The sequence below is a fragment of the Apis mellifera genome, linkage group LG8 (assembly GCF_003254395.2).
Source record: "Apis mellifera strain DH4 linkage group LG8, Amel_HAv3.1, whole genome shotgun sequence".
In the NCBI taxonomy this organism is placed as follows: domain Eukaryota; kingdom Metazoa; phylum Arthropoda; class Insecta; order Hymenoptera; family Apidae; genus Apis; species Apis mellifera.
This window is the reverse complement of record NC_037645.1, coordinates 6,225,266-6,334,894: the sequence shown is the minus strand read 5'-3', so window position 1 is coordinate 6,334,894 and position 109,629 is coordinate 6,225,266. Positions and strand designations below refer to the sequence as shown.

The following is a 109,629-nucleotide window of genomic DNA, read 5'->3' as shown; positions in this document are numbered from 1 at the left end:
ACACATACACACGCATACACATATAAACAAACACACTTAGTAACTTATTAAAACTTTCTCAACTACAACTTGGCAATTAAATATTTTAGGAAAAATATTACAAACATTAGGAGAAAAAAAATTGGAAAAACTCGATTCATGTTGTCGAAAGAAAGATTGATTATTTCGCATCTAATGATGTAATTAAAGAGCGTTAATCGCGTCCTTGTACTATAAGCAATAAACAAAAGAAAAAAAAAAGCGAACAATGTAAAATGAATTGGAGATCGATATCAGTGATCGATACGCGCTGCAATATCTTACTGCTGGATCGATCGATATCGCGCTCGAAGCAGCGACGAATTTCTTCGTGAAGGAGGAAAAGGGAATTCTGTAAACCCGTGACGAATTTTCTTGAAAAAAAACGAAAGAAAAAGCAAAAAAAAAAAAACAAAAAAAAAAAGACAAAAAAAAGTTAAGAAAAAGTGCTACTTTAGACGCGTCGAAACTTGTATTTAAAACTATGCGGATCTATCGAATAATTATATTTTACACACCTAGCGACGTTTATTCTCGCTCCGTTGTTTAGAGATCTTGTCGTTTATTTCAATAATTAAAGTACAACATTACTTACGAGATATATATAAAGAAAGGATAACCTCTATAAACGTTTAATCTTGTCGACACTGTCGCGCCTTCGTCATTATCTTTGCAACTATTAAGCAATCATCATTCTCTGCATCCTTCCCGCCGTTTTCATGTTCATGATATTATTATTATTGATTTATTTTGAAAATAGATTATCAATAAATATAATTGTATTAATTTTGAAATAACCGGCGATTACTTTCAATGTTTTTAAAAAATAAACAATAATTAGAAAATATCGAGAAAAACAAAATTTATTTTTTTTACAATTTTTATGATTAATTTTATAAAGATTCAAAAAAAGGATAAAAAAAATCGAAGTATACTAAAAATTCAAGATTTATATATCATTTACAATTATTATTATTGATTTTTGAATTGAAACAATGAATTTATCGTATAATATATTTGAAAAGATTATTTTTATATCTGAAAAGATTTTCTTTTAATTCAATTATTTTATAAAATTAGATATATAATTTCATAAAAATTAAAAAATATATATATATATATAATTTTCATCATGAGAAGTGAGAAACGGTGGGATTTCAAATCGATGATCGATCGTTATTAGTGGATCCAGAGTGACACGAGAAAACTCATCATTGCGGTTGGGACCAAGTCTCGACGATCGTCAAGAGTAATTAGAAAGACAGAAAAGAAAAAAATATTAAAAAAAATATATATTATAAGCTAGTGGAAAAGATGATTTTTTCGGCAGCTTAGTTGTGTCTCGTCGTTTATAAATAATAAATACTTAAAATCTTAGCTGTGTCATGCACGCGCTCAGAGCCGAAAAATTATAAAAACGTACATTAAGTACCTATATTTCCACCATTTTACTGGATTTCCGGGCTATCGATCGACGCTTCGCCAATTATGAAAGCCGGTGGCAGATAATGACAGCGTGTCAGAAATGCACATTTAGTTTGCGAATAAGTTTATTAAAAGCGTGCATGTCTTTATATGTAAAAGAAAAAGAAAATGGATAAAAATTATGATTAATTCAAACTTGTTAAAACAGAAGTTATACTGGAAATTAATGAAAAGACATTGTGTTATAATACTAATTTACTGCTAAACGAGGAAAATGATAAAAGAAATTAAAGAATTAAATTTTGGTAAATAAGTCTTTCTTTTCAAATAAGAGTCCTAGAAGTTATACAGATTGTTTTTTTGAAAATATATTGAGTGCAATATTTGACATACATTAAATATATGAAGCTAGTTTTTCATAGAGTTTCATCCCAAACATTTTTGAAAATATTCGAGTTTATTCCATTGTCAATGGATTATATTATAATACTAATGCAAAGGGGAAGTGAGAGTGTGCATTTTAGTTCTCACAGTTTGCCTCAAAACATACCAAACAAAAAAGATACAGTAAAAATATAATGTACACACGCGCGCGCGCGTGCGCGCACACACATACACACACCACACACAGAAAATATATGTGTGTCATTATAGATATTCAAAATATATATACATATATATTTATATGTATATACAGCATAAAACTGAAAGATTGTACTGTATCAGAATATGTAATATTTTGTGTTATGATTGGAATTTATTGTAATTCAAAAGTATTTTGAGAGAGTATCCTTTCTAGCGACGAGTCGGAACTTAACTGGTTAAAATTAAGCAAGTAATATATTTATTGAAGTTAAAGTGTGGTAAATTTTAGAAATGTTGGAATTATGTTTCATATAACGAGTTACTGATTTATTTCACATGTGCAGTCATATAATGTGAAATGATATATTGTGAACACTAAAATAGATACTGAAAAATTATATTATAAATTTGAATTTACAAAAGTTTAATTGAACGTTATAAATAAAGAAAAATACATAATTATACAAAGTCGAGCCAAAAACGATTTTTGCTATTTTTCATAATTTTTTTTTATAATGCCCTTTTCAAATTTGTAAATCATTAGTAAATGAAATAATTATATTACTATAGTAAAAATTTCACGAGACAGTATCTCAATTTTATATTTTTAATGTTTTTAATCTATGAATCTTTTTTTCATTACACATCTTTTCTTTTATAACTAAATTTCAAGAATTAACTAGTCATATTTTATAATTCATTAAAAAGAAATTTTTTTTTACAATTCTTAATAATACTTATTTTACAAATTCATAATTTATTAGAATAAAATCATTTCTGATACGGACATTATTCATTAAATTTTTAATTTTCACTATGTCACTAATACACAATATATTGATGTAAATATAGTATTGAACACGTTAAAAGATATGTTAACAAATTCGACATAGTTGATAAAAATAATCATTGTTCTATAGTTTGCTCCTTTTGAAGCAAGCCATATCTTCGCTGTAGTTCCTCTTCCATAGCTTCTAATTGTTCCCTATTTTGTTCTTGTGTCATTTGTTCCATTAATTCATGATTATATGTAGAATGAAGCATTAAAGCTAAAACACCAGCACGTGTAGCCATATTTGCTCTTATTTGTCTCTCTTGTTCAACTAATTCGTCTATTTTTAACCACTGTCTCACCCTCTCCATATCAATTTCTGCTCGCCTTAATTTTTCCCAAACATAATGCTTTACACAACTTTTTTTTGGTGCTCGACAGAATTCACCAGTCATATCAAATACATTTGTAACTAATGGACAACCACAAACTTCGGTTTCACTAATTTTTGGATCTTTACAGTGTTCAGGACAAAGAACTCTTAATCTCTTACAATAAGTTCGATTTGCAGGATTATAAAAATCACAGAACATTACTTGTCCTTCGATACGAGTTTTGAAGATTGAACCAAAGGAAGCTTGAGATTCATACTAAAAAAATAAATGTATTTGATTTAATTTTTAATAAAATGTCTAAAGAATCGTATATATTTCAAATTATTACCTTATTGAAGCATTTTTCCATATGCTTAATAGCAGTTCTCGAGTGAATTTCATGACCACAAGTAATGCAATACATGCTCATTTCTGTATCATCATTATCATCTACTTCAGTCTGGGGATCAATTGTTGCATGTTTTGCACGTTCAACAATTCTATCCAACTCTGAATGTCTTTTATCTAACTCCTGAAGTATTCTTCGTACATCTTGTTGTTGTTTCCTAACTGTTTCTAATTGTCTTCTATTATTTTGCTCCGCAATACATGGTGTCAATGACCATTCTTGTATCCGTTGAGGCAATACTTGGTAAATTCTATTAGTCGCTAATTTCAATCCACATTCATCAGAGCAGTATTTACTACCTGGTCGAGATTGTTTTGTACAAGCAGGTCCATAACAATGTCTTGGTACTTCCAAAAGTTCATTCCTTTCATTGCTAGAATCTCTTTTTCGTTTTTTGATAAATTTAGAACTTTTATTGAAATTTTTTGATGGTTTCAAAGGATCCCCTAATACTCTACAAGTTCTTTGTATACATCTAAGTTTTAATCTAACTGAAGGTCCGAATTTTTTCAAGTGTCTAAAGATTAAATAATAATCAGTAAAAAAAAAAGAAATTTCAAATTACTTTATTTATTATATTATTATTTATTAATATTAAGATTACCTGCATGCATCACATTTTCCACAATTTTCAGTTCTTAAACAACCTGTACATTCTCCACAACGTTTTGATGATTTTTTTACTGCTATAGGATCCCAAGGTGCATCATATTCATATCTATGTCCTCTTTCTTTCTCTTTATGTTTCTTGTATTTACGATCTTCTGGTTCAGTTCGTCGAGGTTTATAACGTGTTATTAGAGTGGGATCTTCATCTCTACAGCGCTAAAATATATATATTTATATATATACATATATATATATATACATTTAATAATAATATATATTTGAACATAAATTAAATTATAAAAAATACAACATTCTTACAATACAAAAGAATTGTTTTATATGCTTAGCATCTTTTTCTGTTATGTTTATGCAATCACCATGATACCATTCTTCACATGCATCACATCCTCTAAAATTTATATAAATTTTATTTAGCATCAATAAATAAAATATAAATAATTTATATCATAATATTTATATCTTACATCATAAAACGTGAACTATCAGAACTTCTGCAAATACAATATGCTTGACCATCCTGTTTCAATAATGTAGCAATTTTACTTTTTCTTTCTGGTAGCATAAATTGTTTTGCTATTTCTTCTTTCTATAAAATAAAACTCTTATTTTGTAATTTAAAAATAAATTAAAAAAAAAAAGAAAAATAAAGTATATTTATTTTAAACTTTTACCTTTAATATTTAATAGTTTTTTGAATAAAATATTAAATAAAAATTTATTTTAATATGATTTTATACTAATTTTAAACTAAACTAAACTAAATTAAACTAAAAAATTATAAAGTTAAAAATTTTCAATATTAAATTTAAATCATCTTTCTCTAAATATATATATAATAAAAAATCATTATAAAATCATTATATATTAACATTTGAATACATACCGATAAATTTTGTTGTCTTTTATCACCCATAGCTATATATTATTATTTAATATTTTATTTACAAAAATTTATTATTTAAAGATAATTTACAATCTACAATATACATAAAAATTGGATTTTTAATATAATAGCATAAAATATAATTCCACCATGATAAATTAAGTACTGCAAAAGTGCCCAATTTTATTTAACTACTTTTGATACAACACAAACGAGATAGAGAATATATATAAAGAAATTTCAATGTTCTCAAAGACATAATATTAAAAGCTATTAACAAATTCACTTCGTTATCGGTAACAATGTATGATAAATTTAAACATTTTTTAAAGAGATGGCGCTACTAGTTAAAGAATGGATTATCGCGTGGTGATAGGTCAATAAGAATAATTAAGAATTACATTTTTACACTGTTAAATATATTTAAGTGAAATCAAAGAGAAATATGTGGCTAGAAGAATGTGATGGTTTTGCTGAATTATGTCGAGGATATTTGCCATATTATTTATTAATAATTCTACCAATTTTTATTATTATTTCTCCAGTTAACCCAGTTGCAGCATCTCATGAATTTCCCGTATACCGAATGCACCAGTATGACTTGCATGGTGTGCCACACGGTAAAAAAATAATGTTTTTTTATTTTCATTTCATTATGATTTTATTGATTAATTTATATAATTTTCATAATTATATACAGGTTGTCGTAATGCTCCTATTTCTCTGGAAGCAAGATCTCTTACAGGATGGAGCACATCTAGGCACTGTGTAGTTACAAAAGTTTTAAATCTTACTCCTAGCTTGTTTCATTCTATTAAACATAAAGCTGGAGCTTTGATAGTAATTTTACCAGAAAAACTCACTGAATTAACATTGGAGGAAAAACAGGTTGATTAAGCTTATTTTTCATAAATTTTAATAAAATCAATGAAGTTAAATTTTCATAGCTTTGTACTTGTTTATTTATTTATTATTTTTTTATTTATAGCATATTATGAATCTAGAAGAATCTATGCTGTTTGGACCAGAAACAACAATTCCAGTATATTTCACTTCTTGGCATCCAGATTTACAAGCAATCTTAGATGATCTTTCTAATGGTTTTATTACTGATGAAAAAGCTAATTCTGCAGCTGAAGCAATGTTCAATTCTATATCTGCTAGTGGTTATCAAGTAGTTGTAGCAACTGGGCAAGCATTAGCTAAAACAGATGTTAAAATAGCTACTTTGCATGGAAAATTAACTGGTAATGGAGCTGAAGAAAAATTACCAACTATAGCCTTAGTAACACATTATGATAGTGCTGGTATTGCACCTGTATGTAAACTATTGATATAAATTTTTTAAATATATAATTATTAATATAATTATAATATAATTTTGAAAATAAAATGTTTATATATATATTATGTATATGTTATTTTCAATAGGAAATGTCTTTTGGGGCAGATAGCAATGCATCTGGTGTAGCAATGTTATTAGAAATAGCACGATTGTTTTCTATTTTATATTCTACTAGTAGATCAAGACCACAATATAATCTTGTTTTTATTGTTACTGGTGCTGGTAAACTTAATTATCAAGGTAGCAAAAAATGGCTAGAAGATCAATTAGATGGACTTGAAGGCTCAATAATACAAGTATTGTATATTATGTTTCCTAATGTTTAAATATCTCTATTATATTTTTTTAATAATATTTTTAAATACAAATATGATATAATATTATTATTATTTTTTTTTAATATATTAGGATGCAGCTTATGTCATTTGTCTTGACACAGTATCTACTAGTGATAATTTTTATGTGCATGTGTCAAAACCACCTAAAGAAAATTCCACAGGTGGTCTTTTTTACAAAGAACTTAAAACTGTATCTGAGTTATTAAATATCACTACTGTTGAAGGTGTACATAAAAAAATTAATTTAGCTGAAGAAACGTTAGCTTGGGAACATGAAAGATATAGCATTCGTAGATTACCAGCTACAACTTTGTCTACTTTAAAAAGTCATGAAGATCCAATTAGAACAACAATCTTAGATGTGATTCAAACGAAACAAATAGATAAACTATATAAACATACTCAAGTAATTGCAGAAGCATTAGCAAGACATATGTACAATTTAAGTTCCAGTCAAATTTTCATCAATCCTCTGGTATATATTTTTTGTTTAAGCAGTAAGAAAATAAATTAATATTTCATTTAGTATATTTTACTTTTTTAGGATGTTTCTAAGGAATCATTATCTTTATGGTTTAGTTATTTAGCGTCGCAACCAAGAGCTGCTCCATTATTGGCAGATAAAAATAATATATTAGTTAACACATTGAGAGAAGCAATGACTAGATATCTTGGAGATGTTAAAATTACTTTTCATAGTCCTGACAAACAAGATCCAGAATTTGTATTTTATGATGTTACAAAAGCAATATTAAATGTATACAGGTAAATTTTATAATTTCATTCGTTATTATTTATATATATTTTTTTATAAGATATATATGTATATTTATTTATATTTTAAATATAAGATAATATAATTTATTATATTCCAGCGTAAAACCAGCTGTATTCGATCTTTTTCTTACAATTGCCATAATTATATATCTGGGAATTATTTATGTAATTGTGCACAATTTCCCACGGGCATATTTTTTGGCAACCCGTTTTTCCATAAAGAACAAATCGTCATGAAATTACGTTAATATTTCAATGTTTTCTGTTATATTGTAAAATTCGCTAAATATTTTTTAATGAATTTAATATATAATATAATAAGTATAAGTATCAAACAAAACTATATACATTAATTTTTGCTCATATTAATCTTAAATTAAAAATCATCTATATGTTGTATCTTAAATCTGTAAATATTATATAGTTCCTTAATTTCAACTTGAATTTTCGTTCATATATATACTTTCTTGAATAAAAATAATGGATATAGCAAAGTTATTCAGAAAAAACTTTTCATTTTTAAATAAATTATTATATAAGAATAATAATCAAGACCAAGTAATAACAGACCAAATAGTGAGACTTCAAAATGCAATTTATAACTCAAAAGACTGGAAAATTTTAGCAAATACAGAATGTTTAACGTATTTAATGATAATAATTCCAAGTTGTGTATAGAATGCTAGTTTTAATTAAATATAAATAGTTTGTTTAATGATAATCATCATATCTACAATAGTATATAGTATTCTTATTATTATATTGAATATATATATATATATATATATATATATATATATATATATATATATATAAATTAAAGTAATTCTACAGATAGTGTTATGTAACAAAACAAATGTTTTTAAAATTTTTCTTGTTAGAAAATATTTGCCAAATATTAGTATTATAAACATGTTACTTAGATAAAGCAAAAAAATTTAGAGACTATTTGAATGCTAATAAAATATAACAAATATTATTGATTTATTATTTAATGCAATTATAGGGACGAAATGTAAAAAGCTTGTAAAATAAACATAATAAAAATAATTATTGGTTTTTATTCTTTTACTTTCACTTAAATATTAAAAGTAAGTACTAAGTCATTTTATTAAATTTTATTTAATATATTTTTCAGCATATTTTTTCAATATAGAATGTTATGTATCATTTTATATGAAGTAAAAATATGCAAAATTTAAAAATTACTATGCACCTAACAGGTTTGACTAGTTTATTATACTTTCAGTTATTCAGAATCAGATATCATTCAATATCAGGAATTATAGATATAACGATATAAAGTATATAAAGTATATCAAAATATGAATTCTATTTTTGAGAAAAGTATTTTATTTTTATTAGATTTTAATAAAATAATATTTGTTAATGTTAAACATTATTTTTAAATGTTCATTTTTACAGATTTAAAATTTAGAAATAAATGGATATTAGAAAGATTTATGAGTCTTTTGACAGAGTGTATAATACCAGAATTAAAAGTTATAAAAGCAAGTGGTACTTGGAAGAAAGAACGAATAATTGCTTCGCCTCAACGAACACGAATCATATTAGCAAATGGTACAGAAGCTCTAAATTTTTGCGCAAATAATTATTTAGGTTTATCAGTAAGTATTATATAAAATTATTTTTTATCATATTAATATATCAATTTTTCATTTTTGAAATTTAGGACAATAAAGAAGTCATTTCTGCTGCTAAAGTTGCTCTAGACAAATATGGAGCAGGTTTAAGTTCTGTAAGATTTATATGTGGTACGCAAACAATTCATGTAGAATTAGAAAAAAAAATTGCTCAATTTCATAATAGAGAAGATACTATTCTCTATGCATCTTGTTTTGATGCAAATGCTGGGCTATTTGAAACATTTTTAACATCTGAAGATGCTATTTTAAGTGACGAACTTAATCATGCTTCCATTATAGATGGTATTAGATTATGTAAAGCAAAAAAATATAGGTGTGTAAAACATGTATTTTACACAATATAATGCATTATTTTATGTATTTTATGTATAAAATTATTGGATTTTATATTTTTCATTTTATAAACATTGTAAAAACATATATATATCATATTAAATAAATAAAATATATAACATTTATGAAGGTACAAACATAGGGACATGGTGGATTTAGAAAATAAATTACAAGAAAGTATGTCTTCACGTTTACGACTAATTGCAACTGATGGTGTCTTTTCTATGGATGGTACTGTCACACCATTACCAAAAATATTAGAACTTGCAAAGAAATATAATGCTCTTACTTTTGTGGATGATTGTCATGCTACTGGATTTTTTGGAAAAACAGGAAGGTAGCTATTTCGACATATATTACATTAAATAATCAATTAATAAACAATTGCTTTTTTTTCTTTTATAAATATAAATTATCATCTTTTTAAATCTTCTGAAAATTTTTTTCAAAAAATATTGCTAGAAGTAATAATATATTAACAATAATCAAAAATTATATTTTTAATCAATTAATTTAATTTAATAATAAATTATAATAATAAATTTAATAAAGTCTATTTTAATATCTAATATTATTTAATAATTTCTTTATAGAGGTACAGAAGATTATTTTAATCAATTGGGAAGTATTGATATAATTAATTCCACATTAGGCAAAGCTCTTGGTGGAGCAGCAGGTGGTTATACAACTGGTAAAAAAGAATTAATTAATTTATTAAAACAACGTAGCAGACCGTATTTATTTTCAAATTCATTGCCGCCTCCTGTAGTTGCATCAGCAAGTAAGGTATATTAAAAATATGATAATTTTTCTTAAATTTATAAATAACAATAAGGAAGATATTTAAAAAAATAACATTTTTATATTAATTTATTAATAAAATTTAATTTCAAATTATTGTTTTTTAAATATTATATAGGTCATGGATCTAATAACAAATTCTACAGAACTCCTAAATCGTTTAAAAAATAATACTAATCTATTTAGAAATAATATGAAAACAGCAGGTTTTACAATTAGTGGTGATAATCATCCTATCTGTCCTGTTATGATAGGTGATGCAAAGTTGGCCAATGAATTTGCGAATAAAATGATTGGTAAATATTTATGATATATAATTTTGTAATATATAAATTTTTCTTAATATGTATTATATAATAATTTATTTTTTATAGAACAAGGAATTTATGTTATTGGTTTTAATTATCCTGTTGTACCAAAAAATAAAGCACGAATACGCGTTCAGATTAGTGCTGCACATTCACAAGATGATATAAAACAAGCTGTAAATGCATTTATACATGTTGGAAAAAAACTTAAAATTATTAAATAATATTTTTGTTATTCTTATAAGAAATTCTATTAAATTTATATTTTTTCTTATCAATTAATTACTTAATCAAATTGATGGTAATAAAAAAAAAATAAATAAAAATACAATAATATAATTAATCAAGTAATGTTTAATATATTTAATACATCAACTGAAACTTTTAATAATGCAAAGATAAATTATCCTTGTTAAATATTATAAATAAAAACATAATCTTTTTCTATATGAATTTTATCATATGTATAAAATTTGTTTAATTTAAAGAATTTTTGATTATATATTAAAGTTATGAAAGATTAATCATATAAGCGTTAAGGCTTATAGGGCTTAGTAAGATTTTCTGAAAATTCTTTAACCTGTTGAACTCCTCGAACTTCTCTTTCTAATAAAGGAAGTCGGGTAATATGAAAATCTTCATAAAGATCCATTATCTAAAAAAAAAAGCTTATTAATTTCTAAAATTTCAAATTATATTAAATTACAATATTTATAAAATATATATAATATAAAATTACCTGTTCTAAATATTTATCTTGTATTTTATGCCTAGCAAGACAAAGTCTACATGGTACATCTCCTTCTTTCAAGAACAATAACTGATTTACTATAATGTTATGAGTATCTATACCACATTTTGTTAATTCCTGTACAAGTCTTTCTGTTTCATACAATGACAAAAATTCTGCTATACATACACAAACAAATGTTGTTTGATCAGGATTTTTAAATTGTTCATTAACTTGTCGAATGACAATGAGCATTTCTTCTATTTTATTACAAAATGTATCTACATTGAAATCTGTCATGCCCAATAATGAACTAATCTATAATTATATACATTTGAAATTAGAATTACTAGTTTAAATTATATATTGTCTTAAATTTTTCTAACCTGTGTAATGAAAGGACTAATCTTCATTTTTAAACGCATTAATTTGCCCAAACCTTTTTCTACTACTTGTGGAAATGATAATAATCTTAAAGTATGACCAGTAGGTGCAGTATCAAAAACAACAACAGAAAAGTTCATTCCCTTAACCAATCTGAAAATATAAATGCCTATCAAACAAATATCACATATATAATAAATAATTAAATAATTCATTACTAACTTCATTACTTCTGCATAACTCATTGCTTCATCTATACCTGGAAATGCTCCTACAATTTCTTGCATTACACTTCTACTTAATCTCATTGCTTCTCCTCCTGAAACTATTTTATGCAATATAAATTTAAATTCATTCATATACTGTTATACTGTTAAAATGTTATTATATAAATTAAAAATGTGTTATTATATAAATTAAAAATTATATAAATTATATAATTTAAAAATTCAACATTTACAAAATACCTGCTTCGCTTTCAAAATATTCCTCCGGTAATTCGGTAATACCTACATTTGGATCTATTTCCATAGCAAAAAGATTATCAAAACCTTTTACTTTTGTTGGAACTTTACTAAATTTTTGGTCAAATGCATCAGAAATATTATGTGCAGGGTCAGTAGATATAATAAGGACATTTTCTCTAACTTTTGACAATTGTACAGCCAAAGAACAGCTAAAAATTAATACAAGAAAAATAATGATCGATATATAATAAACAAACGAGTTTTAAAGGTTATAATAATACCTGCATGTCGTTTTGCCAACTCCACCTTTACCTCCGACAAATATCCATCGCAATGATTGTTGTTCGATTACATTTTTAACCGAAGGTTCGTATTCAATTACTTCTCCGTCATTTATACTCATATTCATCGAATCACAAAAAATAGCGATTCCAAATTTTAACACGTCATATACTAATATTGCAAATTGGACAAGGAAGAGACTGACACAATGAAATTATGTCATGAGTCACGAACTACTATGTTCTATTGAATATATGAAAATAAAAATAACTTGTATATAATATTGGCGAAAATTAAATATCGCATTATAGACATTATTTGATAAACATGATATTAATATATCATATATATATTGAAAAATATTTATTTTTATTTAATTTATGAATATTATTCTATAGATAAAGTATGTATCTATATTTTATCTATATAAATTAAATTTTTATTGTAATACATTTTTAAATCTTTTATTAAATATTTGTGGATTATTAATTTTATTATTTTAGCAAACAGTATAATGAAAATAATTTTATTATTATATAAATAAAATATCTTTTATTATAAATACAAATAATATTCATAAATTATAATCTTTAATGGAATCTTATATTATGAATTTATAATATTGTTTTCATGATTTTTAAAGTACTTAATTTGAAAATAAAATAATAAATATCTAATAAATTCTAACAATTCAAAAAAATATAATATATCTTATTATCTTTTATATAATCGATGGAAAAATATCGAGAAAAATATATCGATTACTCGTTAAAAATTTCAATCAACTATCGATATAATATCGATCAATTAATCGACTGAATATCGAGGGAATAGTCTTATATACGATATACGAGTAGTTTTTAATAGTGAGCTAATTTAGAAATGTACAAACTGTTTGCAAAATACAATTCTAAACTTTAATATAAAGTGTTTGTGATTTTTCTCGTATTTGTATAGTATTTCGTTAAACGACTTGAGTGAACAATTGCATGTAGTATGCCGCAGTTTCATAAAGTCGAAATAAATAGGACCGAATGGGAGGTTCCGGAACGATATCAAATGTTAACACCAGTAGGATCGGGAGCTTATGGACAAGTGTGGTAAAGGAAGGAAATAATTGTAATGATATAAAATCTAAACAATAATCTAATTTCAAATATTTTTTTCAATTATTTTCTATTTGAACAAATATTTATAATTTTAAACGATCTGATTTTGTGTCTTATTAATAATTCAAAATTTAATTACAAAGAATTAATCATAACCTTGACATTTCTTATATTTATTCATTATACCGCTTGAAATTACAACTAACTTTTTTTGTAGCTAAAATAAAAATTATTATTGGAGTAAATATTTCATGTACATTGTATTCTATATTGTAATCAAACTAAAATTAGAAATATTTGTCAATGCTTCACGAAAATAAATTAAATGAGAGATGCATTATTCAAATTTCTTTTGCAAAATATTTTGTATTTTTATTTACTTATATTTAAAATATTTTATAAATGATATAAATTATTGAATCAACATTTATATTAAAATTTATATTAATACTCAATAATAATTATTTAATTTTTTAATTATTGAGAGAAAAATAAATGATAAAACAAAATTAGAATATTTATTTTTTTATTATTTACATTTAAATATCTTAATAATATCTTTATAAATAACTTAATTATTAAATATATTATAACATATTATAACAATTATATTATAACATAATATAAATAATATATGTATATTTATATTTTTTTTAGTTCAGCACTTGATACAAAAACTGGTCAGAAAGTAGCAATAAAAAAATTAGCTAGGCCATTCCAATCAGCTGTACATGCAAAACGCACCTATAGAGAACTTCGTATGTTGAAACACATGAATCATGAAAATGTGAGTATAGAAATATGAATAATATGTATATGTATATGTATATATATATATATATATATATATATATATATATATATATATATATATATATATATATATAATGTATTTTTGAAATTGGCACAGTAGAATAGTAGACTTTGTCTTGAAATTAGATTTAAAAATAATTATATTCTATAATAATATAATTTTATTAGATTATTATCTTATAAAGATAAAAGATTTATAAGTTTTATAATAAATAATCATATAATTAATTGCAGATAATTGGTTTATTAGATGTTTTTCATCCATCTTCTTCTTTAGAAGATTTTCAACAAGTGTAAGTATTTCATTTTATATTTTACTATAATTTTATTTATATTTCTTCAATCCCTTGATTATGACTCCTTATCATGTTTTAGTAATGACATATACTTTTAATAGATATTTAGTGACGCATCTGATGGGTGCAGATCTCAATAATATTGTAAGAACTCAAAAGCTTTCTGATGATCATGTACAATTTCTTGTTTATCAAATTTTTCGTGGTCTCAAATATATTCATTCCGCGGGTATAATACATAGGGTAAAGTAATACTTTACTTTACAATATCAAATGATACTGACAATTTAAATGTGATAAAGAATACTTTTAAATATATATTATTTATAAATATAGGATTTGAAGCCTTCTAACATAGCTGTAAATGAGGATTGTGAGCTGAAAATTTTAGATTTTGGATTGGCTAGGCCTACAGAAAATGAAATGACTGGTTATGTTGCTACAAGATGGTATAGAGCTCCAGAAATTATGCTCAATTGGATGCATTACAATCAAACAGGTATATTTTTTTTATTTTGTAATTTGTTTTTAATATATAATGGTACAATATTTATACTTTTTAGTTGATATTTGGTCTGTTGGATGTATAATGGCTGAACTATTAACAGGGCGAACATTATTTCCGGGAACAGATCGTATCCTTTTTATAATTATGCTTTTTAATCTCTTTGAATATTAATATTTAATAATCAAAATCAATGTTTTTATTTAATTAATTATACTAATATACACAAATCTTTTTTCCTAATTGTTTAATAAATATTACAAATCTTTAACTATTTTTAATCATCAGAATTAAAAAATATGCTTTTTGCTAAGGGTCTACATAGCTTCTTTCTTGCTTTAATATTTTCATTTATTTTACTAATATATTAATTACATTATATTTTATTTGCCAGCTGGCAGAAAATGCTTTAATTTAGTTTTTGTTTAAAAGTGAGGGAAATTATTTTTTATATAAATATAAAAAGCCATACATGTTGTTATGTTCATATTTCCTATTCATAGACAATAATGCATGAAATTATATTATTTATTATACTTATTTAATAATCAAAATATTTAGTGAAAATAGAAAAAGGTGTGGTGGAACCTTAGCAAGAGCAGATATTCATCAACTGAATTTAATAATGGAGATACTGGGTACTCCACGAGACGAATTTATGCAAAAAATATTATCAGAATCGGTAAGTAATTTTTATTACATAATAATTAGAAGTAGAAAAAGAGAAAATCATAAATAATGCATGTTTCTCATTTATAACATTTTGTGATTTACATGCCTTGCATGTTACATATTTCTTACTAATTTATATTTTTTTGATTAATAAATTTTATTTAATTTTATTAAATTGTATGACTAAAATAATAGATTTTTTTATAATATTTATGAACTTTTTTGTATGTATAAATGTGATATGTGTGTGTGGGTGCGTACGTGCGAGTGTGTATGGTGTGTATGTATATGTGTGTATACTTTTTTCAAATGTTAACAAGTGTTTAAAATGTAAATTTAATTCATTTTATATTTGAATTTTTACTATTCCTTCTATATAATATAAATTATGCTTTAAACATACCTTAACTTTAAGCAGACATTGATCATCTAACACGAGTCTTAGTACTCTGTGGAACACCCACAGAGGAAACTTTAAACAAAATTACCAGCCAAGAGGTAATTTTTTTATCAATATTTTTTGTTTAGCTTTTTAATTATTTCTTTAATCATTTTTTCTATGAATCTAAATTTTTTCATCATAATTTATTTACATTTTTCTCTCTACAATAAATAATTTTATGCATAATATGATTTTGCTTTAAATTTTTTATATTATATTCTATATAAATAAATAACATGAATTATTATTACTGAAATTAAGTATATAAAAATGGTATAATTTATTTTATACATAATTTTTAAAAAATTTATATAAATTTTAAATATTAATGTAATATATAAATATTATGTCAAAATTAAAATGTAACAAAAAAATTTATTGTTTTAGGCAAGAAACTATATACAAAGTTTACCTCCGCTTAAAAAAAAGAATTTCAAAGATGTTTTCCGCGGAGCCAATCCTTTAGGTAATTATTATATAAATTAAATCTTCTAAATTATGTAAAAATTATTTTTATATATTAAATAAACGTATCTTTATATTACTTTTTAGCTATAGATTTACTTGAATTAATGTTAGAATTAGATGCTGAGAAACGCATTACAGCAGAACAAGCTTTAGCTCATCCATATCTTGCACAATATGCTGATCCAACTGATGAACCAGTATCTTTACCTTATGATCAAAGTTTTGAAGATATGGATTTACCTGTTGAAAAATGGAAAGGTTTGTTTTATTATTTTAATATAATTTTAATTGGTGATATATTGATAATATAATAATTAATTTTTATTTTTTTTAGAACTTGTTTATCATGAAGTTATAAATTTTGTACCTCAACAATTACCTACAATAGCTTCGGGTATTGAGTCTACTTCGTAAGATTATATTGATAGCATAAGTGTAATATTAAGATAAGTAAGATAGTATAGTAAGATAATCTTAATAATTAATAATTATAAAAAGAAATATGTATGTTATATACAAAAAATTATTGTATATAATATGATAAGAAACAGTTAATCATACAAATTTATTTGTATCAGAGGCAAAATGTATATTTTTGTTAATGACAATGTACAAGAAATGCTAATATTTTTCACCTTGAGTATATTAATTTAGAATATAAAACTACTGAACATATGATAAATTATACATATTCATAATTGTATATGAATCATATATTCACATGTTTGGATACTTTGAAGCTGCAAGTGCACTTTAATAATTAAAATTTAAAATAATATTTTTCATAAAATCAAAGTATTTAATATGAAAAACAAATTGATGAAAATAAGTTATAAAAATTTAGCTTCAAAGTGTTAAATTTTGTTCTATTCTATTTACCACTGGTTCTAGTCTGTAACAAAAAACATATTGCATTGAATTCATGGTTAAAAATAATTCTTATTTCACACAAAAATAATTTAAAATAATTTAATCTGTAAGATATGTTATAATAATGCTTTTAACAACAAATATGGCTAAATAAATTTTTTGATCTTTGTATGTTGCTCGTTATTCGTGTTATATTATAAATTATTCATTTTATTATTTTATTATGTATACATTTATGAAAAAAACAATAGTTAAGGAGACTATATATTTCATCTATTCTTTCATTTTTTTTTTTTTTTCATATATATTTCTCTAAATTTTAATAATTTTTTTAACCTGTCTTGTATAATGTATAATCTAAACGCAATTCGCTCATCGCATTCTTTCAGCACAGAAATTCTTGCTAAGAATTTTCGTATGAGCTCAAGATGTGAACACAAAGCTTTTACGATATGTAAATTGTGGCATCAATACAAGTGAAAGATTAAATAACCTGATTATGCTGCAAATGATTAAAACAATTTATCATGCCAATTGCATGGACCGAAAATTTAACATTGAGATTAGTAACTCTTTATAGTAAACACGAGTGTTTAAGAAATCCTTTTCACCCAAATTTTAGAAATAAACTATGTCGTTACAAAGCTTACAAAGAGATCGTGAATTCTATGAACGTTTGTGGTTTAACAGTTTGTGATTGTATCAAAAGGATTACTTATGTAAAAGCTCAATATTGTTATGAATTGTCTAAAATTAGTGCTGCAATATCTTGTGAGAAATTTTACAGTCCAACAATGAGCTGGTTTCCAATAGTACACCAATTATTCTTTCCATTTATAGCAACTTATAGTGATACTTGTGAGGTGTATATTACTCAATTATAATAAAATATATTATAAAAATTTTATTTATTTATCATAACAATTAACTTCATATTTAGAAGTATGATGATAAAAGAGATACATTTAGAAACTACTGTGATGAAATGTGCGATCAATACAGAATACGTTCAAATTCTGTAGAACAAAGAGTATTAAATAAGGATTATAATTATTCATATGCAACTTGTTACTGTGAGAAATCGAATATAATTAAACCTCGTACTCGTGTCAAGTAACTTATATTATTTATTATACATATATGTATATTATGTATATTACATATATATCATATTATATATATTATATCGATAATATATAACATTAATATATTACAATAAAATATATTAAAATTTCTTCACTTTTAGAAAACTAGAAAAATTTTTTATCCCGGATGAACATGAGGAAATTATTACTTCGCAACCTACAGATTGCAAAAATTATTTACATGCACAAAAAATAACTCAAATTGATGTTGGTAATAATACCAAGAAAAATATCAATACAGAGCATGCAACCCAAACTGAAATCTCTTATTTCAAAACTGCATGTACAGCTTGCCAAGTGTATATAGAAAATGAAATATCTAACACTGCAAATCTAATGACTATAATGATGAAAAATGATCCGGTAAATAGATTTTTATTGTCAGATTAAAAATTTTATTCTATAGATCCGAAAATAAATGTATAAGTTCTCTCCTGATATTTAATTTAGAGAATTTACAAATTAAACTAAATATAGAAAATAATTTTCAGAAGGATATTGGTTGTATAGATTATATTTTGACAGAAAATGATATTAAAGAGGCAAGGAAAATCGATGAGTTTGACATGTTCGGCAAGAGTATTGCATTTCAATTGCGAAATATAAGTTTCGGTGAATATTAATATTGATATATTATAAAGATAATTATTAAAGTGATATATAATTTATTTTTAGAAGTTGCTATTAAGTTAGAGAAACATATACAAGACCTAATTGCTCAAGAACGTCTGGATAATATGAAATCAAGACATTTGGATTGTTATACATCTTCAACTTGTAGCGAATGCACACTATTACATAAGGAAATTACTTGTAGCTGCGGTCTTCCAGTTATCAAAATTAAGACCGATTCTTCTTATGACTTCGAACAATGTAAACAATGGAAATAAAAATTTACGAATTATTTTTATTTGACTAGTAATTAAAAAAAAAAAAAAAATCTATAAAAGATATAATATGTATAACATCATAATGTTAATTCATAGAATTGCAAAAAGGAAGTTAATAAAATAATATAAAATGATTTGACAAATGCTTTCGTTCGATGTATCGCGCGATCAAATTCAGTTGCATTCTTTAACCAAAATTGACTTTATTATGTGGATAGATTTAAAATTATAAATGTACATAAAATTATAGACACTGTTTTTTCAGTGATATTGTATTAAAATTTGTTGATAAAAATATTCTTATTACAAAATGTCATCCAAATGGAACGAGAAATTAGTGATTAATTTTTTAAAAGAATACGAGCAATATCCATGCCTCTGGAACCCTTATCATAAGAATTATTATAATTGTTACGAGAAGAATAAGGCATTGCAAAAAATAATCGATGACCTCAATATACCTGGCTTTACTGTAATTGATTATTTGCACCAAATCAAGAGTATAAGAGAAAAGTAATGTACGATCGGAATTTTTGGTAATGAATATTGTGGAAGAGATAAGCGAGAAAACAAAAAATATTATGATTGACTGTAATTTGTTTTTATAATAATAAAATGATTATACAAGATGTTAATATATTCTTGGAATCACTTTGGAGGATCGATTCTAGAGATCAAAAAAGTATAAAAGTCGGTATAAACGAATATTGATTGAAACTTATTTATTAAATTATAAACATCTTAAATATATGAAAACAAAATGAAATGGCGAATGTCATGTTTTTCAATATAAATTTAAATTGCTTATGATTTATAAATAAATTTCAATTGATATTTTTGTATATTTAACTTTTGTATCGATCTTTAAAATCTATTCTATCCAAAAATGTTTCATATATATATATTAATATCCTATATAATAATCATAATTCATATTATTAAATGAGAAAAAATGTACAGATCCTTTCATTTATCATGATCCAAGTTAAAATATTTATTGTTTTTAATTAAATTCATTAAACTAAAATTCATTAAACTTTGTAGAAAAAAGAAGGAATGCATGACAAATTTTTATATGTTATATGTTATTTTTTTTATATGTTAATTTAGATGTTTAGAATTATTGTAATCTTCTGATGATTTTGGAAATAAAAAATTATATTTAATCTAATTTTAAAAAATCAAATCTATTACTTTTCATTTAAATAATGAAAAGTAATAGATCGTAATAAAAATATATAAACTGTATTTGTTGTGAAAAACAAATATAGTTTATTAAGTTTTGTTATTGAAGAGTTTGAGATATTTTTAAATTAATTATTTTTTAAATATTTATATATAAATATTTAAAATTATTATATATAATTATATATATAATTTTATATTATTATATTATATAATTATATATAAAAAGAAATGAGAATCAAATTTTTATTTATTATATAAACACAGATATAAAATGGAGCAAATGAAGATGATTAAAACTCTACAACAATCTCAACAAGAATATAAATCACCATTTTGTTGGTACAATATAGTAGCAGATATGTTGATGAAAGTAATTGCAGATGAGGAAAGAGTTCAGCAACGAGAAATAATCAAATCCTTAAGTAGTGATAACATAAAAAGAATGAATGAAAAAATTTGTGATCAGAGAAACAAATCAGTAGAAAAACCATCTCATTTGGCCAGGAAAAACAACTTGAATACAATAATAAAAGAAAAAAAAATAAGATGTGTTCCTTATTCACAATTTAGACCAAAGGAGAATTATTTAACAGATCGGAAAGAAGATCATCCATCACTTTTAAGACCAACTAGAGATACCGAATTTGAAACAATCGGTAAAAAAAATTATTTTAAAATAAAACAATTAAATGCAGATACTTTATTTTTTTTTATAATTTTAGAATGTCCTGAGCTTGTTTCAAAAACTTCAATGGATTCTAAACTTAATGATATTTCTTCTTTAACAAAAAATTATGAGACTTATGAATCACCATTTTTAAAATGTCCATTATGTGGTTGGGAAGATATAAAAAATAAGGAAATTGAAAACTCAAAAAAAAATTATATTCCTTGTTCTGCATATAATAAAGATATTTTTGGAATTTATACTAATTGTGCTGGATGTGACAAAGTTACACGTGATAGTACATATTATAAATTGATTTATATTTTTTTATAAAATGAAAACTACCTAAAAATTTTATCAAATTTAACTCTTTAATTACTGAAATGATAATTTGAAATTTTTTTTTTATTGAAACATGCTATATAAAAAATATAATTTATGCAACTAATTTAAATTTATGTATTTTATCTAGATCTGCCTTATCAATCTCTGGGCAACCATGATCTATCGATCTATTGTTCAAAAAAAGATGTGAATTTTTGTGGAGATTCCGAAATTTTACGGGAATTACCAAAATATACATCTAATGAAAATTTAATAACAAAATCTAAATCAACATCAGTAGAATATGTAAAAGAAAAACAAAAAACATATACAAATGCAGAAGTACAATATGATACTGATTCTAAAAAGAGTTCAAAACATGATATAGAAACACCAATGCAAATAAATATTCCCGTAATGACAAATAAATTGCAGTTTGATACCATAAAAGCTTCTACTCATTTAAAAATAATTTTATCAGATCCAAATAAATCAAAACCACTCGCAATAGAAAATGCTTGTCAAGATATGAAATTTATACAGAGTCCAAAATTAGAAACATCCTCGAAAGAAACACAAGTTTTTCCTGAAAAGATTCATCAATCCAAAAAAATCGATATAGATACTAATACGATCAATTATATTGATAAAGAAGTGCAGAATACAGTTTCTACAAGTCGAATAAAAAAATGTGTTTCACTTCAAACTTTGAATCAAATTGATCAAAAACAAAATCAAACTGATAAATATAAGAAAAGTTCTACAGAATCAAAAGAAGTATTAGTAAATATTATAGATCAAATTTCGAAAGGAATACAAACTACTATTTTTGTATCACGAGGAAATTTAACTTGTCATATATCTTTACAAAACATGAAAGAAACTGGTACTACTATGTCCATACATCAAATTCGTAATATTGGTTGTGTAACAAAAGAAAGTAAACAATTTAAATCGAACTTTGTACAATGCGTTTCTAAAGAAAAATTTCCATCTTTAATTCAATCCAAGTCGTGTAATTCTGTAACATATATTCAAAAGGATTGGAATACGGATTTGAAACATTGTGTAAAAAAGAAAAGTAAGCATTTTGATTAAATGTTTATTTGGAATTTTTTGTAAAATATAATATGATAAGAATAATATTATATATTATATAATATTTTATTCTAAAATATTATATATATATATTAATAAAATTATTTTAATTAACAATACAAGAATCTGAAGATTCATGTTTAATAAACACGTGTCCAAAAAATATATTACATCTTTGTAAAGAAGATCCTTCCGTGATGTCACTTTTACAACAACTTTTGCAGAATATATTATTCATACACGAAGAGAAAACGCAATGTGGGAAATTAAAAAAACAAATCGATTGTAAGTTATAATCTAGAACATAAATTTTTATTCATTGTTAGCATAAAATATAAGCTCCAGGAATTTTCAAAGATTTTCAAATCATTTTCAAATTTAAAGTTTCGTAAAGTTTATCAGATTTTAAATAATTTAGCAAAAAAATTATAATTAATATGTTTTGAATAAATAACTATATATATACCTTTTTTTATAAAATTGCTATTACCATATATTACCATTGTGTTTTTAACATTTTAGTTTTCAAAAAGAAAAAAATATTTAAATCTATTCACATAAGTTAAATTTTTTATAATATATAATTTCTATAATTTCTATGCTATAATTCCTATCATCATATTATTCATGTAATACGAATAATTCAAAACACAATACTTATTGAAAATTTATTCATTCGGAACATAATAGAAATTAATTAATTTTTGCAATATAACAAACATTAGTTCCAGATGATTATAAATATTATCCGAAAGAGAACTGTTTAATCAATCCAACAAAAATGGTGTCAGCAATCAAAAGTCATATCATGATGTTAGAATTGAAAGATATCAAGGAACTGAAAGAATCCTATCAGAAATTAGGTACAAAATCGTTTTCTCAAGGAGTTCAAAAAAAACCTAGTTTAAAAAAAATTGACACCTCTATCTGTAACAATAAATTGATAATGACTGAAGAAATATTTGTGCCAATATTTCGATCTACGATTACAAAACAGGATGAAAAACAAAAAATAATGGACAAGAAAAAAAAGTTTTTAATGACAGATAAGAATGTTTGCACTTATTTGAATTGCAAGGATATTGGTATTAATGGATCGTTTCATCGTGACATACAAATTCAAAGTGATTCTCAATTGTTCAAAGATTCTGCATGCTTAGCAAGAGATATAAGACAAAGAGTAAACGTAGGTGTTCAAAAACGGGATCCTATACTGGTTCGAGTGATCAAATGCAATGAAAATCAAGCAATAGTAAGATCGGATAAAGAAACTATGATGACAGATATGAATTATGAAAAGAAATATATAAGTAAACGAATAGAAACATGTGGTCGATCTACTTGTATTCCATCTACTATTTGTAAAAAATTGAGCGAAACTAATTTGAATTGTGCTCTTTACAAGGAACGTGCAAATCAAATAATCGATAATTATTATAAACAATCATTTAAGAATAATATATGCGATATAAATTGTAAAAATAACATGCTCTATGACTGGACTAATGTAACAAATAATGTTGTTAATTCGAAAATTCCGATGTGTATAAGATCGCAGAAATATATGTATGCAAGAAATAAATAATTAAATATTAGAATTAATTTTACGTACATATTAATAATATAATTGGTATAATGATGCTCAAAATTTGATTTATTAAATTTATTAAATTGTTAAATTTTATAACAAAAAATATAAATATGTATTTAGAAAAAATAAATGTCTGAAATAATCTTGATGTTTTTAATCTTCATTTTTTGTTTTTAACTTTTTTAAATGCTTATATTCTATATTCTTATTATAAAATTGTGTTCTTTTAAATTTTTCTCTAAAAAATAACATTTTTATAATTATTTTGTTTTTTAGCATATATTAAAAGAAAAAAATGATGATAAAGATGGTAAATATGAAAGAATATAACATGGAAGAACAAACTTCATTTTATTGTATGAAAATGTATAACATTTTGTCAATTGGAATATTATATGAAAATTACATTTAATTTTCATAGTAAATGAACATATATCATATTGTTGAGTTAGAGATAAACTCTTTTTATATATGTGTATGATAAATACCAATTATTCGTATTTAATTATAATAAAATAGTATAAAAAAGTTTTACTTTTTTTCTTGTTGATTATCCCTATATTTTCATTATACTAAATTTTAGTTGTTATTTGTTTTATTATCTGAATTTTTATTACCTTAATTTTATTAACCTGAGTATGTATGATAATTAATTATTTGTATTTGTTTACAAATACAAGATATCAGAAATTAAAACATATCAGAATTAAAATAAAACATTATTAAATTTTATACTTAAGTTTTATATTATATACTTAAAAATTGCACTTTTCCTTAATAATGAAATATATTAATGACATTTTTACTATTGCTAGATATTGTATATGTATATGTATGAATGATTTAGCGTATGCATAAGATGTTCACGCTATTAGTTTCTAGCATTTTTTTCATTTAAAAAAATTTTTTTTTTAAATTTATTGCTTGAAAGAAAAATGCTGGCAACTAATAATGTAAACATTCATTATATGTATACATATTATTAAAAAATCAACAAGAGATACATTTTTAACTTTTACAATATTTTTATATGAATAATTTTATATTTTTATAGAAATAACGAAGTTAATCGTTACATAATGTTAATTTGATAAAATTTAATTAATTATAAAAAGATAATTATGTTAGCAAGTTTTATATTCTCAACAGAAATAATACTGTTGATATTATTAACAATGGAAGTCATACTTCTCAACATATATCACTTATAATTATTAAAATATGTTTGATAATAAATTATTGTACTTTCAATATTTAATGTTTTGTTCATGGTCATACTTTAAAATATGCGAATATCGTTTGACTAATTTAAATTAATATTATTCATTGATTCTCAGTGAATCAAATCATTGCAAATATTAAAATCCATTTTGGAGAAATTGTACCTATAAAAAGAAAATAAGAGAAATTATTTTAAATATTGCATAAATTTGATAAATTTTTAAATAAATTGAAATTATATAATAGTAAAATTATAAGTAATATTATCTAATATTACGTAAATGAAGTTTACAAACATTTAATCCTTTTTTTTGGCATCTGCTTTCTCGTCTTTAGCTTGGCCTCGGCCCAGCAATTTGGCTAACGAATCCCAAATTCCTCCGAGGAATAACGCACAGAATAGATTTTCGAATGGTACAAACGGATCATGGATTCCAAGTAGAATAGATGATAGCTAAAATGAAATAAATAATAATTGCACTTAAAGATATTAAAAATTACATTTTATTTAAAAAATGTCGGTTACCTTGAAATACACGAAGAAAATAACGATACCAAAATAAACCAGTGCGTGAGGTGCCGAAATAAGATCAGTCTTTTTGTCTAGGACGAAAATAATGGATGCAACCATTGATGCTTTTGTAGGGCTAAATGATAAAATTTTATATTTATTTCAATTTCACTTTATGAAAAAGAAATAAAATAAACGTACAAACTAGGTTGCATAAATTCCATAGCAGTTGGAGTCCATACTCCCCGTATAAGTCGTTCAAAAAGTTTTGTAAAACCTGCTCCATTTCCTAAAAAAAAAATGTATATATATATATATATATATATATATATATATATATATATATTTAATTTAATTAAATATATATATATTATATATATATTTATATATATTACATATTTGAATATTTTTATTTTTATCTTTATATACTTAATATTAGAATTTACCTTTGAGTGTTCCAATTAATACCATAATAAGATATGCATTTGGATACAGTTTTCCTGCATGAGTTACTCCATCATATACTTTTTTACACCTGTAAATTATAGAAAAATAATATAAATATGTTATATAAAAAATAATACTAATAAAGAATAAAATAACAAATAATTACTTATTTTTTTACATACCTATATATTTCTTTCATAGTAGCACATACAATTTTTACTGGTAAAAATTTAGCAATTTTATATCCAATATCAAATGGTGTATAAAATATCACATACCTGTAAATTTTGGAATTAATATTATATATTAATATTTTTTATAGTATATGTTCAATTAAATATTATAAAAAAATTTTAATTTATTAAAGTAATCTAAAGGAAATACAATTTCCATACAAAATATTTATAATTTAAAATTTAATAAGTTAATAAGTAATCTTCCTATTATATTTTTATACTAACCAAACAATGGTTGCTACTATTACTTGTGGTGTGTTTTTTAAAGGTGCAAGAATAGGTTCTCCTAAAAGACCATTGCATAGCATACCACTTGCAAACACTACCAACATTGTTGAAAGCCAACATGATAGAGGATGTTTCCGAGAAAATGCTTGAGCACCTATTATTAATAGAATTATATATAAATATGAATTAGCAAAAAAATTATGAAATTTAACAAAATCTTACAATTTAAAAAAATATAATAAATTAATATAATAATATAATAAATCTATTTTTTTAAATTTTATATATTTGTAAATAAATAAACTTCATATAAAAAAAATAAAAATTTAATTTACAAATATTTAAATTGCCACAAAATTTTATTTTTATAATACACCATGAAATATTAAAGAGATATGCTATTTCAACTAGGTCGCTTGGAATCCTTACAAGTATACATTATATGCATTCATGCAAACATAATACCAGCTTGCCATAAACATGAAAATAATACTACTTAATATGTTTTAAAGATTCTGATATCAAAGATTCTGATAGCAAGATATTAATTATAAAAAAAATTTATTAAAATGTATATGATATATAATATATACAATAAATGAAATATTATAAGTATTAAATTAAATTAATAAGAAATATTAAATATTAATAAGATATACACAAGATTTTTTTAATCATTTATTATTTAAAGATTAGTCTTTCATTTTATTGCAAAAAAGTATTATATTATAAAAAAAGTTATGGAATAAAACTTTCATTAATTTTGAAAATATTCTTATATAATACATTTCTATATTTTTATTAAATATTTATAGAATTATAATATAATTTATAATATATATTTTTATATAATTTAAAATAAAATAAATATAACAATATAAAAAATTATATGAAATAAATTGAAGCAAAAAATTGAGAAAAAATTTGGCGTCCATAAGGATGTATACTGAAATAGATTAGCTCATTGAATGTCACAAAGTAAGATTATTATAATTGTGCCAGATACTATGTGAAAATAATTATAGACAATATGATGAAAAATTTTCTTTTTGATTTTTAATTTTCTTATTTAATGAATGTTAAATTAAGAATAATATAGAAATAGAGTAAATAAAGAAATATTATTTTTGTCTTATTTCTATATTGTTAATAATAATGTTAAGTATATATGAAAATAAATATGTACAATAATTTTTATTACATTTTAAAAAATTATAATTTAAATAACACCTTTTGTACATATATATATATCTTATATATAATTTTATAGAAAATTAATAAAAATATTTAAAATGATGATAAAGCTTTAGCATCCAATTACGAATAAAAAATATACAAAATATTTTTTTAATTCTACTGAATTTTAAATGAGAAAGAAAGCTTAATAGATAATAGAAAATAACAAAAAAGATAAACATATAAGAAGATAAAGATGTTAAAAAAGAATAGAAAGAAATGGTAGGGAGCGAAACATAATCTTAGAAAAGGTATAAGCTGAATCTGGGCAGATTAAATTTAGAATTCGTCGGGTAGGCTTGGGCTTACCGGGTCCTAAATCTTCTCTGACGTGTAATGCACAGAGTACGCAGTGTGCGATATCAAAGTACGGGAACATTTTCAATTTAATGACCTGATTGGCCATATCCAGGAATGCTTCGGGATCCATTTCGATTGATTTCTATTTTTTTCACAATTAACTCTTCAGTTTCGTTTACAAAAACCGTATCTTTTGGTGTTCAACAATCTTCGATTTTGAAACAAAGTCACAAGCGCCCGCGAACGACGCTAGCTATGCGCCGTCTGCTAGACTTAGTCGTCTGCTAGTTATGGAAGCGATTCCTACTATTAGAATCTTATCGTTGAACGAACAAATTTTGTGGCCTCATTAAAACTCATTCCTACAGATGGCAGTAAATGATTGGATTTACATTTTTTATCATACTTTTTTGAAAGAATTTTAAATTATTCAAAATTAAATTTTTATTTTATTACATAATTTATTACAGAGAAAAAATTAATATTTTTAAAATTTAATTATGCTGATGATTTATTTATTATTTGTTTTTTTATATTTTATATTTTATATTTTTTTATTTTGAAATATATAAATAAATTCTAGAAACTTATTTACAAATAAGTAAATAATGATATTTTTGCTTGTTTTAAAAATTTGTTATATATTTATATAACTTTATAGTATTTTTCTTTTATTTTAATAGTATCAATAATATAAATTACATACATAATAAAAATATTTTTCATTCATAAAATTACATTTATTATTTTATAAGTTACTATTTTATATTTTGATTGCTCTTTGTCTTTTAAATAGCTACAAATTATACCGCGATACATACTCTATTTTTACTAACTTTTCTATAATGCTATATTCAGATATATGTATATAAGTATGATTTTATTCGTATTAGCAAGTATCGAGTAACCTACCTAACAATCGTCCATACAAATCTTTATTCAAAAAATATGATGTGGTTATCTAATCGTAGTGGTACATGAATGCACGTATAAATACATTTTATCTAAATGTATTTTTATGGAGATTAAATCGATTGATAACAATGATCCAGGATATATTAACGTGGAATCATGGAGGAATAAATTTGAACTAACGAATACGAAATTGTGCCAATTAAATAAGAAATAAAGATACAAGAAAGATACAACGAAAGGTGGGCATCATATTTATTTAATTATTATATTTCAAAAATTAATTTTACATAATAAAAAATTGCAATAATAAAATTTTTATGTAAAATTTTTGCAAAAAATACTATATTATGTACAATTATTTGAAATCATATTTGATTACAAGTACGATAAAAAAAAAATTAATAAAATCTTGTATGTTTTTTTATTTGTTTCATATGAAGAAGAAATAACAAGAAATAATACAAATTTTCTTTGCATGAAACAATTTGTAATATATGTGATTAATGTATCATATAAAATTAAATATTGTGGTTCATCTCTGAGTTAATTTTAATTCAAAAGCTTAATTTCTTTTCAAAGTGCCTTTTATATTTGAATGCAGACAATGGTAAGATTATTCTTCATTTATTTTGATTATAATTATGTATAATTATGTTTTTATATATTAACAATGGTAATTTTCAGAGAGACGGAATAAGATTACGTCAACATGTCTCTAAAAGATCTACTAGTGATGTGTTATATGAGGATAAAGCTTCTTCAAAGAAGAAAGAAGTACTGCCAAATGAAACTCAACATTTACTTTTTCTTTTTACATTTTATCTTTTTGTGTCCATTATTATTATCACATTTGAAAAGAAATTACCTGAACCATTAACAATAAGTAAAGAAGGTTTATATCCTGGAAGATTTATTGCTGAAAGAGCACATAATCATCTTCTGAATATTACATCTATTGGACCACGAATTGTTGGAAGTTATGAAAATGAAGTATTGGCAATTAAATATTTAACTAATATCATTAATAATATAGTTAAAGGAGCCAATGAGAATCATAAGATTCTAGTCAATGTAACCAAGCATAGTGGAGCTTTTCCTTTAAAATTTTTAGATGGAATGACAAATGTATATAGAAATGTTCAAAATGTCATTGTTAAAATTGGTCCTCATAGATCTACTCAGAGTAGTTTATTGATAAATTGTCATTTTGATACTTTTCCAGAAAGTCCTGGTAATGATTATGAAAAAATTTTATTTAATGATTATTATTAATTAAATATTAAATTGATTTTCTTTTTTAGGTGGATCTGATGATGGAGCTAGTTGTGCTGTGATGTTAGAAATTTTACGTGTAATTAGTCATAGTTCAAAATTATTAAAGCATAACATTATATTTTTATTTAATGGTGCTGAAGAAAATTTATTACAGGTATATTAAATATAATTATATATAATTATTAACAAATGAATGAAATTTAATTAATCTTTTAAAAAATTATAATTATATAATTATACAGGCTTCCCATGGCTTTATAACACAACATCCTTGGGCTAAAGAAGTGCGAGCTTTTATAAATTTAGAAGCTTGTGGTGCAGGTGGTCGCGAATTATTGTTTCAGGCTGGACCTGATAGTTCTTGGATGCTTCAAGTATTGAATAATAATAATAATAATAATAATAGTATAAATTATCTTATACTTGTTATTATTATAGATATTTTAATATATTTTTATTTTTTTTATAGATATATGCTGCATCTGTTCCTTATCCTTATGCATCATCCTTAGCTCAAGAAATATTTGAAAGTGGCATTGTACCTGGAGATACTGATTTTCGAATATTTAGAGACTTTGGAAATGTTTCTGGTATTCATTTTATATTATCTATTTTAATTTTATACTTTTTTTTATTTTTTAAATATTTATATATTATATATATATATATATATATATATATATAAAATTATAGGCCTTGATTTTGCATGGGCAACTAATGGATATGTGTACCATACTAAATTTGATAATATTCATCAAATACCATTAGGATCTTTACAAAGAACTGGAGATAATATTCTTGCTTTATTACAAGGAATAATATTAGATAATTATTTATCCGAGATACCATTTCAAGATCACACAGGAAACCCTGTATTTTTTGATTTCTTAGGTACATTTGTTATCAGATGGCCTCAATATATGGCATGTACAATTAATATTATTAGCATAATCGTTAGTATATATTCGATATATTTAAATATACAAAATGCTCGCCGAGGTACGTACATATAGTATTAAATCAAATTTATTAATATATAATTTTAATATAATCAAAATTTAAAATTTTAATTTAGATACAAAAAAATCAATATATTTAAAACATTTATTATTATGTACGGGAGCAATAATTGTTTCGTGGCTAATATCTATACTTTCATGCACATTAATCGCACTTATTCTTACTAAACTTGGAAAAGTTATGAGTTGGTATGCAAGACCAGCATGGTTATTTTTTCTGTATGTGGTTCCAACTATTTTCATATCAATGACATTTTTTTTATTCATTGGCTCACGTCAAAAAAAGGCAAGTTTTTAATAATATTTTAAAATATATATATTATGAATATTCTTATTTTTATAAATCTTTTAATTTTGATTGACATTTTATAGGAAGTTAAATCTGCATGGATTTTATATCAAATATATTGTGATTCATATTCCATAATATGGATATCTGTTCTTTCCTTTTGTGTTGTATTTGAGATACGATCTGGTTTTATACCATTACATTGGGTTGTATTTCCTACTGTTGGAAATATAATTCGATGTAATTTCTTTAACAAATGGAGAGGTATATATAATTTTATCAATGAATTATTTTATCATGAAATTATTATAATGAAATTAATGTTATTCTTATTTATTTTTAATTCATTTTGCTCATAGGTTGGAAATGGCTGTTTTATTATTTAATGACGACATGTCTACCTTATATACAATCTTTTTATTTAATAATTGGAGCTCTTTATCTTTTTATACCTATAATGGGACGATCTGGTAGCAGTATAAATTCGGAAGTTGTTATGGCTAATATGTTATGCATTCTCTTTTCTCTGCTACTTAGTTTCACGGTATATTGTTAAATTATTGTTTGTTAAACCGTTTAAAAAAAAATTTTTTATTATATCGCAAAAATCTAATATAATACTTTATTTTTAGTTACCATTTGTACTTTTAATAAAAAATGCAGAGAGAATCTTAAGTGTATTAATGGGAATATTTTTAATAACTATAGGAGTATTAATTTTAACTCCACTTGGTTTTCCTTATAGTGGTGATTTATCATCATTAGCACCAGAACGATTTATGATTGCGGTAATCTTTATAATTAAAATCTGATTGATTTATGATTAAATTAAATAATTGAAATGATTGATAATTTTATAATAAAAAATATTTGATTTATATATATTCAGCACACACAAAAACAATATTATGATGTTGATGGTAATTTACGTTATTCTGGAACGGGATATTGGATAGCTGATTTAGATATGAATAGTCCACATAGTGTGGAAGCTGTGGTACCTGAAATAGGTGCAGTAATGTCAACAATAAAAGATTGTGAAAAAGAATTATATTGCGGCCTACCATATTTTATGCCTGTTACAACATTTTTATGGTATTTTTAATATACTCAATATTATATTATTTTAAAAGAAATTAGAAAAAATTTAATCATATATACATTTAATATTTTAAAATATTTTAAATAGGAAAACAAGTTGGATTCCAGGCCCTGCTCCATTAATTAGCATTCCAACAAAACTTGAACTTATTTCAAAGTCTATAAAACAAAATATTGTCAGTTTTACCTTTAATGTTACAGGTAGTTTTTTTATTATTATATAAATTAAATAAATAAATAAAAATAAAATAAAATAAAATAAAATTAAAATTTTATTTTTAGGTCCGGATCATATAAGTATAATTTTATCTCCATATAAAGGAGTTCATTTACAAAAGTGGTCTATTTTAGAAGGGAAACCATTAGAAGGACCTAAATGGAATAATAGAGAAACGTATTTTATTTATTATTCTTGTGCATCTGATTGTGTTCCTTTTACATTTTCCCTTGAATTGAATGTAAGTAAAATAAAACTCTAAAATGAAACTCTTATAAATAAATGAATGAGTGTGTATTAATTTTACTAATAATATTTTTAATATCTATGTATTTCTTATGTAGATAAATAATATGCCGAAAACTCCATGCTTATCAATAGCATTAGGTGGTCATTTTTTACATGGTGAACACCAAACATCTTTAAGATTCAAACGATTCTTAGCACAATTTCCATCTTGGTCAGTCGTCACTCCATGGACAGCAACATACACTTCTTGGCAATTTTAATAAGTAACATACAAAACTAATTCTCTCTTGAATCTTTATTGAATGCTTAGAGAATAGTTTACTGAATGTTATAAGAATAGTCAATGATAGCCTAACGAAAACGGCATTGTACTACATGTTATATAGACATTTACAAGATATATAATATTTAATAATACAAATTATAAGCTTAAAAATTAAAATAATCTTATATTATTTGTAATTTTTTGCAATATAATGAGAAGCATCTACATTTAAAGATAGGAAAAAAAAAAAGAAAAATATATTCAGGATGGAATATTTTTCATTCTATTTATATAAATTTTTTACTAGTATATTATTAAATAGATTAAAAGAATTTTCAAGGTAGACCTAAGTTAGGAATAAAAAAATTCGAAAAATTTCGATTTTCTTAATTATAGTCATGGTAGGATACTATAATTTAGCATATCAAAACTGTATGCCTTAGATTTACAACTATATGTAATTCTTAAATGCTAGAATAATAATTTCCGTAGACTAACTAATCTGTAACAGCAGATAGTGAATCGAAGAAATTGAAATATTGAAAAATCATCGCTATGCGATAATTATCTTTGTATTGCGATCTCTATTAAGAACACTATTTATAATTATTCTTCTGTCTTGAATGATCGATATATGCATTTTACAAATCCAGTTGAAGCACAAATGTTATAGTCTGCTTTATTATGCGTTACACTAAGATTTATTTAGGTTTATAAATTTAGGATAAAATTAATCTATAATAGTTCCAATTTTTTCACTAATGAATTTTATAGTTACTACATATGTCTTATATATTTATTTTTCTTTTAACGTTTCGTTGATTTTTTTGTTACAATTGTTTAGAATGAGAACCATATCATAATTGATTAAAAGATGCTTATATTAGAATTTAGTAATGTAATTTGTTAAAGGGTTGTTTTATTAATTTGTTTTTTTTAAAGGAGATAAAATTTTTTTATTACTTCATTCGTTTTCATTTGTTATTGTCAAGAGACTGAATTTATTTTAATTGTTGTTGATAGTTGTTAGTATGTATTAAATTTCATTTTTGTACTATTTAAATAATTCAATTTGCATAGTATATTAATCAGTAAATAGTTGAAAAGTTAAAGTGAATATAATTAAGAAATATTTATCGAACACTTTCAAATTTAATTATAAGAAAATTATGCCAATATTGATAGCCAATCGCATAGTCGGATGTAAGTTTAAAGTATTATTAGGAGATAGTATGCGAGAAATTTTAATATAATATACACAAATGTAAAAGAAAAACATATTTAAATGCATGTATGTTCAACTCGTTATGTGATAACGTTAAAAGATTTAATTTTCTACAATTGATAATCTATAAATTTGAATTCGATTTTAATATATATTATTAATTAAAAATTTTCTTAAATATTAGAATATTTTGAAATTTTATTTCTATTTTTTTTATTGTGATTTATCTTATAATTGAGTAAATATTTAAAAATTTACATACAAAAAATGTGTAAATAATGTATAATTTTCGTTGTTAAACACATTAATTATATAATTTTTATTGCACAAATGGTTACAACTTTACTATGAATGATATCGCACAGTTAAGTATCAAAATAATGTTATTATTGGATTTTTATTTCTGCACTTATTCATTTTACAAAAATTTCTATTATTCGAAATATTTTCATTATTTATTTATAATAGTAATTAATAATAATAATGATCACTAAATATCGAAAGAATTTTGTTGTCATTCATATATGTATTTATTTGTTTTTTTTCGAAAATGTGCTTAATTATTTACATAATTCTTACTTCTTTTTAATGTTCACATTGTAATTTTATATACGGGTAATGCTATTGTTATTTAATGTTTCTTAGCAAACAAATGAAGTTTTACACGAATGAAGAATAAAAGTGTTGATATTTGAATTTTCTTGTTTATTCCTGTTAATTTCTTTTTTTTAATTTGATAGTGTTTCAAAATTAATAATTTAGAAACATGAAATAAAATATGTAATAAATATCAAATTATTACGTCTATAAACTAATAATAGAATTTGCTTTAATAATTGGAAATTATCCGCAATTGTTAAATATAATATATATATATATACATATATATATTATAGAATTTATCATTCATTGTTACCATTGTCCATTGATTGATCGTATCAATTTCCTGTTTTCGTAATCATTGATTATATGTGCAACTCAAGTGAATTCTATTATTCTGAATAATACATTACAATTTTGACAATATTTTATTTAAAAAATTTTTTTGATTCAAAAAATGTTGAATTTTAAATTTTACAGATTATTAAATTATATAATTAAAAATTGAAATTTGAAATGTTAAAAATTTGTAATTTTTTTAAATTGTTAAATTTTCAAATATTGAAATTAAATTTAAAACCATTATGAAAAGCGTAATAAAATAATAAATTTTAATTCATTAAGTATTCAATAATAACGTCCGATAATCCATTATTGTGGCGAATTCTTCACATTTAGTTAAAAATTATTTCAATAATTCTACTTATAATTTAATCCATGAAAAATTTTATTATTTTATATTTAATAAAATAAAACAAACTTTCCATTATTACTTTAATAAATCTTGTCATATTATTATTAAATGTTGAAGAATGACCTTAAACTTTTTCTAGTACCCAATGATCTTCGATTTCTGTAAAAATTCATCAAATTTTCAATTCCTTCCTTTTTCTTTTCAATCTTCATTTTTTCTTATACGGTTTCGTAAGAAACGTGTCAATATTGACGCACTGGCATCCTGTAAGACGAGACCGATTTCCTGGTCGAGGCGACACTGATCTGCAAACGGGTCGTGGTATTCGACTCGCGAGCCACGAACCGTGAAAACGGTCTGATAATCACAACTAAAATACGTTGATTTATCATAATGTGGGATACCTGGTTATATTTGGTGATAAATCGTCAGAGACATCAGGTTTGAAAAAAAGAAGAAAAGAGAAGGGGAAAAAGGGAAAATAAAAGAAGAAAAGAAGAAAAATAATTATCAGTTATGGTTGCACGATAAGGAAAGGAGCACGATATACTATTCAGATAAAAAATCTGTTTTGAAACCGGTCGAAACAATATTTTTTTTTTTTTTTTTTTTTTCCTTCATTCGCGTCACGCTTGCGGATCGCGGTTATCTTAATGGAAATTGTCGGTTTGGCTCGTTTATCGATCGATTTTACGCGGAAGTTAACCGATAACAGTTTTCACGAATATCGGTGAATTGAAAACGATTGTGATTGAAGATTTTTTTAAAACTATTAAAACCTAAGGTGATCAGTATTAAATAAATTTTTTTTTTTTATACGAAGTGAGAAAAATTATAAAGCTTATTGGGATTATTAACGAGGAATAGAGGTAAAACTTAATTGAAAAAAAATTGAAGGTAAGACTTCATTTTTTTTTTTTTAATTTAACTATCGATAGTTTGATTTTTATTTTGATTTAAAATTTAAGATTTTAAAAATTAAAAGGAACTCTTGAGATTATTAGGAATAATCGATCGATTATTAGAAATTAATTAAAATCGAATTAATTTTGTTTTTTTTTTTTAATTCATCGATTATTATTTCATTTATTTTGAAAGATTATCGAGATTTCAGATTACGTAATAGACGTAATGGTTTTTAGTATCAGTAGAACTGATATTTGTGTAAAAGATTATGTTTGATTATTTTAAGAATAACATTAGTGATTCTTGTTTTGCCTTAGTAAGATAGTAAGATAATTTTAATAAACTTAACGATAACGGTGATAATTGTATCGGGAGCTTGCAAATTAAAGTACCGTTAATTATGAATCGGCTGTAAAACGGTTAGTTGGAAAAGTTGCCAAGTGAAACTAATTATCTCATTCTTCTCAAGTAGGGTTAATTGTTATTGTTAATGATCCATACACATATGATAAACGTTCATACTAATACAATTTATATGTTTCATTTATATTTATATATCTCGTAAAAAAAAAAAAAATTTTAAAATATTCCAAATTGGAATATAATAAATTATAATTTAATTTGAATGACCAATCACGTGTATTAATATTAGAGATTCATTCGTCACTCTTGATAAATTAATTAATATTTTAATATTTATTTTTGTTTTCCATTATAAAATTTGAGTTCCATTTTAAAAAATGAGTGAAAAAAAAAATATAAAAATTGGAAGAATATTTTTATACTCGGATGAACTGTGACCTATTTTTGTTTTGTTAAAATTAAAAGATATGCAAATATTCTGTATTGTAAATGATGTCGTCAAACCAAATTTCATTGTCGTCGCGATTTTTCACGCAGAATCCTGTGTTGAACTGAGTCTGTTTGTTCTTCAATTAGCAACCGACTGGGATTTTTTAGTTCCAGAGCACCTCGGCAGGCTACCTCATTTGCACGGCCTACTTCCTTCCTTATGCCTTTCGCTTCTTTCTTCGTCTATCGAAAGGGTGACTATTAAGATATTGCCGATTTGAAATTTGAAGGATTGAAGATCGATCAATCAATTTTAATATGACAATTATTTACTTATTAATCTCATAATACCTCATAATATTGAAATATTGTGTTTGCAAAAGATAGAAAAGAGAAATGTGCAATTTTACATTTTATTCGAAATCTCGTAAAATTTTGACATTATATCAACTAATGAATTATTTCATTGTAATTCGAAATAATATATATCTCATTCTATTTCAATCTTCCAAATCTAATGCACAGTTTTTTTTTTCTTTAAAATAAATATAAATTATTTAACGTTTCTTTTTCCATTGATAAACGTACAAGGTATATTTATCAATCCATTTTTCTAATAAGTCAAAATTAAACATCCGAATATCCAGAAGGTATGGACATACGCAGCATTCGTGCGTTCCTTTCGCTCGTCGTGTAAGTACACAACGTTCTATGGTCTTATATATGCATCCACAAGTACGTGATTTGTTTACCGATTAACTATTCTTCTCTCGGTTTCTTTTTTTTTCTTTTTTTTTTTTTTTTCTCCTCTATACACTTCGAACTTTGTCACGTGAATATCGTGACGACAGAGGAACAGAAAGAAATTCTCGATGGGCCACGAATCACTGAACCCTACCATGACTTTCTCCGCGAATATTTCTTTGGATTTTTCTTTCTCTCTCCCTCAAATTTTGAAGCTTAGCTTTTTTTTTGCGATTTTTCGTTAGAATTAAAAATTAAGTTACTTGGAAATCTCTATTTTGATTCTTTATAAATCTTGTTGAATATTGTTTAATTTTTCTTTTTTTTTTTTTTGATTGCTATTATCGTTTAGGAAATGAAAGATTCGTTTAGATTTATTGTTTTAATTTCATTGTGGATTCATTGAATAATATTAATAATTAATGTTTATAATTTTTATTTTTATGCAATATTATCAATCTTTTATCGTTATTCGTTTTATCATGTTATCGTGTTAAATACTTTATTTTTATACTTGTTTCCAGATTGAGAATTCATTAATAAAAATAAAAATAACAATGTTTTTTATGAAGTTATATCAATTCTTACTTTTTTCTCGTACAAGTATTTATCTTGTTTAAACTGTATCTTGTCGTAACAATTTTTTTAGATTAGAATCATCAAAAAATATTTTGTAAATTGTGTAAAAGCCTAATACATTATTCAATAAAAATTGTTACTAAAAATTTTAAAAATCTGATTGTTTAAAAAAACAGATCTGATTGTTTAAAAAAAAGAAATATATCAGTTGAATCTAAATCATATAGAGATAAAAACGATATAAAAAAAAAGTATAATTATACATACACAATATATAATAACAAATAAACGTATAAATATGCATATATAAGTGATACATATAAATATAGTTACAGTATAATCATATGTCCATAAAGATATAAAAAACTTGAGAAGATAGACAAACGAGATTGATAACAACAGATTTATCAATCGATGCGACAATCGCGTCGAATGTTTTCTTCTATTAAAAAAAAAATTAAAACAAAAAGTAACGAAAACGAGCATAAAAATATAGCAAGAATAATAGACTACTTAATCGTAACGAGAAAAAATCAAGAAATAACACACGATAATTTTTTTATCACACGGATTGAACGCCTTTCCTCGTCATTGAAATTAAGAAGAAGAAGTAAGAAAGAAAATTGATTCGTGTTATGAGCAACGACATCGTCTCATCCAACTGTATACTCGGGCACACGTTCACCTGTGCACGCTGGTATACAACGCAAGAGTATGATGTCACCGATACGAGCTTGGTATTTGGTACAGGGGAACGCGTGATTCGCATGAAAAGCTCATTGTAGACGAAGCGGTGGACTCGCCGAACGGACGATTTGGTCAGTCGGTTCTTCGCCATATCCGGTCATCGCCGCTGGCACACGCGCGTCGTCCAGAACCGGAAGTCACGAAGACCCGGGGGATCCTCCGCTCGCGATCGAACACTTCCAACCCATCGAATGCTTTCTATAGTTGTGAACACATTTTCATCATCCTTTTTAAAGGCATCCGCTCCCGCTTTTCGGACCAACTTCCGGTTGGTTACGCGAGTTCGTTGCAATTTCTATCGCAATTCTTGGATGGAAGGGCATTGTTCGTTCGTAGAGGTATAATATGTTTAATTTAATAGTAAGTAAATATTGCTTTTGATGCTCAAGGATTTTTTAATTGTTTGAAAATTATTAGCATTTAACGGTAATTATTAATGTTTCAATGTTGTTTGCCAACTATTTTTCTATTATAATTTCAATTGTAAGTTTTAAAATAGGAAGAATATTCTTATATGGAGATGCAAGAAATTTAGATTTTGATAAAGAGATTTTGAAAAATTGCTTTTATCGTTGCGTTTTTAGTTTTAGTTTATTATTTATTATCTATTACCAATTATCAATAACGTTTTTTTTTTCAGATCTCCAATATTTACTAACAATCTCAATATCTCAATATCTTAATTTTATTATTCAATCAGAAATAAATATAAAATAAGAGATCTAATAACAATTATTAGTTAATTTTATTCGAAGATAAATATATATATATAGTATAACATAAATGTTTGACAAAACATATAATTTTGAATAAATTATTACATTAAAAGTATTATTGTGTATCCTTTTCAGTTAACTCGTTCCCTCGTTTTTCGATCTGAATATATTTTTACAATATGTATAATATGATAATAACTTGTATACGGGATGCAAATAAAAATTATAAAATTTAAGTCTAAAATTTAATCTTTCTAATATAAATAATATACACCTATAACATAAAGTTTTATAATAAAGAGACATGAGAGTTTTATAAGTTAAAATAATGAAATTTTTAAAGAAATCTTTCGAGACTATATAATAAACGTGATAATAGCACGAAATATATCATAAAAGGTCGAAATTCTTTGCCTCTTTGCCCCAAGATTTGCTTCTGCATCACATTTTGGTTTCCTTTCTAAACCAGGACTCATCGAACGAAGAAAGAACAAACAATTGATGCAAAAAATTCGCAGCTGTGCCTGTTGAAAAGATCTTCGTTAACGCCTGCTCGACCGGAAGGTGGTAACTCGTTAATAGAACGATCGGGAAGAACAGGAGACGGAGAGAAGGAATACACGAATCGTAGAATCGGTTCCCGACCAATGGAGTAAGAAGTACAGGGAAACTTCATCCCCTCTCGAACGTTAGATCATTCGACGTCGTCTTCGAAGTCACGACGCCCACGCTATCAGTTATTTGGCGTGCCTCCAGTCTCATGCAGGTGTCTCTTTTGAATCACGCGTCGATTTACTGTACAGTAGGAACTCCATTTATCTAAACTTGTTTTGGGAACCAATCAATTCGTATAAAATGGTGTATTCACGTAATAGTCCATTGATACTATCCGCTATGATTTTTAATCCAAGTAAGAGGAATTCATTTAAATAAATTCAATCGATAGTTCGTTTAATCGATTATTAATTAAAATTTTATTTCAGCAATTTTATTTACAATTGTACCACCATGCCACCTTTAAAATCTTCTTGGAGGATTGATTTATGGGGAATATTAAACTTCAATGAAAAATGTTTTAATTTGTTTGAAAATTATTTCTTTTACTTTGTTAAGGTGAGATTTTTTGATAAGTTTTGATTTTTTTCTTTTTTTAATTTCATTTTGATATTTGACTTTTTTTTAGAAGAGATTTATAGATTGTAGTAAAAATTTGAGAAGATGTAATGTGAATAATTTTGGTAAGTTTTGATTTCTTACTTTATATTTGATTTTTTAAATTATTTAAAAGGAACGATTACGATTTGTCAACATTATGATAAAAAATTGAAGAAAGTACTCTATATTTAAGAGTATTAGTTTTTTAATTGAATTATTTAAAATAGTTAATCATCATTAACAGTAATATATTTAAATACAATTAAAAATAATTTACTAATAATTTAATGTAATAGAAAATAATTATTCATTTAATATTTTTTATAATTTTATATATATATATTTTTAAAATATGATAAAAGTATATTAAAATTGATTGTAATTTACTGAAATGTTAACAAAATTTCTAAAGAAAGAAGAGATTGCATTCTGATTAAATTCCTTAATTGTTAAAGTGTATTGTGATTGAGTGTTTCATTTATATTAATTATTTTTTATAAGAAGAACATTATCACGATTCTAACTGGGCGCCTCGAAGGCAAGATGTCGGCATAGCTGATGCGATTTTAAAATTCGGCTGTGTCACATCCAGCCAACCGAACGCTCAGACACCAACGCAATCTTCAACTGTCAAAAAAAATCAGTGAATCTTTACATTTCTAATTTCATGAATAATCATTTAACGAATTTCACAGGACAAAATTCATAGAAAAAACATTTAAAAGTATATAAAAAAATTATTAAAAATTTAATCATACATACCTAAAAAAGTTGTGATCAAATTTATTTAATCATTTTGGAGAATTAAATAAAAATATAACACATTCTATTGGTCTATTAATTAAATTTTTTTTTAGAATTAAATAGGTAAAAAAAGCTCAGATTTATTTATTAAATCCACTAGATATTATAGTGAATTGATTTAACAATATAAATTTTGATAAATTTGCAGCGAAGTCATATGCGATCCACGTAGATTGTTTTTGACCGAACTTCTACCGGATGCGATGCTGTCTTCAATGGAAAGCGTTGTAACGTGCTACGCAAGCTAATTAATGCATTAGAAGGACTATTCTTTCAACGAACTTTTCGAACCTGAAACCTTTAATAAATGAAAGGATATTTAAAAAAAAAAAATAAAAAAAAAAGGAAATGCAGCTTAAGATTGTTTCTTCATCAGCATAAGGTTATAAAGCATATTATAAATTATTTTAAATTCATTTCGTTTTACTTGAAATGAAAATAATTTTATCATAATATATTTATAAATTTTTAGGAGTTTCCACTAATTGAAACCAATAATTGAAAATTTGAAATTAATTAAAAACAGCACTGAAGTGAAATATTTAAAATAAATATTTTTTTTATTAAAAAAAATGTAATTATAATAAAAGTTATAATTATTAATTAATTTTATATATGCAAATATAAAATATATAAAAATTAAACAAAGATATAATTTATAATTATATTTATAATTATATATAATTTATAATTATTATAATAGTTGCAAGAATATATAGGATTTAATATAGAAATTCAATTATATTTTACTAAAATTGATCAATAATTGTTTATCATTATAAAATAACAATTAATAATTATATTTACTATTTTCTTATTTAATTATTGTTTATATCTATATTATAAATATATATTTATATATACTACACCGTTCGTGAGATAAAATTAAATTAATAAATATTCATGAATTCTGTCAAGATGACGGATCGTTCACAAAACATTCACAAAATAGAATTAATTTCATAGAATAAATTTAATTATTTTAGTTCACATCAAATGTATTTTTCTCAATCTATTTATTTTTCCGTCAGATGTCAGAATATGCGAAATGAACATGCTATGTAAGAATGCACGAATACAGGTTAGGTTATAAAAGATATAAAGGGATGTATCTTTCAATCGTAGCTATATCAAAGCAATAATATGTGAAAATTATAAGTAATTTTAAATTTCGTTACGTAATATGTAGTTGAAATAATTAGATCAAATATTAGTAGATCACTAATAAAAATAGATCTTTTAATGACTGACATTTCAATTAAAGAGGTTATGTTATCAAACTGGCCGTCAATACGATTCCGTCTTTTAACTTTATGACCCGTGCTATGATTCTTTCATCATAATGAATAATTCGAATAACAAAGAAACGATAAATCTACTTGATCTGTTGTCAGACACTGATTCTGATGTGTCAGATTTGGACCTCACACCCAAGAAGAAAAAAATAAAACGGTAAAAGAAAAAGAGCGCATTTTTAAAATTATTATTTAAAATTTTAATTAAGTTTAAATTTTAAAGTATCTAAATAATTTAGAGTATTTAAATTATTTAAAAAATTTATATTATGTTATAGAAAACATAGACTAAGTGGCACAGTTAAAATGAAACAGACCGATTCTTGTGGATGTAGTAAGTCTGATGTGAGAATCATATCATTATGGATGGCAGGTGTTTTAATTACCTTTTGGTTGATAGCACTATCTTGGTTAGCTGTTATTTTATATGGAGAAATTAAAAAAATGGATATATCTATAAAATCAGGTAAATATTTATTATTATTTATATATTTATAATTGTACAATTATATAATATTTATATCATGTTGTTAAAATGATATTAATATAAAATGTAATTGATGTCAAAATTGCTTTATGCCGCTTTTATTCTGGAACTAATTCTAAAACGAATTTGAATTTGCAATTGTATAATAATATTAGTAAATATGATTTATTTCATACATCTATGAATTTTGTTATATTCATTTTTACTCATTTTAGTAATTTGCATATCAATGATTATCTGTTTCTTAATCTTAATAATTATTTTAAATTTTAATTTAATTTAAGATTTTAATTTATAATTTTATATTATTACAATTGTGCCAATAAAATATTTATTAGATATATGTCAAAATTATGTATATAATGTAACGTGATTAATTCAAAATATTAATTCAAAATATATAGGTAAATATAAAGAATATTATACTTATAATCTTAAATATGAATATCTATTTTCATTCTTTTAACAATTTTGTAAATTGTTATTAGATTATTATATAATTATAAATTAATGTGAATTCATAACAAAACAATAAATATGAAAACTGTAAGATATAAATAATAATATTTTTATATTTTTATTCCATTTTATTTATTTTTAATGAAATTATTCTTTAATTGAAAATTATCATTATTTAATATATACTTTAACATATTTTTTGATTCAATTTAATGAATCAATTAATCCAAGATTTGTCAATATCTATCTATATTGATTAGCATCATTGTTATTATTATCGTTTTTTTTCTTTCTGGTTACAGTCTTCATTTTATTTTTCTTTAAAATTTAAAAAAAAATTTAAATAATAGACATGAAATTCAATATTTTATATTAACGATAACAATATATCGATATCTCGTGAATCTGAACGATTATTGTTGCATTATCGTTTGCAACATTTCTATTCATTATATCACAAAAATGTGCGCATTTTTTTTTATTTTTTTTTTCTTTTCTGTTTTTTTTTTTTTCACTTCCGCTTCCGTGTCAATTCGAAATTCCCTATGTACTGTTGAATTATTATCGTAGGAACCCCTAGTAGACTATACACGATCGTGTACCAACCCTCAGTCAGTCGATATTTTGCGCACAGAGCGGGTGGTACGCGATGGCAGCAGAGGCGTTGTCTATGCTCTTTGCTTCGTATTATATTGTTTGTTTTCTCTGATAATTCCGTTTGATAAATAATATTTGTTATTTACTTAATTCACAATTCATCTTATCGGTACATTAAGTTACGAATCGTGTGAGTTGAACAATTTGTCATTTTTCTATTGTGCAATTTGTAATTCGGAAATCGATCAGAATCTATAATTTATACGAGACATAGGTCAAGTTCCGCATGTACAAGTGTTCGTGATCTTTGCCGTTTAAAACATTCAATGGTCGACAGGTGTGCATAGTTTTATTCCTCTTCTATTGATTCCCAATTATTCAACGAGCACATAGAAGTGTCTCTAATAGAGTGACGTACAAAAAAAGTCGTGTGTCAATCCCTTAGGGGCGTATATATAAGAGGGTTAATTTGCTTAAGTAGCCTCACGATTCTAACAGATCACAGCGTATATGATAAATGTGTAGGATAATGAACGGTAATATTAATTATAATTTTATTAATTATACTTTTAAATTATTTCATTTCGTCCAATTTTAACTTATTTAGAAATATAAAATGATGCAATTAACGATTATTTCTCTGTACTATCATTTCTTTGTAAAAACATAAAAGTGTACTTATAATAATTTGACTATATCTTTCATGAAGATAAATAAAACAGTTTGTTAATTGGTTCGAATAATACATACAACGTAACTTTGTTTCCCTAAAATTCGATTCAATTATAAAAAAGATAAAAGAATTTAATATTTTTTATGATTATTTGCAAAAAAAGTTTGTATAATTATAGAAATAAGTCAATATATTGTTTTCAATGTTGAAATTTTACTTTAAAATTTAGAAAAAAATATAAATTTAAATTCAAAGAGATTTCAAATATTTATAAATTTATATTATATAAATTGTAATAATAAATGTAATTTCAACTCGATAAACTTTCGAAATTTAATGCTTTACAAATTATTGCGTCATTCAAAATAAAATTGTCTACGCTTTTGTACTAATTGAATTTTGTATTAATGGCCATGAAATTTAAAAGTGCAAATAGACTGTTGAATTATTAACAAACGTTAATCGTGCCAATAAAATTAACGATGAATTAATAATAATAGCACGACAATCATTTAGAACTATTTAGAATAATAAATTACGGTATACGAAATTGCTATTTTATTTTTTTAAATTTTTATGGAGATTCTTTTCAACAAAGTAATGAATCATTTGATACTGTCCTGGAATTGATAAGATATAAACGTTAAAAATAAACAGAAATTTGCAGGTTCTTGGAAATCGATTCTTGGAACGAATTTATAACGTTGTTTATATATAGGTGTTATAATAGAATATATAAAAAATTATTTATTGTATTATATCAATTGCACGAATTATTTTTTTATTAGATGTTCCTAAAAATAGCTTTCTAAAGAAGATGTCTTGTTCAAAACAATTAATAACAAATTAAAAAAGATTAAAAAGAAGATATGAAAGATTACCATGAAAAATCTTCTTACTTAATTAATACTTAAATTAATTTTCATTTTCAATCTTCGATCGATAATTCTTATTGTAAATTTCTATTATAAATATGATATCATAACATTTATGAAAAATTGCGCAATATTACAAAAAGTTGAATTCTTTTTTGACGAACAAAGAAAAAAGATTGCGAATAAAACAAAAAGCAATAATATTCGATTCGATTTAATTTCCCATTTGTATTTCAATGTAATGTTTTCGTGAAATTGTAATTTGAAACGGAAATGATTATTGGATCACAGTGTTGATCGTTGCTAATCACGAGTACCATAATGACGATGTTTTTGTCATTCATTGCATGTTACAAAGAGGTCGTATATATGCTCGACCTTCGTGAAACTAGAAATTTATAGAGCCATTCTACGAAATTGCAAGTACATCAGCTATTTTGATTTTCGATCATTTCTAAATAGTTATTCCATTTTTTAAAATTCTTCTTTTTGAATTTAATTTTTTTTTCTTAAAAAAGAATCGTCGATATAATTTTGTTGAAATTATAAAATATCATGAGATTATTTATACATGAAGATTTATTCAAATAGTTTCATCGAAGTTTTATTTTATTTTTCTTTATTGAATTTTTTTTTATTGAAATTTATTCCCATAAATGTTTTTATGAATTGAGATTTTAAAACTCTTTTTATGGAATTTTTTCATTCTCATCCTAAAGATTTTTTCTTATAATCAAGTATATCAAAGTTTTATTTTTTATATCTTTTTTTCTATCTAATCTATTGTTTCAAGATTTTATTTTTAATATGTTTATATTTTTTAATTTTTTTAATTTTTTTATTTATTATTATATTTTATATTCTTTTATTTTTAATTTTATATTAATGAATATTTCTTGCAACGAAAAAAAGAATTACTACGATATTAATAACATTTTTTCCAGTCTGATGAAAAAAGAATATAAAAAAAAAAAAAAATTAAAAAAGAATTAATAATATTTATAAATAGATTGCTGTATTGACAAAATTAATAAAATTATAAAAAATACTTAAAAATATAATAAATATATAATTAATGTTTAAATGACATGATATTATAGAAAGTTGAAAATACTTTTATCGAATATTTATTACTCTCTAATCTTCATTTCGGAAGTCAATTTCTGGACAAAAATATTCTAAATATAGCATGCATATATTTCGTTCATTTATTTTATCATCCAACTTATAGATAAATATTTTTTAGTGAAAGAATTTTGTTTTAATAATGTTATTTTAATGTTCATTAAAACATTTTATCTTGATAAAAATTAATTAATTCTTTAAGTCGATTCAAAAGTGATAATTATTGTTAATACTTTGTTAACAGATATAAAGTGAAAATATTTTTACAATTCCTCTCTTGAGAAAAATTGAAATATTTATCTTCCAATTTTTCATTCTGTTCTAAGTACTAATCGATGCGATAAATATTATTAAATATTTAATTAATTTTAATGAATCACTGATTTTCTATGTAAACAGAAACATTAATTAAAAGATACGTTTTTTTTTATTAATTGCATGAAACGTTTCTCTTTTCAATTATCAAAAAGATCATTTGATTTTGAAACGTTGTACATAAATTTTAAATTTATATTTTTTATAAATTTTTTAATTTGCTTATTACTGCACCATTGAATGTTTATTTTTTTTTTTAAACAAAATTAATTATTCCATGATTTGAAATTTCTTGTAATTATATCTATTAGAGTTTTATTTATCATTCTTTCATTGTTCTTCCTTATTTAACCATATAATTTAAATATTTAAATATCTATATATGTTTCATGCAATATTATATACTCTGCAATAAAATAAGCAGAATAAAATAATAATATTTTTTTACTTTTATATATTTTTATATAATGAAATACTTACTACTATGTATTAACTTCTTAAATTTATAATTAACTTATTCTTATTATAACTTTTAATCATAATTAAAATATTATTAAATAATAATCGTTTTTGAACGATTGAAAATAATAATAACATTACAAAAACACAATGAAAATCAAAATAGATGAGATTCAACGATTGAAAACTGTTCATTAGAAATTTTTTTTTTTTTTTATTAAATCAGAATTTCAAACACTCGATTAGTGACCGAAATTATACACATAAATTATTAATCACAGAGAATTGATCATAACACATATGTTCCACGTATCGAATTAGAAGAGCAGACAAAAAGAAAAGAGATAACTCTTTCTCTTCCGTAACAATAAAATATGTATAATACCCAGTGACAAACACATATCCGCCGCATTGTTCTTCTCAGATATATGATCACGCGTGCTCAATTTGCTCTTGTGTGAACGTACACTCGTACAAATATATAGTTGGTGAACGATGTTTATTCGTATGGACGGTGTACTCGCACGGGTGTTACCTGCAAACGTTGTCAGGTAAGGCGGGCAGAGGATGATAAGAGGTCCGCCAGTACGAAACGTTTTGCGGCGAAGTTCGCTTCGTAACGCATTTCTTCTCTTTCCATCGCGCACTCCCTTCGTATTTCTCTTCTTCTCCGTGGCTGTGATCAATCGCGAGTTTCGTAATTCCATTATTACGACGTAATAAGTTCGACGATTTATAGTGTTAAAGTTTATCAGTTACGTCATTCTTCGATCGAAGAGAAGATATCGATCAGGGATCGATCGGATTGCGAATTGTAAATTGTAAATTTTTTCCGCCTTTAAAGTTTCGCGAAAGACTTCCGGCAGGCCGGACGTGGGTCGAGGAGTTGGGAGAGGTTGATATATATATATATATATATATATATATATATATGTATATTACAGCGTTGTTAAAGCAATAGTGGCCGCGAGATGAAATTAGTTTGATGAGATGAGAGTAAGACTGTGGATGTTTATGCATCTTTGAAAAATTGTAAATGTGCAAATATGTGTGGAATACGAAATGAAAAAATGCAAAGTATATTATTATAAAAAGTATTTGATAATGAATACTACGTGATACGAAAATATATATGTAAAATTTATAATTTTTAATCACCAAAGAGGATTTTATTTTTTTAAAATAGTATAAATTTACATAAGCATCTCCAGTCTGATCTACGATAAATTGATTATTTTTAAAATGATAGAGTGATCTATAAAAAAGAAAGAAAGAATAACATAAAATTTAAAATTTAGATCAATCAAATCAATCTTATATCACTTTGAATTATAAAATACTTTCATACTTGATTGACTAACACTTAAATTTGTGATGTTAATATCATTTTTCCTGATATTACAGTTGTCAACAATGTGTACTTGCATACGTTTGATTGCTTTGTTCGAGTTCTCTTATCTAAACGAGTCGACTGCCTTGAACAACTTCGACTAATATACGTATATACTTAAATCGCCACGATTATTGTGACCGCTTTATCGTGCTCTGTCCCCATTTCTTTTCATTTTTCCCTTTTCCTTTCTTCTTTTTTTTTTTTTTCTTTTCTTTCTCCTTTCTTGTAGTCCCTTTGGTTTTTCTTAACTAGGTGAGGTTTTGTTTGCCGTCGCCTTCCTCGTGCTTTTGTTCCCCCGATCTCTTTCGCTCAAGAACTCGCTGTTGTATCGTCGGGATCGATCGATCGATGTCGCGATACAAGAGCGTGCAGAGGAAATTTGCCAGATTTTACAAGCTCGATTCACTTTACTTTCTTTCTCGAGCTCGATGATTTTTCGACAAGTGGAAAATATTTTTAAATTAAATTTTTCCAAAAGAGAGAAGAGTTTTTGAAGAATTTATTGGAATATATTCGAATATTGAGAAAAATTTAATAAGAATATCTTATAATTAGAAAATTGAAGGCAAATATAAATCTTTTAGATATTAAACATTTAAATTGTTCGAAATTATTATCTCAAGTTTCTTCACTTTTAAATTTTAAGTATAAGATTTTCAGTTTAATTTTAAAATAAGTTTAAAATAAGTATTCTTAGAAATTTTAAATACCATTGGAAAAGTAACTTCTATATATTTAAGTACATATCTGTACATATTGGTGTACAGATAGACTGAAATATAGTGGAAGGGCAAACAAAGAGTGGGGACACTTCTCTAGTGACCTGGAATGATTCTTTCATTTCGCTCAGACTGCAGAATCCTCTTAAAACTTATGGAATCCTCTCGATTCTAACTTCAACGTGCAAATAATCAATGTAAATAAAATTACTATGTGTATTATTCAATTAATACCATTAGGTCATAGGTGAATACCAAACAATAACAATTTAAGATAGATTTGTGTTACATTATTTGAAACGAATTATTGATACCATTTTCGACATTAATTAATTAAACCTTGATATCTTGATTTCTCCTCTAAAATATCGATTCAAAAAAAAAAAAAAGAAATATTCCTTTAATCCTCTAAATCATATTACGAGCATATTCACTTACAGTGAATAATTACACAACGATGACCATGATCGAACGTCATAACACGAAGATCAACCCAAACTATTACGATATCACGATATAACCCAATGATGACAGATCAATAATTGCCAATTGAAAAATTTCCTACTTTTAAAATTCGAATTATGTAAACTCCGAGTCAAGATATGTAACGATATTAAAGAGAAAAGAATATGTCTTTTGACGTGCAAATGATCAATTGATTTTCAGAGGAAGTAGTCACGCGATATACCGGTATAATAGATATTTTGTTCACGGGGATAGAACGATAGAGTCGGAAAGATGTGATCGAGGGGCCGTGAATCGTAGATCGTCGCGTTCACGCGGGCGGAACAGTGGAAACGCGGCCGAATTTCGGAAATTGAAATGAACTGGTGGTGCGAATGATTATCGACGCGAGTGCATTGTGCAGGGGTTGATAAAGAGTGAGAGTGAGAGAGAAAAAAAGAAAAGAAAAGAAAAGAAAAGAAAAGAAAGAGGAAAAAAGAAAGGGAGTTCCTGTACGCGCGGACAGGCACGCCTGTGAAACGAAACGAAGATAGGCGGCTCGGTGTTGCTTGAGATGGACTCGGTGGCGGTGACAGTGCCGCTTCGTCAACCGACGAAGAAGATGAAGAAACGGAAGGAGCTCGACGCCCTGGCGCCTCCGCACACTGTCTCACGCCGAAGTTCCGGGAAACGTAGCTCTCAAGTACGTATCGATTGACCGTGACCACGAAGAAGTTCTTTTTTTTTTTTTTCCTTTCTTTTTTCTTTCCTTTTTCTTTTTTTTTTTCTTTTTTTTTTTTTCTTTTCGAATAACACACGTAAGAAATTCTTCAGGAAATTTCTATCGCTCCAATGTTATGTAATTGATATATATTTCTTTTGCGAACGGTATTGAAATGAAAAATTTTATGCACGTGTCGTTGCTCGTATATCTCTCAGGGATTTATCATAAATAGAAAAATGGTTGATGGGAATTGATAAAATATTTTGAGGGAATTTAAAATTTTTTAAACACAGAGATATGTATTGTTTCATGTATTATGATGAAATTAACGATACTGGAAAAGTATAATTTAATAAGGTTGTGATATATGAAATGTTGAGCGAGTAGAATTGGATGAAGAAATAGTAAGAGGTTTGTAGAGAATCAAATTAAAATCAAATTAAATTAATCGAGTTAAAATTGGATGGATATAGAGGTAATAATGTATCTAATAAATCTAATTGATAATTTGCTTCATTTTTCTTTCTTGTTAATTTCTCACTCTCTCTCTTTTTTTCTCTCTCAAATTTTCTTTTTTTAACTTTCAGAAATTTATAAAAAAATATTTGTTATAACATGATTCTAATAGATACAAAATTACGCAAACGTTATTTTCAATATCTTATTTAGACAATATTTATTGGCTCAAAAAATATTTCTCTTCTTATCTCTCTTCTTAACACGTTAAACATCATAAAACCATGGAAATCTTTACTTTACTACTTCATTTTTTAATTTTATATTTTTACTGATAATAGTATCATTTCAGCATATTACATATTTAACGTAAATTATCACATAGAAAATTTATTTCTCGTAAATGCTATAACTACAAGATCCAACAGATCAATAAATCGATGTGATATACAAATGATGTGATATTAAAGCAAATTCACAATATTAACGTCGTTTAACGTGTTAATCCATTGAGAAAATATTTCCACTTCAACTCTAAAAGGCGAAAAAACATTTCATGTATTAGAAACCAATTCTACAATTCTACGCCTCTCGAATAACTTAATCCATTAATAATAAAGAGAAATCGAAAAAATTAAATCGAACGAGAAATACAACCAAAATTCGAGTAATTTTAAAAAATGACGAGGAAAATTTCTTAAGAAACTAAACAGCCAGTGGAAAAGGATTGGAGGGGACAGGTCGGCATTGATCATCCGTAAACTTTTTAGGAGTTACTATCAGATAGCAGCGATGAACGATCGGAATACTGGAATATATCGACTAGAAATGGCCGCAAATGCAGAGGCAGGCGAAGTCGAGCTTGCCCCGGATTTTTTAAAGCTTGTAGTGCCTTTTTGGCTTGTGCCTCTGTATTAGCAACCGCTAGTTTAATTTGGCTGTTCATCGACGTTCGTCAGCAACTCACTGCTCTACGGACCGAACTGGACCAAGGTATATTGCACTTTTAGGAAACGTTGATGGAAGGGACCCTTCTAAAAATCCATTTCACTTCACAATCCTCGGACGGTTGACTGATAGAGAGCGACTGCCGACTTTCATTTTTTTTCAACTCGTTTCTGCTAGTTTCTCCGTCAAAATTCTATGTCATTGCATCACTTTGGAAATGGAATAATACATGAAAAAAATAATTTTGAAATTGCGTAAAGGAAAAGTAATTTTGAGAAAAATGATAAACCGGATGGAAGAGTCGACCGTCCGAGTATTATTTAAATCTAATTTTAAATGCGTGTTAAGTATGGGATATTTTTAATATTTATGTATATATATAGGATATTTATAATATACAGGATGTCCTATTGATCACAGCTCGAAAAAGAATGATTTTATATAAGAGAATGAATCGAAAATACACACTTGGAACGTAACTTCTTTATTCGAAGCTTTGTTTTCGAGTTTAAAAATTTATCGAGCGTATGTGAATTTAATTAATAATTATGAATGAATATTTTAAAAATAAGTCGAAGTAACATTTTTTGTTTGCTTTTTTCATTTTTCGTACGGAAATCAAATTAAAACTATTCGATTAATTTAAATACTCGATATCTTGGAGAATTAGTCAGAAAAAAAAAAGACGAGTCTTTGAAGAAAAAATCGTATCTTATTTTTTATTTATTTTTGCATGTAAAATAATCTTCTGCGAATTAATTATTAATTCGTATTTTATCGAATACTTTACAATTTTTAAAATTTTTAAGGTTTCATATAGAAGAATGGTATTCTAAATATTTATTTTCGATTTCTTCATATTGTAATAGATTAGACATCCTATATATCTTACACGCGGCAAACATTATCAATAATAGATTTATCATGTGAAATATAGACTAGAAATTGACCTCAATTTGTATTGATGGATTGTAGATAACCGGCGAATTAGAAGAATTAAATTTTTATTTTCATTTTGTATTTTATGTAGTGAAAAAAACGTATAGAATTCCATCTGTATGAAATTTAAATATGTCGTATAAAAAAATGTAATATTATTATATCTAAATTAAAATCAAATAAAACCAATTCGAAATATTAAGGTAACCTACGATACCAACGATACCAACTGAGGATTACAATCAATTGTTTAAAAATTGAATAATTTAATTCAAATTTTTTTTAAGTTATCTATGATATTCGATAATATTTAATTAATATTTAATGTATTAGAGTCTTTAAAAGAATCGATAGAAGAGAAAACAAACTTTTAGAGAAAAAAATAAATAATTCTCTTGGATGGAAAAAGATGAATTGAATCAAATTCTTTCCATTTAAGATCAATAATCAGATACAATAATGTTTTTCGATTTTTTTAAATATCTCTTTTTTTTTTTGTTTTTCTCATATCGTGTTTTATTTACATGTTCCATAAATCGATTCATTCGTAATCAAGTTCCAGAATAAAAACGCGCCTTGTAACTTCTTTCTTCTTCTTCTTCCTCTTCTTCTTTTGTGTTTCTTTTTATCACTTTTAATTTTTTTTTTTTTAGCTGATTACCTTAATTTGTTACTGGTACGTGTTTATAAGATCAGCTTGATAGCACGACGATAGGTAATCTTATAATATGTGATCATGGCTGTAGTAATACGTTTAGTAACGGAGTAAGATTATCAGTTCGATATATTGATAAATATTGGATTATTTGGTGTCATTTATTGGATGGAAATCGTTCAAGCTATTTGTATATGTTCTATAGAGTTTTTGAGGATAATTTCAATGTAATTGAGAAAATTGATTATTGAATATGATATTATATGATACTATTTTTCAATTAAATGAATTATTATAATTCTTGGAATATTTATTGGAATATTTATTGGAATATCTTGGAATATTTTAAATTAATATTAAGTTAGAAGAATACCGGTTATTAAGTTAATATTAAATTGTTGTAATTAGAGTTGAAATATATATGAAAATTTAAATTTAGAATTTTAAATTTTTGTGCTCGAATTTTATCATTAATTTGTGCTTTATGTACAAAAATCAATCAATAATATCTCGAATATTGGATAAAATTGATAATTATTTTAATCCTCAAAAACTTAATCAATTTTATAAAATATTTTATCGTTATCTGTTTATGATGAAATATTCGATAAGATTATACATTATTATGAAATTATTACATATGCTTATGTATGTTTTATTCGAGAACAAAAAAAGAAAAGAAATATCATTTACATTGCAGTTATTGCTGGTAGCGAAGGTGTTCCTGACGCTCTGCAAAAATGTCACTCTCTGTCGAGAGATCTTCAAAACAATCAGACCACTATTTTCACGCATTTATCAGATCTCAAGCTTCAAATCAACAATTTTACGACGCAGGTAAATTTATGGTTTTTTAACAGAAGAGTTATCCATTGTATCAATTCATAAATCTATGAATCAATAATTTCATTAATTTCTTTAATTTAAGTAAAATGAATATTATTTTTTTTATTATATTATCTTTAAGTATTATTCAAGTATTATTCAAGTATTAAGTAATATATCAAATAATATATTCTATTGGAATTAAAAAAAAAAATAAAATTCATTAATGATTTTTTCATTAATATAATTAAATATTTTCATTCTTAATTTCTTTAGAGTAATTATTAATTAAAATAACATTTATATTGATAATTTACACAAAAATTTATAAATTGATTCAAGATTCATTTAAAACTATTATATTGTGTGTTATATATGTTATAAACAGAATTTCATTTTTTAAAATTTGATCTACAGTTAGCAGTCATTCAACGCGATTTGCATCGAGTAGAAGAATGGTTTAAAGCTGATCCAACATTAATCAACGTGCCAACAGATTTAAAAGCCCTTTCTAGTAGTGTGATGTCTTTTGGAAGCCAAATAGAAGATCTGCGTGCCACAGTAAAAACTCTTAAAGAATCTAATGCTAGGGTACAAGATGTTCAAACCACTATGCAACAAAATATTACCAGTATCAAGGTTTATAAACAAATTATTCATCAAATAATATTATAATATATCAAGAGAATAATATTCTAAACATTATTTCTTTTTTTTTTGTATTGTAGAATACGATTACAGATTTGTCAAATATTACACAAAAACCTCAGATACTGACCACAAATGAGACAAAAATAAAGACTGATCAGTTGAACGCGGCAATCGTACATTTATCTGATAATTTGATGAACATAAATGAAACGCTATCGAGATCGGTACAATGGGTGGCGGAGGATCAGAAGAAAGACCATGTAAATTTATTTGAGAATAAATAATAAGTAAAAGTTATGATATACATTCCTTGATGGAATAATGTTTTGCAGGAAACGTTAGTATTACTTCAGGAGACTACACAGAATGTTAGCATGAAAGTGATATCCTTGGAGAGAGAGTGTGTGAAGACTACTATATTAACTACTGTTATGAAACTGAACGATGAAGTATGTATATGTTCCATATAAATAGAAAAAAAATTGTTTAATATTTCTAAAGGTTATATTTATTAATAATTCTTACAAAAGATAATGAAAGATTATCTTCAAACAGAAATTCTCAAATCAAATAATATAATTCTCAAATGTTGATATTTATAGAAGGTTATTACTTAAAAATAATTTAAATATTTTTTATAAATTTTTTTTATGTGATTGCTTTTTAAAATGTTTTTAGAATTCTTTAGAAATTTTAATAGAAATTATTTTTCAAAGATAATTTCATTATTTTTTATAAATTATTATAAGTTCCACTAAAAATTAATTTCTAATTAATTATAAATTTTATAGGTAAATGGAATTCTCACAGCTAATATTGATCTTAGAGAAAAAGTAAAACAGTTAGAGCAATCTTACGATAGTTTAAAAAATTCCACAAACTTGATGCTAGCTGCTATACCGGATATCCAAAGTCAAAGATTAGATATTAAAACAAAAACTTTCGAAGAGTCAATTGGTAACGACGCAACTACGGAAAAAGATCATCGTTTAGGTAAGTCGATTCGTTGAACCATATTGACTCGTTTATTTAATTAAAATTTAAAGATCTATTGTGCAAACAAAATAACAAATATTTGACTTTTTTATTAAACATGTATATGAGAACATTTTTGTATTATTCATGTATTTACATATTTATTGGATATTTGCAAATAAAAAAATTATTTTAGTTTTATTTTTATAGTAAAATAATATATATAGGAATGAATTTATTTTTCAAATTATAATAATTTTAATTTTGTAAATATTTCAAAAAATTTTCACTTAATAATTATTATTTCAATAAGTATTGAATATTAATAAACAAGCGCCAAATTTTTTTTTTCTTATTTTACAGTCCTAGATGAAACATCTATAAAAAAGGCTGCATCAGATAAATCGAAACGTTCAAGAATGAACCCGTAATGTATTTCTAGAAAAATTTATAATGCGAGAATGTATGGGCGAACTTTTACTTTGTAAAATAGCAAAAAAAAATGTACTTTGTTTTTCGGGGAAGAGCGCAAGGAGATATTGTGCGTGTGTATCTTGTAAATATTAAATATATTAAGTATGTTGAGAAATTCCCCGTGTATACACTGATGTTCTACATAAGTATCGCTTCAATTTTTCATTTGCATTTATTTAAGAAAAAGTTTTTTTTCTTAAATAATTACAAATATTTGAAAAAATATGACAACAATTGCAAGGGACATTTGGTATAAAGAGGTAAATTTATGATCTGAATTATGTGATCTTTTTTTTGTCCCTATTTGTGCACAGAATAGTTTGCAAGAATTTTTAAGTGGATTATTCTATTATCAAAAAAATTGAAAAACATTAAAAATTGAACATGATTTAGATGATTTAGAAAAAGCTATTCATAAACAAGCAATAAAATATGTTGAACCGTCTAATATCATCAAGATATTTAAAAGTATATTTCAATTATGATAAATGCCAATTTTTAGAAAATGCTATGGCCTGTATGCGGCTATCTGAATTTATTCAGATATACCATCGAAAAAGTACAAAGAGTGTTTACACTTGTTCTTGCATTAAAAAATATAAATGAACAAATAAAAAAGAAAAAAATTTAGGAAGCGTTTATTCGCACTATTATGTCCACTAACGTAATCGCAATAAATTTTTCTACTCTTCTACTATTTATAGTGAAGCATAGTCTATCAATTTTGCCAAATGTTAGAAAAGTTCAACGATTGCAAAAATTCTACACATTAGTGATCAGTTTTTTTTTTCATTATTCATAGATTATTCATTTTTTTAGTGTAACATAATGTACAGTGTTCAAATATAAAAGTGCGATGGAAATTTGTCCATATTGCACTAAAAATTTCATTAGATAAGCAAAATACATTTTGTAGAATTTTATATTAAAATTAACAGAAAGTATTACAAAATAGCAATGTTATACTTTCATATTTGTTTATTTGTTATACAGAGTAACCATTTTTATCATTTTGAATTTTATCTATAAAAGAAAGTTGCAAAAGATGTTAAAATATTTTTCAAATAAGTAGATGTATTAAGAATATTTCAAGGTCATTTAGAGTTTTTTTAAATGATATACAATATATTTTTTGTGTAAAATAAAATATAATAATATTAGTTGTAAAAAAAGATTATATAGATGAACATGTATGACTTTAAAATGACCTTGATAATTTCATCTTTTAATCTACATATTTAATGTTTTAACGTCTATACTTATTTTGAACGTATTTCTTAATATACGTTCATTTATGTGTAGAAATTTAATGGTTTACTCTGTAAATCGACACAAATATATTGTAATTCATAAACGATTCGTAATTAGAATTATTATAATTTTAAATACGCTATAATCTAATTTTCTTTATCTAAAAGTCGATATATGTTAATTTTCGACTTTTCTTCGTTTGAATGTTATATAATCATTCTCGCATAGTCATCGAGTGGACTGTAGCGATTGCGAATATAACATGTATATTTAAACGAGTGTTTGTCCATTCTAGTGAAGAACGAGAAATAATGTATTCATAAACAAAAAAAAGTTCATGTAGAGTTTCGATTCATGTGAAAAGGTTGTATGAAATTAATATGAATTTATAAAGAGAAAGACAAAACGCGTATAAACGACAATATGTCGATGTGTGAATAAAGAATTGATTATTCAGATTCAGTTATGATACTAATCTTTATTTTATTTCCTATCATTTATTAAATATTAGTATTTTATGCTTATCTTATTTTCATTTCATTACATAATTTAAAATTACATAATAAATAAATTCAAAACTTACATAAAAATAATTAACCTTTTTTCGAATTTTGTCTTTGTAATGTCTTGAACTTAATTTAAACGAAATAAATTTTTTATAAATATTATTATAAACGTATTATAACATAATAATGATAAATTATTATATATCTCGTATAATTTTTTGTAAATAAATATTTATAACAAAGATATTTAATTGCACATAAAATACTTTACATTTACATTTAATTTACATTTTCAAGATTTTGTGTATAACTAATTTTATCTAAAAAAAAACGTAATTTCAATTTTTAAATTACATTTAAATTTAGATTGACTTATATTGATTTATGGTATTTTTAAAGGTTAATGATAAGAAATAAAATAATAAATAATAATTTTGTTTTAATTTTATAAAATTTAATCATTTAAATTGTGAAATAAATATTTGTCAAGTTATAATATTTTTTGTTAAGATTTCTATCATATATTTTGAATATTTATACTACATATTCATTATCACTTATATACATTATTAAGAAGAAATTAAGTGAAGATTGATGAAAATACCTTTCGATATTTACGATTTTCTAATTTTCAAATATTCGAAACGTCAATCATAAAGCCGTATCAACAGTATGCAGTAATTAATCCGAATGAAATCAAATTATTTCTTTATAAGAAGACTAAATGATAAGGTTTGAAAAATCGTATCGAAACAGCAATCGCAAAAATGCTAAATGGTAACAAATTCTAGGAACGGTTTATTGAAACAGTTTATTTTAGCGGGTCCTATTTTAAAAACAAAGCTATTTCTTTCTATTTTTGTAAAACTAATTAGTAAAATAATTGAATATCATGAAAATTTTTACATGTTTTGGCTTTTAACCTTGAACGAGACATCGACCGATTCGATAACATTACGAACAAGTATCGGATCGGTGTTGTCCCTATCTAGGAGACTATTACGTGGTCTGCGTTTGACATCTGCGCATTTCTCACGTTCGTTCGGAGGAAAAATCAAAACAATCAATATGGCGGACCCGAACAACGAAGCTGCATCGTCGAGTAGCGTTTCGGAGCAGGCCCCTACGGCCACTCCAATTCGCGACGATCTTGAAAAAATAGAGGACTTTCTTGAACCAGATAAAAAGCGTCGTAAAGTGTCACGGAACGATGGAAAAACCGAGCAAAAATTGGAACACCGCTTGGGCGGCATCCTTTGCTGCGCAGTTTGTCTCGATTTACCCAAGGCGGCCGTTTATCAGGTAAGTTTCTTATATCTTTCTTTCAATATTTTCTAAGTTGTTTATAAATTTCGTTGGTATGAATTTACAAATATACGTTTTATCGATCGATATTCTGTGACTTTAACATGCCTTGACGATCGTTCTTCTAACGACGTCGTTTCTTTCCATCCGACATTTTCACCCGAGGCTGATGGGTGACTTCGTCGTTTGCTGCGATATATATATCATACGTACGTATGGATATAACTAAACGAAATGAATACCTATTCTTTATTAATCTTTGATCGCACATTATGCACTGTGACAATTTGTTGATATTTCACCTGAAATAGTCTTTTGTTGTTTTTGATTGTATTTCTCAGCAGTAGTATATATAAAACTCATTCAAGTATATACATACATATACATATATAAAAAGTATTTACGTCAATCGTAGTGGAATATAGTTTATAATGTTATTTGATGATTTATTATAAGATATTTTATTATTTAATTTTTATACAACCTAAATTATAAAAATAAAATAATTTCAAATAAAAAGAACACAAAAATGAAAATATATTTTGATAGAAAAATATATTTGGAAAAAAGAATAGAAAATTTTAAAATTATTATTATATAGCTTATCATTCACTTGTTTTTGTAATATATACTTTTTTTACTGATTTCATTCATGTTGCAGTTGAGTTGATTTATAATCAATTACCAACAGCCTTTAATACTACTTTGTTTCTGTGTTAAATTCTTTCTCTCTCACTCTGCCCATTTTTCTTACCTTTTCTCTTAATGATTATAATATTTTTAAATAGTTTGTCTTTACAATAAGATTTTATTTTTTTAACATTGCAGGAAAATAATTATTAATAATTATACAGATAATTTTATTTTAAATTTCAATTTTATAAATATTTAAAACAAGTTTAAGTTATTTTTATTATTATTAAAAATTGAAAAATGTTTATCAACATTGTTTTTTTTAAGATAATAATAATATAATTACAGGTAGGTAATTATATATTTTTCTTAATAGGAGTGATATTCAACATTTGAAAAAACAGATGTATGAAGAACAGCCTTTAATTTTGCTATATATAAATATTACAATATAAAATTATATTATATTTTATTATTAAAGATATTTATGAAGTTTAAATACGTAAATTATGATGAAAAAACATCCTCATATACAACATGCTTTTACAAAATAATTTTTTGCAATGGATTTTCAAAATATTTAATATTATAGCAAACATAGTGCCTAAGTGTTTTTTCTTACATAATTTGTATTGTAAAGGTGACATTACATTTATGATAAACATTTATGCATGCATGTAAAATAATTCTTACTATTTATGGCGAATTTTTAACTCATGCGACAAACATACAGTTATATCAAAGAGAATTATTGTATGTATGCATGCCTAATCAATGATCCCATTTTTTAGTAATATTTATTTACAGAATATCCTCTGTTATTAAATTTATAGCATTTCATTCTATCTGTACTCTATTTATATTTTGTTCTTAGTTTTCTTTCAATTCTATTGATGGAAATATATATATGTAATATATTCTACATTCACTATTTTCATTAACTGTAAAACAGTGGGAAGAATGTTGCGTTTATCCCATCTAAAAAATGCATACATGTAAGTTATTTAGTGCGCTATTCAGCGCATAATGTACTTTTTATTTTTACTAAGGTATACAAGTTTGAACGTTGTATTCATGCATTTGTGAACTCGGAAATATTACACAATACATTTGATTTTTATACATAATACACAAGAAATTTGAGATTTAACTTCATTTTTCTTGATATTTCTATAAAATCAATTAAGAAAATAAAGATAACAAAGAAAGAAAAATTATTTAAGTTACCAAATCTTTATAGTCTTATAGCATATATTATAACAATATTTTTTCCAATTATAAAGTATTATGTTTATTGTAAGAAGTAATCGAAATGAAGATACTACCCAAATATTAGTTACTAGGAAAAAATTTTATTGTAGATCCATGCGGAACTGATGTTTATCAATTATGATTAATAGTGAGAGAGTGAGAGTGAGAGAGAGAAAGCGCATTTCCAGAAAATCTGTATAACATGTATAGTTAAAAAGCATTGAACAAAATAAACATTCTTAAAGGTTATTAGTTAGTTATTTCGCATATGACACCCTTTTTCACTTATCCTACGCATCATTATCCTTTTCTCTTCCTTTCTATTATCAATATTGGCAGCATTAAATGACAATTGCTTTTAGCAATATTCATATTGTTTTAAACCTATTGGTCTCACAATATGATTACTTGAATTATTAATAGTGCTATTACAATTTTGTGTTTCAGGTTTAAAAACATCAAATTATGGTAATATACACGATATTAGTTTTGTTACTCTAGTTTGCTTAATGTTTTTATAAGGGTTGTACATATATATATATATTAAAAATACAATATCACAGTTTGTGCAAAATAAATAAATTAATTTATATAAAAAAAATTAGTTCTTCTTATATTTAATATTAGAATATTTATATCAGAATAATAAATTAAATTTTGCACATAGCTGTAAAAATTATGTAATAGATACAACAGGCAAATAAAATTATTAACAAAATTAGGATTATCTTCACAAAAGTACAAAATTAAGAATACTAGTAATACATGCTGCAACAATGTTCACAGTGTACAAATGGACACTTGATGTGTGCCGGTTGCTTCACTCATGTCCTCGCAGATGCCAGGCTAAGAGATGAAATGGCAACATGTCCCAACTGCAGAATCGAGATCAGCAGAACATCTCCATCTCGAAATTTGGCAGTTGAAAAAGCAGTATCTGAATTGCCAGCAGAATGTCAATATTGTGCAAAGGAATTCCCAAGGAATTCCTTAGAACGTCATGAAGAGACCATGTGTGAAGAAAGGTAATTAAAATCAATAAATAGAATTAAAAAAATAAAGTTATATTAATTTTTTTTTTATGTATTACGTAGAATATCAAGTTGCAAATATAGTAGAATCGGTTGTCCATGGCGTGGACCAAATCACGAACGTCCAGAACACGAGGCACATTGTGTACATCCACATCGTTCAGGCTTGGATGTCATGGAAGCTCTACGTGATATCGATGCTCGTACTCTTGAAGAACGTAGGCTGTATGACAATGTCTTTGATCTTTTGTCCTACGAGAAAATCACATTTAACGGTCTGTATCTGTTTCTCGCGTATTAAGGCTCTCTTATTATAATATTCTTATTATAATATCTTGTTTAGATGAAAATATTACGAAAAATATTTTATTTTGTCTTTTGCTTTAGCAGCAACAGGAACAATGCTTATCAAAATTATCTAAATTAAAATATTATTTATTTAAATATTTTTACATGTCATTAGAAATATTTAAAAAATTAAATAAATTCCTTTTTATTCGATTTTGCTTCTTTCACCATTTTAGAGGCATAGAAAATAAAGGATACGAGTTATCTGTAGAATTTCGTATTTTATAGATTTACAAATGAAGCCATATCGCACCGACGAGTTTGTTCATAAATTATTTTATGAAACTTCTCGTTTTACGGCGTTTAACAATCAATGGGTTGTAAAAGCTAGGATCAATAATAGTCAACGTGATCCTACACAAAGTTCAGAAAGAGATATGACTTATCAAGTATGTAGAAATATAAAAAAAATTCTCTAAAAATATTTTTTTAATATATTTTTTAATATACTTTTAAATATATTACAGTTAATTTTGAAAACAAAAACAACGTATCCATTACCGCTTCATTATTTGATATTGAAAGGACCTTTCGGAGATATGAAAGTACAACCAAGAATACATAAATTTGAATTCACCGATCAAGAAAACGAAAGTCCTTATTTACCTTTACCTTTACCTGATACGGCAGAGTGCAATAGACTGCTTGCTGCAAGAGCTATTAGTTTCAGGTAAGAAAATAAATAATACATATATATATATAATAAATTTTTAAAAAATTATCAAGAAGAAAAAAGTTTTTAATATATGCAAAATCTACTTTCATTCTATCATATTTATTATTTCAGACTAATAATGTTTTTGGCATCCAAGTAGTTCCACAAAACAATTGCTGTTATCAAGATTTTATCGAGAATGAATTATAATTGACACAACTTTTTAGATTTAACAGTGATAAGAACATAGATCACACAACGGTTTATAACCGACTATTAGTAGTGTTTAACCGTAACAATAAAAACAAAGATGCTAATTCTACTGTAGTCTATACACATATTACATTCAGAAAAATGTTACACTGCGTTGAAACCGCAATAGTATGACACAGTTATAGCAAATGTAATTTTCGAAAAATGTAGAATGTTTAATTTTGTTTTTTTTTTTATTTTTATTGAGAAATTTCTTTTTGTTAACTGTCTAAAATTCACTTGAGCTTTATGTAAATCATTGTTGTTAGACAAGTGTATTAAATTGCATCGATATTGATAAGTAGAACAATTACACAGAGAACATAGAGAAAAATATTACATATTTCGGATAATTATATTGTCTAAAGTGAACAATTTAATGCACATGCCTGTCGACAAAAGCTATTACAGATTCTTCTATTTACTTATAAATTAAATGTTATTAATGTAACATTCAAAATTGACATATTGTAATAGAAAAAAATTAAATAAATTTATTATAATTATGACTTTTTAGTTTAATATTTAAATTATAAGAACATTTACTATAAAATAATACATATATTTTTTATATTTATTTTTAATTATGAAAATTAAACGGTTTGTTGTAATTCTGATAAATTAATGAAAGTATTATTATTGGTTTTTAGACCATTTATATTATTAGGTGGGAAAATTAAAGGATTTAAATTATTTTCTGGTGTACTGACACTATGTTTACGATATTTCGGTGTCGGTGGTCTTGGATCTGGTTCAGAGCAACCCTTTAACCAATGGGAAATGACTTGTCCTTTGCCCTTTAATTCCACTTCGCCTCTGAGTTCCAAATCAAATGTTCCAAATTTATCCAATATACATTTCGTTGCATCAGAAATATGTATACGTAGTGCTATATATTGTACATATAAAAATATTCAAAAATTTTTAAAATTAGAATTCATACGCACATGCGCGCGTGACTCTATCTATTTTTATAATTACATATTTTTTCATGAAGTGGATATCATTTTTTTTTTTTAATTTTTTTTGAAACGACTTACGTAAACCTGAAGACTCCATTCTCGATGCAGTATTTACTGTGTCACCAAAAAGACAATAATGTGGCATTTTTTGCCCAACTACACCCGCGCAAACTGGTCCGCTATGTACACCAATTCTAACACTTAGTTGTGCATTTTGTTTATGCATTATAGTGAAAGAACGTACAGAATCGAGAATTGCTAAAGCCATTAAAGCAATTTCCCTTGCATGTTCATTGCCATTTCTTTCTGGCAGGCCAGATACTACCATATATGCATCCCCTATTGTTTCCACCTTAATTTAATCATATAAAATATATAAATTTCAATCAAAATTATGAAACATGTGTTTTGATTTAGATAACATTAAAATACCTTATAAACATCATAAAATTCGATGATACGATCAAAAGTACTATAAAGATCGTTTAAAAAATCCACCACTTCCATTGGTGTACTTTGTGCACAGAGAGCTGTGAAGCCAACTATATCACTAAAATAAATTGTCACACATTCAAATTGCTCTGGTTGAACGAGTTCTCCGGCCATCAGTTGACAAGCCACTTGTCTGATTATAAATAATAATAAGTGTATAAATTATTGAAAAATTATCGAGAAAAAAAAATAATTTCTGAAAATAGTTAAAGTTACCTTGGAAGCACTTGATAAAGAAGTTCTTCACTACGTCTTTTTTCTAAACTTAACTGCTCTGTTTTTTCTTCCACGAGAGCTTCTAAATTATTTGCATACTGTTCCATACGTCTTAATAAATCATCCATTAAATTTTCACAGTAACCTCTGAAAGATAGTGGTTTCAAATTTATTGCATTTATTTTTAAGTATATGATACTTGACTTAAAAAATTTATTATTTAAAAAAAATAGTTTGTATTTAAAGAAGATATTAAAATTGAAGCTTACTTCATAATGCCACGTATAGTTTCACGAATTGCATGAAATGTTGGTCGTTCTTCTGGAATTTCATTCCAGCATTTTTCCATAAGAGATAGAATATCCGGTGGACAATCTTTTGGTGCCACTTCCGGTCTGAATGGTGGGGTTTCTGATGCTGCTACGCGGCTAACAATCTTGGTGAGATATAAAAAATTGTAATAATATTTCCATAGCATAATATTTAATCATAAATAAATAGAACAACAAATAGATAAAAGAACAAACAAAGATTAATTACAAATAGAGGAATAATATAATTTAAAATTATTTTAAAACCTCTTGAGAAGTTATAAATGATTTCACAGATTCATATGGGCCACCACGAACTACAATTTCTTCTAAAATGATCGCGAAACTATAAACATCCCCTTTTTGGGTTGCTGCACTGCCAGGTGTCACAGTTAATGGTACAAGTTCCGGAGCGATCCAAAGTAGTTCTGTCACAAACATATAATAATAAAAATATAATAAATTTATAATATTTAATTCTATTTCAATTTAATCTCATGCTAATTTTATTCCTTAATCTATTTTTTAAATTATTTTAACATACTAGTATAATAACTATCATCCATAATTAAATCAGAAGGAATAGTAAGGGTTTTAAGACCAAAGTCTGAAATTTTTAAAACGAAACGACCATCGATCAGACAGTTACAAGATCGAAGTTTTCCATGAGCTGAAACCTCGCTAGCATGAAGATAAGACATTCCCTGCAAAAAATAAATTGTTTCTTTGTATTTATAAATATATAATAATAATAATAATAGTAATAATAATAATAATAATAATAATAATAAAATGTTATCTTGATATCAATGAGACAGCAAGAAATATAATTATATAGAGTGATTAAAAATTATATGAATAATTTTATTTATAAAATAATATATTTATTTATTTTTTTAAGAATTTAAAAATGAGATTTAACAAATTGAAAATCATATTGTTAGATATAAAATTTATACCCTGTATAATACTATATATATTGTATAATTGGATGAAATGAACATGATATAATTTTTGCACCTGCTCTACCTTCACAATATCGTGGATCAAAGACATTCGAAAATTCCAATCTAATTTAATGGCATCGTTCTCCAATACATCCTTCAAGGAACCTCGAGGACAATATTCTGTCAAGATTAAAACCGTTGGTGATGGAGAACAAAAACATGCACCAATAAATCTGAAATTTATTTTTGTGCTTTATATTTGTATTAAATAATAACTTAATATAATAATAATAATAAATATTATATTTTTTTATTACTATTTTACCTAACAGTGTTTTCTGAAGTAACATCTCGTACTTGTTTAATTTCCCATAATAATTTCTTTGTGACATCAACCACTTTTTTTTTAGTAATTTTTTTTATAGCCACTCTTTCTCCTTTGTAAATTCCAACCGTTGTGAATGCAGTGGTCGGAGGTAAAGATCCACCGCTAAATTGCGATCCTCGACGAGTACGTTGTTCCAATCCGAAATTCTATAAAAGTAGTATTGATTTTAATATGTATTTTTTATTTGATTTTATTCACACACTTTTTTAATTCACCTCAGCGATCGCTTGGTGTAAATTAATTTTTGAAGAGAAAGGTTTTCCTATTTCCAAAAGTAACTCTTCTGGTCTAATTCTCCAAGACATGTTGTTCAGATCAGCTGATACTCTTAAGTGTCTATAGAACAATTTTCTATCTTCAAATCAATAATTTTTACAAATAAAATCATAAATTTATTACAATAAAAATCTATAATTTCTTATTCAATATTTGTTAAAAATCTCTTGTCAACTTTGATAATGAAGTTAAAAATTATTAATTTTTATTTTTTTTTAATAAAATATTAATGATATACTAATATTGTTTTCATATTATACATAAAATTCCATCTTGTATATATATTATAATAATTTTACATTTAAAAAAAATCAATTCGTATAAAATATAATTATTATAATTTAAATAAGAAAACAACTACTAGCCTGTACAGCACACAAATTGCGGTAACAGCAACAAGGAGGAACACAACAAGTGCCAAGCTAGTATATGCGACAAAAGTATAGGCTTCGGTGGACGTGCATGCCGGATCATTGCCTAGAAATCCACATTCGGGCACATCCACCGGTGGACCTTCTCTTCCTCCAGGCCAATGAATCTTCTTCCCAATTACGGGGCTATACTCACGATTCACTCCTAAATAATGCGCCACCACCTCAAACCTGAAAATCTCATGTTAATATTACTTCTATGCGAGCCCATAACATAATATCATCTAATAATATCAAAATTCTGTTTTGAATTTAGAGTAGAACGATATCGGTTCCATAGGAATGAATATATTCAGAGTTAGTCCAATGGGGCTTGATTAACATGATCAAATAGATCAGAGGAATAGCTGGCTTAATTGACGCTGACCTTCCCGTAATAGGATCTAAATCCAGGATACTGTAGTCCGCGTCGCGGTCTCCATTGTCGTCGATCCTGACGTGTCCTGTAATACCAATGAAGTCTCGATCCCACATTCTCCTCGTTATCGATATACCGTCTTTGATATCTCCACCCTCGGTCAGAGTTTCGTTTAATGCTATCCCGAGCAAATATACGCCGTCGTAAAAAGCTCCGATGAAAAAATTCACCTGGAATACAATTGAAATGTTATTACGTTTCTTATGCGTCATTGAATGAATATCTTAATAACTTAAAAAGGAATAATAAAAGGACAGATTTTTAAGATTATTGAAGTTATGAAATCTTATGAATGTTCATAAAATATTTAATATTAATGTATGATAATTTATAATTTTAACAAATAATTTTGTTAATTTTTTTTGTCTTGTTTAATGACAAAAAGTTTCTTCAATTTAAGCTTATCTGATATCTAGAAAGCGATGAAAGAAAATTTACTTCTTCTCCTTCGGAGAAAGAATAATTATAATCTGTTTGAGCTCTTTGACGAACAGTGTCGGCGAAGTCTTGGAATCTTGGACTTGTTGGTTGCAAAAGAGATACTCTGAGCAATGCTTCATAGGCTTTTCTGGCAATGGTATCGTCCTCATCACCGACTTCCCAGTCGTGATCACCCCAATAAGATCCCTAATTTTTTTTTTTTGAAAAGATAATTTTTATATTTGTAAATAAGTATAGTTATATAATTTTGTATAACAATAAATATATTATATATTAAATAATGCACAATAAAATAATTTACAGATCAGGAAAATATTATATTTAAAAATATTTGTATATATATTCAAATAAAATATTTGAAATATTCAAATAAAATAAAATATTTTATTAGTTGATGCAAGTCATTTTGCATTTAAATAAAAACATCCTGTAAAACATCACACGTTTTTTAAATTTAAATTTAGATGGAATTTTTTAAAATTCCTAATTTAATTTAATCTAAACAAATCTTACACTATATAACTTGATGAAAAAAAAAAAAAAGAAAAAATAAAGAAACTTTTACTTGAAATATTTCAACATCAAGGAATGCCCAATCTCCCTTCGTCATTTCCAAGTCGTGAGCAGCCAACATGAACTTCCTGACCAGAGTTCCTCGAACGCTAAGAATCAACACTATCAGAAAAATAAATGGCATATCAATAAAAAATAAAAAAAAATTTAAAATACATTCAACATAAAATTTATTATACACATTCACAATAAAGTGATAAATAATTAAATCAATGACAACAAAATTGAAATAAATCTTGGGACATTTACCTCTTGCATACATACTAGCATCGCGTAAGTATAAATGGTACGACTCATCTTCAAAATTTCCATCTAGTTCTCTCACGAATTTTAACAATCCTTCTTTCCTCAAACCATATTCCAAATTTTTTCCAACTGTCCACGAGAACAAATCTGATCTGTCCAATATTAACGCCACATGGGACCATCCAAATTCTTTAAAAATACTAGAGAATACCAATCGAAGTCGACATTGACAATAGGACATTCTTGTTAATGTTCGATACTTGCTCTTGTCTTTAAATATTCCCTTAAAGAAAGAGAGAGAGAGAAAAAAATAAATAAATATTGAAATGTTATTCCATATAATTTTTAGAGCAATAGATGATATCTTTTATTTTTTTATTTTATATGTATTTTATTTAATTTTATTCCGAATAACAACGAGCATGCAATTAATTGCTAAGAAAGTCATAAATAAGAATAAAATATCATAAGAAGCATCTCGCATTCTTTTCCAACCGAATGCGTACGCTCCATGCTATAATTAAACGAATAACACGATCAATTAAAGTAATGAACGTAGAAAGAGAGATTAAAATCTTTTTTACCGAGCTTTCGTTTCTCCATTCCATCTTATTGATCCTTCCAAGAATGCCCGATGTTACAGATAATTCCCCTTCTGATGGCGGCTTAATTGTTCGAAAATAATCTAATTATCATCTATTGACACAATATGAGATTAAATTACATATTTAAAATATGTAAATTACAAAATATAAAAATATATGATTAAATAACTATGTAATATCGCGTTCAAAAATTAAATTTATGTAGATAAAGAAAAGAGATTTTTAAAAGTATTCATACATACATACATATATATATATTATAGAGATGTAAAAATTCAATTTTTTGTACTTTAAATTAAGATACAATGTAAGAAATTAATGTAATGATCCTGTCAACTGTGTGATATTTATTATTAAGAAACTGTATTAATATTATTGTAATTAATATTAAAAAAATCTTTAATATTTTTTCAATTTATTACAAAATAAACAATTGAAGGATTAAATGAAAATAAACAGTACTTGGTCACCCATTCCGGTAATTATAGGAATATTCCAATAAGCGGCAAGTAGTGCCACGGGTTCAAGAGCGAAAGCACAAGCTGGGCCGATGAAAGCGATCACATTGTCCCGGAAGTGCATGTCGGCCGCCAAACCTGGTGCCGCGGCTCCGCTGCACGATGGATAACTATAAATTATTATTATTATTATTTCCTTTATCTTTATAAATAAACAGCATGTATAATATTTTTTTATCCTTATTCTAATTTTTGTATCAAATTTTGAACATAATTTTATATACTTGACTGGAAAAACCTGATACATCCTGAATATTTTGAAAATAATCTTGATAAATAATCATACAATTTCGAATAAAAAAATTATCTTTCCCTTTTATTCCTCGTACACTTCGAGAAAAAGAAAAAGATCCTCTTTAATATGACCTCACGACCCATTATTTGTCGACAATCTTTTAGTAGATATTTCCTCGTGGAGCGGTTTTCCACAACGCAATTCTATCGTAACCTAACGTTAGAACAAAAAAGGATGGACACAATGCTTGTAAAAATCGAACAAGGGAAGCGGGAAAAGGAAGGAGGAGGTAAACGTTGAGTTGATGGATGAACGTGTAAACAGATCGAATTACGTGGGGTTCGGGGATAAAAACGATCGAAATCGTTGTGATGTTCGTATGGGGAGGGGAGAGGAGAGATGGAGATACGAGGGAACCCATGGAACTTTCGAAACGTAGGTATACACGTCGGATGATTGATAATTGTTAGGGGTTGGCAGAGTTGCAGTGTCATTCCAAGTGTAAGGAACGACGAGGAATAATGATAGATTTAATCGGTGACGTTGAATGGGGCAATGATTGGATACTGGCCGATCCTCGACAAATTATCACGTTCCGTGATCCTTCCCTTTCGTTCCCTTCGAATTAACGAATCGTAATGCGGATTTATCAATTCTCCCCGATTATTCTAATTCTACGTCTTTGCTAAAAGTGAAAATTCGTTTGTAAAATTGTTGTGTTTTAATTTTGCCTTTCGTTTCGAAGATTTGATATTTGATCGATATATAAGTATATAAGTTATTTGGTATTTAAATAATATAATAAATAATATGTCGTTTAAGTCGATGTTCTATATTCTTTGTATTTGGTATAATTGATATTAAGAATTTCTATTTTTCGTTAATTGCTGCTATCAATATTTTTGATAATGGATATATTTGGAATTTTTAATATTCGATGTTTTTTTCTTTCATGTTTTCAAATATATTATATATATATTTAAATTGAATTGCTTTTTCGATTTCGTTCTCGTTCGAATCTCTCAAGCAGTTATTCTCGTTTTATGAAAATGTGATCGTGCGATCAAATGAATTTGATCGTCAAAAGTTTGTTTTTTCTTTTCAAAACTCTGTTTGTGCAAAACAGTCCAATTGGATTAATGTAATGATATGGAAGGAATGGAAACACGTGGTCAAAAGTGAGTCAGTTTATACATAGTCACGCGTACGCGCAATCTAGAACGTTTACTCTTTTTTCTTTTTTTTTTTATTCAAAAATAAAAAATAACAGTGTTTGAAAATGCATTCTTTTTTTTAGAAAACGAAGTAAACAGAACGTATGAAATTTGCAATTTTATCCAAAAATTTATATTTATGTTAAAAAAATGATTTGTAGTAAATGATAGGGACAACATTTAACGTTGCAATTTTCAACAAAATAATTTATTTTATTAAAGATCTCATCTCTCTTTTCCTCCTCCTATAAAATGTATCGATGAATAAAGGAGAGGAGATAAAAAATTTTCTTAATTCACCTTACCTTTCTTGAACCTTGCGCAATTTCACGTTGTGGATGCTTAAGAAATCGTTTACCTCGGTCAAGGCCAGATCCACGGCTGGCCCGCATCTCTCGAGATCGAAAGGACTGTTCAAATGGGAAGCCATAAGAACACCGACGTTGTAAACCTTCAGAGGATATTCATAATTGTCTGGATAAATAAGAAAAGGGAAAACCAATTTGTAAGATGTGATCATTTATATAAGATCATCATGAAAACTAATTATTATAAAATCAATATAACACGAGACACGTGACATGTCATCACATTTAGCAGAAATTGAATCGAGAGTCAAACGAGTAGAATAAATCGTTGCTATGTCAGCCGTTGAATTAAATCGCACAGAAAGTATGAATAATTTCATATAATTTCAATGAATAATTCATATAAGCGATACGAAAGAAAAAAAAAAGAAAATCACGCAAAAAAGAACGCGTGATTTTAACAATATTTTCTTTGTTTTAATTTTTTTTACCATTTTATATTTTCTCCTTATCCTTTAATTTGATGATAGATAATTTGTGATGATAAAAGAATTCTAGATAAAATTTTCGTAAACACCTTATTGATATAAATTTTAAAAATTGATCGAATACTTTTTTAATCTTACCTGGTGACACGTTAACGGAACCCAAAGTCTGAGAAATCACTGCGATTATTAGAAACTTTGCGCTCACATACAACACCTGTTTGTACAGATTCTTCTCCATTCTTTTTTTATTGCGATTATTATTTTAACAATACGAAAACGTTACATTCGATTAACATGATTTAATTTTATTAAGAAGTGAAGCGAGATTTTCGCGATTAAAGATTATTTAGTGAAAAAGATTCGTTCCTAGATGCTTTAACATTATTCCATCACAAGTATTGCAAAGGGAATCACGTGACGAACGCCAGTTAGAACACATCTAAACCAACCCCGAAGAAGATTCACCCTTATATACCGATTGGTACAACGCGTTTCTGCCACTATAACGCAAAATTGTTACACAATTTATTGTCACGTATTAATCACACACGTGTTTTCTTTTGTCTGGAAAATCTCGATAAATTATTGGATAAATTATAGTGTGCGTGTGAGTAAAATAAACTAGTTGAAATATATGCATTTCGAAGATTTGGTACATGCGCCTTGACGATAGAAACCAACGAACCGTACATGTATCATCTACGCATGCCTCGCATTTTGAACCTCCTTTCGATACTTCGTATCAAAGGGATGACATGTTTTTTCATAAATTAATGTACGCATAAAATAACGTTTATTATTAATTCTTCTTCTCGTTAATTGAGAAACACCTGAATATTTATTTCCATTTGCTTGAAGAACTTCGATATTTCGCCGACGAATACTCTTTGTCCTCTTGTGTGCATAATTCTTCGTCTAAGAGAAGTTCAAAATTTCCGAGCGCTTCCGGTGGTGGAGATTTGTTCCATCTTACGCTGTCGAAAAAATCGAGTAATTAAGTAATATCGAAAAAAAAAAATTGATTTTTCAGGGATCAATGTGAGACTTACTCTGGGACACCATCGGGTGGAACGACTATTGAGATTATATTATCGATTAATTTGTATTTTAAAATTCGATCGTTCACTGTAGTAGACGTTAGTGATGGAGATGCATTTACCTAAAAATGGAAAAAGAATTAGTAACGATAAAATAAGAAACGAAATGAAACGAGTGAAGTTTGAAAATACATATAATGCAGTAGTAAGAATGAGTTCGATAAGATCATATCTTGAGAAAAATGTATTTTAAATATATTTCATCAAAGGTGAACTCAATAAAAAATATTGATATCAATTTCTTGTACAGGATTCATTTTCTGTGGAAAAAAGAGAAAACTTCGCAAAGATTAAAGACATGTGCATGTTAGTTGTAGATCAATATAATAAAATAAAAAATTTTTTTATAAAATATTTGCCCACTCATAATATTTCATATATATATATATAAAACAGAAACATAATAGTAAAAAATATATTCATAATTGTCAAATATTATCTTAATCAATATTATAACAGTAAAATAATGAAATTATTTTAATTATAAAAAAAATTATCAAAAGATTTTAAAACCTCTATAAGCCATGGTTTAAGATCATTATCGATAATGATGTCATAGCCATAACACTCGAAACAGTGTCGATCGTTTGCGATAACTGGAACGACAGCTTTTAAAGAATGCACAATGCACCAAGTGATGTTTGCAAACAATTTTTCTGTAACTGTTTTACCACGCGTGCTCTCCAAATATAATCTTAAATTGTGCACGCTTAATTTACCACCATGCTTACTATTATACTCTTCCTGCAATAGAGATATCAAATCTTTTTATTTATCTTTTTTTTCTTCTTTTTCTTTTTTTTTTTTTTTCAAGAAACGAAAAATTTACTTACACCATGTTTTTGCACAGATACATTTGTAAGATGAACGTACATATTATCCAATTCTTGGATACTAGTATCGTATTTAACCGTGCAAAACCGGCAAAATCCTAATTTGAACAGATATGCTTTCAGTGGCCGAAAAGATGTAATAAGAACATACAAACGAAGATCAAATTTTTTGCCACCGATTAGAAGCGGATTATCAATGTATCTATATATTTATTATAAAATAAATAATATATTTCTAATTATTTTAATGTAAATTGCAAAATATTATTTTGTACCTAGATATTACGTATGATTCTTTCGTCAAATTTGGATTAAATGGATTTTTTGCTTCTCGAGACCACTTTTTCAATTTACTTAATTTATTAATTAAAAATATACCAGCACCCTGTGATTTTCCACATGGCTTCATGATCCATGTACTTTGAGGTGATTTACGGTATTCTTCCACAAACATATTATAATCTAAAGATGAATTCATCACGTTAGATATATCAATTATAGCTATAATAATAATATTCTACCTGCTGGCAAAACAAACGTAACAGGTATGAAATCAAGATAAATATATTTCCCATCTCCTCTTTCGGCCAAAGGATTTCCTTCGCGTTCTAATTCCTTTCGATAACGTTTTATATTTTTTACTAAAAGGTCTTTTCGTGTCAATTCGTAATGATTCGGAAAATGATTGATTATTCTAAAAGCAATATATGATATATATCAAAATATTTATATGTATATATTAAAATTTATTATATTTTTGATAAAAGATATTTAACTGTTTGTCATCCATCCTATAGCCAGTTTCCACGCTGAATATATTTCTGCATGATTGCGTGACTGCCCTATAATAATTTCAAAATAATTTATTTATAGAAGAATTAATTTATTTCTTTATTTATTTCGTAAAGAAATAATAATTATTAATAAAAATATTTTAGATAAAATAATAATAAAAGAATAATATTTTTAATTTTAAATTGTTATTACCAATAGAAATTCCAATCATCTTCCGGACCAACTTGAACCCATCCTCTCTTTTCAAAGTTATGTACGATTACAGACTTGTCCACATCTGTACAAAATGTCACTTTCGTTTTGTCCGTTCCACTTGTCGATACTCTGTAAACGTTTAGAATTTTTCTAGAAGAAAAAGGAAATATAGCTAATCACATTAATATTGAAACAATTTCTTCCTCCATTTATAATAATTAGATCCAATTATTAACTATATAATATAAATTCTTTTTTTTTCATATATTTTTCATTTTCATTTACCTGCCATGATTATTAGATACGTTTAAATTTGCTACACGTTTATTTTCTACTACTGTACCGGACGCCATGCCTTTTAGTGTTACAAGTTAAATCGATTCACCGTGGATACACAAAATTCGAAAATTTATGTATATATATCGAATTCCCGCGCATGGAGATCTTCGAATATGATAAACAAACAACAATAATAAAATTTAAGTTAAACACAGTCGGTTAATATTTCATATTTAATTTACAGTATTTTTACTTTATTTTCTTTCTAACATACATGTTATCTTTAATCTATAATTATTTAAAATTTAATTATTTTACAATATATATTTTAATATTATCTGATAAATTAATATTAAAATTAATTATATTATATTACATATAATTATAATACTTTAGCAAATAAAAGTTTTTTTTGTGTATTTAGAGTTCTAAATTAAGTCGATTAAATGATCGATTATCGTTTTATAGTACCTTCTTGCCATGTCTATTTTTGTTGTAACGTCCTTTTCGTTGCAAATCGATCATAATTTTGAAAAATTCAATCGTTTTCGTTAGGGAAGAAAACCTTTTTCTATAGAAAAAAGACTGATTTGGTTATATTATGATAAATCAACATTTGAGCCCGAAATGAATAGTTTGTTTTCATGTTAAAGCACAACCGGCTGATTTCAAGTGTGTTTATACTTCGCTCTTATTTTTTTTCTATCTTTGTTGACCGATCATTTTACGTGCCAGAAACGCGCTAGCGTGTCGACCGGTAAGACGTATGAAATCGTATAGTTCTTGTACTAAAAATAAAAAATCACTTTAAATTCGTGATATCTCCAAATTGTGCTACCAATTATTTTGCTTTTAAATTTCCTTTTCGCATTTAAATTTATGTGACAATAAATACGTATTTATACTACAGTGTTTTTCGCGATTCGTTATTTTGAAAGAACAAGTGGTTGTTAAAGGTATACGTGTATTTAAAAAATTGTTTTATAATTATCTAAGAAGATAAATAGTTTGAAAAGACATTTGATAAATAATTTAAGAAGATATTTGAGATCTAAAAAAATTTAATATATCGATAATACGAATGTTTCACATATTCTTTGTGGTCAGTTATTATTTTGAGATCATATCGTAATATCTTTTACGTACAGCAAATAGTATTGTTCGAAACACTGTTTCATTTTGTCGAAACGATGTGAATTAAACGTTAAAAGCGAACTACAAAGAGGCAATTATTACTTGCGAACCGGAAATTAAACGTTGCTCGAGAGTACCAAAACCGTCGTGAATATACGAGTGAATCATGTTTGCGCATTGGAATTTGTGTCATGAATTTATAATTCGAAATGCGTCTTTTATTAATTTCGTATTTACCAATGCATTTTAAGAAATACTAATTAAAGATAAATTTTTCTGTGTTCCTTTGCTTTAATACTATTTATACTATCAAGATATATACAAATTGTTATTTACTTGCTGTTATAATATTTATTAAAGAATATTTGTATTATAATTATTGATTAATAAATGTTTAATGATTTAATTAGGAAAATACAAAATGTATTTCAATTCAAAATTTGGCAATCGTAATCCAATGAGAAGGGCTAGAGGAAGAGGAATAACACAAAGCAATTTATCTTCTAATGAATGTCTTTGTAATAGACCACATGGTTTTGTGCTCTGCAATGTTTGTGGTTATTTGACAAAGGGCAGAGTACGTTATTTCTGTCCTATTCATCCACAGGTGTGTTGTCTTTGAGGTATCATATCCTTAAATGAAATATGAATGAAAAGAAGTTACTTCCTCTTTAATTATTTTTAATTTTTTTCTTTCCTTTTTGCAGACAATTTTTTTGCTTGACATTGCTCAATGTCCTCAATGTAAGTCATATGGTTTTATGTTGAGTGAATATTAAATATTAAAAATATATTCTTTATTTAATTTAATATTAAAATATATTAATATTTTTCTTATCACATTTTATTATCATGAGTAGACATATATTCTATCATCATTTTGTTTACTTATTTCAACTATTTTTATTATGATAACAATGTATTTATTTTATATTATTGTAACAAATGTAGAGACATAAAAAAACAAATACAGATTAATATCATTAAACTTTATTTATTTTTATATTAAATAAATTTTTTTATTGAAACCAACTGGGAATGCCAGGGCATTTATTGTTTTTTGTAAACTTACGAAAGTTTTCTTCTGTTTGTTTTACTTGTTCTTTATATTTGTCTTCTGAATCTTTAGGAACTATATCAGGAAATTTAAACGATTGATCTTTGGGCTAAAAATAATGTTTTTTTTAATGTTATTTAATTATTTAATATGATATATATTATATAATGTCAAAAATATTTTTATTTAAAATATGAATTTTTTTTTAATACTTACTAGAACTACGTAAGCTATTTTTATATCATCTTCTTTAACAACAAATTTTTCTGGCATATATGTTTTTCCAAGAGCAATTCTAGTATTCACATACACAGGATGAACGTCATAAATTTTTTCTAAATAATTTTTTATATCCATTCTTGTCATTTCCATTGAAACGTGAAATTCTACTACATTTTTTGGTTGGTTATGTTGTGGTTTTACAAGTTTCATCCAAAAATTTGGAAGAAATATTCTAAGTTGTGGGTTACCTTTTTGATATAAAGGATACCTATAAAATTAAATAAATATATATATATATATATATATATATATATATATATATATATACATAATACATCAATTAATTTAATAGAATATATTTAATATAATATTTTAATATTATAATATTATTAATTTAATATAATATATTTTTATTCAATATATATATTTTAAATGTATTTTGAATCGTATATTAATTTTATTATTATAGGAAAAATGTATATTTACCAACGAGTAGACATTTTTGTTTCGTAGAAAAAATTTATTGCAATAGCAATAATTTATTTATATTAAACTTATATAAATGCATATAAACAAAGTTTAACATTTCATTCGTACATAGAGGTTATGTTACAGTTTTCACTTATATAAACTAGATGGCGAAACAGATGCGTCTTATATTTAATATACATAGTTCTATTCTTTTAAATCTAAAACAAGTTTGATTTTTATGTTAATTTTTCTTTCTTGCTTGTAAAATAAAATTTTTGAATGTTTCTTTTTTTAAAATCGATTTCGATTGGAATTTTTCTCATTTAAATTTATTTATTGAAAATTCTTAACAAAATCGAAATTCATAAATGATTCGATAATCGATTTTATAAAACATTCAGCTTTTGAACCGATTCAGTGCTGTAAAAAAGACGTCCAAGTGTATTTCGGCATGACTTCTTTCTTCAGCTAAATTAACAAGAATATGCTTCACGAAATTGTTTCGCAACGAAACCCGCTTTGACAACGAAACAATTTGTGTAAGAAGATCGTTATTAAGTACTTGTATGAAGTAAAGGATTATATTAAACGCTTTCCAGAATTTTGTTGACATTTTTAATCGAAGATGAGCTGCGATTTATTACCGGAATGGCTGAATCTTTTCCTGGACGATGTAGAAACTACTTTATGCTTACCAATATTACTTATTATGGTCCTTTGTACTCTTCAATTTATAGTTAATCACGCAATGGACATTGGCTTTACTTTTTATCAAAATATAATGCAAAAATCTGACGAAGAAGAAGAAGTAAAAAAGGATAAAGGTTTAATGGATAAGATTAGAGGTTCTTCTTCCATGTGGAAAAATTTATTTGAAAGCATATTAAATATTTTAATATTATTTTTTTATAAATAATCTTTAAATTTTTTCTCTAGGATATATATGTAACGTAACTTGTGTTGCTGGTAATAACGATTCGAAACCAGAAGAGAGCGCAGCACCATCGATGCTTAGGTCAAATTTGCAAGAAGAGGAATGGGATTATTGTGAGGACGACGAAGAAAAGTGACAGATATACATTGCAGGAAAAATTATAAGCTTCATTGATAAGTAATCTATTGTAACTTTTATATTGCTTATATTTTAAAAATATTAATTTCAAATTGATACTATATTAAACTTAATAAATAATACGACAAATAATGCGATATTAATAGAAAATGAGATACAAGAAAGAGTTAAAATTATAAAAAATAATTTATTACGAACATGACATTTTCGATTTAAAATTCTATTGTTTTATAAAAAAAAACTTTGGTTTTTACCTTTCAATGAAACTTTGAATTATTTAATTTTTTTTATATAATTATTATTTTTTTATATAATGAAAAAAGAAAGTAAAAGAATAAGAAAATATTTAGATAAATAGAATTAGATACCGAAAAAATATTATTTACTTAATAACATTTTATGATGCTAAATAATTTGCATTATGTTAGTTCAAGGATTCAAAGCTAAAAAAAAAAACTAAGTAAAGTTGTGATTTTTTGATATTTTTAATTCTCTCTTTAATGAAAATCCAATGAATGTCAAGAAAGAAATTCGTGTACAAACATATCTGAATATCGTTAAGCCTCAATCCAGATTGGAGATTAAGTGATATTTTTCTTGCCAGTCTATTGGTTTGCGTGAAAAGATTGGACTTGGTTCATTACATGCCATCTGAAACATATCGTTTTTTTCATTTTGCACGATAAATTTCACCGTTACCACTCACTTAAATGGTTGTTTTATTCGTAAACTTGTTTATTGAACTTGTATTAAAATTAATGTTCGACATTTGATTAAATGACTCTTCTTAAAAGTTATACTAGAACAGACTGATCGTGCACGTCTTTCTTTTATATTTTATATTTATCTGTCTTTTTATAACAATATTAATTGAATCACCTATCAGGTGTTTTTTTAAGGCTGCATCTTTCTTTCGTTTTTTACATTACCTCTTTCTCCTAAAACATTTATTTTTTCTATTTATATGAAGAAAAAATAAATAAATACACATATAATAAATATTTATTAAAATAAATTTATAAAAAAATTAAAATAAGCAATTAAAATTTATTAAATTTGTTTTTTTTAATAAATAATTATTTACTTTCGATTGTCTCACTCATTATTAAAATAAGTATGTTTTTAGGAAAAGGAGGTGATGTATTCTAATACATTTCAATAATTTACACAACTCTCGCGAAGAAAATCCGTCCGTTTCAAGTCACTTAGCAATGATAATGGTAAGAAGAATATCAGCAGCGATAAGAATATTAAATATTATTATAGTAACAATAGTTATAATGTAAATGGTAGAAATCTAATGTTTTTCCATTACGGCGAACCATTCTCAAAAATTCCCACTTATGGATTTTCGTTTTAGACACGTTTCATTTGTTTGAAGTTCATGTCTTATTGTTTAATCTGAAAATGTATACACAAACACTTCACTCATACTTTACAAGATTTTTTTCAGAGACCCGTCAAATCATCTTATATTCTTTTTTTTTTTTTTTTTTTTCATAATACAATGAAAAAGTACTAATTATATTGATTTATGAGTGATTTAATTGCATTTCTTTGGTCGCATAGAAGAAATATATTGCTACATAATTTTTCTTGTTCAATTTATTTCTTTTTTCGATTGTTAATCAACATTCATTCATCATATAACTAATCTCCAAAATAATTCCATTGAATTTTTTATGTTAAAACTTTATTTATCGTTTTTTCGATATAGCCAAAACACAGAACATTACACCAATATTCTTTCATCCACTTAAATTCAAATTTTCCTTCACAAAATCATCCATGATTGCAGCGTCACATGAAAACATTCTCCAAACCGGAAACATTTTTCCTTGTGGGCGTAGAGGTGGCACAACTCACGCCCTCATCCTCAAACGTGACCATCTTCTCGCGGCTTCTTGTCGCCGTTCCTGTACATTCCAATAATCTAGACTGATTCGCCGATGCGGAATTAGATGCCGAAGGTACCGGTGGCGTGACAGCTGAGGATGGTCGTAAAACTGAAGTAGGTGGCGGTGGTGGCACAGCCATGTCTGTAACCGCCGCTGCTGCCAGATTGAACTCACTCACGCTTCTAGGCACAAAGTACTCGAAGTGTAAGGAACTTTCTTGTTGACGATGTTGATGGTGATGATGATATTGTGTTGGAGACAGACAGCTGCGTCTTAAAGATTGGGCACGTTGAAACTGTTGAGTCGAAGAATTTCTGGATTCGGATGTTTTCTTTCGTGGCAGAGAATGATGACCTGGTGATGGTTTTATGGCAGTGTTGGACGCGTGGGCCAGGAGCTTCCCGTCCGCGGGACTCCTAGCCTGATGCTGTCAGGATGTTGGCACCATGGACATGGCGATCGCTTCTTCTTCTTGTTCGGACAATCGCGAGTCACTGGTACCTCCTCCGTCATCCAAGTCGGCCTTGAGCCCAGGACTGGTACCTGTTAAATATATTAAGGGTTTATAGTTTTTTGAAAGATGAATTAAAACAATTTTAGCTTTTGATTTGATTAAAATGGTTCTTTTTTTTTTTTTTTGCATTTTTAATGAAGGGGTTATGCAGAGTGGTCAAGATGCCCAATCGAAATCCCCGACGCGAGTGGATCAGAACCGCTCTACGTGCAAGCGAATGCGAGTTTGATATTCGTTTCGTGATTCCTTTAACACTTTGAGCCTGAGTTGGAAATGACGTCTTGCTTTTGAAAGAAAAAACTAAAGCTTTGATAATTAAATAAGGTTAAAAATAAATAATTGTTTATATTGTTATATAATTCCTTTGATATATTAAGAAATATATATAGAATTTAAGGTGACAAATGCATTAAATTAAATTATTTATTTTCATTAAATTAATTAGTTTTAAAGAAAATAAATATTTTTGATTTTATATTTCTAAATATATAGTTGAGATATCATGCTTAAATATTTATGAATAGGTTAAAACTAACAGGATTTAATTAAACTAAAATTTCAATTATAAATTCTAAATTTCTTTTTTTTAATTTTATTACATCAGAAAATTTGATAAATCTAAATCTAATCTAACAAACAGTTTGTCAATAATTGCATTCTTATTTTTAGGAATATAAGTATACAATAATAATATCAATATTGTCATAGAAATACTGTTAGTTTTTCTTCAATATAAACAGTATTATCTATATTTATATATAATATATATTATCATCAGACTCAAAGCGTTCAAATTAGAATCTAAAGCATAGCTGAATAAAATAACTTCTCGTCCGGAACAAATTAGCGGTTCCCCGTCGAATGCCTGCATCAGGGATACCTGTACCACCGATAGGTCCGACCACCACCCCCGACGACATGCCGCAGGTTCTACCGAAGACCCTGACCACGCGTACCACCTCCTCCTGGACGAGGTTGAAGCACATGGCGATCAGGCCCATCCCAGCAAGTATGTAGAGTGAGCAGGCGCACAAGCTGAGCTCCTCCAGAGTAGCGGATGCGGCATTTCGTCCAACGGGCATTAAGTCACCGAAACCAATGGTTCCGAGGCTGGTGAAGCAGAAGTAGCCGCCTTCCAAGAGGCTCCAACCTTCCAGACGGTTAAACATTAGCGCGCCACCGCATATGTAGATCAGCATAATCACCAAGCAAAGACTAATCGGTATCCTCACGGGATTCGTTTCCACCACGTAGCCTGGTGACGAGTTCGTCGATAGGGACAGTGAGCACGGATGAAAATGACGTTTACTATTTCCCGACGACATATCCTGATAAAGATTGAAATATTTGTTATGATGTTATATACAATTATATTATATATTATGATATTGTGTTTTTATATATATATTTTTTAATATAAGTAAGTATGATATATATGCTTATAGATTATTTGTTAAGTTGTATATTAATCGTTAAGTTTGTAAGCACATTTATAATTTTTCTAATTTATTATTTTGTTTGTTTTTAATCCAGAATGACTATCTACCAATTCTATTGCAATGATGCATCTAATGTTCTCATTGTTCTTATTTTCATTAATTGATCAATCAAATTTTCTAATATTAAACACTTTTTAAATGTTTAAAATCATATTTTCAGAATAAAATACGTTATACCTGAAGTGCAGCAGTAGAGCTAGTAGTAGCATGAAGCAATCCTTCGCTTCCACAATCCAATAAGATGGCACTACTGGTGCCTCTAGTTCCTAAATCATCGCAGGAGCTCTCTCTACTAGCCGAATAGTAATTTCCAGATTTTGAGTCGACATGGTTATCGTATCTGTAAGTTTTGCTCATAATTCCGCCTACAGGAGGTGGCGGTGGAGGTGGTTGTTGCTTTCTGCTGCAATTTCTTGGTCTACACAGTCGGCCATACAAACGGCGGAAGCTCCTTGAGAGGACATCACCAACCGTGCTTAAATAGACTAGCATTAAGGGAATCCCGGCTAGAGCGTACACTATTGTGATCAAACGACCCCAGACTGTGCGAGGCGCCACGCTACCGTATCCTGAAACGTCAATCGACCAAATCACAATCAGCCGTTATTAAGAGAACAAGCGAAGACTGAATATGAAACATTTATTGGAAATGTAATGGATATATTTTGATTGTAAATGAATTGTAAATTGGAATTAGTTTTACGTTATTCTTTTATATAGAATTTTTATTTAAAAGTTTACTTATTGTTGAAAATATAACACGTCATACAAGTTAATTTCTATCTTATATATTTTTAACTTATATGATGTATAATAATGTGAATGTTATACATCATATATAAAACTTTTATATATCTTTTATATCATTCTAAAAATTGTATATAAAAAAATATTTATATTTTTACTAAAAATGTATGTTCTCACCTATGGTGGTGATCAGAGTCAGGGAGTACAGCAAACTACCACTGAAAGTCCATCTTCGATGTGGTCTCCTATCCATGGAATGTTCCCTGGATCGAGATGATGGTTCGTACTGCGAAGAAGTTCTCTTAAGACCTCGTGCCAGATTTTCTTGGAATTCAAACACTTCTCTCGCTGCTAGCCTCGTCCAGTTTTCCTTGTACAGTACATTCAGATCCTCTGTGATACTCCAGAGTCTTTCAACGGTACGTGCTCTCAGTTCCATAGCCGCGGTATCATCTTCAAGACTAGGTACTGCATACGATCCTCCCTCAGATTTTGAACCCGTGGAAACGAGCAGGTCGTTCGCTGAATCCTATTATAGAAAAACAAAAATATTTATTAGATATAATTTATTTAAAAAAAATTCAGAATCAATTAATGACTATATTAATTTCATAATTTATGCATGAATTTATGCATAGAGCAATTTCAAAAAATTAAGAGAAAAAAAATACTTTAACTATATCTCTTTTTATATTTCATTAACAAGTTATTTCACATTTTAAATATATATGAAATAAATAAAATCAAATTTCATATGGATATATCTATTATATTATATATAATTATATAAATATTATATAAATCTATTGCATATATTATTTATAATTCATATACACATGTTCAAAATCTTTAATTATCAATATATAAGACATTATTCATTATTCTTAATATATAATATATAATATAATATTAATACAAATAAATTTCCATAGGTATATCCATCTGTTGGCAAAAAATTTATTAGGATCGTTCAAATTATTAAATCGTCAGGATTCAAGTTATTGAAGAAATCGTTACTCACCGACTTTAGACCACCTTCTAACGCCATAAAAGCGAATGCACCAAGCAGCGTGTACCCCAGCACAAGCACGCAGACTCCTAAGCTGGCCAACAATCCTGGCGTCTTGGTAGATGTTGCTGTGCTGCAACTGCAGCAACAACACAGCAATTCCGCACCCCTCACGGAAGCGCTGATCCTCAACGCGTCCGCATTCGCGTTCGCGTTCCTTCCTGGACAGCATCTCGGCGCCCTCTGATAGTAGTCGCCGGTGCTCTGCATCGTTTCAGCCACCGTCTACACGCCGCTACCGGCAGCCTCGTCGTCGCCGCAGCTGCAGCTGCAGGTGCAGCGACCGACGCCGCAGCTGCAGCCGCAACCGGTCGCCTCCTATCGTTCCACTATCCTCCCTCGAGCCTCGTCCATTTGGTGCGCTGGCAAACCTATTGCAGAAATTACCCCTAATCTCATTAAATCTTGTCGCATACCTATGTTGCCCTGAGGTCAGGTATAAATGAACGTGGTTTTGTCCTTGCCAATTTCAAGTATGCAATTTATTACTATTCAACGTGTATGATCTTTCCAGATATCATTTGCAGAATTGTCGAAACAATATGAAAAATAATTCAACATGTTCATATATACCTTCTTTAGGATTTTGTATTATATATTTATATGTGTATCTCACTTTTTTTATTAATTAAGAGAAGAGATTCGTTATTTCTCGAAAATATATTTCTTTGATATATTTGATATATTAGACATGGATTCGTTAACGAAGTTATATATGTATTATAAAGTTGGAATCTTGCGTATATGAATGTATATTTCCATTATTGGAAATATTAAATTGTGTAATATCAAATTTCTAATTATTTGCTTGATTCAACAAAATAGTCAATCATTCAGAATAAATTGTACAATTTGAAACATGATATAGGAATTAAAAAAATACTTTATATTATACAAAAAAAAAAAATTTTTATAAATTATCTCTTCAAAAATCAGAATCATTTCAAGATTGAATTTTTTGTTTTGTTTTTGGAATATATATTTGTAAATGGATTTTTTTTATTATTTTATTTTTTTTTCTTTTAATTTTTTTTGGAATGATTGATTAAATTCTTTTAAGAATTTTATTTATAATTTTTAAATAGAAGAAGATTTTGAATTCAAATAAATTTCAAGTTTTATATTTCACAATAAGAACAGTATATAAATAAAATTATTAAATTGGCAATTTAAAATTATATAAGGCTGATTTGATACTATCAGTTGGTTAGCATCTCTTTAAATAATTAAGCTTCCTATAAATAGAATTTCTGGGTACTTCTTAATCAATGTTCAACAAGTTTAGAAGCAATCAAACTTTCATCAATCAGTTTTTAGTTATCATTTTCTATGTACAATCAAGATTCAATTATATTAATTATATCATAATTATATCAAGACAATATTTATATTCATCAATTTATTTTTTTTTTTAAAAACTTGAAATTTTATTAAAATTTAAAAATTTAAATCAAATTTTTAATCAAATTTAAAAAAATTTTTTTTTTAAAATCAATATTGATTTTTCAATCCATAATTATTAATATTATAATAAAAACTATATTAATTCTATATTAATTTATGAATAATACAATGTGATGTTCTTTTTAATTGAAACAATAAATATCTTAAAAATTTACTGTAAAAATAATTTTTTATGAATTATTAAAAAGAGAATAGTGTTTTGTTACTAGACTGTATTTATAGATAAATGAAGTAAAAGTTATATTTCAGTGATCGCGTGTTAATTAATACGGAAAAATGTAAATAAGAGGGGGTTGCAAAGGGTGAATGGGGTCCCGCATGTGTAAATAAGTGTTACCCTTTGTTTACGGATATATAAGAAAGGGTTAATTATAAAAGGATTATTTTTCACAATTTTTCTAATATTAATTTCTGCTAATATTAAACTTTTTAATATAATTGTGTGTGATTTATGTGAAAAACTATTATATGAAAATATTAAAAATACTTAATATTTAGAGAATAAGAAAAAAATTTAGAAAAAAAAAGTATGAATCCACTTCTTTTTATATTTTATATTTTTCTTTTATTAAAATTTTAACATTTTAAATTATATATAAATTATATTTTTTTAAATTAAAATTTTGGTATTTTAAATTAATATTATATTCAAAAAAAAAGAAAAAAAGAAAAAAAATTGTAGCAAACAATATATTCTCAAATTTATTCATTATCAAATTTCAAGATTCAAAATAACAAAATAAAAAAATTTAATTTAATATTTCACTTTTGTTTTAAAATAAATATATTTTATTATTCAGCAAGATTCTATTGTAATAAATTTAATACACAATTTTCGATAATTTTATTTGAAATTTCTTATTTTCTGTTTTCAAAACTTTTCAACTGTAGTAAATAAAAATAAAATAAACTATCTATACTATCAATTGATCGATATTATTTAAAAAAAAAAGAAAAGGATGAATTGGAACGAGAAACAACGTGGTGAATATTCGGCGAGAAAAGTACGGACAGAAATTGCGGCCACGAACGAAGCACAACTGTGAACCGTTGTACTCCGGTGTCGTGCAGCGTTGTATGTGAAGCGTACAAGCGAAAGATAGAAGGATTCGCAGCCGCTCCAGTTGAAGCATTGTACCGTGGTTACCAGAGATAAGGCATGAAATTAAATTCGACGGAATGTGGGTCGTCGTGGCATCCCTCCTTTCGCGGCCATCCTACGGCCAACGACGACGTCGATGCACACAAACATCCTCCGCTTCGTCATCATCGTCGTCGTCATTGACTATATTTTCGCGAAAGTCACGGTACAGATTACTTCAGAATCATTGGCCAATCGTACAAATAAATAGTCATCTAAGAATCAATAAAAAAAAAAGGAGTTTTGAAAATTAAGATAAAAGAAATCGGTCAAGTATATTGATAAAATATATTAAAGTGAATTAAATTTATTCTGAATTATTTTAAAATCAAATAATTATTGAGAATACATTAAATTATTATTAGCTTGAAACTAATATTTTATTTGTTCACTATGTAACAAGCTATTAAATTCGAGCTATTAAATATATTGTTTAATATAATGTTACTTGATCGAGTTATGAAAGACTCTATATATTTCGCAGAACGGGAATTTATGATTCAATATGAATCAAGACGAATTCAGGTAAACGAACAATGAAAAGGAGACGTGGAAAAATTAATCGATCGAATGGAACATTTATCTATTTCAGAAAAATTTGATCGATAAAAAAATTGATTTTTCCTTTTTTTCTTTTACGATTGATAAGTTTTAATCAATAGATTTTATATTCTTGCAAATTTTAGAATAAATATATTATGAAATTGATCGAAGAATTAGAATAAGATACAGGATTTTTATTAACAACGATTATCTCATGTTTAATTTTTTTTTACTGCATTCTATTTATATTATATATTTAAACATTATATTCATTAAGGATTATCAATAAAAAATAAAAAAATTAATTATTAGAAATTAATAAATTGATAATTATAAAAACTATAAACATCTAATATTTTGATGTTATTCAAAAAAGTCGATATCTCGTTTTTTTTCGATTCAAATAAGAATCGATTCGAATCGATTTTCAGAAAGTTATTACAGATGGCGTTACGATTTATCATAATGTGCGAGAGCGTCGAGATGAAGCGATCGAGATATGATCTGAGGATCTGTTGTTACGTGGTAAATGTGAAGGAATCGCATTCCCTTGTGGTTAGGTAGTTTAATTGGAATTGATGTTGCAAGCCCAGTGTTACAATCGACGCAGTACTAACCCGCGTAACTAATTAACACGCCTAAGATAATCCAAGTGAATCGCATCTAAGCAATAGTTCCCTCGTGAGGGAAGTGATCGAGCGCACTATAGAGGTTATGGAAGCGTCAGAGATCGAATGTTCAATAAGAAGATTTATGTTGGATTAAATATAATTCTCTGCATATAGTACTAAAGGTACTGTATTATACACATATGTATTCATATATATTATACATTCTCTGTCTCTTTTCAAAATTGGTCAGATATAATCCACGATTAATTAATATAGTAGTAAATACTGTAATTGTGTTAAAATTATATTATATATATATATAATACTGTAATTAAATAAAATTTAGATTTCATTGTTAAGATAAAAAGTTACAAATAAAAGGATTTGTAAAATATATTATTTGATTATCAATTAATTATAAAGATTTTTGTTATCGCACTCAAGGAAAATATCCTAACCTAAAAGTACACAAATTCCACTTAAAAAACAGATTTAGATTATTGGAATTAAATATATTTATCTTATTTACTTAAGTATAGATATTTTATTTAAAAATTTTTTATTTATTACTGGATAAAATTGATTAGAATAATTATAGTGTTACATATGTAACCTATTGAATAATCGTATCTCTATCTCGTATAAACTTCAAAAAATTTTCCCAACATATATTCGAACAACCACTAGTAATTTATTCAAATACCGAAATACTCGAAGTTCGCACGAGAATATTCTAGAAGCATAGTCGGATTTTCCTCGCAATTTCGTTTGAAATCCCGTTATAACATGGAATTCGTCTCGAAATTCGCCAATTTCGAGAGCACTTTCAAAAGTTCGCGGACTCGAGAATGCATCGAGAAATTTCGTTTATCCACCAACTCTTTCTTCGATTATACAATTCAAACTCGAGTCCTCAATGTTTTATAAATCAATTTATTTCATCAGAATTATACATTACAATTATAAAGATGTTATTGTTATATATATATACACACAACAAGAGGAAACGATCCAGATAAAAACGAATTGACTAGTAGAGGAAAATTATTAAAAAAACTTTAAAAAGATATTTAGTTCTCCATTTGTTTTTTATATTTATTATCAAAATAAAATATTCAATAAACTAGTAAATTGAAAAGTCTAAAATCTACTTTATTTTTTCTTACAAAAGATGCTGAATCTTATTTAAATATCCTATATGAAATTATATGAAGATAATATAAAAGTAAAAAATTCATTTCCATATTATTATAAAAGAAATTTCTACAATACATGATATAACTATATTTATATTATGATAAATTCAATTATACAAGCTCTTAAATAAAATCCAGAAGCAATTTGTTTAACCATCAGTAATATCAGACATAATTTATATCAGGGAATTTCTTTCCTTTTAATTCTGATTTTAAATGATTATACAACATGAATTCTACATCGCAAAGATTCAAAAATTGAAGATTTTTTTAAATTTAGGAGAATATTTCTTGTTTTTTTTTATTTACACTATAATAACATTTATGTGTGAATTGATGTGGAAGTAGAGATAACGAATCATCTCACAGAAGACAGAAAGCTGAAGACATGAAAAAATAGTTGACAAAATGAAACGTATATGTTGTGATAAGACATTGTGAAGATAGGTGTCAAAAATATAAAGAAAAAATTAAATAATTATAGTGACAGAAGAACAAATGAGATGTTAAGTTTATGGGAAAGAAATTAACCAATCAATTATGTTTCATCTACAATGAATAGCAATTTTTTTTACTTTTTTCTTTATCTTTTTACTATTTCTGTTATTACTATTTTGAACACATTGAAAACTTAATGAAATATTGTTAATTCACAGGTAATAATTGTTAATAATGTATCTAATAATAACTAGGAATATGAAAAATAAAAATTCTATTTATTCTTATTGATATTGAAATGGAAATTCTATGGAAATCAAAAAGAAAATATCTAGAGTGAAAATATCAATGAAACTATCCTCATAAAAGATATTAAGAAACTAAGAAATAAACAATTGAAGTACAATATTGATATATCCTTCGCATATATGTATATGGCATTGCACGATAGTGTGGACACACCGTCTGTTCCGGTTCTAGCAGAGTATAATCGGGACACGCGGTAACACCGCGTAACGAGTTAGCACAACGAAGCCAAGCCAGGGGTCTTGGTGGCCCTGGCAGCTCGCAATCGATAGCCCGAGCAGCTAGAGGCGTGGGAGTCTGCAGCCTCTGAGGCAGAGAGAGGGACACAAAGAGATGTTGGACGAATTTCCGTTGGGGGAGGACGACGAATTCTTTCTAAGAAGAAGGGTAGAGAAGAAAGGGAAAGAAAAGAGATGTGTCGCGTTAACCAAAAGATTGAAGAAAATAGTATGATCCTTGAAAGAAGGTTGACAATTTTTCGTCTATCCTTATTGAACCGGATTGTCAATTAGAGGGATGTCCAGATTCGATATATCCATGGTCTGTGAAAGAGTGAGAGGAAGATTTTCCAACGTATAATAGAAGAAAGGGAATCGACTGGACGAGATAGAAAATCGTGGAAAACCTTTAAGGAAATAGGTCGAGATCCAATAAGCCGTTTAAAGGACTCTTTACGGTTCCGGTTGCTGGTCAGGAGATTTATGGAGACCCTTTTAATCAAGCCTGATTTGAAAACGTCTCCGACTCTGTTTTCTTCAGATTGGCGAGTTACGTGGATCTGGAATTTTGATAGATTGCTCGGAATGTATGTAAATTATGATTAATGTAGTATAAACTAGGATTAGTGTAGTGGTATTGAATCATGGATTTAGTTTGATATACATTATAATTGTAATAAGAAATTATATGATAGTTTATTTTTAAAATATATGAGATTTTTCTCTTAGAATTTTTAGAGAAAATGATTTTTACTGATTTTGAATTTTTACACGAGAATGTTTTTACAAAAAAGTTTTGAATTTTTAAAATTAAAATTAAAATTAGATTTTTGATGTGGAATTTGTGTATAGAATTTTTATAATACTGAATTTTATAAGATAAATTTTTATAAGATCTATAATTCTCAAAATTTATTCACTATGATTTTTTATTTTACTTTTTTTTTTTCTAAATTATTTAACTTTCAAATTAAATCATGTATTGGATAAGATGTTAATCATATATAAGCATATATTTATATATTTCATTTTGAGCTAATACATTTCTTTCAATCAAATCTGGCTCCATTAGTATGGACCTTGTAGTGGAACAATCTCTATGTTCATGAAAAAAATTCAAGTGTTTCGAATTAAATGCGTCTGCTAGGACGAGATAACGAGCTCGTCTAACTATTTGGTTGTCATGTCGACTAAATCTCTGCTAGACGAATAACAGTTACGTTTACCTTATCTCGAGATGAATGTAGTTAATCTGCTCTTTTAATATCAATTAAACGCTGTGCATTATGATTCCCAACGAAAACTTTTTTCCAAGTTGTTCCAACATTCTTGTTGTTGACTTTGGTTCTACCGAATATTCGAATATATAAATGCATTGGATGAAATTTTTATATTTACACGAATTAATTTAATTTTTAACTCTTCGATAGTTAATTATTCAATTCGATTTAATATCTTGAATTTCACAATATTTATTTTACTACGTTTTAAGAATTTTTAGAAAATTTTATTAATCAGAAATTTTGATAGAGAAATTTTTTTCAGAGATTTTAATGTCAATGAGAATTTATCTATTTTTTTTTTGTAATTTATCAGTTTTACTTTAATTTGATAAATTGTATTTCACTTAAATCATAGTTAATATTAAAATATTTAATTGTAACAGCAAATATACATACACATTTTATTTTTAAAACCATGGTATGAAAAATACCAGAATAATATAAAATGTTAAAAAAATATAATAGAACATCATTTCTCGATAAAAAATATTGTAATTATCGATTCGACCTATTTATTTGCAAATTAATCCAACTAGCATATATACATATATATATATATATATATATATATATATATATATATATATATATATATATATATTTACAATAAATTCATATAAACCGATAAAAAAATTTATAAAAAATTAATATTCTTGAAAAAAAATAATATCTCTTTAAAAAAATAAAACAAATTTAATAGAAATTTAACTAAGCATGTTAATCATAATTATTTAATTTTTAAATTCTTTAAATTATTATAATATTTATCTAAATAAATTTGATAAATAAATGATTTCTACAAACTTTAATTATTGTAAAAAGCGTGAAAAAATTTTTTATAAATAAATTATGATTACCATAAAAATAAAAGGATCGAATAAACTTTTTACATATTGATTATATTTTCAATCAAAATTGATTAAAAATTCAATGTGTTAATATAATAATTGCAACTACTTGGAAACATATCGCGCGAAACACTCGGTTTAATCAATTCTCACCGAGAGATTCTATTTTCTTATCGACTGTTTCGAGTGAGGATGAAAGACAGGGCGGAAATCGAGGGAAAAAGTCAAATCGGAGGAGTTTGGACGAAATTCCATTGCTCTCTTTCTTCCGACGTTTTTTCTTTATCGTTTTACCACCCCAATTCTACTCGATTCTTCGAAACGATTTCTTTTTGTTCCAATTCGATCTTATTTAATTTAAAAGATATTATTAAAAAGCCTTTTGTCGTTTTCTTTTTATGAAACGGCCGTTAAATTGTTTCATTTTGATTTATTTTTTTGATCATATTCTTTAATAATCAACTTCCTCCTTTTTTCATCAATTTCTTCTTTCACGAAATCAAGTGAAGATTTAAAAGAGTTGTTTCGTGAAGCGTTGATTACGTTTGAATGAAATCGTTTCTTTCGATTCTTTGCTCGATTGTATAGATTAACGATGATCGAAGATAGTTTCTTAATTATTATATCTAATATCCCGTAATTTTTCGTCTTAAATTTCTATATTAATGAGCGTTACTCTTTAATTCGCGGATACGTGTCTCGCTCGAGTCTCTGCATCCCTCTTTTCTCGACTCGTGCCCTGATTCTTCGCGTTTCCAAAGGAACAAGTGTGAGTGGCCGTCATCTATTCACGTTCTCGGATTATCCCATAATCCAGTGTTTCTCAACCTATGGGGCTCAGTCCAATATTGTAATAAATTTTTAATGGAAATAATAGAACCAATTGAAATTCACGGGGAGAAATTATTTTCAGATACTTATAATTTTATTAATTTTATTAATGTATAATGATTGTAGTTAATGATTGTAGATTTTTGAAAATTTTATATTAGATATTTGGAAAAAAGATTGCAAAAACATTGTTGTAATTTTCTAACTGTTGTCCATATTTTTATAAAAATATTCTGTTTTTTTTTTTTTTTGAATTTAAAAGAATTGTGCGAGAATTGGAAATCGATATGTAAAAATTTATAAAATAACTTTATTGAATATTTTTAAAAAGTTCTTTTTCATATTTTAGCAAGTTTGTGGAGTATCGTATTCAAATATTAAAGCAGGATTAAAGCAGTTTTGACTGATTCAATTTCAAAACTTATATTATTCGGTGAAACTTTTTTCAACAAGTTGAACGCAAAAGTGGCGATAAGGAAAAATTTTTTTTTTTTCATAATGCACAACTAGTTCCACAATTTTACATACACATGGTAAAGTTTTACAATTCCATCATCGCGACACGAACGAATATCATCCAATTTAAGGATGTAAAGCTTAAACTTTGTCGAGCAGATTATTCCGAAACAATATTCTTGTAATATAGCTTTGAAGATGAATTTACCATAGAATTCGTTAGATATTCTTTATATTTTCTACGTATTTTTGTTACGAAAAACAATTCGAAGATTAACATTTTAAGAATGATAAAAAAAAATATTCCAAAAAGAATTTTTAACAATTAAAAGCACTAGTTAGTTATTGTGCAATACATATGATATTTCACTTATTCGATCTAAAACAATAGTCCTCAATCTTTCCAAAAATGTCTAAAATTGAAAAATTCCAATACAAAATAGTAGGAAAATATGTCGTGTCACAGAGGAATTTCTGACTAAAGAATTTCTCGTCTATTAAAATATTTCCAGACGGAATAGCTTCTAACTTTATTCTAACTTTATACAGAATCAAAGCAACCGTAAGTAATACGTCGATATTGAAAACAAACTTTCGAAAATTCAAAATAGGAAGGGAAATAATCTGTGAATAATAATAAAACTCTCAAATAAAATTATCAAGTATGCTTCTTGCGTATGATTAGATATTACAAAGATTCGGATCAACATTAACAAATCTTCCATTCCAACGATCCTCCATTTCTGAGTTCCCACTAAGAGGAAGTGTAGACTCCTGGGGATGATTGTATCGATGCAAACGGGAGAGGAGGGGGTTTATCGTTTCGGACACGCGTAAAGTTTTCTGCTAAGGTTCACGGGTAGAAATCAGAGAGAGGAGAAGGAACATTCAATTAGGGCTTATCGGTTCTCGAGGCGAGTTTTTATCGCGTTTGATCGCCCTTTATTCGCGGTGGTACGCTTCGACCCTCGGTGGCCCGCGGCTTTTCCACCCTTATCTCCACGCTCGTGCCTCATTTGCGAACGAGAACCTCTTCCCACCACCACCACCACCTCCTCTTCCGAGGATAAAAAGGCTGCTTCTCCCTTCCTTCTCGTCCCCCTTTCTCTTCTCCTCTTATCTCTTATCCCTCCCTTTCTTCTTTGTTCCTTCCTTGAACGATAACTATAAATATCAACGCGTTTACACGTTGAGAAAAACTTTGATTTATTTGCACGAATTCTCCGGGCTGATTGAATCACGATCACTCTCGTTTACCATCTCTTTAATGGTCATAATTCACTGTTACTTACTCAGGATACCTTTAAATACCTCGATTGTTTAAGAGGATCTTAAGAGAGGCGTGATAGTGGAATGAGGCGTTAATCGCTTAAGTTTAATTAACCCTTTGATTTTTATTCGAGCTTTTCTGTTCTCGAAGATCGAAGGTGTTTAAAGATTGTCGATTTCGAATTTTTCAATGAAACTTTTAACGATTATAGTGATATATTGAAGTACAATTTAACAGTTATACAGTTGCAAGTTGATGTGTAGAAAAATATAGAGTTAAAAAAAAAAAAAAAAGAAAAAAAATATCATATAAAATCGACGCTTTGATCGAAAGTACGGCAAGAATCCTTCCGTATCGTTTCTTCTTCTTAAATTTTAAGAAAATCGAACATCATCGTATCGTCCCCTTTCTTCTATTTCCCTATTTCTAACAAAAGATACGTATATATTTCTATAGCCATGAAACAAAAATCGTTTTATTCTCGGCCATAAAACACGTCGACGAATCTTTTTACGAGAGAAATTTACGGTATAAATAAATTAAAAAAGGAAGGACGAGGGCGAACGCGACAACGGCTGAAAGTTTTTGGTCCCAGATACGATAGGATTTCCACCCGCGATACATAGGTAACCGCCTTTAAACTCGGTCTTAACGTTCCTCACGGCTCTAGATTCTCTAGCCGTCTTCCTCGAACTTTCGGCCACACGCTTTTCACGGGGTGGGCTCCATTCGTACGGAAATAATGGTGGAAATTCGATAACGCCGCCGAGAAAATATTTTCGAACGGTGTTACGAGAGTTTTCTGTCTCTGATCGACTCTCCACCATCCAATCCCCATCACCTACCCCGGCTCGTATAACTTTCCTCATTTCCTTCGAAATCGAAACAGCACGACTCGTTACGTTAACGCCTCGAAATAATTTCTGCATCGATTGAACCGTTTCATTCTCTCGTTGAATTTATTTTATAAGGATTTTTTTTTATTTTAATTAAGATTATTTTTTTCTTTTAAGAATAATTGTCGAAGAATATTTGTTATTTGAAACTTTGTGATGTCGTAGTTTGTAGTCGTGGTTCGATAATTATATATATATATTTTTTTTAAATTTGTGTAAATTTTAGTTTAATTTTAAGTTTTAAGTTTTTTTTTTTTTTATCAAAAAGAACTTATTCCGGCAATGTTAAAGAAGTCTCTAACAAGCTTTTCCAATAAAACATCCAATATTTAATTTTGATCTTGATACGAGATTAAAAATTGTTCTACAAAGTACTAAAAACTCTTGTAGTCTACACTGATATTGGATTTTCAATCTAATGTTGTAGAAAGAAAAAATGAAATTGACGAGCAAATTTTATTATTTTTTAATCTGCGTGTATACAAATTTATAACGGAAAATACGATTAATTCTGTTGTTAAAGAATTAATCATAATTTTTTGTTTTATATAATGATTTTTTTCTAACTAAATTTTCCAAGTCATTTTCAATCTTTTTATATAATCTAATAATTTTTTTTTTTATTAAATGAAGAATTAATTATGATGATCACATTATAATGCATATAATAATGACTTCAATTAAAATCAATTTGTCCAAAGAGATCCACGAGTTCGCACTATATTTGACTTTCACAGAGTTTTCTAATTTTTACATCGTTCCTCCATTTTTAAGATTCTTCTTTTTGCTCCCTTAATTCGATTTATTTTTTTTATTTCGGTGGTTGAATAAAACAGATGGATGCTTTTCGAGAGCTTGTAATCCTAAGGGTCCCTGGGAAATAGGCTTTTCCCTTCTCTATATTTCCTATCTTTTTCCTCCGCGTCCACTTGGAAGAAGAGGGATTAAGAGTAGACTTACGCCAGTATCCTTCTCAGTTTCTGGATCCTTTGGGACCATTATTAGCGACATTCATGTACTCGAGTTGAAAAAATTCACGGGAAGTGGAAAAGTTTCCGCCAAACGTGTTTCGATTGGCATCTGTCACTCCTCTTCCCTCTTTTTTCCCTTTAATTTTTAGAAGCTTCGTTTTAACAAACGAAAGAAACGAGTAATAATTTATCGACTAATTTAAAATTAATTTCCTTATTACGTAGTCAACGTTTCTTGACACGTTACTTATAAAAAAAAATATGCTTTAAAATCACACTTTAATTCAACTTCCAACAATTCATAATAATAATAATAATGATAAAAATCAAGATGACAATTTCAGATGAGACGATTTCGACGTTCAATCAGATCCATAATTTTTCCTATTTAAAATTCAAAACAGTATAAATTCTCGCGTATCATATCGAATAAAAATTACTTTCTGTTGGAAATCGTGACGAATTTATATCGATGACGAATACTTAAGAGTCGAAGAGAAAAAAAGAAAAAGTTTCATTAGAAATCAGCCATATTGTTTATGTTCACGATTTATTTATTTCGATCGTTGTTCGTTCTTTAATGAGAGCAAAAAACAGCTGAATATTAAATTTTTGGCCGGCCATTTTTCCCTATTGAACGAAAATCCTCTTACGGTTTTCACAGTCGGATATCACGTAAAGCGCGGACTCTTCATTACGCCATTGTTCGTCGTGTGGTCGCTTGTTGTTTTTTTTTCCTCCCCCATCCCTTTTTTTTCTCACGTTTCCATCCCTTCCCCCTTTCCACCGTTTTCCTTTATCCTTCCATCTTTTACGCTGCCGAAATATCGTCGTCGTTTTGAAAGTGAGGTTAGGATCGCGGTTGGAACGTTACGTTTCCGAAATTTTCCAACTCCCAGACGAATTAAGGTTAATAATACGAAATGTTTTTTTCTTTTAATTCCGGAAAAAGGGAAAAATCTTCTATTTGATTAAAAAAAAAATGATCACTCTTATAAATTATATCTTTAAACGGATTTTCGAGCTGAAATTCGGTATATTTATTCGTAGTTTGTTACCACGGTGGTTATCCAAAAATTAAAAAATTATGAAACGTTTCTTTCTTTTTAATTTAGGAAAGAATTTCATTTTCCAAGAAACGATGCTACGTGTCGACGAATCCATATTTTATATCATTGCGAAACAAATATCTTTAAATATTATTAGATTCTCTATAAAATCAATATGTACGTTTATTACGTTCTTAATTTTATTCCATTCTACAAACTCATTTCTATATTAATTATTATCTCGCTGATTTACCTCCTTTTCGTAAATGAAATTTGGATTATGTATATTCAGTTTAACAATTATCAATCCAAGCATAGCTTGTAATAAAAAGAGTGATAAAACTTCCAATTAGTTTCCGATTTGTCCTCTTCCTCTTCTTCTCGATTGTCCCCCTTCTTCCCCCATGAATTCATCAGAATCGATCCATTTTCTTTTGGATTTTCAATGGAAGATACGTGGAAAACTTGTGGAAAAGCTCGTCGTTAATGGAGTAGGGTAAATAAATAAGAAGACGAACGATACCGTTCGGATGGAACAATCTTCACTTGACGCCTCGCCCATCGAGCTCTCTTTGTTTGCTCTTCGTTTTTCCCTCTTCGATCGATCGAGTGGCTTCTTCAAGGATTTAACGATCTCGTCGCGCGGTGGAAAGGACTCGGCAAGCGTTAAAAGTCTCTCGAAACGTTGCGGCTTTGAACGACGAGGGTGGGGGTGGATGCGTGAAAAAGGGATAGTGTGGAGATAGATGTGGAGCAAGACATGGAGCACGCAACAGGATTCGAGGACATTTTAGAATTTCGAAAAGCTCCAAGTCTCGTCGATAAACTAATGTGAAGGAAGAAAGAGAGGGAGAGAGGGAAAGAGAAATGTGGTTTATGAAAGTTGGTTTTTTAGAGGAGATTGAGGTTGACGTGTCTGTGAAATTCTTTCTTGGCTTAGGTTTTTTTTTTAGATAGATTTTTTAGATCGTATTCGTATAGTCGCTATTGCTAAATTTTTTGGAAATATGGAAATTCATAAAATGGAATAAAGTAGAATAAAAATATATAAGAATATGTAGCAAAGTGGTTTTAATATATTTTTGGCGTTGTTACGTATATTTTAGTTGAATTGTTTTTACAATGTATTTTGAGTTTCCCAAAATTTATTTTGAGCAAAGTTAATTAGAAAATTTTATAATTCTTTCAAGAATTCAGATAACTATAATATATATATATTAAATTAAATATTATTATAATTTTTAACTTTTTTTTTCGAGCTTTTTAAAAAGCTTTGGCATTCGGTTTATTTATATTATTCCCCCGTTTTTAAAGTTTCTGCTATTTCACCATTTAATCTATCGAAAACAACATTTGAAACAGTTATCGAAATAACGCATGTGTAAAGAGTTACACTACGTACACGTATGTATAGGTCATAACTGTTCGAAACGTGTCTGACAATAGTCGATCCATTTTCCCTTACACATTTCGCATCTCTGTCCCGCTTCTTTGTTCGGGTCAATCATTCCCTTTCCTATATTTAGATGTATCCTCTTAATACATCGATGTATTATTTTGAAGACTGTTCCGAATAAAAGTGGCTTCAATTAATGAAAGCAACGTCACCAGCTTGTATTTCAAATCCTCCACCACGCGTGTTATCGCGTGTTTATGCACGCTCCGATGAATAACTTGTTCTCTCTTTGTATGCCGATATGGTGGACTTTTTTTTTTTTCACCCGATGAAATGTAGTAATAAAGAAGAGAGGGAAAGAAGGGAGCTCGAAGAAATACGTTTCGCTGTTTCATACACTTCATAAATTCCACTTATTTAGGCTTATTGGCAAACGTCATAGGATATTATTCGATTGATCCATCGATTGTACGAATTTTTTTGCAATTTTTTTTTTATATTTATTTCGTGTTATATATTAATTTCATACTTGGCTTGAAAATTAACACCGTGTCTAAATTTAAGCAATTGATTAAACGATTTCGCAAGATTGAACTTAGAATTGAATATCACATCGATTGAATATCGTGTGATTCATCCCTGATCTTAACGCGAAACATAGAGAGAAATATCAAGGAGAAACTTCCTTTCCTTCAAAATTACTCTTTGGACAAGTATCGCCGCCCACGTCATGAATCCATTTCAAGGAATCTGGGAAGAGCGATGGTTGGTACATTCAGCAAATCTCGTTTCACTCGCGAAAGTCAGGAATAATAACAATATTCGTCTGGCAAAGAGGAAAACTCATAATTTCTCGCGCAAACCAGCAACCAATTACGTTAAAAGATCCGGGAACTACGAGAGTTTCTCCTCTCCACTTTGAAGGAAGGCGAGCGAAATAAGGGAGGGAAGAGGAAGAAGAAGGAGAAGGAGAAGAAGAGGAAGAAAAAGAAAGACGAAGGAATGAAAAAAGAAAAAAAAGGAAAGAAAACTCCGGGACGATAACTATAGACCTTGGCTTGGTCATTATGAATTATCTATGCACGAGCTACGCCTGCGCTTCTATCGCGAGGAAAAGTGGATTCTTACCGACGAATCGACAGAATTGTGAATTTTTTCGATATAGAATCGAGATATTTTTTTCCCCGAGATACGAATGTTTCGCAGGGTTATGAAAGTCGAGGGTGAATTTGATGGATAGGATGAGCTGAAAATTGGTTTTGCAAGGATTTTCCAGAGGCATGTGAGGGAGAAGCGATATTAGGAAAGCTTTAAATGTAGCAATTTTTATCCTTTGTCACTTTTTTTTTTTTTTTTTTCTCCGTTTGGATAGAATATTTTTAGGGATGATGTGATGAAAAGTGAGGTTAGGAAGCTTTTACGCGTTGAAATTTTTTTTTCCGTTTGGTTTTTAGAATTATGAAAAAGTGGAATTAGAAAGCTTTCAATGTAATAATTTTTTGTAATATTATTCTGTTTGATATATATATATATTTTTTAATTTAATTTTAATTCTAAAGCAAAGAAGGAAAAGAGGAGGATATTTCTTAAAAAATATATTTTTGTAAAAATTTCTATCTCAGTTAGAAATTTTCTTAATTAAAGAATGGAAATACTAAAAAAAAAAAAAAATCATCAAACATATTTCAGTATTAAAATAATAAAAATAATAAAATAACTGACAATTTGATTTGTAGATAGTAAAATAGATTATTTATTTTTTTTTACTGATACCTATTTAATTATTCTTAATGATTTTTTTTTAATTTATTTGTTATATCTTTTTCTTTTTCGTATACCAATTTATATAAAATTCAATTTTAGCAATTTTATTTATGGCGATTGTGATATAACATTTTTGTTTCGATAGTTTCCTTCTTTGCATATAGAATATATAATAACTTAAGCATATAAAATATACACCTGTGAAATTCTTCTTTCAGATAAACTAAATTTGCATAAAAATTACTTCATTTTTTAGAATGATTTTTGAAATTTAGAATAAAAATTATATCGAGCAGAAAATTAATAAAACTTAATCAAAATTGTTAAAAAAAATCGATATGATATGTAAATTTTTAAAATATATTCTTTTTTATTATAAAATAATATTGTAAAATATTATTTTTACCGATTATTTTAAAAGCTGGATGATATAATTAGATAATTAAAATATATATATACAAAGTTTTATACTGTAATGAAAGAAGAGATTAAAGTAAGAGTATTTTAATATCGTTCCTTGTTGTTAACTTTGTAATTTAATAATTATTTTGTTATTATCTTTAAAACTTATCATATTATTATTTTCAAAGTTTACTTTAAAATATACTATATTTAGAATTTTCAGGATATTATGTGACTAAAAAAATTTTGAAATTATTATATTAATATATAAAATTATATAGAATTTTAAATAATCATATTATTATTTAAAATCTATCTTTAAAATTTTTTAGCTATCCAAATTAAATCTATTAAATCTTTAAATTATTAAATATTTTTAGAATTTTATAAAATATTACAATCTTTTTTTATACATAAAATTTCCAAATTATGCTACCACTATTAATAAAGTTCACAAACCGCGATTTTCAAAATTTCCTACAGTTTATGAATTATTGTATTACTAACCTTAAAATTTTTGAACTATCTTACTACGATTCGTGGAATTTGCAAACGTTCATTATCCATTAATAAACTTTATAAATTGCTATGCCAAAATTTTTAATAATATTTTTACATTTGTTTCTGAACAATTTATCCTTATATTAAATTTATTTTAATTATTTTTAAAATTCCTCCAATTATCATATTCTTATACTTAAAATAATATTTTTATTCTCAATTGTCATAGTACATAACGATCCATAGTAATCATTAATTTATTCGATTACACGATTAATTTTGTTTTAATTTAAAATCCAAAAACAATTTGTACGCACTTTTTAAGTCTTTAACTTTCAAAAATTCAAAATAATCTCAACATCTTAAAACGATCGTTGTCACTATCGTCTTTACTTTAACAAATAAATTTCATTCTCTAAAGAAGAAAACAAACGCTTTATACATTTGCACATAATATGAAATATATTATTCACATGACAGAATATAAAATAGTTGTTCGTATAACGAAAATAAGAAACTACTATTGTAATGTCTTAATATAGAAACACGATCGTTGTGATGAAGATCGGACCAATTTTTCGGCAAAGGAAAGGGTGACTCGATAAAAGCAGTTTCGTAGATAAAAACGAGTTTCGCTGACGAATCGACGGGCATAAAACGAGGTGGACGAGCCAACAAAGACGGGACATTTATCGAAAGTTGTTAACACGGGACAACCGGGACGAAATTACTTCGCCTCGCTTCCACTGTGAAAAGTTAAACGTCGATCCACTTGATTCTCGATATTCTATGAATCATAGTATCTTTCTTCGATACTGCCGAAACACAATTGAATCGTGAATTTGAAAATTTAAATTTTTCGAAAATTGAAATCGAAAATTTGATAATTTTCTTTTAACCTTTGTAGAATACTAGTTTCGAAAGGATTGTTTAACAATAAAATGAAAGAATGAATTAGAGATGTATCTTTTTTAAACGTTTTGTAGAAGTATAACTGAGAATTTGAATTTAAAAAAAATATATATATATATATATATTTTAATTTTTAGTGATTTATTAATTAATTAAGAAATTATTGAAAATTGGTTAGTAATATATATATATATTTTATTTTTGATAACGTGACGAGATTTTTAATTGTGGTTTATTAAGTGAAAATCTCTTGATTATATTTTTTTTACGCGATATATATTAATTTTTATAGAATTTTTTAAAAGATTATTAAATTAATGGTGATAAACGTGAGAAAAATCATCGTTAAATAATTTTAAAAGTGCTTTCGAGAAATTAAATTGGCATTGGAAATAAAAATAAAAATTTGAGTTAATTACTGGGATTTATTGGAAAGAAAATATTTTATCTATATGATATGGAATTTTTTAGCATTTAAAAAATTCATTAAATTAACTGATAATGCAGCTTTTTTTGAAGATATAAATATAAAGGGAGTACATGAATTAATTAATAAAATTTATTATAAAAAAATATCTCTTAATTATTATGATATGAATTTTTAAAAATATTTTAATTATCCTTTAAGTATTTTGTAATGAATTTTTTAAAAATATAAACTTAAATTAATTAATGAGATTTATAGAAAAAAAATATTTTATTAAATAATTATTATACGAAAAGTTATAGAATTTTTTAATAAATTTAAAATATTATTAAATTAATGAGGCAAATTTTATTTTCGATATTGGAAGTTAATTAAAATTCTTAATTATGTGTCATATTTAAGAATTTTATAAGAAAAATTTATACTATAATAACAATAATATTTTTCTGATACTTTTATTGTATTTTATCAATATTATGAAAATCGAAATATATAAATACGATAAAATATATTATGGATTTGTATGTAAAAATAATATGTGTGCTTTATAATTTAATTTAGTATTTATACAATTATATCTTTAAAATTGGATAATTTAACATCATACCTCGTCTTTTATATTCAAATAGTTAATCAATAATAAAAGTGATAATATTCTATTAATTACACAATCAATTATTAAATTCCAATTACCCAAATCCAAGGATTAAATATAAACATAATCCTTTATCCCATCAAATCTAATTCATCTATATATCTTTTCCATTCATCGAAGAATAGCAATCCATCTTAATCATATGACTAACTCTCTATACTATATCAAAAATCTATCTTTGCTTTCAATTTTCACTCTTCAAAGGAACAAGACTATATTTTGCTCAAGTGTTTCAATTACCTAAACCCAATTCAATTACCTAAAAAAAAATAAGCAACAAGCCTAATTCATTATTTGCCTTTATCTCTGCGCATTTCACATGTATTAAAAGCCTATTTTTCCTTTTAATTTTTACTTTTCAAAAAAATAAGAAAAAAGAAAAAATAATTACTTTTTGTTTCCAAAAGTGCTAAAAAACTAAAAAAGTAAGAAATATGTACTAGATATTGAAGTGGTGCAAGGCGATAAAAATCGTCTGGGTGTTCTGGATAAGGTGCACGAGGCAACACGTTTGTGCATGCTAGTGTGGAGTGGTTGATGGTGGTGGTTGCCGGTGTGGCGACGGTACATCGATTCAAAAACGTTCGAAAAACTTTTCTTCGAGAACTTCTACCGCGTAACTTACTACTTACCTTGGCAGCGATCGCCCGGACAGTCCTCAACTTCCCACAGTCGTTTCGCCGGGCATATCGGCTCGTCGACGCGGAACAAACTTTTCCCAGTTGCTCCTCGAATCGCTCGAGTCCAACCGTTACCGTAGATTATTCTTCGTTTTCCTTTTTAGAGATCTTGCGAAAAGTCGAATCAGGACCTTTTATTATCTTCCGTCCTTCTTTTGTCTTTGGACGGAAATCTTTGGAGAATTCGGAATTATTTGAAAAATTCTCTTCTCAGAGAACAGAACATTTCTAAATACGAATACATCTCTGGTTTCTCGTTTCTCATCTATATTTTTCACGATATTCGGATCTTCTCGTCCCCTTCGATACACGGTCAATCAACTACTTTGCAATCTACTTTGCAACGACTTCGCCCTTCGCCACCTCCTCTCAGATGCGATCGAGGAGCCCGGAGCCTGTTTGTCGTTTACATTGATCCACGAGCGCGACCCTGTCATCTGTTACTCATCTCGCGACGTCAAGCGGTCGATTCAATCGGAGAGATTCATCCCCAAAACAATCATCTACTTCACCAAACTTGTATTTCTTGTTAGTATACGCGAGGCACACTGTAAAAGATGCGAAATCTCTTGAAGAATCATTTCCGTATGTCCGTGCAAGTGGGGAGAACCGGGGAGAGACGGGGAGATCCGGGGAGAGCCAAGGGAGATCCAACGTAGTTTCCTCGTTAAAAAACTGGTTTCAGAAGCTTGCCACGTTGTTGCACGCTGCTCGCAGCATCCTCTGCCAATGATGGTCGCGTGTTCGACCCACGATGAAGCTTTTATCAAAAATTATTCTCGCGTTTTCGCGGGGAAAACTCGACGTTCAGTTGAATCCAATCGGTTGATCTTATCGCGAACCCGATATCGATGCGATTCTATAGGTCGAATGGAATTGTTTCGCTACGACTGAACGAGGAACGGCGTTCGTCGAGTACCGTGAAAACTGTCTGCCGTCCATGAACAGCGTCGCCGGCACGGACGCACCCCGTAGAAGAGTGCACAACGCGCAAACGTAGTCGAAATGGGGTATGGTGCGTCGGCGCGGCCTCGTGCGGTCCGTTCGCCGCATGAAGGAACGCCGCAGCCCCGTTCCAACTTACCTCTCCTGCCACTTCCACCCCTCTAATATCATCCCCCACTATCATCACGCCGCGATTCCTCCGGATAGATTGTCTTCTGCGGGCAATGGGTCGTCGAAGGCCGAGGCCACGAGTCTTGGTTCTTCCGTTTAAGGGTTTTTGGAGGTTAGGTTCAGGTTTTGACAATTGTGTATCGTGTGATTTTAATAGGTGAAATTCGTTAAAAGTTTTTGGTAATAAAATTTCATCAGTTGATATAATAGTAATAATAATAATAATAATGTTATTCTTACTTTTATTCGGAGATATTTTAATAACGAGTTGTTTTTGATTTCAGAGATTCAATCTTCTTGACTTAATATCATTTAGAGAAATTAAGATCATTATTACTGTTCATATTTATTTAGAGCTTGAAAAGAAATTTCATGTAATGTATATGTTTTTCATTTATTTAATTGTAATAGTAATCACAAAATATTCTATAAAGAAAACATTCATGTTTTCAAAAAGTTTGCATATTCAACAATAATTTATTCACCAACTCTTTACCCTTTACTTTT

General features: G+C 26.5%; 17 protein-coding genes, 1 long non-coding RNA gene and 1 other non-coding gene across 27 annotated transcripts; 12 read left to right on the top strand and 7 right to left on the bottom strand.

Moving 5' to 3' along the window:
* Positions 1-2,813: 2,813 nt before the first annotated feature.
* Positions 2,814-5,354, bottom strand: LOC411265 (CXXC-type zinc finger protein 1). Its single transcript, XM_394738.5, has 6 exons — positions 5,097-5,354; positions 4,678-4,799; positions 4,511-4,601; positions 4,188-4,408; positions 3,524-4,100; positions 2,814-3,450 (listed from the first exon to the last, which is right to left on the bottom strand). Exons 1-6 carry the CDS (start codon positions 5,124-5,126, stop codon positions 2,935-2,937), a joined length of 1,557 nt encoding a protein of 518 aa, XP_394738.2. The 5' UTR covers positions 5,127-5,354; the 3' UTR covers positions 2,814-2,934.
* A 10-nt stretch (positions 5,355-5,364) lies between these two features.
* On the top strand, positions 5,365-8,180 carry LOC411266 (nicalin). The gene is made up of 7 exons (XM_394739.5): positions 5,365-5,716; positions 5,797-5,984; positions 6,085-6,414; positions 6,528-6,737; positions 6,850-7,254; positions 7,324-7,544; positions 7,655-8,180. Exons 1-7 carry the CDS (start codon positions 5,542-5,544, stop codon positions 7,791-7,793), a joined length of 1,668 nt encoding a protein of 555 aa, XP_394739.4. The 5' UTR covers positions 5,365-5,541; the 3' UTR covers positions 7,794-8,180.
* A 653-nt stretch (positions 8,181-8,833) lies between these two features.
* On the top strand, positions 8,834-10,939 carry LOC411916 (2-amino-3-ketobutyrate coenzyme A ligase, mitochondrial). Of its 2 annotated transcripts, none has more exons than XM_395385.6 (7): positions 8,834-8,903; positions 8,982-9,184; positions 9,250-9,536; positions 9,687-9,893; positions 10,150-10,342; positions 10,476-10,653; positions 10,732-10,939. In XM_395385.6, the coding sequence occupies exons 1-7, from the start codon at positions 8,882-8,884 to the stop codon at positions 10,887-10,889; spliced, it is 1,248 nt and encodes a 415-aa protein (XP_395385.3). In that variant the 5' UTR covers positions 8,834-8,881; the 3' UTR covers positions 10,890-10,939. The 2 variants fall into 2 exon arrangements, with proteins under 2 accessions (XP_395385.3, XP_006563904.1); XM_006563841.3 differs by having other exon boundaries at positions 8,859-8,903; positions 8,982-9,137.
* Positions 10,940-11,001: 62 nt separating this feature from the next.
* On the bottom strand, positions 11,002-12,762 carry LOC409264 (ATPase ASNA1 homolog). The gene is made up of 6 exons (XM_006563839.2): positions 12,528-12,762; positions 12,247-12,455; positions 12,002-12,104; positions 11,782-11,932; positions 11,405-11,713; positions 11,002-11,320 (listed from the first exon to the last, which is right to left on the bottom strand). Exons 1-6 carry the CDS (start codon positions 12,653-12,655, stop codon positions 11,201-11,203), a joined length of 1,020 nt encoding a protein of 339 aa, XP_006563902.1. The 5' UTR covers positions 12,656-12,762; the 3' UTR covers positions 11,002-11,200.
* Positions 12,763-13,342: 580 nt separating this feature from the next.
* LOC411915 (mitogen-activated protein kinase p38b) lies at positions 13,343-17,723 on the top strand. Of its 3 annotated transcripts, none has more exons than XM_003250303.4 (10): positions 13,343-13,628; positions 14,295-14,424; positions 14,685-14,743; positions 14,848-14,989; positions 15,083-15,245; positions 15,310-15,381; positions 16,342-16,421; positions 16,753-16,831; positions 16,918-17,091; positions 17,168-17,723. In XM_003250303.4, exons 1-10 carry the CDS (start codon positions 13,525-13,527, stop codon positions 17,245-17,247), a joined length of 1,083 nt encoding a protein of 360 aa, XP_003250351.1. In that variant the 5' UTR covers positions 13,343-13,524; the 3' UTR covers positions 17,248-17,723. The 3 variants fall into 3 exon arrangements, with proteins under 3 accessions (XP_003250351.1, XP_395384.3, XP_006563907.1); XM_395384.7 differs by lacking the exon at positions 16,342-16,421 and adding an exon at positions 15,854-15,933; XM_006563844.3 differs by having other exon boundaries at positions 13,354-13,647.
* A 261-nt stretch (positions 17,724-17,984) lies between these two features.
* Positions 17,985-19,788, top strand: LOC100577825. The gene is made up of 5 exons (XM_006563845.3): positions 17,985-18,566; positions 18,644-18,816; positions 18,950-19,211; positions 19,340-19,460; positions 19,524-19,788. The coding sequence occupies exons 1-5, from the start codon at positions 18,231-18,233 to the stop codon at positions 19,736-19,738; spliced, it is 1,107 nt and encodes a 368-aa protein (XP_006563908.1). The 5' UTR covers positions 17,985-18,230; the 3' UTR covers positions 19,739-19,788.
* A 212-nt stretch (positions 19,789-20,000) lies between these two features.
* Positions 20,001-24,634, top strand: LOC102654641. The gene is made up of 6 exons (XM_026442422.1): positions 20,001-20,256; positions 21,191-21,582; positions 21,649-21,891; positions 22,066-23,000; positions 23,135-23,300; positions 23,741-24,634. Exons 2-6 carry the CDS (start codon positions 21,198-21,200, stop codon positions 24,598-24,600), a joined length of 2,589 nt encoding a protein of 862 aa, XP_026298207.1. The 5' UTR covers positions 20,001-20,256; positions 21,191-21,197; the 3' UTR covers positions 24,601-24,634.
* Positions 24,635-24,940: 306 nt separating this feature from the next.
* LOC411732 (trimeric intracellular cation channel type 1B.1) lies at positions 24,941-29,106 on the bottom strand. The gene is made up of 8 exons (XM_395200.7): positions 28,795-29,106; positions 27,247-27,403; positions 26,968-27,063; positions 26,785-26,873; positions 26,540-26,627; positions 26,354-26,474; positions 26,124-26,281; positions 24,941-25,991 (listed from the first exon to the last, which is right to left on the bottom strand). The coding sequence occupies exons 1-7, from the start codon at positions 28,913-28,915 to the stop codon at positions 26,126-26,128; spliced, it is 828 nt and encodes a 275-aa protein (XP_395200.2). The 5' UTR covers positions 28,916-29,106; the 3' UTR covers positions 24,941-25,991; positions 26,124-26,125.
* Positions 29,107-29,662: 556 nt separating this feature from the next.
* LOC411731 (endoplasmic reticulum metallopeptidase 1) lies at positions 29,663-36,021 on the top strand. Of its 2 annotated transcripts, XM_006563847.3 has the most exons (15): positions 29,663-29,939; positions 30,280-30,307; positions 30,385-30,931; positions 31,002-31,129; positions 31,218-31,349; positions 31,445-31,565; positions 31,669-31,974; positions 32,051-32,280; positions 32,367-32,547; positions 32,643-32,827; positions 32,916-33,071; positions 33,173-33,378; positions 33,473-33,585; positions 33,667-33,842; positions 33,946-36,021. In XM_006563847.3, the coding sequence occupies exons 2-15, from the start codon at positions 30,296-30,298 to the stop codon at positions 34,108-34,110; spliced, it is 2,658 nt and encodes an 885-aa protein (XP_006563910.1). In that variant the 5' UTR covers positions 29,663-29,939; positions 30,280-30,295; the 3' UTR covers positions 34,111-36,021. The 2 variants fall into 2 exon arrangements, with proteins under 2 accessions (XP_006563910.1, XP_016769242.1); XM_016913753.2 differs by lacking the exon at positions 29,663-29,939 and having other exon boundaries at positions 30,248-30,307.
* A 6,288-nt stretch (positions 36,022-42,309) lies between these two features.
* On the top strand, positions 42,310-43,618 carry LOC102656787. The gene is made up of 3 exons (XR_003305165.1): positions 42,310-42,356; positions 43,226-43,459; positions 43,550-43,618. It is a non-coding gene; the product is annotated as an uncharacterized LOC102656787 (long non-coding RNA).
* Mir31a (microRNA 31a) lies at positions 42,784-42,883 on the top strand. Its single transcript, NR_034292.1, has one exon. It is a non-coding gene; the product is annotated as a microRNA 31a (primary transcript).
* Positions 43,619-44,093: 475 nt separating the features above from the next.
* Positions 44,094-52,397, top strand: LOC113218925. Its single transcript, XM_026442141.1, has 3 exons — positions 44,094-44,529; positions 44,651-44,838; positions 51,915-52,397. The coding sequence occupies exons 1-3, from the start codon at positions 44,420-44,422 to the stop codon at positions 51,992-51,994; spliced, it is 378 nt and encodes a 125-aa protein (XP_026297926.1). The 5' UTR covers positions 44,094-44,419; the 3' UTR covers positions 51,995-52,397.
* On the top strand, positions 49,926-59,168 carry LOC409769. Its single transcript, XM_393262.7, has 9 exons — positions 49,926-50,257; positions 52,141-52,621; positions 53,869-54,091; positions 56,341-56,477; positions 56,883-57,104; positions 57,194-57,376; positions 57,449-57,565; positions 57,908-58,109; positions 58,455-59,168. The coding sequence occupies exons 2-9, from the start codon at positions 52,493-52,495 to the stop codon at positions 58,520-58,522; spliced, it is 1,281 nt and encodes a 426-aa protein (XP_393262.1). The 5' UTR covers positions 49,926-50,257; positions 52,141-52,492; the 3' UTR covers positions 58,523-59,168.
* A 1,751-nt stretch (positions 59,169-60,919) lies between these two features.
* LOC413103 (cysteine and histidine-rich protein 1 homolog) lies at positions 60,920-66,306 on the top strand. Its single transcript, XM_396554.6, has 6 exons — positions 60,920-61,624; positions 64,298-64,536; positions 64,606-64,817; positions 65,119-65,279; positions 65,358-65,560; positions 65,678-66,306. Exons 1-6 carry the CDS (start codon positions 61,097-61,099, stop codon positions 65,703-65,705), a joined length of 1,371 nt encoding a protein of 456 aa, XP_396554.4. The 5' UTR covers positions 60,920-61,096; the 3' UTR covers positions 65,706-66,306.
* A 43-nt stretch (positions 66,307-66,349) lies between these two features.
* LOC724571 (atrial natriuretic peptide receptor 1) lies at positions 66,350-75,127 on the bottom strand. Of its 2 annotated transcripts, XM_001120461.5 has the most exons (19): positions 75,005-75,127; positions 74,376-74,544; positions 72,566-72,731; positions 72,083-72,163; positions 71,502-71,781; positions 71,245-71,354; positions 70,677-70,865; positions 70,188-70,408; positions 69,755-69,991; positions 69,329-69,449; positions 69,051-69,259; positions 68,808-68,958; positions 68,323-68,482; positions 68,046-68,206; positions 67,737-67,903; positions 67,468-67,614; positions 67,192-67,384; positions 66,838-67,111; positions 66,350-66,686 (listed from the first exon to the last, which is right to left on the bottom strand). In XM_001120461.5, exons 1-19 carry the CDS (start codon positions 75,102-75,104, stop codon positions 66,391-66,393), a joined length of 3,432 nt encoding a protein of 1,143 aa, XP_001120461.3. In that variant the 5' UTR covers positions 75,105-75,127; the 3' UTR covers positions 66,350-66,390. The 2 variants fall into 2 exon arrangements, with proteins under 2 accessions (XP_001120461.3, XP_026298371.1); XM_026442586.1 differs by lacking the exons at positions 74,376-74,544; positions 75,005-75,127 and having other exon boundaries at positions 68,799-68,958; positions 72,566-74,123.
* Positions 75,128-75,372: 245 nt separating this feature from the next.
* LOC409770 (probable tubulin polyglutamylase TTLL1) lies at positions 75,373-78,300 on the bottom strand. The gene is made up of 9 exons (XM_006563860.3): positions 78,072-78,300; positions 77,784-77,936; positions 77,573-77,638; positions 77,318-77,490; positions 77,072-77,258; positions 76,797-76,998; positions 76,477-76,707; positions 75,916-76,025; positions 75,373-75,840 (listed from the first exon to the last, which is right to left on the bottom strand). Exons 1-9 carry the CDS (start codon positions 78,137-78,139, stop codon positions 75,705-75,707), a joined length of 1,326 nt encoding a protein of 441 aa, XP_006563923.1. The 5' UTR covers positions 78,140-78,300; the 3' UTR covers positions 75,373-75,704.
* A 145-nt stretch (positions 78,301-78,445) lies between these two features.
* Positions 78,446-82,146, top strand: LOC100577269. Of its 3 annotated transcripts, XM_016913682.2 has the most exons (4): positions 79,610-79,806; positions 79,907-79,943; positions 81,549-81,794; positions 81,886-82,146. In XM_016913682.2, exons 3-4 carry the CDS (start codon positions 81,575-81,577, stop codon positions 82,017-82,019), a joined length of 354 nt encoding a protein of 117 aa, XP_016769171.1. In that variant the 5' UTR covers positions 79,610-79,806; positions 79,907-79,943; positions 81,549-81,574; the 3' UTR covers positions 82,020-82,146. The 3 variants fall into 3 exon arrangements, 2 of the variants coding, with proteins under 2 accessions (XP_016769171.1, XP_006563921.1); XR_003305263.1 differs by lacking the exons at positions 81,549-81,794; positions 81,886-82,146 and adding an exon at positions 78,446-79,021 and having other exon boundaries at positions 79,610-79,822; positions 79,907-80,012; XM_006563858.3 differs by lacking the exons at positions 79,610-79,806; positions 79,907-79,943 and adding an exon at positions 81,275-81,488.
* Positions 80,214-81,123, bottom strand: LOC724708 (39S ribosomal protein L23, mitochondrial). The gene is made up of 3 exons (XM_001120599.5): positions 80,965-81,123; positions 80,473-80,746; positions 80,214-80,365 (listed from the first exon to the last, which is right to left on the bottom strand). Exons 1-3 carry the CDS (start codon positions 80,976-80,978, stop codon positions 80,219-80,221), a joined length of 435 nt encoding a protein of 144 aa, XP_001120599.1. The 5' UTR covers positions 80,979-81,123; the 3' UTR covers positions 80,214-80,218.
* Positions 82,147-82,482: 336 nt separating the features above from the next.
* LOC409771 (potassium channel subfamily K member 18) lies at positions 82,483-108,990 on the bottom strand. 2 transcript variants are annotated; one of them, XM_393264.6, is made up of 6 exons: positions 107,959-108,990; positions 87,701-88,119; positions 86,857-87,208; positions 86,110-86,501; positions 85,314-85,761; positions 82,483-84,462 (listed from the first exon to the last, which is right to left on the bottom strand). In XM_393264.6, exons 2-6 carry the CDS (start codon positions 87,956-87,958, stop codon positions 84,350-84,352), a joined length of 1,563 nt encoding a protein of 520 aa, XP_393264.2. In that variant the 5' UTR covers positions 87,959-88,119; positions 107,959-108,990; the 3' UTR covers positions 82,483-84,349. The 2 variants fall into 2 exon arrangements, with proteins under 2 accessions (XP_393264.2, XP_006563924.1); XM_006563861.3 differs by having other exon boundaries at positions 85,390-85,761.
* Positions 108,991-109,629: the final 639 nt, after the last annotated feature.

Bases quoted from the DNA above. Each gene is read 5' to 3' on its own strand.
- LOC411731 (XM_006563847.3), top strand. The intron at 31,350-31,444 runs GTATTGAATAAT...TTTTTTTTATAG, and splicing joins ATAGTTCTTGGATGCTTCAA to ATATATGCTGCATCTGTTCC. The intron at 32,281-32,366 runs GCAAGTTTTTAA...GACATTTTATAG, and splicing joins TTGGCTCACGTCAAAAAAAG to GAAGTTAAATCTGCATGGAT.
- LOC409264 (XM_006563839.2), bottom strand. From the start codon at position 12,655: ATGAATATGAGTATAAATGACGGAGAAGTAATTGAATACGAACCTTCG. The intron at 12,105-12,246 runs GTATTTTGTAAA...TGCATAAAATAG, and splicing joins ATATTTTGAAAGCGAAGCAG to TTTCAGGAGGAGAAGCAATG. The intron at 11,321-11,404 runs GTAATTTTATAT...TTTTTTTTTTAG, and splicing joins AAGATAAATATTTAGAACAG to ATAATGGATCTTTATGAAGA.
- LOC113218925 (XM_026442141.1), top strand. From the start codon at position 44,420: ATGAATAATTCGAATAACAAAGAAACGATAAATCTACTTGATCTGTTG. The intron at 44,530-44,650 runs GTAAAAGAAAAA...ATTATGTTATAG, and splicing joins AAGAAGAAAAAAATAAAACG to AAAACATAGACTAAGTGGCA. The intron at 44,839-51,914 runs GTAAATATTTAT...ATTCACTTACAG, and splicing joins GGATATATCTATAAAATCAG to TGAATAATTACACAACGATG.
- LOC724708 (XM_001120599.5), bottom strand. The intron at 80,366-80,472 runs GTAAGTATTAAA...CATTATTTTTAG, and splicing joins AAATAGCTTACGTAGTTCTA to CCCAAAGATCAATCGTTTAA.
- LOC411265 (XM_394738.5), bottom strand. From the start codon at position 5,126: ATGGGTGATAAAAGACAACAAAATTTATCG. The intron at 4,101-4,187 runs GTAATCTTAATA...TTTAATCTTTAG, and splicing joins GGAAAATGTGATGCATGCAG to ACACTTGAAAAAATTCGGAC. The intron at 3,451-3,523 runs GTAATAATTTGA...TTATTTTTTTAG, and splicing joins TGGAAAAATGCTTCAATAAG to TATGAATCTCAAGCTTCCTT.
- LOC409769 (XM_393262.7), top strand. From the start codon at position 52,493: ATGGACTCGGTGGCGGTGACAGTGCCGCTTCGTCAACCGACGAAGAAG. The intron at 56,478-56,882 runs GTAAATTTATGG...TTTGATCTACAG, and splicing joins TCAACAATTTTACGACGCAG to TTAGCAGTCATTCAACGCGA. The intron at 57,377-57,448 runs GTAAATTTATTT...AATGTTTTGCAG, and splicing joins AGGATCAGAAGAAAGACCAT to GAAACGTTAGTATTACTTCA.
- LOC102654641 (XM_026442422.1), top strand. From the start codon at position 21,198: ATGGAGCAAATGAAGATGATTAAAACTCTACAACAATCTCAACAAGAA. The intron at 21,583-21,648 runs GTAAAAAAAATT...TTATAATTTTAG, and splicing joins TACCGAATTTGAAACAATCG to AATGTCCTGAGCTTGTTTCA. The intron at 23,301-23,740 runs GTAAGTTATAAT...AACAAACATTAG, and splicing joins ATTAAAAAAACAAATCGATT to TTCCAGATGATTATAAATAT.
- LOC411915 (XM_003250303.4), top strand. From the start codon at position 13,525: ATGCCGCAGTTTCATAAAGTCGAAATAAATAGGACCGAATGGGAGGTT. The intron at 15,246-15,309 runs GTATATTTTTTT...TATACTTTTTAG, and splicing joins GATGCATTACAATCAAACAG to TTGATATTTGGTCTGTTGGA. The intron at 17,092-17,167 runs GTTTGTTTTATT...TATTTTTTTTAG, and splicing joins ACCTGTTGAAAAATGGAAAG to AACTTGTTTATCATGAAGTT.
- LOC100577269 (XM_016913682.2), top strand. From the start codon at position 81,575: ATGAGCTGCGATTTATTACCGGAATGGCTGAATCTTTTCCTGGACGAT. The intron at 81,795-81,885 runs GTTCTTCTTCCA...TTTTTTCTCTAG, and splicing joins TTTAATGGATAAGATTAGAG to GATATATATGTAACGTAACT.
- LOC411732 (XM_395200.7), bottom strand. From the start codon at position 28,915: ATGGATCCCGAAGCATTCCTGGATATGGCCAATCAGGTCATTAAATTG. The intron at 27,064-27,246 runs GTTAGTATAAAA...CAAAATTTACAG, and splicing joins ATAGTAGCAACCATTGTTTG to GTATGTGATATTTTATACAC. The intron at 26,282-26,353 runs GTAACCGACATT...ATTTCATTTTAG, and splicing joins TTTTCTTCGTGTATTTCAAG to CTATCATCTATTCTACTTGG.
- LOC100577825 (XM_006563845.3), top strand. From the start codon at position 18,231: ATGCCAATTGCATGGACCGAAAATTTAACATTGAGATTAGTAACTCTT. The intron at 18,567-18,643 runs GTGTATATTACT...CTTCATATTTAG, and splicing joins CTTATAGTGATACTTGTGAG to AAGTATGATGATAAAAGAGA. The intron at 19,212-19,339 runs GTAAATAGATTT...AATAATTTTCAG, and splicing joins TAATGATGAAAAATGATCCG to AAGGATATTGGTTGTATAGA.
- LOC411266 (XM_394739.5), top strand. From the start codon at position 5,542: ATGTGGCTAGAAGAATGTGATGGTTTTGCTGAATTATGTCGAGGATAT. The intron at 5,985-6,084 runs GTTGATTAAGCT...TTTTATTTATAG, and splicing joins TAACATTGGAGGAAAAACAG to CATATTATGAATCTAGAAGA. The intron at 7,255-7,323 runs GTATATATTTTT...TTACTTTTTTAG, and splicing joins AAATTTTCATCAATCCTCTG to GATGTTTCTAAGGAATCATT.
- LOC724571 (XM_001120461.5), bottom strand. From the start codon at position 75,104: ATGGAGAAGAATCTGTACAAACAGGTGTTGTATGTGAGCGCAAAGTTT. The intron at 72,732-74,375 runs GTAAGGTGAATT...AATAATTTATAG, and splicing joins TTGCGCAAGGTTCAAGAAAG to TTATCCATCGTGCAGCGGAG. The intron at 71,355-71,501 runs GTAAATGTCCCA...TTTTTCTGATAG, and splicing joins TGCTAGTATGTATGCAAGAG to TGTTGATTCTTAGCGTTCGA.
- LOC409771 (XM_393264.6), bottom strand. From the start codon at position 87,958: ATGCAGAGCACCGGCGACTACTATCAGAGGGCGCCGAGATGCTGTCCA. The intron at 86,502-86,856 runs GTGAGAACATAC...TTGACGTTTCAG, and splicing joins GACTCTGATCACCACCATAG to GATACGGTAGCGTGGCGCCT. The intron at 85,762-86,109 runs GTATAACGTATT...AATCTTTATCAG, and splicing joins GCTCTACTGCTGCACTTCAG to GATATGTCGTCGGGAAATAG.
- LOC411916 (XM_395385.6), top strand. From the start codon at position 8,882: ATGAATTCTATTTTTGAGAAAA. The intron at 9,537-9,686 runs GTGTGTAAAACA...ACATTTATGAAG, and splicing joins TGTAAAGCAAAAAAATATAG to GTACAAACATAGGGACATGG. The intron at 10,343-10,475 runs GTATATTAAAAA...AATATTATATAG, and splicing joins TAGTTGCATCAGCAAGTAAG to GTCATGGATCTAATAACAAA.
- LOC413103 (XM_396554.6), top strand. From the start codon at position 61,097: ATGGTAACAAATTCTAGGAACGGTTTATTGAAACAGTTTATTTTAGCG. The intron at 64,818-65,118 runs GTCTGTATCTGT...CGTATTTTATAG, and splicing joins CGAGAAAATCACATTTAACG to ATTTACAAATGAAGCCATAT. The intron at 65,280-65,357 runs GTATGTAGAAAT...AATATATTACAG, and splicing joins AAAGAGATATGACTTATCAA to TTAATTTTGAAAACAAAAAC.
- LOC409770 (XM_006563860.3), bottom strand. From the start codon at position 78,139: ATGGCGTCCGGTACAGTAGTAGAAAATAAACGTGTAGCAAATTTAAAC. The intron at 77,259-77,317 runs GTAGAATATTAT...ATTCATCTTTAG, and splicing joins TACGTTTGTTTTGCCAGCAG to ATTATAATATGTTTGTGGAA. The intron at 76,026-76,476 runs GTTTTAAAATCT...TTCCATTTTTAG, and splicing joins TTAAACCATGGCTTATAGAG to GTAAATGCATCTCCATCACT.